The sequence below is a fragment of the Falco biarmicus genome, chromosome Z (genome assembly GCF_023638135.1).
Source record: "Falco biarmicus isolate bFalBia1 chromosome Z, bFalBia1.pri, whole genome shotgun sequence".
Lineage (NCBI taxonomy): Eukaryota > Metazoa > Chordata > Aves > Falconiformes > Falconidae > Falco > Falco biarmicus.
In genome coordinates, this window is record NC_079311.1 from 21,381,207 (window position 1) to 21,525,385 (window position 144,179).

At 38.5% G+C, this 144,179-nt stretch overlaps 1 protein-coding gene across 11 annotated transcripts; it reads left to right on the top strand.

Annotated features, from left to right (window-relative positions):
- Positions 1-21,945: 21,945 nt before the first annotated feature.
- CSNK1G3 (casein kinase 1 gamma 3) lies at positions 21,946-92,472 on the top strand. Of its 11 annotated transcripts, none has more exons than XM_056324517.1 (16): positions 21,946-22,323; positions 38,051-38,120; positions 45,964-46,330; positions 50,147-50,187; positions 57,271-57,340; positions 68,582-68,730; positions 70,008-70,242; positions 74,783-74,868; positions 75,000-75,084; positions 79,938-80,086; positions 81,121-81,216; positions 81,887-81,976; positions 84,083-84,186; positions 84,521-84,544; positions 88,734-88,826; positions 90,124-90,244. In XM_056324517.1, the coding sequence occupies exons 3-15, from the start codon at positions 46,153-46,155 to the stop codon at positions 88,789-88,791; spliced, it is 1,365 nt and encodes a 454-aa protein (XP_056180492.1). In that variant the 5' UTR covers positions 21,946-22,323; positions 38,051-38,120; positions 45,964-46,152; the 3' UTR covers positions 88,792-88,826; positions 90,124-90,244. The 11 variants fall into 11 exon arrangements, with proteins under 11 accessions (XP_056180492.1, XP_056180487.1, XP_056180490.1 ...); XM_056324512.1 differs by having other exon boundaries at positions 21,950-22,323; positions 81,887-81,982; XM_056324515.1 differs by having other exon boundaries at positions 21,950-22,323; positions 45,981-46,330; positions 81,887-81,982.
- The last annotated feature ends 51,707 nt before the right edge of the window (positions 92,473-144,179 follow it).

The following is a 144,179-nucleotide window of genomic DNA, read 5'->3' on the forward strand; positions in this document are numbered from 1 at the left end:
TGTCTGTATGTATAATAAGGCCTTAGAGAGGACTGAGTTAGAAACTAGTCTTTGCTATATGGTGTGGAGAACAGAATATGGAGGATATGTATATAACATCTACTTAAAAAAAATAATAGGTATGAATGCTCTAGCTCCAAAGACCAGAATACTGGAAGTGTGCTAAAGCTTATCCTTAAAGCAGGGTGGTGATTCTTCATTGTGGTGATCTGTATAGGTCATAAAAAGTGATACACAGAAAAAGACAGTCTAAGTCCCAGGAAGTTTACAGTCTAGCAAGCAGTATTTATACTTGCATTTGTATGCATTACCTCATATAAACTGTCTCTGTAACTGGTCACTCTGCCAGGGTGAGTTAGCAGCTGGCCTTAGATGGACCAGATGAACAGAAAGTTAGAGACTTGATTTTAAATCCCATTATGGAGATGGATGACTCTCCAATAGAACAATTGAATGACTTGCCCGGGGATGCATAGGAATGATAAATCCACGTGTTCAATCCTCTTTTCCACATTGCACTATGGTGTCCCATCCAGAACATAGTATTGTATCTGAAAAATTCCTTTTTGAGCTACTTGTATTGTGAAGTTCATTAGATACTAGACAGCATGTGCTCTGTAATACATAATACAAAAAAAATTTCTTTTTTTCCTAATTGTTGTGCAGGTTGCAAGGTAACTGCTTTTTAAATTTCTAAATCAAAAAAATTACATAAAAAAATTTTAACTGTCATATGAATGGACTCAGTTGTCATCTCTCATAAAGTTTATGTAAGTTAGTGTTTAAGTGAAAAGTACTTATGAGACAGTTAAATATAGGATATAAAATCACAGAATATCCTGATTTGTAAAGGACCCATAAGGATCATTGAATCCAACTCCTGACAGGGCACCCAAATGATAAACCATCTGCTTCTTGAACACCACCAGGCTTGGGGCCATGATCACTTCCCTGGGGACTTGTTCCAGTGCTCTACCTCTCTCTCAGCAAAGAACTTTGTCCCAATATGCAGTCTGACCTTCCCCTGACATTAAGCCATTCCTTTGCATCCTGTCACTGGACACCAGAGAACAGAGAGCAGCATCTCCCTCTACACTCCCTTAGTACTTGTACCAAAAAGTTGTTTTCAGTGTGCTTCAGGAATTTCCTGGAGCTTTTCAGATCCCATCTGAACATCTGGGAAGTTGAAGTTGCCCATAAGGACAAGGGCAACTGATCTGGAGATTTCCCTTAATTCCTTCTAGAATACTACAGCTGTGCCATCATCCTGGCTGGGTGCCTATAGTAGATTCCCACAACAGTATCTGCTTTATTAGCTTTTCCCCTAATCCTTGCCCAGAGGCTCTCAATAATGTCACCCTCAACTGCAAACTATTGTACAGATGAAAAAGTCGTGAGGAGGCCTCCTTGCTTCCCTCTCTACTCCCCCACAATCTATGAGTGGCACAGGAGGGGAGCATCTCAGGGTGGAGCTGGAAGTGTGGAGAAGAAAGAGGGGTGAGTATGTAATGTGGAGCAGGGCTTTGCCCCCATCGCTGGTGCACCGTGCAAGCGCCTGAGCAGACCTGGATGGGAAGAAACCTGGGTATGTAGAACACCAGGTGCTGGAGGCAGCTCTCAGTGCATCCCTGAGGGTGAGCGTGAGTGGACAGGAAGCAGCAGCTGAACATGCCCTGCACTCCGGCTGCTGAGACACCTTGACCCAGGTTAGGCTTGGGCAACCAGCCAACCCTCCCAGCAATGCCAGGCCGCTGCCAGGCCTGCGGGCGTGAACGTACATGCCACTGCACGGCTGCAGCACAAGGCTCCCACGCTGAGACCAGCACACACATGACATGAACAGCAGATCAAGGACAAAACAGCACTTCCACTGAATGCTGGGACAGCTGAAAAGTGGCATCTCCCAAGAGACCCAGGGTACCTGCAATGGTTTCGTGCTGCAAGAACACAGACACTTAAGAAAAACAGCCCAGAGAAGCCCTGGCAAGGGGCTGTGCTCAGTGTTGGCGAAGTGAGGCAAAAAATTCCCCAGGACCGGTGCCAGTCCCCCCAGAGGGAAAAATTCCTTCTTGACCCCAGGCCCAGGGCACCAGTGGTGTCTTCAGCCTGCAAGAGCAGCTTCTATTTGCTGCAAGAGCAGCAGGCAGGGATTTGTCCAAATTGGCCCAGAAGAGCCCTGGCAAGGTGCTCTGCTCAGTGCTGCAGAGGAAGGAAAAAAAGCCCTGGGGACCAGTGCCAGTCAGCCCCAGGGGAAAAAAAATCCTTCCTGACAGCAGACCCAGGGCCCCGGTGGCGTCTTGGTGCTGCAAGAGCAGCAGGCAGTTGCTTACCCAAAGCGGCCCAGAGGAGCCCTGGCAAGGGGCCGTGTTCAGTGCTGCAGAGGAAGGTGAAAAAACGCTGAGGACCAGGGCCAGTCAGCCCCAGAGGGAAAAATTCCATCCTGACACCAGAGCTGGTGATCGATCAGCTGTTCCCAGAGCATGTGAGCAAGACCTGCCTCCTGGCCCCATGGGGTGGTCACACCTACCAGGGATGCCACCACTGTGCAGCCCCTTCCCTCCTGCAACCCAGATCCATCTCAGGCACTTCCAAGAGTGGCAAAAAGTCCCAGATGGATCGACCTTGGGGGTGAGAATCCTTCCCGTGCCTGGCAGGACACCAGTGGGTGCTCCAAAGCACTAGGGGAAGGTGCTGGCTCTCATACCCCTTGCAACGGCTTTGCAACTGCCGCTGGCTCTGCAGGAATGAGGACGATGAGCCCTGCAGTGCTCCCTGAAGCACTGAGAACGCATTCCCATGTTCTTGGCACGACACCAAGCAAACCTTCGCCACTGCTATCCAGCTGAAAAGGCCTGACGGCTGTGGGCACCTCCAGGTGTTTGTGGTGCTTCTCATCTCCCCAGGAGCTTGTCTCTGTTCCAGAAAGGAGGGACAAAGCAGGATTTCCATCCTGCAGATGCAGCTTTGAACACAGCCCTGCTAGGAGCTGGGACTGCAGCAGCCTCATCCAGCCTTGAGTCTCCCCCACTCGACCCCTCCAATTAACCTCACCGGCCACTCCAAGAGGTCCTCTCCTGTGCTGCGGGACAGCCCCTGGCCAGCTCTGTCCCAACGGTGCAGGCTGGCAGGCTGGTGGTGCCTCTTTTGTCCTGGTCGGGCTTGGTGATGCTGCGTTGCTGAGTGGTGACACTGGCAGCAGGGTGGTAGGGCTTTGTGTCACAGTGGAGGGCCACACAGCAGAAGCCTTCAGAGTGCTGGCCTCCAGGCTGTCCCTGTGCCCAGGGACTGGAGGCCATCCCTGCCCTTGGTGGCCATGCACCCGGCACAGCTGGGACAGCCTGCTGGGCTCCCCCCCTGCGGCCCTGTGCAGCAGGCTCCGGGTGTCACCATGGCAGGGCCAAGAGGCAGGTCACAGCCTGGCTGTGCCACAAAGCAGCTGGGTAGCTCATTAGCTGAGGGCAGCGTTGCCTGTGCTCTCAGTCTGGAGGAGTCCAGCGGAGCCCTTCCCTGCTGGGACCTAGGGAGATCACCTTCAGCACAGGGTTCAGCACTCCTTCTGCAAGCCACGCTCCCTCCCACGGCTTATGTGGGGAGAGGACATCATCCAAAGACTTGCCATGACCACGAATGAGTCCTAGCAGTCCTCTCCTGCTCATTCCGTTCAAAAGGCAAGTGGCTGGAGCAGGGAGCAGGGGAAACACCCTGTCCAGTCTTGCCCGTGCCTGTCTCTCCCAGGGGAAAATCCTCCTGCCTGACACCAGACACAGGGCACCCACAGAGTTTTGGTGCTACAAAAGCAGCAAGCAGGCACTTAGCCACAGTGGCCCAGACGTCTGCCCCTGGTTTTATGTTATTATTATATAATCTGTAGATTTAGTAGCCAGGTTAGTGTTCACTATGTTAATTGATTTCTCTCTACCATGTTGAATAATGTCCAAATTAGACCTGTAAAGAAGCATTCCGCTTGTGCATCACCTAACAAGAAGGAATTATTTTTCGTTTGGTCCTCCAGTTATGTCTGATTCACTCAGAAATGGATGCAGTCAAGACAAATTTTTTTTCTCAGAACTGGTATTTTAAAATTAAATGTAAATGTTATTATATAAAAAACAGACAGGTAAGAGAGTTGTCAATACAGGTATCTAATTTACTGCTTTAGGTATTGAAGACATCTAAAAATAGTGTGAAATACGGACTGGATTTGGCATCCTTAGCCAAAAGGTGGTTTAAGATTATTAAGGTAATTAACTAACATGATATTTTACAGTATAAAACAGTAATTTCTCGGTCTATGATTTGGAATAGCAGGATGAAGTTAATTAATGCATAGTTTGCTAACAGTTGAGCAAGCCATAAAACAGTACTGCAGATTCAGTGATTCTGACAAGGTTGTAGTGAATTTGGGGTTAGGAGTTTAAGATAAGTTACTGCTAAAGCATTAACAGATGCTAAAGCTTTGTTATTTTAAAGATAATTTAAAATTTAAAAAGTGTTCTCTTTGCCTTAACTATGCATATATGTAAGTTCCTAGTTTTGTTTGTATGAAGTTATAAAATACATATTTTGCCCTCAAGGGGCCCAACCAGTTTAATAGTACAATTTTTTCATGCTGGGAACATGCTTTTCTGTTAGGATCTTACGCAGTTAGTTGTTAAACTCTTCCAAAGCCTCCTGGCATTACAAGAGCAGAGTAGAGGGACAGAATCACCTCCCCCAACCTGCTGGCAACACATCTTCTGGTGCAGCCTGGTTGGCTGTGGGTGCACATTGCTGGCTTATGTCCAGCTTTTCATCCATCAGCACCCCAAGACCTTCTCCACAGGGCAGGTCTCAATCCTTTCATGCCCCAGCCTGTATTAAAAGTAGGGGCTGCCCTGACCCAGGTGCAGGACCTTGCATGTGGGCCTTGTTGACCCTCATGAGATTCACATGGGCCCACTCCCCTACACGTGCTCACTCCTCAAACCTATCCAGGCCCCTCTGGGTGGCATCTCTTCCCTCAAGCAAATCAACGGCACCCGTCAGCTTGGTGTCATCCACAAATCTGCTGAGGGTGCACTCAATCCCACTGCCTATGTCACTGATAAAGATAATAAACAGTACTCGTCCCAATATGGACCTTTAAGGGACACCACTTGTTACTGATCTCTATTTGGAGGTGCTGCTGTTGACTGCAACTCTTTGGATGTGTGCATCCAGGCAATTCCTCATCCACTGAATAGTCCATCCATTAAAAACATATTTCTCCAAATTAGTGACAAAGTTTTGTGGGACTGTGTGATGGAAGTCAAGGCAGATGACATCAGGTGCTCTTCCCTTATCCACCAGTGCAGTCGCTCCACCACAGAAGGCCACTGCAATAGTTAGGAACAATTTGCTTTTGGTGAAACTATGTTGCCTGTCTCTAAGCTCCTCCCTGTACCCATATGCCTGGACATAGCTTCCAGGAGGATCTGTTCCACCTTCCCCAAGACAGCCCTGTTTTGCCCATGATGGTAATTGGTAGGTGATTGCCCTGTCTTTATCGTGACCTTATAAGCTTTTCTATCTTACTTTTCCCCTGCTGTCCTGGTGAGGAGGGGGAGTGAGAGAACATCTGGGTGGGCATCTGGCAGCCAACCAAATTTAACCCACCACAGCACCATGTTATGGAAGAGTAAGTGTTTTATTCATCACTTGAGAAGTAATGGGGAAATGGCTGTTCATTTTTGCAACTTTTTAGCATAATGCAAGCATAGAAAAATAGTGTACAAGAAATGTATATTGTGCCATAGTTTCACTTTGATAGTTCAGTGTCTGAGATGAAAGCAGAGAACCCAGTACTTGTTTCTGTCAATGGCCATCAGTACATTCTAGTGGTTTAAACTGGGCCTGTTTCCGTTTTAGCTCCAGCTTTTAGGCTGAATCTTTGAGAGCACAGCTCAGATCATATATGGACACAATTTCAGAAACAGCATACTTAGTGTATCTTGCTATATAGATAACTTATTTAAAATAAATTATAAATTTAGTAATTTATTAGTAATTCAGTAGTAATGCAAACTCACAACTACCATTGATTTCAGTTGGAATTGTTCAACTATCTACAAGCTAGAAATTTTTGAAAATACATGCCTGAATTGCCTCACCTTTAAAAAGGAAAAAAAATCAGGTAATTACTCACATTATGCAGGCTATTGTGCATAAATTGACTAAAACTATAAATATTATTTTTCACTGGTTTGGAATTGCAGTTTTTCCTAAAGCCTTCTTGGATTTCTCATTCTCATATTTTGTATCAGGCTGTCTTACACTACATCTGTGATACTGCTGGAAGGATCTGTTCTCAGTAATCTTAAAAGAAGGTGTCTAAAATTCTGGTCCAACTTTAGTTAAATTTGTAGGAATTGTTCCAGGCCAAATGTATTCTACATCTGAGAATGAGACTGTCCCATAGTTATTTTACGCAGATCTAAAAGCCATTCTGCATTTTTAAAATATTCATGAGCTATGACTGCATTAAGTTTTTTAAGTATCAGTTATTAAATTTTCCTGGACATTTAATGATAAAACAACAGTTCAGGTTTAATGAAATCACTATTTTTGGAAAAACAGCTATGATTTCAAGGGAAAACTGGTAAAACATTGCCAATTAGTTTTCAAGAAATAGATCTTCTAAAGCAGCTATGACTTCTGTTGTTAGTCTTTTATTTGTTGCAGATAGCATAAAGCTAGAAAGCGTTGGCTCTCTTCAGGTCTCTGAGACTGGAAATGAAGACAGACCTGTGCTTAAAAGTACAGTATATGGTTTGTGTGTATGATAAGTCTTTTTCAATAGGCCTTACATAAATTATCGTATTTGGCAGTACATTACAATGTAACACATAATTTGCATTCAGGGACTTTCACCAAGTGTTATACTACTGGATGCATTGTGAAAACAAGAAGCAATTCAACAACATGCATGAACATTACAAAACAGTTTGTGATGTGAAATGAATACCTTCGTGATTAGCACTGCAGAGGGAATTTTAGTTAGCCATAAAGTTTGCAATGCAAATGGTGTAATAAGCAATGCAAATGAGATAAGTAGTATAACTATTTTTTTCATATTTATTTAAGCAAAGATATTTTTCATAGATGTCTGGAAAATAATTTTTGATTTTTATCAAAGTAACATTTTGCTAGAAATTCCCTATTAGCTCTACAGATTTTATGGAAGGTGCCGAAATACTATTCGTGAGTATTAATGGGCTTAATTTTATTTTATATGTTATTCTAACATGACACAACGTAATATCCAAAAACTTTTATGCTATCAACCATATTAAGTGTTGCATTATAGCACTAGTTATAACTGATTCAGAGGGGTGAGAATACCACATAATGAATAAACATTAATATATCATCTTGCATATTTCCAACATGTTTAAAAAGATCTGGCAATGTGATCCTGCCTGAGGCTGAAAACAGTTCTATGTGGGCCACTGGAGGCTGTGTACTACATGGGTTCTTAGCATTACAACAGAAACTCAGCTGAAAAAAACCATTTTTTTCTAGCTCATCCATTACTTTTTTTCTATTTCTAGTGCTCCAAAGATATAAATCCCTTATGTACATATGAATTTCACTGCCATCCACAAGTTTTGCATATCTTCACCAGCAAGGCAGAATCAAAGGCTTTCACTCTGTTGAGGGATGTGAAGTGAAATTTACTGTGAGATACCCAAGGAGGAAAATTGATTTTTTGCCTCACCTGGCCTTTGGAGCTCAACACATTTGTGTTTGGTGAAGCCAGTCTATAAGGACACAGAAACCAGAAGCTTGACTCAGTTGTGCACTCTGACATCTCTCAAGGACTCCTTAAAATATTGGTGTCAACAGAAAAGTGGAAGTGCAACAGAATATACAGCAATGAAAAACTGTCTGTCTTTTCAACAAGCTAAATCACTTTTGAAATTTTGTGCCTTGTGCAAAATGAAATGCAGAAAAGGCTAAATTATTTGCTGCATTGCATGATCAGCTTTTTACCAGTTTTCCAAAGCTGGCTGAAAATTAGCTTGTACACTGGATGGAAGCATATGTTGCTTTTATGCCACTGGAAAGTTCACCAGCCTGACAGTGCCAGAGGTGTTACCCATATTGAAAGTGATTAACAAAAAGAACTAATCTTGTTAAAAAAAATCCCCTTTGATTTTTCATGAGGGTGGAGTATTTTGGAGAAAATCAAGGTTCCTTTGTACAAAATGTTGACATAAATTAAAGGAAAAAAATGTCTCTTGCTCTCTTCTTCACTACCAAGGTAAATCAATTATCAACTGTCTGTCAGACATAGCACTCTTCTGTCAAGAATCCTTACTTAACTGTAAGCCTAGGATAAGTGTTGAAGACAACTTAATACAAATGATAGCGTTTAATTTAATGTTATTACAGAACATTGCATTACTGAATATCCTGCATGTTGCACATTTTTCCCACTCCAAAAAATTTATACTTTAAAACCTAAAATCTTTGTGTTGCTAGTGCATTATAATGCTTTTAAAGTGATTTCACCTGGATTCTTCCCTTCTGCTGTTGCTTTCATAGAAGTATCAGAGAAACATTTTGAAGTCTTAAATCCTTGGCTTAAATTGGGCAGTGTCCAAAGACTAAACAAGATATAATTTATTTCGGAACATTTTACTTTTTTTCCTACCTCTTTAGTACACTACTGACATAAGGGATTTTAGTTTTGCCACTGCCTTCAATCTAAACGCTATTAGGTTTTAAAAGTAACGTGTAAAAATCAATAATATTCACTTACAGTTCCAGATAAACAAAATTTAGCAATGCTGGTATTTTTGATTTTGCATCCTCTAAATAACCTTGAAAAAATTTGAATGAATCAATTAAGATTATACTGGAATGCAACCAGAATAACTAGATTGTAAAGGACGCTGCTCCCAAGACATAAATTTTTTGTAATGTACAGATTTGTAAGAAGATGACTTTATATCATTCCACCTCTGGAGTGAATAAACATACTGTATGAACTTGCACGTTAATCCTTTCTGCTGTATGTTAATATTTCCAAGCCCCAAAAATCTATCTGCAGAAAATCAATAAAGCTTCAGTGACTGAAAAAAAGTATTTGTGTAAGAAGTTAATATATTTATTTTGAATTCCAGAAGCTTCCATTGGTTGCTAATTCACAAAGTATTTCTACAATGTTCTTGTACTTCTCCCTTTCTTGGTTACGATTTTAATGGTAAAATGATAAATGAACAATATAACAGTATAAATTAAAAAAACCTCTGAATGCATGTTCTAAAGCAATTGAAAACTTTATTCATGTTGCTGAAATAGGAAACTTAAATCATAGAAACAGATCTCTTTTCTGGTCCTTCTTAAATTAACCTGCAGGTTTATATTTACAGCAATCCATTGAAAATACTGAAATGATACTAGTAACATTTTTTTCAAAATCAGGAATTTTGTAGATTTATTTGGGGGTTTTGCCTAGTTTATTAATAGAAATAATATAATGAAAACTGCCTTACTGGTGCTGTGTACCATCAAGAAAAGCATGAAGCATTATGGAGTATCAGCACAATGTATTTTTGCTTTATCTGTTTTAAAACATGAATCAACCTGACATTAAGGATGAATTCCTTGAATAGAATATTTTGCCTTTTACTTGCTTGTAACCAGGATTCTGAATAGGAATTTCTGGGACTGAAGTCAAGGGCACAATTCCCATTGGCACTGATGGATGGTAGACTCCACCCCGAGGCATTACACAAGATCACATGAATACCTCAGAATCAAAGGCTGAAGCATGTTAGTGAGAACCATCCTTTGGCAACGAAAGATACACTGAAGAATGTTGACCTATGAGCTGATGCTAAAACTGAAAAAGCAGTTATTTAAAAATGTTTCATTTTACTACCTGCATATTTAAATACAGTGGTTTTCACTGTATTGTGTTCTGGGGATAATTTGACAAGTTTTTGTGATTTCTTAACACTAAGAAATTTCTGCCTTCATTTTATTAAGCAATTTTTTTACATCATAAAAATAATAGTCCTCATCCTGCCAAGACTGAGAAATGGAAGCAGTCCTAGTGAAGTCAACAGGATAATTCATGTGGAAGAAAAGCTATTCATATGCTTGGGAGTGTTCAGGTCTTAAGTCTTTTGCGTGACTTCTTCTCAATAGCAAGAATGCATATAATTGTACAATTGGCTCACAGTCATTCTACATGGTAGAGCAAAGTATGTCCTTCATATCTCAAAACCTGATATACTGAGAGAGGAAATGATACCTGATGACCATTTCACATTTTCATTCCATGAGACAACAAAATAATCACCTATATTCCTGGAGAAAAAGAATTTCACATTAATAAAAATAACTAATTTTCAAGTGGTGGGCCAAATTCAAGAAAGGTAAACATTATTACCTGAGAAGTGAGTGAGCATAATTATTTTTTCATAACTTTCCTGGAGGTTAACCCTACACACACTGTTTATTTTTTAATGTAATGCTGTGCAGAAGTAAAAAGAAGTTGATTGGCAGCACTTTTTCTTTTCTTTTCCTTTTGTTCCTGGATTGGTGATCTTATACTTACCTGTATGCTTCTACTATTTACTGGTTTAGAACATTTTTGATTGTATGTGTATTTGTAATGAGGCCTCTATCTTCTGGGTGCTTACATCTAAATATAAAATTACTCTAATAAATTAATTACCTTTCCATACACTCCAATGTTTGATAGCATTTCGTGTTTCAACAGTTTTTCCATTGACTTCAAACGTTTTTAGATTAGGATGGTAATGAATTTCTTTCAGATCAAGCTGCTTCAGTATTAACTTACTCAGCTCCATCTTCCTGTTTTTTACTATAGAAGTTCAGCTGCAACAATTGATTATAGACTTTTTCTAAATTTATAGGTCTATCCTTTTCTGATAGAGCTCGGAAGGATGTAATGATACAAATATCCCCATAAAGAAAATGAAGATTTTTCTTCCCTGTTTTTCCAGTAGTATATAATTTATAGATTGACATAGTACTAAAGACAAGAGTGACTTTTGGCCTGTATTCCCAATTACATGGCTATTGGAAATCTTTTAGGAAAAGATTAGACAAGCATCAGCTTGAATTAAAGTAGGTCTTGAAACAGGAAGCTGAAAATTATATTCATGGGCCTCTTAGAGCATTTTTTTTAATTTAACTGTGTCTACTTGTCAGATACATACAATATATCTGAGAATTTAAAATTTATAATTTCAAGATCTGATTAGTTTATGATTTCAAGAAATTACATGAGTATAGGTCACAAAAATAAAGAACAGATTTATCAGAAGTGAAAAAGCATTGTTAGACAAAGTTGGATAAACTTTGGTATAAACTGGTATATTTTTCCTAAAAGGCTACAAAGCTCAGGGGAGGGAATGATTCCTTTGAATAGAGTACTGTTCAGATGGAGAATAAAAGAACGTTCAGTTCTTTTATCCTTTGGCTGAATGTTGAAAATACATTGGATAAGCAACACTATTTAATTTTTGCAATATTATGTGTGGACACAAAAAATATTTCCCCTTGCTGTAATTGCTTAGCTGGTTTTGGTTTTGGTTTTTGGCTTTGTCACAATTATCTAAATGACTGAGAAGGTAGTCTATTAAGAGTTGCTATAAAAATTTTTACAGTGGGCTGTCTGAGAGTGGATAGCATATTAAGTGAATAGCAAGAATAGGAAAAGCTTTCATGTTTTCTACAAATTCTTATGGTTCCAATTATGTTAGCTTTGCCAGAGGAATAAACAAGAGGCACATAACTAGTGAAATACTTGAGAATTCACTCTGTGGAAATAGAATTTGCGTGGGGTATATGGAAGTTTATATAATTTGAATAATAATAGCAGAAATAAAGCTATCAGTATGAATGTAAAGTATACATTTATTGATATACAATGTAGCATAGACCACAAGCAGTGCTACAGTCTATGACTTGATAGGAAAGCATAATAAATTTTATACAGATTCCAAATTATACCTCTACAAGACTCTAGTCCATGAAATTAGTGTAATAGAAACAGCAGCAGACAAATCACAGTGGAAAGATAACTCAGCACATTCTAATTGATATTGCTCAAAAATACAGTATTATTGACAGGTAATTTAAAATATTACTAAAACTACAACTGGAAGGAAAATTGTGAAACTATTTCTGCAGGATTTATGTTAGGAATAAATAGGTGTAGATTGGATCAGATCATAAAACTTGGAGGATGTCACACCCCAGGAGAGAACCACACACATGCATACTAGAAAGATTAGAAAATATTAAAATAGAAGATATTATCTCTGAACACCTTTTCCAGGATTGTGGTGGTCCTTTAAAGTCATTCCACTCTTTTTCCTTTGACATCTGTTTTCAGCTACAGATATGTTCTGATAGAATCCAAGCCTTTTTCTTCATTACCTTTCTTCTGAATCTGGACGGATTGTTCAGACATAAGGATAGATCACTATGTTTAGTTCAGGAGTGTACAGTATTCAGTCTAGCTTGTGTGGTTGTTCATGTAATTCCTTGTTTAGATTTTGTGAACTTCATCAATGCCTTGGTAACTCAAATCCTTGCAGGTTTGTTTTTTTTTTTTCTCCTTCTGGGATTTCTGATTCTGGGGGAAAGAAGTAGAATATATTTCATACTGTCAGAGTTTTTATTAACTATACTAAGAACAGATGAGCCATGCTTTTCTCACAACAAAAGTATATTTGTACAGGCCCCTTAAAGCATTTCCTTCCTTTCTTTCTCTTTCCAGCAGAAAATATTTCCTGTATTTTCTTTTTCCTAACACTTATTTTCATTATTCCTCGAGAACTTCAAAAACCTTAGAAAGCCACATCCTGCTAGATAGCTTCTATGTTCTGCTGTCCATGAAGTAGATATACATATTCTTGTTTACAACTTAAAGCATGTAGTGTAACTGGGATTAAATGCCGTTATGCAATGTGGATTCTACCTAAAACTGCACTGGGTATTCTTTTGCCACATGGAAAAACAAAGGTATGGACTTACAGCTATGTTGAATGGAGAAAAATTAACTTCAATGCAGAGTTTTGAAAACAGTAAAATGCTCACTCTTTGAAAAGAGTGATTTTTTTGAGTTGGATGCACAGAGACAAATCTTGGTTGGTCAGAACATTGGCTTCCTGTACTGAACTTAACATGAAGGAATTTCCAGTATTCTTAAGATAAATGTCTTGTCATTCACTTTTTAATCTTATAATGCCACTTCACTTTTTCAAAACAAAAGTTAACTGCAAACCCAAGCTTAATCTATGTTTTACATGTATCTTAGAAATGTGTATCAACTGATGTTTTAAATGATCAAATGATAAAACTTCTTGGACAACACTGCCCCTTATAAGACCAAATCACACAGCAGTTGAAATGCTAGATGAACTTCAAGATAGATGAATGTAAAGAGATGGACATGGGGAAAAACCCCCTAGCTTCACATATAATATGGTGGGCTAGTCAGAACTATGCAGCAACTGGAACTTAGTTTATGAAACATCTGTGCAAAACTTCGGTTTAATGCTCTATGGAGGCCAAAAAAGAAAATCGGATGTAAGAAATAAAACAGGGGAATTGTTCTGATCCCCTTATCTCAGAAAAGATGTATTGGAACTAGAAAAGATTCAGACAAGGGTAACAAGGATGATCAAAGCATGGAACAACTTCTTTACAAGGAAGAACTGAATAAAGTAGGATATTTCAGTTGGGGGGTGGGGGGGTGGGGTGGGGGGGGGGAGGGCCAGGAGGCACAGTTTAGTAAGGGTTATGGTAGAGATTGCAAATTCACTGGCAGCAAAAATTCAGCAGTACTTCTAAGAAAAAAGCCAAAGCCAGGAGGAGCCAAGTTCAAACCAAACAAAATTCTTCAGACAGCAGCTAAGTTTTCTGTGAATCTCCTCACTATAGGATGTTGTCAGTAGAAGAACTTGACGTTGGAGCCTGGACTAGTATTGTAAATCTGTTGAGGGTTACTAAACAGAAAAAGCAAAGGAATTCCCTGACCTGAAAGTGATCAGAGACTAAGAAAGTACATGGAAACAGTCTCATATGTGATTGCTATGTTCTTACTAATCCCTGGGTATTGATCGTTCATGTCTTTGAAAAAATAGTGAGGTACCTGTGGAATGCTGGTTGTGTTTGTTCTCCTGTAAAGGCCAAGGGCCTCTTTCCAGAAATGCTGCAGGCTTCCAGTCTTGCTGGTTCCATTGGAAATCCCTCAGCATGTCTCTAAGTCAGTCTGGTGCTACCTTTTTCTTAATGTTTTTTCAGATGGGATTGCTACGAATGCAAAGCAGTTGCAATGTATCCTATCAAAGTAATTTTCCTAGCAGAATGGGGAAGTTCTGTAAAAGTGAACTTTTTTTATTCCAGATGAAAATGGGAAATGTGTGATGATACCTCTGGGCAGTAATACACCTTTGTCTTCAGAAAGCAAAGGAGGGGAAATTAAGAAATACATGAGCTAGTCAATTTAGGGATCCACTGGCTGCTTCAAGGTAGTTATATTCTAGTACCTCATTTGCTCATACAGGAATATAAATCAGGATATATTTTACCTTTGCAATCTTTAGAGACAGAATATAACTAAGGATAAAATGTGATTAGAACTAGGAATTTGCTTATGCAATTTTGGATTGACAAAAAATTCTCTCTTCAATTTAATTGATTAAAGCAATACAAAGCAATACCTAAATTCCTGGAATGCCACCTGGAAAAAAAAATAATAGAATGCTTGATAATTTCTGTATAGTAACCTATTTGTAAAACAAAGCTCATATTGTATTTACCTTTCCCACACAATCAATTTTTTTTTCATATAGAGGCTGCCAGAATTATTAGATTACAAATGCAAGGATTTTCACAGAAAAGAAATTCATTGAAATGCCCTTGATCTTGTCATAGTAATCATCATCCCCTGAGCTTAGCATTTTACTGACTATACTTATTACTTTTCATGAATAAAGAACACAAGTACTGTGGAAATAATGATGTTTTCAGCACATCATTAGTGAGTTTCAGGAGAAAATTGTATAATAGCAGTAATACAGGGCCCATGAAGAGCCCTTAAAAACAGACTTTTATTGAATTAATGAAAAGGCAATGATGTTAAGAAGGCCAAACAATTAGTACTTCATCCCTTATGTTCCACCTGATGGTATAAATGGTTTCTATTTCTGGATGAAGCAGGAAATCTTATTTTGTTTTCCCAATTCATGTGAATCCAGTTTCCAGAAATTCAGTACTTATATCTTGAGAAGATATGTAAGCCTTCTTTAGGGTTAATACTTAAATAAAATTAAAAGTTCAAAGCTATCCAATTCATAACTAGTGGAAGAAACTCTAAAGATATCAATAGCATAGGTAGAAACATAAATAAAGCCAAAAGAATCTTTTTGAATGCAAGTTAGCAGCAAAGTTATTTTTTAGGTCCAGGTTCTGCCTTGATTTCCTGTCTGTGAAATATAGTTCATTGATCTCAACCTTCAGAGAAAACATAAAACAGAGTGATCAATCCAGTGTAATATGTATATGTGGAAAATCAAACAAAAGTAATACAAACCTGAGTATTAATTTTACTACTGTGAAACTAGTTATTTCCAACAGGAAAGCAAGACTTAGGTGATGGTGGATATGATTTATTCTCTTAGACATTTTAATGAGAAATATGCATTCCCATCCATTTTCATAAGAGCTAGTATAATGGGATACAAATCTCCCATGAATTCTCTAGCTTCTACTATACAAAACCGAGTTGGTCTAGGTAGCACAGCCACAAATATGCCACATAGCTCTGTATCTGATCAATTCCTCAATTTTGGAAAAGTTTTTAATATCAATGGGAAGAATGCTGTTGATTGCGTGGACAACTAAAAAGTCAAAAAAAGGAAAATAGAAAACCTGTAGAATCTGTTTTTCTTGTTCAGTAGAGTGACAGACTCAAGCACATTCATCATTTTCCATTAATGAAACAACTGGTTTTATAGAAAGGCCAACATAGAAATGTTCACTCTGTAGAACAAGGCTGCAGAATGACTCCTTGAATGTAAATAGGCAACACAAATGGCATGACTTCTGGTGTGTAAGGGTAAAGGACATAAGGTACCCTTGTTATTTTGCTTGTCAAAACTAGTGTATACACAGAATTAATGGCAGATACAGACTCCAAAAGATTCCTAAGTAAAGGTGGTGCACAGGAGGCTTTTGTGCTGAAACAGAGGGAGTTCTTAATATGTGCAAGGAATGAAATCTGGTTCAGAGATTACAGAATATGTGATCTCCTAATAAGTAACAGAATATTCTTGATAATGTTACATGAAATTGAAAGAAAAATAATCGGCTTTGGGAAAAAGCTGCAGTGATACAGCAGTGACCCCTCATTTGAGTATAGTTCTGCTCCCCCATATACTTCCCATTGAAACGATCTCCTACTGTATTGACGACCTTTGACCATACTCAATACAATAGCACACAAATTAACTTGGTGCTATTATGAAACATTTTGTCTCATCTCTCAGGCCAAGATTGTTTCATGGGAAACAGAGAGAATGCAGACAGTGGTGGGATTTCCTCTGGAAAACACTGAAGGCCATCATCTGACATGTGGGAAAGAGCAATAGCTCAAAAAGATGATGAGAAGGAGGAAGAAGTGTCTACAGAAAAAAAGTTTATTCTGCATTTTTACCAGCTGCTTCTAATAAACCCTCCTTTCCTTGCTTTGTTGTTCACATAACCTATTCTGGAAATGATTAGGGGGCAGAGTGGGTAATTCAGTTACTGAGTAACAGCAGTTAGAACAATGGTTGGAAATAAAAATTCTGCATTGCAGAAGAGTTGCCTTGTTAGTACTCTTTGTGTGTTAACAATTACTGCTTTCTTACTAATTCATTATTGATTTTCTAAGGTAGAATTCAAATAGTTCATAAACTAGAGAACAGGATTTGAAGGCAGAGTACTGGGGGTAAGAGATTCAGGCAAAGGACTGTTCATTCCTCCTCTTCAAAGGAAAGGATTAGGAAGAACTATAAATACTGGTGAAGACAGATCGTGAATCATTTAGCAGCTGGCATAAAAACTAAGTACAATTTATAGTGCAGTTTGTGATATATTAGCAAATGCAGCATTTTAAAAACCCTGGAACTTGAGTAATCGCTATTATGAAAGGAAGTGGAAATATTGTGGAACAGCTTGAAACATAAATAGTTTATTTGTACTCTCTGTTACATTAAGAGAGGAAAATAAACACAAAGATGCAGTGTCTGAAAAATATTGAAAATATTTACATCATAGCAGTATTTCTTCTACTTTTTTAAAATTCAATTTGCAGAGTTATGAAGTGATATCTAAAATACATTGAAAACAGAAAATGGGGTTAAGAGAATATAAGGAATTTTATGCTACTGAAAAAAAAGTTACCCAAGAAAACCCCCTTTATATGAACAAAAGAAAGCTCTATTTTAAAAAGTCTGTATTAGCGTTACATTAATTACACTTCAAATTACAGAGTGAAAATAAAGAAACAGCTTTACAATAAGATCAATAAATCTATTTCTAAGTATTCGAACACAAGGATCAAGTTTATTTTCAACATTTACTGGGAAGCTTAGCTTTAGGCAGAAAACCTTTTCAAATGACTCAAAAGTTTGCAGAAATCTTTCTATCCATTTTTCTTTTCCCTAACTTTGATCTTTGACTATCACTTTTACCTGAATGAAAAAACGGGTAGCTTCTGTTCAGCCTCTTGGGTAGATGACAAAATGATTACCATTCATTGAAGTGGGTCCATGATTAAATGCTTAAAACAAATAAAATCCTCTCTCTACATGAGGCAGCTTTAGAGCAACAGTCAGATCACTTACCACTATCTCAAATTTGAGAATTCTAGCGTTTTGCTAAATTGCCTGTGTTTCTGTACCTCATCATGTGGTTCTCCGGCCTGTGGCCTTCTCAGTATTTTCACTTGACATGACTCATAATGTTTTCATTATACAATTTAATTGGCTAATTCCCCAATTGTAATGAAATAGATTTTGATGTAGTTGAGGCACAGCACCAGTGAAGCTCTGTATGTTCTGTTTCTGCTTTTTTTGTGCAACTCTGATTTCCACCAGCTTTTAAAAACTCATTGCTGTCCATTAGTATGGAAGGGATCAGTCTGAGCACAGCAAGTTTTCACCTCTCTTCCTCATGTAAGAGTACTCCCACAGGTTCTTCTGGAAGTTCTCCTGAAGGAAAATTGAGAACAGCAAACTGTTGAGAAATCAACTCAACCAACAACTTCGGGATTATGCAGAGAAAGTAGTGTAACATTCGTGTGTGAGTCAGAAGACATAAACAGCTGAAGACTGGTTTTGCTCTTATATTTAAAGTAATGACATTCTGCCAGCTGCTTAATGTTGTGTGATGTATAAGGATGATGTATCCAACTGTGCGTGCCTTTTACTACCATCATTAGCAATGACAGCACTACACCAGCAATCGCATGAGTTCGTGCTGCTTTGCTGGGCCCCAGTTGTGCGTGGCAGAAAGCAAGCCCCACCCTTCTCTCACATGGTGTTAACAAGCCCGGGTTCCTTGCTGTGCTCTCTACGTTCAGAAAAGGACTACAGAAGGCACCTTGTGGTCCTAAAATTTTGGCACCTACAAGTGTACCTCAACCTCAATCTGCAATGCATACTGCTAAGTTGAGCCAGGTGAAGCTTTCTCCTTCGCAAACAGTGCTGCTGCCAAACTGCATGAACTTTAGAACAAATGACAAGTACCTTGTGTTGTTTGTTTTCTCTTGTTTGTAGGCACACATTTACAGCAGCCAGGAACAGATTCCCTCCACTGCCTTTCCACATAGGGCTAAAAGCTGGCCAAGTGCTGGCTCATGACTCTGTGGTTTACGATGTTGCAGTGATTTTTGTATCACACACTGCGAACTCTTAGTCTAGAATAAAAAACCTTAAGCTAAAGGTTAGTCAAACAGAATTTGGATGATGGGCAAGAAAGAATTAATTTACTGCAGCAGCTTGTATTACTGCCTGTGTAGCTCTATTTTTAGGTGTTGAGATCTTCTTAGGTAGGTGGATTAAGTTACAGGATCCTGAACAGCAGAAGTTTGAAAGGACAGTGACAGATAACACAGTGAGAGCAATTATTCTGAATGAGTTGGAATGGTTCAAGTCATATGATGGTGCAAAGAAGACAAATACTTAGAACCAAATAAGAGTTTAAAACACTGGATGGAAGGAGGGATCATATGATTATCTCTTCCACATGCATGAGAAGAACAAAGATCTTAACAAACTGGAGGAGCTGTGAAGTTGTTAAGGGAAATCTGAACTGTAATACTTAAAAGCCAGAAGTTAGGCCTTTGGGGTATTGTAGTGCAAGTTCTTAATTTACTACTGTCTAGTAATTAAATATTTTAATATGGCACGAAGGAGTAAGTTCATCAGAAAACCACTGAATAAATGAAATTGTATATGCTTCTGGAAACAGCTGTTGAAATCTCAGTGCAAAATGATGAATATTAAAATGAAAGTTGAAATTTTACAGGGAATGAAATATCTTGTCAACTTTATGATACTTTTGAAGAACAAAATATTTGGGCAGTTAAGAGGCATGGTATCTGGCAAGCTCTGTTATTTTGCTATGTGTGCAGGAATTTTCAAAGTCTTCTGTGAAGGCAGTAACACTCAGGCTAGGATTAAACACTGGAAGTGCTTTTTCCTTCACTTTGAACAGCACCATTACAAGGTACATCACATTTGTGCTGGTTTGGGCTGGGATAGTTAATTTTCTTCATAGTAGCTAATATGAGGCAACTTTTTGGATTTGTGCTGAAACCAGTGTTGATAACTCAGGGATGTTTTAGTTACTGCTGAGCAGCGCCTATAGAGAGTCAAGGTCTTTTCTGCTTCTCATACGATCCCACCAGCAAGTGGGCTGGTGGTGCACAAGAAGCTGGGAAGGAACACAATCAGGAAAGTTGATGCCAACTGACCAAAGGGATATTCCACACCATATAATGTCATGCTCAGCATATAAATCTAGGGAAACAAGAAGAAAAGGGGAGATGATGTTTGGCGTTAGCGCATTGCTCTTCCCAAGTATCCATTAGGCATGATAGAACTCGGCTTTTCTGAGGATGGCTGAATACCTGCCAGCTGATGGGAAGTGGTGAATGAATTCCTTGTTTTGCTTTGCTTGTGTGTGTGGCTTTTGCTTTACCTATTAAACTGTCTTTACCTCAACCCACAAGTTTTCTTGCTTTTACTCTTCTGATTCTCTCCCCCATCCCACTGGCAGGGGTGTGAATGCGCAGCTGTGTGGAGCTTAGTTGGTGGCTGCGGTTAGACCACATCAACCTTATAAAGTTGAAGCCCCAGCATTCCTTTCCTATTTTAAGTATTTGACATACGGCATGTATGTCTGTGTTGTTCTTAATGATTAAGAGTAGAAACACTTTTTACATTTAGCAATTACACACTTTCATCACCACTGTAACCTACCTATAATTCTAACCACACCAAACAGATGCACTTTTTGTTTAAAATTTTGTGATGTGGAAGACATCTTTCACTTTTGCCTTATGTTCTTCACCTAAATCCTAGAATTACAGGTTATTAAGTAATCTGTTGGGTTGAACTAAAGGCCAATGAATTGCATTTTTAGTAAGTTTGAAATCATAACTGGAAAAATACCCAACGGCTTTTACATAAAAAGTAAGTCTCCACTTTTTAGGTTACAACAGCCTGTTCAGAAAAGGTTGGGAAAGGCAATATTAGCATTAGTGAGAATGTGTCCATTTCTGATTAAAATTGATAGAAAATTTGGGGTCAGATTCTACACAAGAAATCTGAAATCACAGTAATGCAACACTTGTTTTTGTCTCTGCTCCACTGCTTTTAAGAGTGGCATGCTTAAGTATCTGACAGGCAGGGCTCTGCAATACTAATTGGAACAAATATATGTATATACTCAGTTTTCTTTGATGAAACCATCTTTTACAGAGAGGAAACTCTATATGCAAAACAGTTGTCATAAAGTTGATTATATAGCAGTTGTAAGACTATTTTTTGCCATTTACATGGTAGTTCTTGCAGCCACCGAGCAGGAGTGGGGTTCTTACTTCCCCGATTCCTGCACGGATACGCAGGGAACGCACGAGTAACCTCACCCACCTGTAACTACAGGGCGAAACAAGTAGTGTTATCCCTATCAAATGCGAGGACCGCAAGACGGGCAATAGCATTTCTGAGAAACTGCCACATGTGAGCAGTCCGGCGTCGAAGGATATTGGCGTTCCTGGGGACTGCCGTCCAGCAGAGGGTTAAGGGGAGCTGAATTTCCAGGCGCGCCGCGGCTGCGATTTGAGAGCCGCGCCCGGGCACACGGCAATCTCTGCAAGGCAGCCCTTCCCTATTTAGGCAGCTACCTTTTGCCCCTGCTAGGGACAGCGGCAAAGCGCATCAACTCACCGGGACTGCGGCCGAGGGAGTGAGCGGCTGCGGGCAGGGGCTCACCGCGCGCCGCCAGCAGCCCGCCGCCGCCTCTTTTGAGCCGGATCTCCAAGTTTTGAGGGGAAGCAGCGGGGCTGGCGCGGCCGGACACCGGCGGTCAGGCGCGTCCCAGTGCCCAACGCACATCCAGCCGCCGTGCCCGCCCCGGGAACCCCTTCGGGCGCCGCTGCCCGCCGCTGCCCGACCCCGCCCGACCTGGGCTGACCGTTTATTCACCCCTCAGCGCCAACGGGCGCCTGAGCGGGAACCTAACCAGCGCCTCGCGCGGCGGCTCAACCCCGCCCCCCACGCTGCCACGCCCAGCCCCTCCTCTCATTGGCTACCTTCTCTGCCCACCAGCGAGCCCCGCCCCCTCGCTTGGCCTGGCCTTCGCTTCTCGTCTCCGGAGTGGCCGGCGGGGCCTGTCAATTTGTCGTGCGGGGGCCAAACGGCGCCGATCGCCGCGAGGTGGGCGCTCTTCCTCTCCCCGCAGTTGTGAAGGCCCCGCCCACCTGCGCGCTCCCTCGGCATCTGGGCGGAGGCGCGGACTGCCCGCCCGGGGCTGCTGCCGCTGCGGGGCGGGGCGGCCGCTCCGTGCCCCGCTTCCCCTCTGGCTCGGAGCACCGCTGCGGGTGTGCCCTCCCCGGCTGGCCCGCTCACGGAGCTCCCCGGGCAGGGTCAGCGAGCAGCGCCCAGATCGCCGCCGGCTGGACGCCGCGTCTCTTCCCTGTCGCACGGCTCATCCGGCCGCCCTCAGGCCACCCGCAGCAGCTCCGGCCGCTCCGCGGAACCGGTAGGTAGCCGTGCCCGGCCAGCTCCGGGAGCGGTGCCGAGCGTGCGGCCGCAGCACCCCCTTCGGCCGAGGCCTTGACCGGCTCTCTCCAGCTGCCCGGTGGGGGGAGGGGGATGCAGAGCCCCCTACGACCGGTCGCGCGCGGCGCCGGTCGCAGGTGGCGGTTGGAGGGGCTCGCGCCCCGGCCCGTGGGTTGGGTCGCCGGGGGCTCGGGGGAGCGGCGCCGCCCGGCCGGGCGGGAGGGGGGAAGGCGCCGCGGGGCTGCGGGCCGTGGCTGGGCCGGCAGCGCAGGGCGGGGGGACGCGACTGGGGGCTGGCAGCCTGTCGCCCGCCCGCAGCAGCTCTCCCGGGCGGCAGGAGCCGTCGGCCGGAGGCTGGCGCTGCCCCCGCCGGGAGCGGCGTTGCTCCGGCGCGCCTGGTTTCCTGAGCGAGCGCCGGTCGCGGCGGTGCTTCGTCCCGCCGCGCGCTGAGCTGTTTTTCTAGGAACAAGCGGGTAAACTCGGTTTCCTGTTCTGTGGGCGCAGGTTGCGTGAGTGCGTTTGTACTCAGAGGCGAACTGTGCTGCCAGTGCTTATTTTCCCTTTTTTGTTTTGTTTCTGCAGTTGTTTACAAACACGCTCTGAGCAGTGGTTTTAAGTTTGGCCCGTTAAAATCGCTGAGTGATGCATCAGGTGATCTGCTATGAAACTTACAGAGGTTATTTTCAGGCTTCCCTGTTGATTTGGAGGGCAAACATTCAGTGTTAAGGTGATGCGCTGTGCGTAAAAGCTGTTGGAATATAATCAAAGATGCGTTTTGTGTGTAAGTTATTTTGTAAGTGCAGGTGTAGTTATAGTTCTATACTGTGAAAAATTATCCTTTATTTTGCATGATCTTAAGTATGCTTGGAAGTAAAGCACACTGTTAAGCGTATTGTGTGTTGCTGGGCGTAGCGGTAAACAACTTATCTGCACTGTACACTCACACCTTTTCTGAACACAAATTAATGCCTAATAGATGCATTTTATCCTGAGCTGTGTTGGGATGTTAAAATTCAAGACAGGAGTAATGCAATTTTTCTTTTAGAGGGAAAAGAGGAGACAGACAGTGCTTTGTTAACTGTATTTTAGGATGTGTCTTCTACTGACCTCAACATCCTTTTGTCACTTTCCTTTGAATAGAGAAGTTTCAACAAGTGAAAAACAGTATTTGCAATGGAAATAAGTGGTATTTTATTGTGCTGGCCTGAAATAGAGAAATTATGTGGCAAACAGCAGACTAGTTCATCAGCTGAGAATGACGTTCTGCTTATCAAATGAATCTTTTTATCTTGCTACTGTACTTCCGAATCACATAGATGTATTTGCTTGTAAAATGTAAATTCATTTACAGAATTTCAGAATCTAGAATACCAGCTCTGATGCAGTGATGTGCTTTCTGTAGGCTTTTTTCCTGTGTAATAAAGATTCAGAGTTTGTTGGGAGATTAAGCCTGTTTGGAAGACTTGCAGGCCCTGTCTAAAATAACCTTTTTTAAAGGTGTTCATCCCTGAACCCCAGAAAGGTCACTAAACCTGCAAAAGAGTTTTTAGTCATCCAGTTTACTTACGTACACTTAAAAAGGCTGAACTTACTTCCTGTGGTATTTTTCACTTTTAATAGTCTCATAACTAGATTAAATACATTTTTTTAAAGCTGATGCAGTGTATGGAAACTTAGTGTCCCAACTGCATCTGTCTGGCCTGTGAAAATACTGTACTTTAGTAGTGACTGCTGATTGTATTGTGATGTAAGTATCAGTAAAATGTATTTGTAACATTTACTTTTGTCTTAAAACTGTGTTTTAATATTAGGAAGTCTACTGGTGTTTAAGATGAATTTATTTTAGTTATGACTTTGAGACAACAATAAGTCAAGTGTGAGGAATAGTGAAGTGGCAGTGGTTACTTTTTTCCAGTATCTTGTAATTACAAAAACCAACTTTTTAAAGAACAGGGTACTGATCAGCTCTAATAATTACTTCTGTAGCTTTTCTTGATAAGTCATGCCAGCTAAACAGTACTTTACAGTCTGTTGTAAACAAAACTGACAGCTACTTCTTGTTCTTAGGTTTTTCTTGTCACTTTTAACTGTTTTGTAATGGCATGCATACACAGAAGTAATAACACAATTAAAAGAATGCACAAACTGCAACAAGAACAAAGTTGTAAAGGAGTTTGTGGTGCTGATTCTTCAGTTTAAGCTGATTCAACTGGAAACTAATTGCAAGAGTTCTCAGTCAATCCCACCTGCAGTTGTAGAGGCAAAAGAGCTGACACCCTGCGTAGTGGAGGAGTGGGACAATGCTTGTCAGCAGCGGACTGTGTTTAGATGATCTTAAACCCAAGGTATCATAATCAGTTTATTTACCAATGAAGATGGTGTGGTATATTCCCAAGGAGCAACTAATGTACCCTGGAAAGAGTACACGAAAGTGTAGAGTCACAACACGCTGTTGGCTTTGCTTCTGGGTTTTTAACATTCTTTCAAAGTGTTTTGAGACTTCTGTGTAATTGTTTTCCTGATCTGTATTAAAAAGTAAAAAATAACTTCTATCCAATTGTTGTATACTTTATGGTATTATTATTTTTTAACTATACAGGTATTTTAATGCTTCCTAAATGTTGCTGCAGAACCAATGCAGTGAAATCAAGCCTGCTGCTGCTGAGCTGCTTTTTCTAAGAAGCCTCCTAGACATGGTTATCAGGGCTCCAGGAGTTTGTGGGCCACAGCTGAAATAGTTCAGTGAAGAAAAGTGTGTGTGTTTTAAGCTGAATAGTTGCATAAATAAAAGGAGACTAGTAAGAAAGTAATTAAAAGCAAGGTTTAGATCGCTGATAAAGACAGTGATAGGAACATGTGTCCCTCCCAGTGACCTTAGGTAAGCCACTTAAAATCTAATGGTCCCTCTTCAGCATAGGGAGAATGTGCAAGAGGAGACATTATATACCAGACCGTGCTGTAGAATTGGTTAGGATTTTGGTTACTTCCAGAGCTTTCTGGAGGCACTGCTTTTGAAGGAAGTTCTGAAACTTGTAAGTAATAATCAGCTATGCTCAAAAATATAGACCATTTTGATTGCATTTAGCTCACATATTTAGTTCCAATGTTCAAGAGATGATAATGTTTGTTAGTTTAAATGAATAAGAGGATTCTTTCCAAGAAAAGGTGCAGAGAATACTTTTAAATATTAAATATGCAGCACTTCCAGAATATTACAAAAGTGTTTACTGGTGCATTCTCCTAGAATGTTTATTGAACTGCATTTTACTGCACCTGTTGCATAGAGCATTTTTGTTTGAACACATTTCACTGTAATTACCCCTCATCCACTGTTCTCACTCCTGTTTGTTCCTTTATTTGGTGGTTTTCAGTATATCTGTGTGTGAAACACTAGCATACATTTTAAGAAAGCTGTTGTGCTTTAAAGTACAGTCTTCTAGGCAGGTTACTTTTACGATGATGGAACTCATGATTTAGTAGGTAGGGTAGGACATACCTTTGCAGCCTAAAAGAAAATACTATTTAAAAATTGTATTGTTACCTAAAGAAAAATCTCTTGAATACCTCTCTGTATTTAAGGCACTAAACACTTTCCGTTTTACGCCTTTATATTAGGACTTCAGTGAAGTGGGCTACATTTCTATGTGTAAAGACATGAAAGATTTCGTTTCAACAGCTTTTAAATGTAGTGGTATAAACCAATCTTATAAAGGTATTCAGTGTTGCTTTAGAGTACCACTAGCTTAAAACGAAGTACATAATTAATTTCAGATACTAATGATGTGAGTTTAAATGTAGATAACATCTATATTAATACAGGTATCTTAAATTCTGTATAATATAATCTTGAAAAGATGAAGTATTATTGTAGAGATTGCAGTCAGGGACACAAGTGGTCTAAGGCCATTTTCTTATTTGTGCCTTGCAAGCACTGGCTTCTGAAAACAAAGTTCAGTGTAAGACATTCTTCCTTTCTCTTTCTGTGGAAGATTGCCTCAAACAATTGCTATTCATTCATTTCTTACAGTATGCCACAAACAGGTTGCTCAATGTATGAGGTTATGAAAGTTTTTACTTTGGCTTAGCATTTGCTGCCAATAGGCTGAGGCATCCTAAATCTGGAGAGATAACAAAGAGTGAAGCTTGAATTTACAGGTAACAGTAAATGGGCAGAGAAGAAGTTTACCAGCAGGGAACAGGAAGACAGAATGGCTAAATTGGTTCCTAAGCATTTGCCAGACCGAGAGATAAATGTCTTTGCCTTCCAGAAATAATTTTTTTTAATGTTTGCTTTTAGGAGTCCGTTTTTAAAGGCAATATGGTATTTTTGGTCTTTAGTTCTCTCATCTGTTGCCTATACAAATGTGGGACTTGCTGGGTAATTTTAACCAAGCTTAATTCTTTATGCCACTGAAGATAGGCTCCTAAAGCTTTATAAAACGCAGTATATAGAGAGTACATATTTGTTTACTATCCCCGGTGAAGGAAGGACATTATCTATTCTGTGTGGTAGTAGCCCGAGAGCTGTTTGGCTTGCAACTTGTAGTACTGGGCAACCAACAGAACCTCTCTCTTCTTTAAGTGAGAAGTGAAGGTAAGGTTTTTTTACTCTGGGAAGAAACTAGGGGTTTTGCAACAAGGAGAGCTCAAGATGTAAGAGAGGGAGGCCTGGGAATACTGTGGAAATGTGAAACATGTCCCACAAGCTGAAGTTACTGCAGTGAGGATGTGTGGGCATTGAATACTAATCTGTAGAGTGCTAAGCTTAGCTAATGTTTTTGTCTGAGGAACAATTTGCTTAATCTGAATCTATTTTAGTCTCCCTAAGCAGTAAGTTAAGAGTTTACTACATAGTGCTTGCGTCAAGACACTGACACTTTCTCATTTTAGTGTGTGAGAATTTTGTTTTAAAGTAAGATTAGTGTAGTTAGTTAACAGCCATCAGACCTTGGCAAAATTTATGCCAGTAGCGTAACAGGTTGGTTTGTTTTCAGAACTTCTCATTTACACCAGATGATTTCATACTCAGTATTGCTTGGTTTTGTATAAAACTTTGGGAGTCTTGCTTTTTCCACTGAGTTTCACAGGAAGTCATTGGTTAAGTACATTTTATAAGACAAATGATGAATTTAAGATCTTAATTGTGGCTAATATTTTTCTTTAAATTCATGTCACTATGAATCTTACATGTTCAATATGATGGTGACAAGCATGATTCTAATTGTGGTGTCTAAGGCTTTCTAATCTATAATATTTTATTCCATGTTAAATTTACAAAGCAAAAAGAAAACTATACAGCCTTTTTTAGAATATAATGCTGTAGTTTCATTTTAATGAAGACATTTTAGATAGACATTGCAGTGGAAGCCATGCATGTGAGGGAGGAGATTCAAGTATATCTGATAGTAAAGTACTTGAAATTCATTGCTGTAGAAGGTACCTGTCTAATTTGTGGATGCTATTAAAACAGCAGAATAATTTGATTACAGTGTAGTTTGTCAGAAAACCTTAACACTCATAGCTGCAAAACTTACTCTGAAGTTACTTCCTGTACTGCAGGTTATCCCTTTCCTTATGTGCAGAGTGGGCAGGAACATAAATGGTTAACATCTGTTCTAAGCTTGTGTACTTTCAGTGGCAAAAACATTGTCAAGTCTGAAGTCTTTCATGCTAGTTTCTGCCTCAGGCAGAAATGAGGTTGGTTTGGTTTAAACCACTTGGCTGATTTGGAAAATAAACATAGGGAAAGACCTACCAGTGTGGGGGGGAGAAAAAGGAACAAACAAAACGCAAATGAAACTCTCACCTAACCAACTTGCTGTTAAGTTCTGGTATTGTTAATTTAAAGGATGTACTAGAGTTATGGTAGGTTGGTTGATCAGTCTCTTCATTGTTTGCCTAGTTAAGTTTTGCTGAGGTCTAAGGCCCTTGGAAACACCAGCTATAACAGTCTAACAGCTGATAGTTTGGAAGACATTCTACAAAAATTAAGTTCTGTGTTCAAGTCTGGGCTGCATGAATGCATCAAAACTTCTACGGAACCTGCATCATGATGATGGGAGATAGCTGTGCTGTCAGATACTGGAATTTAACAGAAAGTGGCTTTCCAGCTTGTGATTTCTGCATTTTATTTGCTCCTACCCAGGAATAGGAGGAAGAACATGACTTCAATAGCAAATGGGTGACTAGGGCTGTGACTTGTGCTTTGTCTGAGCTGTGGGACAAAGGAGTATTTCCCATGTTTTAGATCCCAGTGCATGTATTGGTGCACATACAGAAGAGCATGCTTTGAGCTGCAATCTAGTACAGTTATAGTTGTACTAAAGTAGGAGAGCTATAGGAGGGAAAAAAATCCCTAAGTGATTCAAGAACAGTGGGAGAGGGCAAATTAATTTTGTTAAGGTCAGAATGAGGAAAGGCAGAGGTACTAAAACATTCTCAATAGTTCTGTGTTGTCAAAGCCTGTGAAACTTAAATACTGACCTCTGGAGGTCTGGCATCATAAAAAGGAATAATGCTCAATGCTACTGGTAATAGGTGTCTGCCTTACAGGATCAAATAATGATCTGTCAGGCATGAGTGTGTGATGTCTTCTTTTCTGGACTTGTTTTTCGGGAGTCCAGCACAGTAGTTAATGTCTGATGGTGAAGAATTTTCCTGAGTTAAAATAATTTAACTTGAATTTGGCTCCCCTGTAAGTCACACAGTAGAATCTGATGGTGTAATTAAGGATAAGGGTGAGGAGGAATTGGTCTTGAATTAGAGTTTTCATTTTGAAAATTGCTTATCACAATTACAGTGGAATGCTAGAGCACAGAGTGTACTTTATCCTATCCAAGTTCTAATCTGAAAACAGAATTAGTGTATTTGACTCCTAGAAAATGTGTTTTGCTACATAGCACTGGAGTGCTTCAGCATTGTGCTTAGTTTTGTCTTCAGACAGTTACGGTGTTACATGAAATATAATGGTGTCCTTGCTTTGTTTTCTAACTTTCAGATGTATTCAACTTTCCAGTTTCTTTAGCCTAGCTTTAAGCTAATCTGTACATTTCAGCTGTTCTGCGATAACAGTTGAGTGCTGATGGTACAATGCTTTATGTAGAAAACTGAAGCATCCATTATGTAGCATTAGCTAGCGCAGCATTAGCTTTCCATCAGCTGTGTACAATATAGCCCATTTAAGTGTATGTGGGGGTGGTGTTGGAAAAGTGAAAAAACAAATTTCGGGAATACTGTTTAACCATCGGGTACCTCCTTTCTCTGCTCTTTAGTAAATGAGCTTGAATACTATCATTATTTGATGTTAAAAATTATTGCTGGCTTTATAACACTCCTTTCTGAAAACTGACTTTCAGCTGTTACTCTAAAATGATTGTATGATGGGTCTTGCATGATCCTGCAAGAAGGAGAAATGCATAAACATTTTAACCAAGTAAATGCATTCACTTGCATGGAATCCTAACATGAAGTTGGTGGAATTTTGTGGTGAAAGCCTATAATGAAGGGTGGTTTGTGGATTAGGGCCAAATTTTTCTTCTAGGTCAGTGAGAAAATAAATGTTTATGCACTGAACACAAAATAGCAGTCTTCAGTTGATCATACAATCATAGAAGGGTTTGGGTTGGAGGGGACCTTTGAAAATCATCTAGTTCCAATCCCCCGCCATGGGCAGGGACACCTTCTTCCAGACCAGGTTGATCAAAGCCCCATCCAGCCTGGCCTTGAACACTTCCAGGGATGGGGCATCCTCGGCCTGTCTGTGCAGCCTGTTGCAGTGTCTCACCACCATTTTAAGTTCACAGAGATGAAGAGATTGCATGGGCATCTTAATTGTTACATAGTTAGTTGTCTCTCATTTGCAGAAAAATTGTATTGAGTTAAGGTGACCCTGAGTATTGTACATGTCTTCTGTTGTTGTAGTATTTTGACCAGAATGGGCAATTGGGTGGTGGAAAAGGCTGCATTATTGTTGGTTAGACAGTAGTCTTTCAAATGACAAAATTAAATGTGCAGAATTGATAGCCATCAGACTTATTCATGTGACTTTAAACCTTGGTAAAAAAAAATTACAGTAGCTTAACTAGAACAGACTTTTTAAGCAAGCTTCAATACAGATAAGGTGTATTTTTTTGGTCAGCTCTTGTACAGAGGAAGATTTTATTAAATGTGTTAATAAAGCCATTTTTCTGTTAGATTTTGCATATTAAAAAAGGATTGTATGGGGCCATATGTGGTTTGCTGATGAAATATCCCTAGGGAAATATGTGCAAATAGAAAAGCTCATTCTGGAATGTTGGCCTAATTATGTTCATTGAAAATAATGTGTGGCAGCTGATGCTGTAAGAGGGAAATGTAATTCTGGATTTTATTTTTATATATATATATATAACTTGATAGGAAAACCTGACTTTTTAGAAAGCTTAGCTGTGTGAATTTTTATTCATGAGAGCCACTCGTACACTTTAAGTTAGGCTGCTTAGAGTCAATCTCCCTTTGTATGTGTTTGGACTGAGCCTGTTTGTATGTAGACTTTGAATTCAGTTACATAAAACTTCATGTTTTATGGGGATGTCACTTTAAGAAGGGGCTTTCCTTGAACCCTTTATATTTGGTCAGCCTGTCAGTTTCCCAAGCAAGACAAGCCCCCTGTGCCTGACCAGTCTGTCAGCCACCTGACTGTGTTTTGACAGCCCACTGTATCAGGGTGATTCGACTGACCTATTTGGGCACTCCTGTTGGTGGTATCACCGAGTCATGTTCCTTACAAGAACTCCTCGGATCTCCAGAGTTATACAAACTTCAGCTGAAGATTTTATACAAAATACAAGTTTGTGACAGTAAGGTTCAAACATCACCAGTGATAATAACAGTGACTGCAGAACAAGCTTAAAACAATACACTTAACAGTAGCATGAGTTAGTCCTAGAATAAGGTTTTCCCCCAAAAGGGGTCCTTGAGGTGGGGAGAAGACAGGTTAAGCCTGTTGACTGGTCCCAGAAGTTAGGATGGAGTCTTCCCTAACTTCTCTGCTCATCTGTCCTATTTTTATACTTCATAGTACATAGCATATTCATTAAATGAATCCTGTGTATGATTAAGTTTCTTGCTTTCAGTGTAAATTAGTATGCATCCTCAGATACCACTAAAGTTTTGAGTGGGGTTTTGCCCTCTTTTGGGAGGGCTGTTTGATTGTAGGTTGCAGTCTCCTACTACCACAATTACCTTTGTCCTACTTTTAACGAAGTTTCTGTTAACGTATGGGGGTCATGACACCTTACTAGTTCGTCAGCCAGAACCTGAAGCTTTAGAAGGTGGGTAATCTTGACCTAACCTTATGACACTAAATCAAAATGTGATATTTTGGGAGTTTAGACAACAGTTGCCCCATTTCAGATCTATTTTGGTCCAGGAGAAGTCAATTTTCTTTACGTTTAGGTGGAGCTTGAGAGACTCTATCCATACAAGCTTCTGTAACTGATTGCGATCACATACCCAGCAAGATTACCTTGGAGGCAGTTAACTTTAGGATGGAGGTGTGTGTTAGTATTACCATGAGATTATTTCGTCTTGAGGAAAGTAATTTTGCCACAGTGGTCAGCTCAGCGGTGGACATAATCTTGTGTATACTTTATATGACAACTGCTATGCAGTTTGTCAGACTGTCAGGTCCCCCTTCCTGCAGGGAGTACCACAGAGTACCACTGGCCATGGGGTCTCCACTTGGCTCCACCCTCCGTTACTCCTATCAGTAGGTGCTGGGATGGCAGGGTGTGTTGCTTAGGGAGCTGTGGTAAAGTAGATTCAATGCATGCCAAGCATCCTGAAAGTGATGGATGTATTTTACTGTAAAAAGCTTTTTGTAACACTGTGCTTCTGTTAGGTTCCAGTTTTCTCTTAATTCCCTCACAAGTGATTTTCCCACAGGTGAGAATCTTACAAATCTGTAAAAGAACAAGTTTTTTTAAAATCATAATTTTTGGGAATGCTGATAATCTCATTTGCTTGCCAGCATTCATCAATTCTGTTGTTTGGCTTTGCAATCTGGAATGGGTTGATATTACAGAAGGCAGAAGCAGAAAAGGCTGCATGCGCTCTGAACAGTACTTAGTCAGAGGTAGTAGTAGAAAATAAGAATCTGTGGAAAGCTTAGACTTGTAAGTAGAAAAGGCAGAAGTGTAATGCAGAATGTACTTGAGATAGAAAGACAACGTTGTTGGAAGTGCAGGTAATGCAAATAAAATTTAAGTGCACTTGTGATCTGTTAGTTTGCCTTGGAGTGCTGAAGAGCACAAATCAAAATAAAAATGTTCAGAGGCCATGTACTGAGAAGCAAATTGCAAAGCTGAGTTCCTGGATGATCTGTTATAAGGAGATATAATTTGCTTTTGAAATCAGGATATTGTACGTGAGTACTTAAATGTGTATGTTCTGCAGAGTGAAGAGTTTGATCTGCATGTGATGGAGAAGTAGTGGTTGCTTTGCTCATTTTCCCTCTTTGCTGCTGAAACACTAGGAAGAATTTCCAACTCATATATTGCATACATACTCGTTGTGGAATAAATGTAGCAAATACGGGATCTGGTCTTCACTATTTTGAAAGACAAGATGGCTGGGAAACACTAACAGTGATTTTTGGTGGCATGGATGTGGATACTGCTGAAGATCTGATTTGGGTGCATCTTAGGCAAACCTGAAAAAGTTCATCCTTGTTTCTTGGATTAGTTCATATATACAGAATGGTTTTGTTGTAGTGTGTGGTTTTGGGTTTTATTTTTTTTTTTGGGGGGGGGGGGGGAGAATAGTGTTGCTTCAGAGGATTTGCGTGTTCTTTTTACAGTGCTTCCAAGGTAGTTGTTCACCTAACTGATGTCAGAATTGTAAGTACCTAAGCAATGGGAGAATAAAATGTTCTTAGATGAATTAACTGACATCTGAAAGTATGATGAATCTTGAGCAGATAACGCCAAGCTGTATTTTGTTTTGTGTGTTAAAGGATTTAAAAAAAAACCTAGAAAATTAGGCTGTTACACTTGCAAAACTTAAGACTGAAATGCCCCATGTATATCAAGTAGATTACGTTGTGTGAACAAAATGAGTTACTGATGAGCAGGTTCTCATTATATTGAGGTTAGATTTAGAGAACACCAAAGAAATGGGAAATGATACAGTAGTGAGCAATTTCAGTACAGATTATTGATAGCTGAAGAGAAGAAATTGTCAGAAGAAATTTGTTTGGAATTGGTTTTTATTTTGTTTTTCAAAACTGATGTCATGAGTATGCAGCATCTGTGGAAGTTCTAGGTGGTGAACGTTTCACCACTAATTTTGTCTATGGTTTTAACTATGCTAATGGTTTTGCTTTTTTTCTGCTTTTAAAATTGGAAAATGATGAAGTACTCTGAAGTAAAAATCAGATGGGTTATGTCTTTTAACATCTGTTTTTGGAGTTTGTATATGAAAGCATTTTTCTTTTCAAGCTCAAATTAGTGATAAAAGGAAACAGCCATCAAAGTGGTGGGATAATAGTATTACAAGTACCTATTTGTATGAAAAATAAGGCTATAGACGTTTATTTGTATTATGAATTCTTAGAATAGTAACTACTTTTGGGTTACATCAAGATCGTGAAGATTTGAATTTCTGTCTTTGGACTAAATTGAAAATAATATGTAATGACTAAAGTGGATTTATTTTTCATTTCAAGTGAACCATGAATATTACAAGATCGTATATATATATTTAGAGAATATTCCAATTCAAATTCTACCCCAGGAGTTTTTTGAGGCTAGAAACTACTGTTCTAAACTTTCAAGGACTCTTCAATTGTCAACCCTTTACTTTGGATTTGAAATTTTCACAAGTGTCCTCTGTTGCATGGAGACATGCATATGAAAACGATGCAGTTGTCATGGAGCTAGTCTGGAAAAAACAGCGTACAACAGTACCAGAAATAGTTGATTAGGTATTTGAATTGTGTATCGATTACCTCACAAAGAAGCTCTCGTTCTGAGCTTGATTCAGATTTGTAGTATGAATTGCAGTTTTTCTAGCGTTAAAATTACTTTTAAAGGAGTTGTGCTGAAAAAAATAGTGTTACTTTATCTGTGGTCCAAACTATCTGTGGCATTCAAATGAATGTTGGAGGTTGAATGTGACTCTTCTCAGCCTGAAATAAGGGCTGCTTAGACAGTGAGATATTCCATAAAAACTGAGTCATCTCAGAGGAAGGTTCTTGGAAATCTGTGGCAGAGGCAATAAACTTTGTCTGCACTCTTCTAGAACACGTGAAGAGAAGCTTTGCTGCTAGATTAATCGGTGCCAAAACCTGAGACCTTGAACAGAAGTATGTAAGAAGCTTGAGGAGTGAGAAAATCTGAAGATGTATGAAAATGGTGTAAGCCTGGATAAATTTTTAAATGCCTTGTACTTAAACCAGAGGTGCTTCTTTGCCATCTTTCCTTTTGTTTCATAGAATCTTTTCCTCCCTAGCTCTTGTGCTACTAGTTTTCCTGAAATTAGCTAGAACTAAACTAGCTGCTAGTTTTTTGTGAAACTAGAGAAAAATGTTAGTATACTGATGCTAGCAGTGATACAGGATCTTGTAATTAAACTCCGAAAGGTAATGCGTATGATACTTAAGGGAGCAGTTATGAAACATGGATTCATGTTTCATTTAACTTTGTCACTTCTGTCCAGTGGAATGTTTCATTTAGCAGCTTTAACATTGTCTTAATACGTTTATTTAATAGTAAATCTAGAACATGAAAAAAATTAGTCGCTAGTAAGCTTTTATTTTAAAGGTGACTTGCACATTTGGATATGAGTGTTATGACATACACCCTGGAATATGTAAACTTGCATGTAATTAAAGTGCTGCTGCTGCAGGCTCAACCATTTGAGAGATGTATGAATAAAGATGGTGCTTGAACGAGTTAGTCTTTACCCTGCCTTATATAGGGTTCTAGAAGTTCTTCATTGCTGCTGAGTAGGGTTCTTGTGATGTGGCATATGGTGTTTGGTAGTGCCAATTGAGACGAATCTAACTGATACTTAGAGAGATGTGTAGATATATCTCTCTCTAATTTGGGGATATCAAAAATGTTGTGTAGGTGTCACTTCTTCCTCTGTGCCAATCCCTGTATTAGGATTTGAATTTTAGCAGTCTGTCTCTTTCTGGCAATAGCTTGATTTTGACCCCATAGCAGACTTCGAATGGGATGTTCTTACTTGAGTGTGGCTGTGCAAGAAATTACAAATACTTCTGTGACAATGACACTCAACAGTGCTTTGGAATTGCCAGCCCAGCTGGGGCTTTGAGATTTTTTTTTTTCACCAGTAGATGTGAAAGAAAGTGTGTTTTGAGAGTGTGTGTGTGAACATTGGTAGTTTCTGGGGCCCTTGAAGATTGAGAACTTTAATATGAATGTGATTAGAAGATTTGATCAAATTTTTGTGGCCTTGTGTAAGTATCCTTTTTTCTTACAGCTGGTGTGGCGTGGCTCTATTAGGTTTTGAATACCGGATCAATCAGGAACAGATTAATATGATTTAAAGGCACATTTGTCCAGTGTAGGTTTCAGTAAAGATTGTTTTGCTTCTTCTGTAGCAGCATAGGCTTACTTAGTATGTAATGCATTTTTTGGGGGTAATGTGTGAACTTGGACCAATAGCAGCAAAGCTATTGAATATACTGAGTGTATCGTGGATCAGAAGACAGAATAGAGCCACATGTGTATAATACACCAGTGTTTTTCAAACAAACTGCCTTCAAACACTTTTATTTAGATGTGTAGGCAAATACTCAATTATAAATTAGTCAGAGATAATAATCTGCTTGTTATAAGAAAAATTACTGAAATTTTCCCAGAGTGAATTAATTTAGAAGTGAGATTTTAATTTTAATTTCTGTATGTCTAATTCTGTATATATTCTTGGGGAGTTTTTAGTGTTCTGAGTTTGTCAGAATTGTACAACATGAATTTAAATAAAGCATAAATTTGAGCATAGTCATGAACTGAAGGATCATTTTTGTTTACATACCTGTATGGTTCCATTAAAACTCATTCACTTTCTCTCTTGTAGAATTTTATGCAGTGGAGAATGTAAAACAGACACTTAAACAGGCTCGGAGTTTCCAAGTTGGAATCTCCTTGTCTACTAAGTAAGCACGCTTTGTGTGCAAATCATTAATCTACATATTCTGTGGAGTATAAATGTCTCTTCAAGGAAATAGTTCTGTCTGCCCTCTTCAAATATCACAGAATTGTTCATCTAATTTTAGACAGTAGAGGTCTCTAGGGAATGGTTCCTTTAGACCTTGCTTTTGCTTTGTTGAAGAATTTAATCACCTATTATAATGTGGAAGGTATGTTACTGAAGCTGTGAGGTCAAGTACACAAAAGTTTGGAAGTGGTAATGCATGTAGGTGCATTATAGCATGTGCATTTAATGGAGCAGAGAACTGAGCAAACCCTTCTGAGCTGGGTGTAATTACAGTAGTTCCAGAGCTAGCAGTTTAGCCATACCAGTGCTGGTGAATCCAAACTAGTAAGTTTAGCCTTGGACTTCTTGCACCAAATCTGGTAAAGCCCGTACTGGCAGAAATAAATAGTTTTGTATGGACCCAACAAATGCAGTTACCCTCATGTGCTGCTTCATTGTAAATTAAGATTTTGTTCTTGGGGTGATATTACATAGTCTTGTAGTTAAGCTTATATTTGGTTAATTTGACTGTATGTCCTGTATTTGCGTCAGGCATTGATGTGGACCAGTGGCCTGGCTATCTTTCGTCATCAATTTTAATTTGTTTCTAAAACTGAGTGTGAGATTCCTTTTACTCTTCTGCAGGTGTTAGCTGTGTGACTGCTGTCAGTCAATTGAAACATGTATCTAGCTATTGTCTTCACCACTCCTCTCCTTGCCTTTCAGGCAGTCTCTTTGTAGTGCATGGGAATGTCTATTAAATTCCATCAAATAAATAAAACCTCTGTTAGCTGATGTTAGTCTTGCATCTCAGTTACTCTGCTTTCTTACAGGTCTTCCAGTCTCATTTCACCTCAATCAATCTATGTGGATTATAGATCTAATTTCTAATTAAAGTCTAATTACTTTTCCTGATATGTAATACTTTTTTCATAGCTTCCTTTGTCTTTTCTTCATATGTTAACATAGAGTCACTTCACTCCTATGACATTGCACTGTTGTCTTGGTGCTTGCCATTATACTAAAATCATATATTTTTTGAGCAAGAATGCTTATTTGAATCCTAAGAATATTCAGTGATGTCTGCCTGGAGCTTATGGGTCAAGTGTGCTCATTTATGTAGGCAACAATGAAAAATGAAAACTAAATAGAAAATCAAGCTATGATGAGGGCAAAGATGGCACACTTTTCAGGCAGATTGCAGGTGGGGAGAGTATAGTCCATATAACTAGCACATAGCAAGAAAAGATTGCACAAATCATTTGGAATGCTTACACTGTATGTGGTGGTTTTCCCTTTAGATGATACAGACTTTTAAATAGCATCTGACTTGTAAGCCCTACAAATTATGTTGAGTCTTTGAAAAAAATCTTCTGGGTCTTCTTTAACAGTCTAGGAACACTAATGCAATACCATAACTTGAAATTTACTTGCATTCTGTATCAGAAGTTTTTGCATGCCAAGTAATTGCAAATACTACATATGTATGTATCTTTGCTTTTTAGTGCTTTTCCTCTAGAATGTAAGCATTATGGTGAAGAAAAGATACTGCTATCAACAGTGTAACTCTCATAGGTAAGTGTGAAATAAAAAAACCCACAAATGCCTTTTGTATTTCTAAGGTGAATACTTCATAAAATATACAGGGACTTGAATATGAAGGAAGTACTGTCCTTATTTCAGATTAGCTCCAGATTATTTTTTATAGAATGTTGTAAGAGAACACTTGTGTCCTGGAGAAAAAGGAATGCTTGTGTGTCTTCATTCTGACATGTAACTTGTGAAAAATGTACAGGGCTTGTGATGTTTGTCTAGCAGGAATCTGATAAAAGGTGCTGATTTCAGTTTCTATAAAAAAGCATACCCATAATGTAACTGGAACATCTGTTGGCTCGACAGCAGAAGAGGGAAGGGAGTAAGCTACGGTAAAATAAATTTGTCAATGTAATAGATGCACTTTCGGAAAATGAAATGTAAGTTGTTAATAATGTCTTTGATTTCATGCATTGTTTCCTTAACTTTCAGTAATGCTTTACTGTGTTTTACTGAAACCGGATAAAATGTTTTCTCATAAGGAATTCAGTAATCAGTTTTACTATTTTACATATGCAAAATATTTCATTGGGGTTTATTGTTTTTCCCTGCTTTGTGATTTGTTTACAAAATTCTAGTACCATTTAGAAAATTAGTCTACTTGATAAATACTGAAGCTTATACTCAAGCCTGTCTTTATCCCTTGAATTCATTGTAACTTACCTGTTCTCTTACTGTGCTGTCAGTTTTCAAAAATGGTATCACAAACAGCTTGTGGTGATTCTGTGTGTGGACACATCAGAAGCAGTGGCTTCTTAAATTGAAAAGTGTGTGATAGGCCCCTTCTTCTGGAAGCACTTGCTACTCTAAAAAAGCAGTTACTCACCTGTGATGTTTGGAATGTCACAAATTTGAAAGACATGAGTTTTTTGTAAATGCACTAGGTGTCTGTGCCCAGGTGCTGGAAAAGGGACTGGGCTGCAGGGGACCCTGTGAGGAAAGGTCAGGGCTGCCCTGTGCTGTATGTACAGTGGGGCACAGCTGAGCGCAGCAATGAAGATGGTTTTGCCTGTGAGGAAAAAAGTATTTAAGAAAGAGGAAAAAAACAAAACTGTGCAACAGCTGTGAGAGAAACAGCCCTGCAGTCACCAAGGTCAGGGGAGGAGATGCTTCAAGCACTGGAGCAGAGGTTCCCCTGCAGCCTATGGAGGAGACCAAGGTGAGGCAAGCTGTGCCTCTCAGCCCATGGAGAAACACGCTGGAGCAGATACCCATCTGTGGCAGTGTGGGATCCTCCATGGGCTGCAGCATGGATATGTCCAGAGGAAGCTGCAGCCCAAGGAGAGCCTATGCCAGAGCAGGCTGCTGACAGGAGCTGAGGCCTGTGGGAAAGAGCCCACACTGGGGCAGGTTTTCTGGCAGGACTTGTGACCCACGGGGGACCCACGTGGGAACATTCTGTTCCTGAAGGGCTGTGCCTCAGTAGTGAGGACCCATGCTGGAGCAGCTCTTGAAGAGCTGTCCCCCACGGGAGGGATGCCACGGTGGAGCATGAGGGAGGAGCTGCAGAGAGGAGCTGTTAGGGCCTGATCACACCCCCTGACCTGCTTGGCTGAGGGGAGGAGGTAGAGTGGGAAGTAAAGGAGTGAAGTTGAGCCTGGGATAAAGGGACACATGGTAAAGGTGTTTTTAGTTTTTTCTTTGTTTCTCATGTCTTAACTGATATTAAATGATTTTGCCCAAGTTCAGTCTGGTCTGCCTGTGACTGCGATAGCACAATGAGTGATCCTCTCTTGACCTTGACCCATGAGCTTTTTCAACTTGTCTTTTTCCCACTGTACTTTTGTGGGTGGGGAAAGAGGGGCTGGGTGGACACCTTGAAAAACAACTAAAGAAAAAAGGTTAAAAAGAAATTTCTCATAATTAGCTCAGTTTTTTTCAAAAAAATAAAACCTACCTGCTTTCAGTAACTTCAGTCTGAGAGTGAAGACTGGAATAAATACTGGCAATAGTTTCCTTGACAGATTTCTGTTCCAAATCAACTGTTTCAATGAATACATTAACTTACAAGATGCTAAATAGAGTGCCTGATTTGGTATTTGCTTAAGTGTGACGTGTCATATATTAAGATGTCTTCAGCGTCTGAGGCTCTATGTGTGTGTTGAGTAGTCAGGGAAAAGTTCTCTTGGTGAAGAGTGTAGTATCAGTATAGTGACCTGAGACAGTCTGCTGCTCATAGTGCCTCAAACTGGTATAAAAAAAATTAGACTTAAATTGTGAGAAGGCATTTGGATGTGTGGACAAGATACCCTTAAAATGGAGATTCTAAAGGTATTGCAAGTCTTCATCTCAAGCTTAATACTCTTAAGGGGTGGGCTTGGTTACGATTTGGGCTTTCCAGGTTAAAGATCTTCTGAACATTATGGGTGGGTTAAAAAAAACGTATTATGCAAATTGTTTTCTTGCTGGCAAGGCTTCAGTGTCTTGTCCAGATAAAGTCCGGTAGCTAACAAGTATGCACACAGAGCAGCTAGTATGATTTGCATAAATACTAAATAATCTGTCCTTGAGCTTCCAGCTTGGCTTCTCTGGTACTGTTTTATTGCTACATCTGTTGAAGCAGTGTGGTTGGAAGCTTTTCTGGTGATGGACTTGCTTTGGCTCAAACTAGCTTTCTTAGGGATCACCATTGTCTCAGTGATGCTACTGAATTTCTGGTTGCCTGTGTGTTATTCCATGCTCCTGATGCATCACAACTTCTCAGTGTCCTCGGAACTCAGTCTGCAGTAGGTAAGTTTTCTGCTTAGTAAGGAAGGCTACATGCTATGCTCAGGTGGTGGTTAAATACAAAGATAAAATGGGGAAATCTGAAATAAATGACAGAGCTAGAACTGTCCTAAAATGAAGTTGCAATGCATTTGAATGCAACTTTAAACTAACTTGACAGGTGATTAATTATTGTATATGTGTTAAGAGAAGCTATGGAAAACCTGTAAGCTAAGAATCCTAGTAACTCTGAAACTGAATTTGGATTGCTACAGGTTTGCCTGCCTACCCAGTCCCTTGTGTAGTCCTAGTGCTCTGTTGTGGAGCCCACTGGTATCATTGGTATGCACTGTTGGTGTCTTCCTAGCCTTTCAGTGTTCCAAGATAGGCATTTCAGTGCTTGGTAGTACGAAGGCTTTGGTATGTGGAAAAGAACCAGGAAGTCTGGCCTTCAGTTGCTACTGAGATTACCGAAGCATTGTGTTAGTAACTGTCTATGCTTTTTTTGACTCTTTGGTGATGGCAGTAATATGCTGTGCTTCGGTGCATTGCTTCTATTTGCCGTGAAGCCTGTATGCTACCACTAAAAATTCTAGGACTGTTTACCTTGTTATTTCTCACTTGAAAACAACTAAGATGTAATTTGTTTTCTTCGGTACTTAAAACATGTACGCATTCTTGGTTCATCAAATGTACAGACCTTCTTTCTCAGTACTAAATGGTGGCCTTGAAGTCCTACCTCAACGTGCTACATTGCTGGTTTTCTTATTTCTTCCCTAGCCTTTGTAGGGTATGTTGCATCTCTTCTTTGATGGCCTGAAGTGTGATGGGCCCACCAAGCTAGAAATAATTCACCTCTATGTTGCCAATCCAAATCTATGTGAGCCACTTCAGCAGGTAGATCAAGCAGCCAAGATTGATTGTTTAGATGTTCTTCAGTGGCCTTACTCTTGGGTATGTGAGAATCTACACGATGTACTTCTACAACTAGGTTCTCCAACTGGGCAGTGATGTATTGACACAATGTGGCAGCTCAGATGGGTTTACTAGGCATTGCCAACTGCTCTGCTTCCGTTGCTGCAATCACCGCCATAGGGCATTTGCCACCATCCATGAGTCAATATAGACTTAAAGCATTGGACCATCTTTCTCATTCAGCAACATCTAAAGCCAGCTGGATAGCTTTCACCTCTGCAAACTGACTTAATTCACCTTCTTCAGCAGTTTGTGACTAGTCATAGGGGACTCCATATGGCTGCCTTCCACCTGATTTCCTACAATACAACAGGACTCATCAGTAAAGAAGGCATATTTCTTCTCATGTTCTGGCAGTTTTATTATACAGTGGGGCTTCTTCAGCAAGTGTCACCTCTTCTTGTGGTTGCATCCCTACCTTCTGGCCAGTCCATAATAGTTTCCAAGATTCCTGGATGACTGGGACTTCCTATGCGAGCTAGTTTTAATCAGTGCAACCCACTTACTCCATGTAGCATCAGTTGCTTGTTGTGTGGTGGAAACCCTCCTTTTTAAACATCCAGCCCAACACTGGTAACTGGAGTGCCAGAAGGAGCTACTACGCTTCAGCACCAACCACTTCCAAAGCAGCTCGAACCCTTCATAAGCTGCCAATATATCTTTTTCAGCTGGAGCGTGGCAGGTCTCAGATTGTTTATATCCTAGACTCCAAGAGACCAAGGGTCAACCTTGAGTCTGCCCTGGTGCTTTCTGCCAGAGGCTCCAGGTAGGGCCATTCTCCCTGGCTGCAGTGTAGAGCATATTTTTTACATCTTGCCCAATCCAAACTGGCCCAAGGTCTACTGCTTGAGCTATCTCACCTTTAATTTGTTCAAAGGCTTGTTGTTACTCAGGGCCCTATTTAAAATCATTCTTTTTTCAGGTGACATGACAAAGAGGGCTTACAATCACTTTGGAATGTGCATTCTCCAAAAGTCAACACCTAAGAAAGCCTGACTTTCTTATTAGTTGTGGAGGCATAGCTGTTATTTTGTTGATCACACCCACTGGGTTCTTAAAAATCAGTATTCCCATTTTATTCCCAAAACCTGGATCTCCTGTGTGGGTCCCCTGACTTTGTTTTATGGCAAAACCAGCTTTCAGAATGACTTGGACTATTTCCTCCCCTTTCTCAAAAACTGCTTCTGCTCTGTTGCCCCATACGATGATGTCATCAATGATTGCAGGTGTTCTGGAGCTTCACCCTGTTCCAGTGCAGGTGGTAGGGCTGTGTTTCCACTGCTGGGGCAGCCTGTTCCAGGTGTATGTGGACACCCTTCCAAGTGAGGGCAAACTGTGACCTGCGCTTTGCTGCCAAAGGGATTGAGAAAGAAGTTTTTGTGGTATCAGTGGTGGCTTGCCACTTAGCTGCCTTTTGATTCCAATTTGTATTGAAGTTCTAGCATGTCTGACATGGCAGCACTCAACAGCAGTGTGACTTTATTTGGGCCACGATAGTCCACTGTTAGTCTCCATTCTCCTTTAAACTTTTGCACTGGCCATATGGGACACTTTAAAGGGTGAATGGGTCCTGCTGATCACTCCTTGGCTCTCTAGGCATCAAATCAGCTTATGGATGGGAATGAGGGAGTCTCGACTGGTGCGGTGTTGCTGTTGGTGCACTGTTGTAATAGCAGCTGGCACTTGTTTTTATCTTTTTATTAAATTAATCATTAAAATCTTCCACTTTTCTGTAACCCCACCGCAAAAGGGTCTTCTGAAAGTCTGGACAAAGTAGACGGCTGCTTAGTTGTCTCTGTTTCCAGGGCAGCTATAACAAAAGCCCACTGTTGACACTATTTTGGATCCTTGAAATACCTTCTGCTAAGAGTCTGTGACAAGGATATGTGGAGCTTCTGGGCCAGTCACAATGGGATGTTTTTGCCACTCATTCCCAGTCAAGTTTATTTTGGCCTCCAATACAGTTAGCTGTTGCAATCCCCCTGTCACTGTGGAAATGTTAATGAGTTCTGCCCCTTCATAGCTTGATGGCATTAGAGTACACTGTACCAGTATTTAGTAGAGCTTTATATTCCTGTGGGTCTGATGTGCCAGGCCATCAGATCCACACAGTTCAGTAAACCTGGTTATCCCTGTCCTCCACCTGGCAGGAGGCAGGACTCCTAATCCTGGTCGTAGGATTCCCCACCAGGATGGCAAGTAGTACTAAGTGGATGTAGCATGGATTAGTTCTACTCACTTATACCACCTGATGCACAGGGGCGACAACAACACTGAGTATGCAGACAGGTTAGTTGTATGACCAGTGAGTTTTCAAATCATAAACCAGTACTATATAGTACAACACTATGATAACGTTAGCCCAGGTCCCAAGGAGAACAAACAGCACCATAGGGAGCACATGCTGCAATTAAATAATTCAACCCTGAGACCATGGACAGCAACTTTAAGAGCAGAGAAATCAGCATTGTGGCCAGTGATAATTAATCCAGTCCAATGAACACTGACAACAATTTTATTCTAACACACCCTAGTTGAACCTGTCATTATCTCAACCCTTCATGTCCCTGTGAGCACCAAAAAGGACTGTTGTGCTTTAGCCCTGGGTGGTAATTAAGTGCCACACAGCTGCTTGCTCATTGCCCTGTTAAGCAGAGGAATGGCAAGGAGAATTGGAAAGGACTGTAAAACTAAAGGGTTGAGATAAGAGCAATTTACTAATTGAAATAAAATAAAAATGGAACAACAATAATAAGGTAACAGTGATAACTCTTATAATGAAAAGGTGAGAGAAGGGTAGAGGAATGAAATCCAAAGCAAAGGGAGGAAACAAGTGATGCACAGTGGAGTTGCTTACTACCTGCTGACTGATGCCCAGCCAGTGCCTGAGAGGCTGTCAGCTAACCCCTTCCAGTTTGTGCAGTGAGCATGAGTCCCATGGTATGGAATACATACTTGGTTAGTTTGTCTCAGCTGTCCTGGCTTTGTCCCCTCACAATTTCTTGTGCCTTTTCCATGACAAGGCCTGAGAAACTGAAAAGTCCTTGACTTAACCTAACAACAACTAAAAACATCAGTGTTCTGTCAACATTGTTCTCACAGCAAATCCAGAGCAGCACTGCACTGGCTGTGAAGAAGAAAATTGTGTCCCAGCTGAAACCAGGACAAGGCTCCAGTACATGAAATGTTTGGGGTTTTTTTTGTCAGAGGATGTGCTTGTTTACTGCACTGTATTCCCCATGTTGAAGGAAATACAGCAAACCAATTTTGAACAGGTATTTAAGTCACCCTGAATTTTTGCCTATGTTGTAGCCAACTATCTTCTGAATTTTGGGTTTTTAAACTACAGTTGTCAAATAGAAAACAACATCCACTATTGTCATGGGCAAGATAAAAATAAACAATTTCTTGGGATTTTTTGTTACAGTAGTAAGCTCACATGTTTTTGCTGAAATTCATGTTGGAATTGGTGTCTAGGCATTGGTGCTGAATGGTGGATAGGGGTAAGTGGGGAAGCAAATTTATGACATAATTCAGTGAGGCAGGGGAGAATAAATATATTTTATTTTCAGACTTTAGGAGGTACTGAAAATGGATGTGTCTTTGTCATGAGTTTATAAATTGTACATTTAAAATTAGAATTCAGAAAAAATAATGGATTTGTTTTAAGTTTGAATATCCATGACTTTATTAAGCGTGCAGCTTGAGCATTTCCTTGGATCATCGGATAGTACTGGGGGGGGGGGGGGGGGAACCCCCAAAACAAAATGCTTTCTTTTGCAGAGCTGGCATAAGATGCAGTGAGTATATCTAAATGTCCATCTTAAGTGTGTTTGCCTACTTGGGAAGTAGCTTTATAGGTTTTGCTTTTTCTAAATATCTGCTGCATTAAGCTTTGAGGGTTTTTTTAGGTCTTTTCAGTCACTCCAGCATCTTTTGCCATTTGTGCTGGTATCAGAGACTTCTAACTTCACAGTATTGCTTTTCATAGAGGGTGTCTAAAGCAATTATAATTAATTGTAGCTTAATTGTATGACTGATTGAAGGGAGAAGTAATTTTGTATAAGAATTTTACTGTACTGAATTTGTTGTTCATTAACAGAATTTTTTAAATGCTAGTAAATATTGCTGATGTATGCTGGAGATGTATTTTTACTACAGATACTACCAAGGCTTCACGAATGGAATGAACATGTTGCTATTGACTGCTTATTGACAGCAACCAGCTGGGCACTTCACTGGTGATGTTTTCGTTGTCACGTTGTCCTGTTGGAGTTTGCTTATACTGACTTAAAAAGAGGAAGAAATCAAAGTGAAGTACCATAAAATTGATATGGACAATAAGAAGAAAGACAAGGACAAGCCAGATGAAAGAATGGCACGGCCTGGTGGGAGGTCAGGCCATAATCCATGTGGAACTGGTTCATCAAATTCTGGAGTGTTAATGGTTGGCCCTAACTTCAGAGTTGGCAAAAAAATTGGATGTGGTAATTTTGGAGAGCTACATTTAGGTAAGATCCTTGTTCCTTTATTTCAGTTTGCATTACCCAACGCTATTGTGTGCAGTCTAGCCATAAAAATGACTACATGAACACGTCAGACAGCTGTTCAAAGTACTTCCAAGCTTCGGATAAGTTAAATTTGTCTTGCATGTCTTCTGTGGTGTGACCCCAGCCAGCACAAGCTCTATCACATGCTAAGAATCTCTGCAGCAGGAGACTTTCTGGGACTAAAAATGTTCCATAACTGTATGCAGTGCTGTCCTAAATTCAGTTGTCTCTTTGAAGATGCTGGAAATTACTTCATGGTTATTGTATTATGCTACCTTTGCTGGTTTCCTGAAGCAGTTCATTCAGATGTTCTTGGGGCAAAGTGTATGTGAAACACATCCTCCTACTTACAGGTCTGTCTTATAGTGCTGTGGTCTTGGAGGTTTCTTTGAGACCGTGTAGCAGGCACTTCAGTGGTTTTAATAGCAGTGACCTTTTTGATTCCTTCATTTCCTTTTCATCATCAGCAGTATAATGAGGCTAAACAGTGAGCTGCTGTTGGACAGGGACAGCGAGGATCTATCTGTCTGTAGGGAGAATCTGGGAGATGGGTAATTCAGTCAGTTCCCTGCTGAACAGATGGTTGAAAAATCAAATGGTGAAGAAGGGACAGGTTAAGAATGACTGTGGAATTTTGAAGCATTTGAATTTGGGCAGCAAAGCTTGAAACTTTACTGTTTATTAGAGTAGATGCTAAAATGATGGGTATGTGCTTTTGGAAAAGTATATATTTAATTTTGCGCTCTTAAATTTCCATGATGACAGCATTAGCCAGGGTTTTCAAGGTCTGTGATTCCTCTGTGTGTTAACAAATGTAACTTGACACTTAATGGCAAGACCTTACTCCAATATTCGTGGAACGCTTAAGTTAATGCTTTTCTTTAAAAATAGATGGATTTGAAAGTGGGGTGTTTGAGAGAAGGGTGGGCTGTGTAGGTCCTGTGTTTCTGTTGATCATCTACCTCTGGTAGAACTACTGTCCTTCAGACAATGTTTTTAATATAGTGCTTGTACACAATGTTGTAATGCATGTTATAAATGTGACTATATAGACATTTATATAACATGTTTTTAATGCAGTGCTTTCTAGGGGCATAATCGAGTCTGAGTCAGAATGTAAACAAGCTTAGTACATTAATATTGTAGAGGGATGAAAGGTAACATTGCTGGAGCTCTGACTGAGGATACTGAAGTTAAGTGTCTCAATAAGAGGTACTCTGGTTAATTCCTGTTGATAGTTAAAAAAGATTGATATATTTTGACCTTTACAGTGTTATATATGTACCTCAGCAGTTCACAAATCAGGCTGAAACTCTGTCTAAAGCTTTTCTTAAACTTGTCTAAACTGACTTTGAATGATGATTTCTTTTAAACCTCTCCATGAAAGATATCAGACTAGTATAATTAACGTCACGTTTATTACTGAAGGCAATTGCAAACTAATAAAGTTAACTTTTTTTCCTGTCTGTTATCTTGGACTAGTCATGGCCTACAGAGTTGGTTATCTATTTCAGATCAGTATCAGATTAACTCATTTGCTTGCAGCAGATAGAGAGTGACATCATCTATTTCATTCTAAATACAGAATGCAAGTAGTTAAGACTGACTCTGGTAGTACTGAAATGAAGTAGGACAAACAAGTAACAGAAATAGGAGGAAGATGGTAGTGTAGCGTAGTACCCTGCAGCAGCCACCTGGACAACTGCAAGCTTTTGTTTTCCACAAATAGTAGATATTTCAAATCCTTATTTATTGTTACTTGTGGAGTAAGATGTTTTAAATGTAAGTTACTGAAAGCAGGGATTAAGACTAGTATTACAGAATCTGATATAGATTAGTTACTTTTGCATTATGCTACTACAGCAGCAAGTAACTTCAAGTGGGTATCCTTCCTATGAAGATGTACACAAGCACTTATTTTTTTTTATGTACTTCTGCAAATGGGAATATATTTTGAGCATGTGTCTTAAAAAATCTTAGACTTAAAGGAGGAATAAAGTTTTTAAAGAGCTATGAAGCTGTGCTTCAGGAGATAAAAATTCAGTTACAAATCAGTAGCCATTGTAGTCTTCCTGCTAAGAAAAAAGGAAGAGCCAGACTTCTGTAGTGGTTTGGGGATCAAATGGTAAATTGGCTGTATCTAGCAAATGAATGTCTCTGATGTGCAACCATGAACTTGCAAAGGACTAAACTCTTCTGAATATTTAGCTGTTAATCTTCAGGCTTTTCTGAATTAAGATAAACTGATGGGATAGTAAACGAAAGTCTGTTGCTGCTGCATGTGATGCCTTATACAATACCTGTTCTGTGTTTAGAGAGAGATCAACAGCGATGTCAAATCTGCTGTCTTCCATATTCTAAGAGACAGTTGTCATGACTCACCACATGGAAGGTTAAAATGTACCTTCTGATGTTTCTTCAGAGTGATAAGCCTGTCCTTACTATGTTTGGCTACTGGGACACAACATCCAGTCACTTAACTGTAACTAGATTTGTTAGAATAGACTGAAAGTGCAGGGCCTTTGCAAGAGTTTCTTTTAATACCTTCTAGACTGTAATAGCATACAGGAACACAAAGACACTTCATATGGTGTGCATTTTTTGTAAAAAATGTAACTCAAATACTCATAAGAAATGTTTAAGATGCCTGGATTTCCACTCTAGTCCCTGGATAGGTCTTGGAATTATCCATTCTTTTGGTGGTCAGAGTAGGGCCTGCTGCCCATAGTGATTCTGTGTTTATTATTATACAGCCTTCAGGCAACTTGTTTCTTGTAAAGCTGATCCCTTACCAGACATGTGAGTTGTAATACATCTTTTTTTCAGCTTTGCAAGAGTACTTTATTTTTAAAAATAAGGACCTGAGATTGTAGTTTTTGACTACAAATGTGATTGTCTTCACAGGAAACCTTTTGTCCTGGTCCATGTCTTTTCCCCGCTTGATTTCTTTAATAAAACTGAGCTAAACATGGGAAATCCAGACCTGAGTAATACTACAGAGATAGAAGTGGAATTGTGATTATAAATAATACACACTACACTCTTTTAAAGACTGTAGCAAAATGAAGTGTCAGAATTTACTTTTCTGTTACCTGCTATTTTTTTAATTTTACATAATTTTAATATTTACGTAATTTTATTTTTTCATAAAGCTTGTCTACCTTTAATCATTGCATACTATTTGAAGTAACACTTGTTGAAATATGCTTATCCAGTTACAGAATCACTTCTAAAGCAGCATATGCATTTTCTAAATGGTATAAGTATTTTAACTCAGTAATGCTCTTCTCCTGTTTGTTGTAACTTTAAGCTTAGAATGTAGAGAATTGAGACACACCCTGCCTGCCCTCCCCCCCCCCCCCCCCCCTTAGTCCTAGTTAATTCTAACTCTAACTAGTGTCTGGTATTCCAAAACATATGATAATCTTAAATTAAATTTTAAATAGTTTTCAGCAATAAAAATGAAAATGTAGAATGACCCATTGCACTTTACAGTAATTCACCAATTTTGAAGCTTTTCTAGTGTATAGAAATGCTGCAAACTTGGATGAAATAGCTGAAACTCTCAGTGAAACTGCCACTTCTTATACTATTTAAGAACAAAGTTCTGTTTGAGTATGGTATCGGACTAATAAAGCCACATTTTTTCAAGTTGCTACCAGAAGACCTAGCACCTTAGATCAAAAACATTTGAAGACTTCCTTGATGTTTAAATGGCATTTTACTTGAACAGGAAAGCCAATGTCTTACATTGTTGTTTTTGTTCTTTTTTTCAAGGAAAAAATTTATACACAAATGAATATGTGGCAATTAAGCTGGTAAGTTACTTTAAGGATTTGGGATGAGAAACTAATCAAAATTTTCTTTTCTTATATAATGGTTTGGTTTCCTTAATTAAAATCCTTAAGCTATGTATGTTTTGAACTGAGTAGATGAAGGCAGTTAATGATAGATGTAATAATATACTTTGGACATACTGAATAAAAGCAGCGTTAATTCCTGCACTATTATCAAGGCTAAGTCTGTGTTTGTCGATGGTGATTGATGGCTGCTTTAGGGATATATGTGGCAGTTGTCTTTAGTAGATTCCTTTTTTGTGCAACAAGTAGAGGAACACCAAACTTAATGTGAATCTGACTACAGATGACTACAGAGGAGCTCCAGAAATTCTGCAGCCTGCCTGTATTTTAACACCCTTATTTCTGCCTCAAACTGTTTTTCATTCGTAGTCGTTGGTATTTGCACATCTGTTTTGGTAGACGTTTTATTTGCAATGATATGAAAAATGTTTCCTTCATTTGCACACATGGTAAATGTGGATATTTTATTAATACTGAAGACTCAGAAAAAGCAGAACAATGACCTCAGAACAGCACCGTATACTTGATATTTTGTTTCTGGATACTTTTACCTTCTTGGTAAATGACTGTTAGTGCTAAAGAATTTCATGATTAAGTTCAGTGTTTTACTTGTCCTTGAAGAAATTTTAGGACTCCCATTAACTTGTTGCTGCAGTAGGACAGAATATTTCTCACAGCATAGTATGGTCAATTTCTATTTCGATGAAGTGAAAGGTAAGCTATCGAAACAGAAATACATGGCTTTAGATGGGTAATCTTAAAAAAATCACAAATATATATAATATACTCTTGAAAATTATTTGTGTGACTATTTGTTCAGAAAAATATTTACTTCAATGGCCACAGATGTAAAAATATCTAACTTAGGATTTGAAAGAGCAGCATCAAATGCAATTCTGGTGGTTATTGTGTGTCATGCCCGATATAATTTTGCTTTAAAATACCTTGGATTTACTCTGTATCTCTGATAATACTTGAAAATAGTCTGAGTTCTTCTACTTACTGGCTGTTTGCTATAAAGCGCTGTTGTACTGTAGGAGGGTTTGTTACCTGGTGTGCAGTGCTGGTTCATGCACCAAGTTTCAGTATTCCTATTCTTTTAATCTGGTTTGTGCAAAGTAGGGAGCAAGGTGGTAACCCGCACATGCCTAGCTCCCTGATTGCCAAAACTTTACGCTATCTATACTTTTCAACAAGCAAAGCCGTCAGCCTTCGTTGGTTACAAGTGACACAACTTTCCATTCCTTGGTCCTTGGTTTCCTATTTGTCAGGCGCCTCCTGCTCACTGTGTGAATGCAGTCCGCGTGCGCAGCCTCCACTTTCGGAGTCTGGTGTGTGTGTTTCTTGAGTCAGTGGTCAATAGGTTAGTGGGTCGTTGGTCATGATCTACCCTGGCCGGAATTACCTTTCCTATAGTTTTCCTGAGTTTATTTCTTGTGAGTGCTTCCTTTGGGAAATTCCTTTTCTAAACAGGAGGAGCGCTTAGTGGGACATACAAAAAAACTTGTAACATCAAATAACCATTAATGAGTCATCTGTTCTAATTGTCTTAAAGTCAAACTACTAAGAATACATTCAGTTTTATTAATCATTTGATACCTGCACATTCAGAAATAGTTCGCAAGATGATGTTTTTGAGCATTAGTCACTCGGTGTAGAGTAGAACTCTTTAACCTGATTAGTGGGTTTTGGTAAAACAGTTTTTATTAATAAACTCGTGTATTATTTCAGCCCATTTCAACTTTCAAAGGTACTGTTAAGTGGCAACTTTGACTTGTTTCCAAATACTCAATTTTACAGCTGTTCATTTGTAGCTGTGCAAAAAGCTTGAAGTACTGTTATTAACCTCCTTTGAAGTCACTAAAGAACCAGTGTAGAGCAGTACGTCTGTAATTTACTAGTGCTTACAGAACTCTGGATATGTACTAAACTTGTCAAGTTGTCCTCTTACTTCAGTGGTATGAGAAGCTATAGTGTCTTTGCAATAAACTACAGATGTAAGGAATCAGTGAAAGTCAACACTGGAGCTTGCATCATCACTGTAAGGTAAAAACACATTCATTAGCAGGTAGAACTAGTGGATTCTTTGAACATAGTTCTCTTTTTTTTTTGTAATCTCATTCAGCTCTTTTGAACTTGGGTCACAATGTTTGGTTTGTTAAAAGCAGCTGTGTCAAATTGGGGGACTCAGTTGAATTCTGCTTTTTTTCTGTTTTTTCTTCTATTACAGACAGTGTCAGGACTTCATTGTAACAGTTAGTTAGGTTGTGCTTGGTCTCCTTTCCCTTTTAAAATGTAAGCCTAATGTTTTTTTCCTGTCTCTGGCACTTACTCCTTTTGTGCTTTGAGAGCAGTGATTAGGCCTATGCTCAGTCTTTGTTTTGTTATCCTAAATGAAGCACTCATAACTTCCTCTCTGTTTTGCACCTGTTGTAGTTCAGGTTTAGCCCTCCTGAATTGTGTTACTTTAATTATGTAATTATTCTAGTTTGAGCAGTTACCCTTGGTAGGTAGGGTTGGGGTAATATCTCTCCAGAAGTATCCTAAAATTGTATTTGTATTCCTTGTGGTAGCATTTGTTGTTGATGTATTGTTTTGTTAGGAGCAGCAAAACATCTCCTATGCCAGATGTTTTATATATAAATGGTAACTGTATAGTGTAGTGCAGGAAGGTTGTGTGGGTTTCTCTTGAGAGCATGAATTATAATGGCTGTGTTTATACAGCAGCTTGCAAGAGTACTTCTGATGCTAAAAGTAAATGGTTTTTACAGCTACTGTTTTGACTTACTAATTCAACACAATGAAAAGTTTATTTCCCTCATGGACAAAACTATACAAGTATGTTCCTGTTTACGATGCTTATGGCAACTTCAGGACTGACTTATATAAGGAAATGTTTTAAACAGTTATTCTATGTGAGGCATGAGGGTCATACAATGTATGCATTTTAATGTATAACGTATGTATGTGAATGCATGTTTATTCTGGTAAAGCAGCCACAATTCCAGGATATTACTCTTGATCTGGCTTCTTTCATTATGACCTGTTCTGATGGGGCACATACCCAAATTTGAAAGGTTAGATGAGACTTTTTTTCTAAGAACTGGAATGAGGATCTTTAAGAACTGGGTTTTGGCAGTTGTGCACTGTCTAGTAGTATTTGTATATTTCCGCTGGTCTATTAGTGTATGGATTGATTTCTTGTGATGAGGTAGTTCTTCAGCAATAACCATTTGGTATACATGAATGGCTCACCTCTTCATTTATTATTTACTACTTTTACTACTTAGACTTCCCTATTCAGCTGTACTTTCTCCTTCATTCTTCTTCCCTTTTGCTTTGACAAACTTCTCCATTGCCTGAATTTATCTCAATCTCAATCTTAAAATCTGCAGGATGCTTAACCACTAACCAGATACCAACTAAAGAAACTTCTGGTTGAGCTGCTTCTGGAAATAAGTAAATTTTTCTTTTTGTTTTTGTGTGAAAGATAGCAAGTTATGAGGTAGTCACTACTACTTTTAATCTGTAATCTTTAATTCATTGAGTAATGATTAAAATCTTAACAGCTGAATACTTAAAATTTTAAGTGGGGTGTGTGTATAAAGAAGATTGCGTCTGGAAGGGTTTTTTTATTACAGTCTAGAATGATCCCATTTCAGAACCTCTTTAGACAGCTGTAGTAAATGCTAGTAGACTGATCTTTTCCTGTAACAAGATCCTTATCTCTTAAAGAGCTTTTTGCTGAAAATACCTTTTGTTTGCTGTTACCTAAGAAAATATGAAGCAGAGACAGAAGGTACACTGAGTAGGAGTTAAACATGAAAAGCAGGCAATAGCTGAATGTAAAAATAGTGCTTTGGGTTAATATCACTTCTGACCTTATGGTTAGTCTAAGTAAACTTTTCTCAAAACCTTTTAAAAGGGAAGTGGTACATCTTGGAAATTGCGTAGTAGTTTATTCCATGTATTTGGCATAAAAAGAATTGCAAAAATACATTATGAACTTGAAACAGATGTCACGTTTTGGGTGTTGTTATCCTTTTGTTTGAATGTGTAAGCATCCCACAAAATAAGAAAGGAGAGAAGAAACTTGGTTCAGGGAACCTCTCTGAGCTAAGGAGCTCTTTTCTGTTGGTCAGGTAACTGGTGCTTAGTAACTGCACATTAGTTCCTTGGACTGCAGGGTCTGCCTGCCATCCTCATAAAGACAGAAATGCTCTCTGCAGAGTATCTAGGTTTTAATATTGAAACTTTGAAATAATTAGACTTGAATATATAAGTAGTGCAGTGAAAGTCATTCTTAGAACATTGCAGAAATCCTGGAACAGTATTCTCAGGATGCTTCAGTGAAGACCTGAGTTTAAAGTAAACAAAGTAATTTCTTTTTTTAAGAGATTGACTTCAAAGTCCTCTGGGATTAACATGATGATTTAAGTTATGTGTTGCCAGACTTATTTTTAGATGCTGAAAGGTACTAAAATATTAATGAAAATAGCAAGAACCATGATTTGAAGTTTCCTTTTTTATTGTTGAATACGCTTTTTAGACTTATTAATGAACATATAGTTACAGTGGTATGTTGTTCACTCTTACATTGTGGTGGAAGATTACATTTATCATACCTTTGTCTTGATTCATCCTTATCTATCTTTTCTCATTTATCAGTAGTTCACTGCATACTGCAAAGTGGGTTGTGTGGGAACATGACAGATAGTACATGAAGAGCATATTGTGCTTGCCCTTTCACAAGTTCTGTGGAACAGAAGGTTGTATTACCTTTGTATGTTTGGAGTTACTGAACAATTGGTAAGATACCTAAGCCTTCTCACAAAATAAGGCAATTCCAGAAGACTGTCAGCCAATAAATGGGCTATAAATACATATTACCACACTTTTTTCAACACTACTGGAGGGAGTAGAAGTATTTAATTGTCTCTCTGCTAGGCAGGGTTTAACTTCAGACTTTGCCTGTGTGTGGTTTTCAAGTAGACTTATTTGACTGTTATAAATTTGTTGTCTGGAGACTTATCAGAAGAGTTTCCTGCTGACGACTGGAACAAGCAGCATTCATTTGAAAAACTGTAGATGTGTATGTCAAAAATTGGAAGCTGTTTCTTTTCCCTGGGACAATTTTTTTGGTCAATTTATATATTTCATTCAATACATAAAAGCTGTTTTTCATTTTTACTAAGGGAGCATCTTAGAACATTCAGGGGTGATTGTTATTAATGTCAGTTAAGACAAACGGTATGACTGAACAGAATCAAACTGCCCATAAGCCAGTGTCTTGCCTTAGCACATTCAGAAGACATACAGAGTTTTACGGACTCTTAGCAGGCAGAATTACAAGCTTTTTTAGAGACTATGTAGAAAGTGGTATATTTCATAACAGACATTTATAATACTACAGGCAAACTAGTAGCTAATTTCTGTGGTTTTGTAAAAGGTTCAGTAACAGGCTTCATGATGGATTTACTTATGCCTCTGAAAGCTGAGTACTGGAGGTTGATAGTTGCACTGATTTGCTTAGGCCCACATTTGCAGTGAAGTGTTTTGTTAAGCAGTATCAATCTTTAATACTTGGAAATACAGTTTATGAGAACATATGAAATTTAAGTAGGACCTTTTGGTGGCCTGGTTAGTCTTGCTTAGTAGTTAGGTTTGAAGGATCAATACCTCTTTTGTTTAGAAAGTTCTTGCTCACTGCTTTGTGAAAAATTCCAGTGTTCAGCTACAATGAATGCTCAGGAGCATAGGAGGTATGTATCAAATTCTGGGGTTTTCTTTGTAGAAACTGTTATGTTGGCCCTCCTTTGGTATTTGGCCTCAACTTCTGGTATCCTGGCAGAATCAAGTGCATAAAATGTACCATGACAGAGACTTTGGCTGTAGCAGCAGCAGCAATTTGAAACATCTGAGTGTTGGAGGGAGGTGCGTTGAGGAAGAGGACTAAGTTTCTCATGATTGAATATTGGCTTACAGTTTCTATGGCCTAGCTATGCTGCTGGGAAATAACACAGGCTAACAAGCCATTAGCTTCTGGAGAAGATGGTGTCAGGAAAGAGATGAGTGCCTTGCCTAAACTTTTCTTGAAAATTGACATCCGGCAGTATCAGTTACTGCTAAGTGTATTAACAATCTTAGTTGCATGCTGTAATTCTAGTAGGTGCGGTCTGTGTAGGAATAATACCCAGCTAATGTCCAGATTCTCACTGATGCACTGGAAGGTGTTGCATATCACAAGAAACCAGGCATATCTTCTAAAAGATGCTCTAGGAAATTGTTTAAGAATGTTACAATAAAGTAGCTTTAATTTGCAAAGGGAAATAATCAAGGAAGTTAGGGTTTTAATTTAGGCAACTTGTGTGTTCCAGTGCTTGGATCTCATGTCACTTTATTCATTGAGACCTTGCCACGCTAATACGTAGAACACGGAACTAAGATTTCATTAACCTAATAAAATATATCGGGAAAAGAAAGATTTAAACTACAAACTTACTCTGGTGCTCTTTTTTTTTTTTTTTTCATTCCATGTTTGTAGCTTAGAATGGTGTTGCTAAGCTATTCTTGTGTGGAAGGATTTGGTTGGGGTTTTTTTGTAAAGATCCTAGGATAATTTTTTTTTATAAAGACGTATCTATCATGTATAGTAAGTTCGTGGAGAGTCTTTTCAATCCTTTAAGCTGCATGCATATCAATGTTACCTTTAGAGAGCTGCCAGACACATCACCCATATGCTTTGGAGAGACAGATTATTTTTTAGCTATTCCATTGTGAGTCTGTGATTGGGTTTGCATGTTGGACCCCAGTTCTGTAGAGCAATAAAAGATCTCAGTGTCCCTGTATGCACTAGTCTCACCTGAATGAGGTTTAGGTTTCTTAGTTTCTTAAGTACCAGTCATTTTGGAAGAAACATTCAAAATTACCACATGGCTTGGAAGCAGTAGGGCTCGTTTGGTGGGTAGTAGGTAAGCATATTAGTCTTTAGGCTTTGGCAGAGAGGCTTTGTTTTAAATGTTGTTTTTGTTTTTAAATCAGGAGCCAATGAAGTCGAGAGCACCACAGCTACATTTGGAATACAGATTCTACAAGCAGCTAGGATCTGGAGGTAAAAAGCAGCGTCATGCATTTTGACTGTGATATTATCAAGGATGAATTTTTGATGAAAGCTTTCTGATTTAGGGGTATAAATCTACTTAGTAAAGTGCCCCTAGTTACTTAAAGCAGAAAAAAGCCCCATGAATCACTGGATTAATGTATAAATTTTCCTAGTATTGTAAGGCTTTTTTGTTTTACTCTTTAAACTGTGTCTATGAAATCCTAAGACTTATTTATAAGTCTTTTAAGCATCACAGATTTTGTGTGCATATGGGTATACCTTACACTAAGCAGCCTTAGACTATTCTCAGTGCGTTCTTTTTGAATAAACACTACAAATGACCAAACTGGTAGTCTGCTAATCACACATTTTTATTTAAAGTTGCTATGATATTTAAATAACTTCAGCCTCAGTTTTACTCTTCTCCCATTGATACAGTATATATTGCTGCTTAATAATTTCAAGCCTCTTAAATATTTTTTAAAAAAAGTTTAAATATAGATTGAGATTTGAATTTCTCATTTCTCTCCCCTTTCTGCCCACACACCCATAAGTACTCTTATGATGGTCCTCTCAGTGATCCAGTTGTTACCATTATTTGCTTTTATAGGTGAGCAATACTTCTCACATGTTTGTGCCTTTCGCAGAACTATAAGGTCAGTTAGCAAGATGTGAAGCTGTTTAAACTAGAAAACAACGTAGGATACTGTTTTCTTGAAAATGTTCCTTTAATTCCTATAATAGTTCTTCATAGGTCATGTAGTGAGTTTTTCCATTTTTTTTACTTGTTCTCCTCATGTATGGATGCATACATGCGTAGTAACAGCAACTGAGTACTAAAAAATGGTTTCAGAAACTGGTGAAAAGGGAGTAGTACTCCTTTCTTTCTCAATTTTGTAAGCAGAGCCATTATTTCCTATAAATAAAACATCTCTTTTTCATAAGAACTACTAATTCCAGTTTGTGCTACAGACTCAATCTTAGTGTGAAATAACCTGAAGTTTAAAGGATAAAATACCTGTAGCACCTTTAGAATCCCAGTTTATTTGGGGGTGGCATGGGGAGAAAGGAGAGTCATTAACATGTGAATGAATTGTTCTGGAAGTAAATTATGTTATTTTCCAGAAATATCTTCTGGAAAATAAGTAAAGAAAATGTTACTGGGCAACAGATTATCTGACTTTATGCTACCTTTTAACAGAGCATCTTAGTAGCCTTGCTGGAAGGAGCAGCATTTTGAAATTTTGTTGTCTTGGTATTCCCTTATCTCCACCCGTTATTTGTCTACTTGCTTATTCTTACAGTATCCCTTCTTCCTTTTCTAATGACCTTGTGACTTAAATTTTTTTTTAATTATTATTAATTTCTGTGACAAGTCTTGCAGTTCTGTACCTTGAATGCCATGAAGATAGAAGACATGCATAAGTGAAAAAAAAATTTGCGGGATCTTTTATAGCTCTGTTCCCTGAAAGAACAAGATAAAAATAGACATGAAATATGATAGATGTCCATTTTTATACATAGCACTTGTGAACTGGGAATATTCCTTCTTTGTGTTTAATAAAAAGTACTTTTGACGTGCATGAAAAAGCATTAACATTTCAAAACTGTATTCCTTTAGAGAGAATCTGCTCGCGAAGGAGGCTTATAATCTGTAACTTTATTCTCAAATGTGCTTTTTACAGAACATGCTTGTGAATGTGTAGTAGCTTGTAGGTGTTTGTCAGGAAAAAAATGTGAAACATCGTTCTTAAACAGGAAGCATTTTATGTACTTTTTGGGTCTTTTTGAAACATTTTTAATTATATGGGGGAATGGATCTAGAACTTATTAAAAACAGTTCTTAAAGTAGCTTATTTTGGTCACATCATTATTTAGCTTTCACTTAAGGTTTATGTACCAACATCAATTTTTATTAAAATTATTGTCTCTTTTCTGCCATAATTTAGTCATTCAGTAACTTTGAGCATGCTCTTCTCATGAAGTTTGAGATCATTTAGTCAGAGTGCAGAAATTTCAAATGAATGAGCAACCTACAGATGGAATTTAAAGTATCTTTAATTCTAATAAAATTTTAGTTAAAGGTGTGTTTTCTTAATGTCAAAGTATGAATGGTAGCACAACCTGATAAATTACCATCAGTGCAGTACTAGAAATACAACTATAGCTGAATTCTTACCTGAAATTACACTGAGACTTTTGGAATGAATAGAAATCAGTTTTGTACTTTTTATTGAATTTTTGTAGTAATCTCTTACACTGTCAATCTTTCTTTTCATGGTAAGAAGATGAACTGTAGATGTATTTCGTATACTGTGGCCTGTAATTTAACTGCACCTGAATTTAGTGTGCTTTCCTACTAGGAGGGACTGAGACAGGGGGAAGAAATCGGTAACTTCTAGCTCAATCTGAGTATTGAGAAGTAAAGCTGAGAATTTTTTTAATGTGGGATTTTTGCAATTAAAAAGGTTATTGGTGAAAATGGTTAAAATGCTTTATTTCTTTGACAGGTACTTTCAGTATGGTTCAGTTCCCTTTTGCAGTAAGGAGTTTGTGCAGATTATGAAAGAAGTTATGTATTGTTACGTGTTGAAGAATGTAAAAACTATTCAACTCTGCTGTCCGATTTTTTTTTAATATCTCTTAATAAATCTGTGCTTCATTAATCATAATGGCTGGGAGTCTTTACAGGTGAATGAGGACCGTTTTGTATTTATCTGACAAGTGGAACAAAAGAATGGCAGGTGGCTCCTGCTGCTTAGGCTACTTCAGTAGCGCTTGTGTCTGCAATACTGCTGTTTTACTAAGTACAGACTTACTATAGTACCTGCATATAGCAACCAGGATTATCCATGGTTAGATTTTAGTTTTTCATTTGAGGTCATTTTTGAAAGAGAAATAAGTTCTGTTAATCTGTGGATTTTCCTACCTCTGAAACTGCTGTATTAACGTTTCAGAGAAGGCAGATGTTCAGTACTGTTAACAGTATCTTATTTTTCTTAACTCTGGTAACTTCTGTTCTGTTGGCTGAACTCTAGCTAACGCTTTTATTTTTAAAACTGGCAAACAGTTTTCTTAACAGGGTGACTGTTGGTCAGTATATGTGTAAGATAGTTGTGTACTATGGAAAAAGGTATATGTTATAGCCAGTGGGAAATAGGTGCTAAGTATTGCATTCTGTACATGAGAATCTTTTGCAGGTTTGATAGTAACAGTCATACAGTAAATGTGCTCTACAATGCTATCTAAAAATCTTTTTTTTTTTTTTTTTGAGGTCGTGAGTGCCTACCTTAGACACAACAGGTTCCTACTGCTTGGGCAGTGGTAATGAAGAAGTTACTGTTGGGTTAGTGGTTGAAGATTGCGGTGCTGGCATGATGTGGTTTTGGAAGATACAGAAACCTTACCAGATCTCTTTTTACATATTAGCTAGTAAACTTTGTTAGTGTAAGAAGTCTGAATATAACGTTGAGGCTGAAACTGGGGAAGTGCTAAGCATTTGTGTATGGTTATCAACTGCTGTTGTAGATGAGTGGAGTCTGCTTACCATTCTGGTAATCAAGTTCAGTAGAATATTTATTTTAGCATTTCAAGCATGTCAGCATTTTCCAGATTGATGTTTGTGTGTTGGTTTGGGAATGTAACAAAGTCAGTTTGAAATACTCTGAATTTCTGATTATTGTTTTTTGGTGCAGAGTGCCTTAGGCGTGAGATTGAATGCTTCTTTGTTATAAGGTACACTATACATAGTTTAATGTTGAATGGTAGGGTAGACATTGATAGTTTTTTTTTTTCCTTGTTTTCTGTGTTGAAAAGGTGTTTGATGGGCTGAAGGCCAAGAATGAAGTTCAGTACTTCAGTGTTCAGTGCCTTTCCCTGCAGGTAAAGACAAAAATATTTATAGTAATGAAAATGTGGTTCCTCATCTAATTTCAGTTCAGACCAGCTTCAGTGTCTGTGTGTGTGAGATTTGAATGTTCAATAACACCTTTTCAAGTTTTTTTTTTTACACAACTCTACTGAGGATATAGAGTGCATAAGGCAGATATTGGTACTGAAAGGGAGGCTATCAATTGTATTTCAGATTGTGATAGGTGATTTTTTTTTAAAAAAATCTTTCACTGTGAACTGCTAAAAATACTACTTTTATTTGGGAGAAGGCAATGGGATTTAATGTGCTACTGAGATCATCTCTAGGCCATAGCCACCCTGCCTTCCACTGTGTTTCATCACAGCATATCAGCATTTGTACTTTGCTATAATTCTTCCCAGGAAAAAAATATCATTGCTTTATTATGATCTCTTAATTCCTTTCTTAATTGGTAGATTGTAATTTCTTTACTAGACTGACATTCTACCATATCAGTTGGTTGAAGTGGTAGAAGTAAATTGTAGCTAGATTGTGACAAGTGATCATTTTTGTTCATGGCTCTTATAGAAATGGTAAAATAATGTACCCTGTTCTCTGTTTTTAAAAATATTTTGGGTTTGGCATCTTGTATTTGCTGTTATTATAGGATAAACATTATGGAAGTTACTAGGGTTTGAATGAGTTTGAAAAGATGCAAACATATTAATTAAATGCTCCCATTATTGGAAGCAGTAATAGTTTACTGGAGCTTCAGATTTTAGAATATAAATTCATTTCTAAAACAAGTGCATTGTGTTTCTAAAAATTAGTAACAATGAAAGTAGAATACAGAATACCTAGCTGTTAACTACGGAGTTAGCAAGTAACTCAGTTTGGGATAGTCTTAGTTTTACATATGTAAATTATATCTTATGAGTTCGTGTGTGTGTGTGTCTGAGTTATCTCACTTCATAACCTGTCCATATACCTTTATACCTTGCTAACAGTCATTCAGTGTAAGTGCAAAGTGCAAAATTTCTCTTAGTAATGTTACATAAAATGTTGCTTTGAGCTACGTTCTTAGGTAGATAGTTGAGAATTTGCTCTTAAACTGAAAACTGATCCTTTTAAATTTTTTTCATTTTTTTAGTAATGCTGTCATACTTTTGTTCTGCTTTGACTGTTTATTCTCCTACATAATAACCAAACAGTTGAAGTGGTTTTTAATCTCTGTTAATTAATAAAAGTACAGGGCAGGTGGACTTAGAAAATTGACCCTGCTTAAAAGTTTATTGTTAAAAGTAGTTCAACTGAATCAAATAATGAATCTCTTGACTAAACAGTGCATATGAACAGATACCTCTTAACCTGTGTGCTGATTGATGACTGCTATGGTTTTGTTGTGAGTTGTTTGGGGAAAAAAGTGAATTAGTTCTGAGTTCCATTGCTGCTGATACACTTAACAGGAACGTTGAACTGTTCAGTTATTGATGTGATTACACAAGTATTTATATCTAAGTGAATGAACAATGATGTTAATTACAACTTTATTTTTTTAAATGTAGTCCAACTAAAACTATAACAAATGTTGCTGTCAGTTTTTCTTGTTTTATGCCAGTCCTTTCTAGCATTTGGCTTGAGGAAATGTACAAAACTTTCTCAATTTATTTTTAAAGTAACTTCCCTCGCCCTGGAATAAGTGCAGGAGATCTGCTAAGAATGGCAGCAGCATAAATTTAAATGTGACTTATAAGGGCGCATCTTAATGTTCCTAAGAAGAAGCCTGGCAGCATACAAAAAATTGTATTGATTTTGGAATGTGACATCACACACAGATTTCTGAAATTAGTGTTTACTGTATAAAGTACAAGAGATAGCTGTAATTGTGAAAGGAGGCTTGATGGTATGGTTCACAGAACATTGTGAATGTTAGATAAATGGATGTTTGATTTAATAAGGCTTACAATAAAAATACATGTCTAATTCCATTTTAGTAAAAGATGTTTTATTAGCTACTTTTTAATGAAAAAATCTTACTGTTATACTACTGTTATATTTGCAAACACTCATATTTTTAAGTAAGAAATGTAGTCCAAGTGTTGTGGTGCATGCCTACAGCACAGCATTTTAGCAGTGCTTAAGTCACATTTACAGAGCCTTGCTCCAAGTTTAGTTTTACAGAGCATGGCTGCATTTCCGGAGATTGTATGGTCTTGTGTACACCGCTTTGGTTTTGTGTGTGCTGCTTTTGGTTCAGGTCAAAAACCACAAATGGCAATATCCTGGATTTTGTAATTGCTTACTTTCAGAGGATTCAGGCCAGATTCTGTAGTCTTTATTAGGGAATACTTGCATTTGTGGCAGGTTGTTGAACTGTATCCTTGACAGAGTACCAGTATAAATGTGCATTGGAATGTGGCTGTTAACTCCAAGTCTTTGATCTACTCAGTTTAGGGGATTTTGCTTGTGTCCAATGAATTGCCACATGTGAAAAATAAAACTAATAAAAGGCAGTGGGATATAGGAAGCTGAATACAGAACAACTTGTTCTGCAGGCACAGTCTTGTGTATTTTACTGACATTTATGGATCTGATTTAAAAGACAATCTAAGGAATAAGATATAACGCAGATGACATCAGTATGTGTGTTTCTTGACTGGCTTAGAGGAAACTCTGAAAGAAAGTGGCTATTATAAGAAACTGAGAAGCACTAGAAAACTGCTTACTTGCTTAACTTTACAAATTTAGGCTGTATTTTATAGAGGTATTTTGCCAAGATATGGTTAAAAATTAAGTCAGTGGTAGATTGGGAACATAAGGTTAAGTGTAAGTGGCATTGCTGTTGACCTGTGTTACATATTTCTTTGACAGTCTCTGCTCGTTCATCAAGTTCATTTTTTTCTGAATGAGGACATACATGTGCAATAAATGAGGCTGCTGTGTAGTATCTATGTTAAAGCAAGTAGCTGGAATTTTTGCGTTAAGATATGGATCTGTGTTCATGCTAGTTATGGATATTGCATTAAATAATTGCTGCAAATGCAAGTAGACTCAGGCTTAAATCAAGTTTGATGCCAAAGTTCTTGAAAAAGATAGCAACCAGAGTAGATAATGGTCATGAATGAGAAATATTTTCTACTTTTTCTTTGTTTTAAAGATGTTTGATAGATGTAACTTTTTATGATGTTTCCCTTCTTCTAATGCTTTTATCTCATCATTGTTCTAGAGGAAGTGGGACCTGTCAGCTTTAAAAACTTTCTGGACATCATGTACCTGAACATGATGGACTAAAGTATTTGAGTGATAAACCAGTGTTGACAGGTGACAGAGATGGTACTATTCAATAACTCATCACTCAGTGCTAAGAAGCTGGGAACAGGAGAAAACAAAACAATACTTGTTTCCTTTTCTAGTCTCTGAATATAAAGCAAAGTATAAGCATGGCTAACTAATAGTAAAATACTGCAGGGATTGCAACGTGTACTGTTATGGAAAAAAATTACTAACTGGAGGGTATGTTCTCCTTATTTGATATTTTGATAATGCACAATTTTTTATCATGACTCGATAATACATACTGAATACTTAATGTAGTTTTCTTGATCTGATAAAACATGGTTGTCTTCTGTAGTTAGCTTTTCAATAAATTCTTCTTGAAAATCAGCTCAAACAAGGAGTAGGAGTGTCAACTATACTGTTTTCTTGTTTGCTTGTGCTAACATTAGTAGCATTACCTTCAACATTAGTAGCATTACCTTCAATGCGTGGTTTTTGTAGGAATCATTTGAAGCCACTTGTCTGTTTAGTGAGGTAGTTTAGTGAAAACTAGACAGTATAATTCATAAATCCACTTAACTGGGCACCTGTGCACTGCAGTAAGACAGAAGTGAGTGAATGAATGAGTACTGTGGTAGTCTTCTGTGTTCCTATTCTTTTGCCAAGATCTCCCCTGTGCGTACCGTTATGTGGCACAGCCATCTATCTGACTGAGTGAAGGCTCTGTTGTCAAGCCATAATTTAATATTAGCAAAGCTCAATTTCTTACTTACAGATAAAAATAAAGACTAAGTACTCAATATTTTTTTCGCCAGCACCCAAGTGGATAGTCTTGCATGTTTTTTGGGTGTGTGCACTCTGGTTTGGAGACCACTGGTGTATAGCAGCATCATGTTTTAGGTGGCTAATGAAAACTAAGTTTTCTGGAAAAGGAAACGGGAATCCAAGCAGTGAATTTCCAAGTCAAGACTTTTTTTTATGAGTAAAACGGGATTGAAAATCATTTTGGATTAAAATGGATTTACAATTCTAATGGGGCATTTTAGATGGCTTTAATAAAGTGTGTCCGTTCAAATTAGTGTTACACTTGTAAAAAAGTACAAATATCTAGGGATAAGCAAATATGAGTTGTATCTGAAAATAAAGATGCCGTAATCAGAATTGTAAAACTAGAAAGGAATTTGATGTTTTGTTGTCGAAGTAATTTACTGGGAATGTGTGGTATTTTTTTGGCCTCAGGTAAGTTTCTTCATTAGTGGAAGAACAGGAGGTTACTTTATAGTGACATTAGTGTGACAGGCATTGAATTCTGCCCATAATTTGGCAGGGTGTACTTTTAAAAAGCATTTTTGAGAACGGGGCAGAAGATCTGTCAAGATAATAGGAAGGGTTGAATAGTAATCAAAGTAATTATTGAACAAGTTACCTAATCACACTGACTTCTTTAATTCCACAGAAGACTGGGATGTGTCTTAGAAGTGCCTGGTACTTCCTTTTTATATTCTTACACCAAAGGGCTTCAGTGGCTGAAGCCAGACTAATTTCAAAATGGAAATAAAATACACACTCAATTGTTAATAAGTATTGGAATATCTTGTCAACAACAGGGTGAATTCTTCATTTCCTAGAAGTGAAAGTTTCTTAGAAAAACAAAGTTAACCAGTTTTTCTTAAAGATTTATAAAAGAGCTTAAATTTGTATCTCTTGTGGGGAAGAAACATCAAATTCTCCTCAGTAACATTACTTTCTGACTTTTCTTGTGGCGGTATAGACACATGAAGAAATAATGCAAATAGCAGAATGATCTTAGGTTATTTTTTTAAGCAAAAGCAGTAATACTATTTTGATTAAAAAACCCAAACCCCCAGTACTTCTAGTAGAACTGTTAATATGAAATGATTTAATTAACATTGGGAGTTCTAGATGTAATGCTTCATATCTGCATTGCAGAAGTTAGTAACAACATGTTGGACGCAATTTTGTGGTATTCTGCAGTTTTTGTCTAATCAGAAAATCAAGTGTTGTAGGTAGAATAAGCATTATTCTTGCCACATAAAATAAAATAGATCACATTTGAAATGCTAAATCCCTGCCCTGAATGTATACTTATCAGGAGCTGATGTGGTAGAATAAAATGTTGAAGTTTTTTTTTTGACATCTTCTGTAAATGCACTTCTGAAATAGTCAGATTTGTTGGCAGAGCTGCCAGTGTCACAAATTCCTTTCTACAGATGTTTCCTCTTTGCTAGCATGTAGTGATGCAAATGACTTCTGTAAATCTGGACAAAGCCCAAGTGTCTTCTGGCTTCTGTATTTCTGAAGTGCATTTGCTATTTTAAAATGCTATAAAGAGACACAGAGCAGATGCAGTGGTAGCAGAGGTGACTAAATTGTCTTGCAATATTTTGGAGTTAATGTCTAAATGTGCAAATATAACAACAGAGATTCTTAGAATATGTCTCAGGCCATTACAAGGGGTGCTCTTTCTTCCAAGTCCTCATTGCTTTTTTTATCTGTCCAGGTGGTGTGTGTTTTTCTTGGGCTTTTTTTTGGACTTATATTTCTATATGTCTGTTGGACAACTTAATTTGCTGCTGAAGGTACCATCCACATTTCCCTATGCAATTCCACTATACCAAAAAGTGGAGGCAAAAACTTGAATTCTAGAGTTATGATATCCTTATGTGTACAAATTTTTTCTGAACCATTATCTGATAATTAGGGATATCTTTTTAAAATTAAAAACACTATCTTGTACCATGTTCTTTTGTAGTGTGGTGTGATCTGTGCTCCTTGATTAGTAGCAATGTGATGCTCTTGTGAAGTCTTTCTGAAATAGCTATGATTATGCATGTTAAGTATATTAGTATAAATATGGGCATGATTATATGTATTTAAAAAATATAGCTCTAGTCTTCAGAAAGTTGAACAGTTGAGCTAGATTTTTAGGAATTAGGTTACTCTCACTTGTAGGGAAAGAGATTAGTGAAAATGGTTTTAAAAGTGCTGAATTCATTTGTGTTTAGTTTTGCTAAAACAGTAAGTTTTTTCTTGTTTGTTTGTGGGGGTTTTATGTGTGTGGTTTTTTTTTTCCCCGCCCAGAACCACAGTGAATACAGTTACAAATCTGTGCTCCGAGTGTAGGTAACACTGTAGTAAAGTATAAAAAACTTGAGACTTGATGTACCTCAAAAACCACTGAGTTAGGGAAGTTTTCATTTTTAAACTTAAATTTGTTCTACAGAGAAGGAAGGTGAAATATGGTGTTTCGTTAGGATATTCTGAAAATAGATGCTGTATTTCTGTGTAGTAAAGTATTGTAAAAATTGACACCATCAAAAAAGCTTGCATGAAAGGAAAACTGTTTTTAGTGTTGAGTACTTGGAGTAAGTAAGAAAAAAAGGATACATACTAAAAGCAAAAAAAAATATTCCAGAATAACTAGCCTCCTTAAGTGAACAGAATTTTTTCTGCTGAATGAGGAAGCGGTCCTGTGCATATGAAGAAGTGCAAGATCAATAGAGGCATTGATATGAAGTTGCTATTACTTAAATAATCACACAGTGCATGTGTACAAATAGGCAAGAGTAAAAATTACTTCCAGTATTGATATTTTAAGATTTCTGGTTTGCCTGGCTTCTGAAGGCAGGTGTTTATATAAAGCTGTAAAGTCAAGAGTTAATGTCTCATAGAACTTGAGGATTCATTAATCTCTTTGGATTTTTGAATGATTTCTATAGATAATAAGGTGGTTTTATTCCTGAATATAGGCTTGTCGTAGTGTTAACTTAAAACTTTTAAAGTATTTTTAGAAAGAAGCTTATTTAAACCCCTCTTCATAACTTTAAAATACTATTTCAATTTACTTTTACAAAACTGAACAGATAAGTTCTCATTTTCATTTTTTATAAAAAGCTTTAAATCTTTCATAAGTCAAGCGGGTAATATGCATCAAATATTTAATGAAACTTTTAGTACCATCAGTAGTCCTGTTGTCTTTTCATATGTAGTTTTTGTGAGAAATACATTTTTAACTTTAGATCAACTTAAGATTAATGAACATACTAATAAAATTCCTACCCAATTTCATTTAACCCATTATTACTTTTATCTTCATTTTACAGATGGAATTCCTCAGGTTTACTATTTTGGCCCATGTGGCAAATACAATGCTATGGTGATAGAACTGCTTGGACCTAGTCTGGAAGATTTATTTGACTTGTGTGGTAGGATGTTTTCTCTTAAAACCGTTCTTATGATAGCCATACAGTTGGTAAGTAGAATAGATATTAATTTGAGTGTTCGTTAGAATAAATAGGTCACTTCTAATTGATTAAATACTTATTTTACTTAAGAGATTTGTGCTTCCCATGTTTTAAATTGGTGTTGGTGACTTCTGAAGAGCCTGTGATACTGTTTTAGCAGGAAGACTGTCTTATGTCACTTCCATTTTCTTCCAGTTTTTCAAGAATCATTGCATGAATATAGCTTCATTGTGTCTTATGAGTTCTCATAATCACAACCTGAAATAATTCTAGTTTGATGTAATTAAAAATAAAATCTTAATGAAATAAAATTAATTTAATCCATGAAAGCAGCTGGACGATGGGGCTCCTAAAGAGCATAAATATTCTTTCTGTGCATTTTTTGAAAGAGAGTAAGCAAACAAAAAAATCCCCCAAACCCTTCCAGAACTACTAAAATAGCACAGAACTATTCAGTGAAGGATTTTTCCTTCTTCTGAAGGTTTCCTGATTTGATTGCCAGCTGAGAGTGGGTGGAAGTGGAAAGAGAAAGACCAATAAGGCTTTGGATGCTTACCTTGATACAGTGGTTTAGTTTAGTCATTATGAAATACTAATGATACTGAACCTCCGCTTCCCTTAAGTAGTGATATTTTTACATGTGAAGAAAGGAAACTGTTTGAAACACGGCTGTAATTATTTAACAGGCCTGCAACTATAGATATATAGGCATATTCATCTTATTTACAGCCAAAATGAGAAAGTTAACTTAAAAAGAACACTCAAATCATTATAGATCCAAAGGTCATCTTTATTTAAATACTTGCTGTGTCTTTCTGAATGTATAAATTTTGATGAAGTGATCCAGCTTGAGTGGAGGTTATATGCATAGTGGTGATTTTTCAGTGCTTCTCTCATTTATACCTTTAATACTTACTAGATATACATGGAGCTTTGCTGATCACTGCTTGAAGACATAATTTCTGGTTATAGTTTTAATGCGCACAAAACATACTTGGTGCAAGATGCTCCTAAATAACTTTTGTTGTATACTAATACATGCCTAATGTCCAGGATGAGTTTCAATACACCGTGCAGTGTATCTGCTTAGAGGATGCATACAGTTTTCATTGACTTTTAACGGGGAGATAATTGTTAAGAGCAATAGCCCTTTGATGTTAAGGTCATAAGAGGGGTGATTTCCTCTAAATATAAAGTCAATGTAAGATATTTAGCATCTACCACAATTTAATATGGCAACCTGAAGCTTAAACTAAACTTTCTGTTGTTTTTTCTTTTATTAAAGATTTCTCGTATGGAATATGTCCATTCAAAGAACTTGATATACAGAGATGTAAAACCTGAGAACTTCTTAATAGGACGACCTGGAAACCAAACCCAGCAAATTATTCATATTATAGATTTTGGTTTGGCAAAGGAGTATATAGATCCAGAAACTAAGCAGCACATAGTTTATCGAGAACACAAGAGCCTTACAGGAACAGCTAGATACATGAGTATAAATACACATTTAGGAAAAGGTACGTGTGCTTTTTAAGTGCAGAGACAAGAATTCAACAGCTGTCATTTGTCAGAAATACTCTTGTTTTCAAGCTGTAATTTTTCTCAGTCTGTAGTCATGAAGAACTGCAAGTTTTTTGTACTATGCAAAATTATAGTTTGTCCTTATGGAAATACTGTTTATGGGAATAAATTCTCTTGAGTCTCTAGTCATCATGATTATGTCTCAGTGAATAATTATGTTATTTGTGTTAGACACTCATAAAAGACAGATAAGGTGTATCTTTTTGTATTGTAACATCTTCACATTGGGAGTATAACATGGTGAGGTGGCTGGGAGGTAGATACACATATTGAGTGAATAGATTGCAAAACAGGTTTTCAGTGCTATCCTTGACATTCTTTTTTTGATTGTCTTGAAATGCACCATATAATGGAGTAAAAGTAGCTTATATTTTATGCAGGTTTCTTTTTTTATAATGCTTCTACGGTTAATGAGGCTTTATCAGAGTAGTTAAAGGTTACGCTGGTGGTGTAAATATGAGTTAAGTGACAGGATATATATAGAGTGGTAAGCTAATGAATGAATAAATAAATATAGCTGGAACAAGTTGTGTGAGCACCCAAAGCAATTTTTGTTCCAGTTATATAGAGGCTTTCTAGTGCAAGCAGGTTTGACACCTTTGAATTGGTGTAAACCAGTTGTTTATCATTGCATGGTAATCACTAATTGGATTGCTCTTTGAATGGCTCATAAAAAAATGTTACACAATGCTTGTAGTTCAAAGGGCCTTCATGTTAGTATGGCAAATGAGAAACCATTCACATTTTCCAGAAAACATGAGAAAAAAATGTGAAGAAAACTTTCCCTACTTTCTCACCACATAAAGTTGTTACTGTTTTTGTAATTGCACTTGGAAGTTTGTCAGATGGATAAAAGGGGGTTTTATTAACTTTTTTATTTAACATTTATTAGAGGTAATTGAGTGAGCTTAAACAAATACTTTTTTCTTGTTATTGTTCTACAGTTGTGTAAAAATAGTAATCCTTTTTTCAGTTTTTTCCCCAACAGTATTGAAACTATGTGAGAGCTGGCCTACTGTAACACATTTTCTAATGTGTTTTCCGTGTTAGAAATGAAATACAGGATGCCAGCTTTATTTGAGCAGTTCTTTTAGTGTTCAAAAATGGAAGCAGTATCCTCTTGTTATAGCAGATCAGTATTTACTGGAATGTTATGGTATTTTCTAGTTATGGCCACAATGATGACAAATATGTCATGACTCCCACTCTTGTTGTCATTTATGTCAGTGGGTTTTGAAATGCTTGATAAGAAGCAGTGTCTTAAATAGAGCAATGTAATAGCATATTCTAGGTAAATAAATATAATTAAAGACCTCCTACCCAACTTACCCATCCAAAAATGCATTGTATATGAGGCTGGCCTTAATTCTGTATGCATTCACTTAGTAAAAGGATGCGTAAAAAGTAACTGAAGTATTCTAAGCTTGTCTTATTTGCTAGATTTATTATTCTTCACCAACTAAAGACAAACTGCATTGTTAAGCCATACCAGAGGCAAAGAGCTTTAGATTAAGCATTAGATTAAATGATTTTTTCATTTAAAGAACAATGGTGTAAACACTAGTATTTTCTGATAGTGTCGTGACTATTTAACACTGAGAACACTTTTAAAAACTCAGTAGCAGGGTCTGAGCTTTCTAAACATAACTTTTAAAACACAGGTTCCCCAAGTAAAGGAAGCATTCATTTTATGTTTCAGGCGTGGTATACCAAGTTGGTGTCAGCTTATGGTGGTACAACCAATTTTAAAATGAAATAAATATTTTTAGTCCTTACATAGGAGATTCCCCCACCTCCCCATCAGTTAAGAAGATAAACCAAAATGTAAAACTGGTAATTGTTTCTTGACCTCTGTTATGGTTACTTTAGTGTGTGTGTACTAAAAAAGATCAGTTCTGGGGATAACCTGCTGAGTGGGGATCTAGTTCTTATTAAAATCAACCTACTTGAGATGATAAATTTGTCTATAGTTTGTGAACTGAATAACAGGCATTAGTTGCTTATTTAGCTGCTTCAGGTGACCTCCTTGAGAGAGAGTGGAGACTGTATGCCCTAAAACTTTATTGTGTATTTGTCATTTTACGACTGTATTACCTTTTAGGCAGCAGATCCTCTCAACCTCATTAAATTGTAATGCACTAGGATCAGCATACATCAGCAGCCTTCCTCCAGCTGATGTGTGAAATCCTTTTGTATTCCAGCTAGTCCATTACTGCTTTGGGGTTTTTTTTACCAGTTTTCAGAGGTCCTTATTTTAATCATAGAAATATAACCTTTGGGTTTCCTGTTTCTCAGGCTTATTTTGAAGAATTCCATCCATAGGAAGAGACAATTGGCTACTATTTTTCAGTAATTACTCCAAAGTGATCAGTGAAGAACTCAAATGGATTCTAAATAACTATCCCCTTCCCCAGAAATTAAAATGAAAGAATCCTTTCCCAAAGGAGATTCTTGAGAGTACTGTAAATTTAAATAGTATATCCTAGAATTAGTTTCCACAGAACTATCCTGTAGAAATAACTGTCCAATCTCTTAAAAAAAAAAAACAAACAACTTTTAATTAGAAACCATTTCATGGTAAAGATTGAAAGTTTCTCTTTTCGTAGAAAGGACTCGGTGAAGGAGCAACTGCCTCAAGAAGGTTGTGTTTTTTTTAAAAGGTTGATTTTTCATCAGCATAACCTGTAGAAGTTAATGCAGAAGAGAGGAATTATTTTCCCTTAGCAAAGACCAAATAGAACTTACAATACATTTTTGTGGGTCATACCTTAGTGTTGCTCGTAGATGGGCCATCTGTTGTGCACTTGTGACATTTTTGTATGCCTTGCCACCATCTTACCGCTGATCTGTCTTGCATAAGTGTAAAAACACGCTGCATTGCACAAAATGTTTGTCATGAAGTACTCGTCTCCATGTCCACCCTATCTCATAAAGAGCACAGGATTTCTGCTGGCAACTGGAGTCAACATTTCTTTCACATACTGAAACTTGTCAGGCACAGAACTCTGCTGCTTATTCTTGCTTTCTTCTTAACCTGTATGGTTGCATCAGGATAGCATATGGTCAGCACATGGGATGTTGCAGGGTTCCAGAGAAATTCAAATAAGGCAATTTTGTCTGGAGGGCACCCACTGAGAAAAGTGACAGCAGTGGACAACAAGAGCAGAGGAGTGGAGCCAAACAAGAAGTGTTGGCAAGGGAATTGGAAACATGGAAATAAGTGAAGGAGAAATGACTGTGAAAGAGCCTGGTACGGCTGGCAGATGTGTATTGAAGGGTCTAGATGTAGCCCATGCTCTGAATTACCAAACACTTTTTCTTACTCATTTACTAATATCTGTTTTGCTCAGTGTTCGAATGCAAAAACTGGCTTACAAACCAAAGTAAATTCTTGGTTTTTTATAAAGATTAATAATTGGTTTTCAGGTGCAGTATTTGTGTCAGTATTTTGTATCAATCAGATCAAAGCCAGGTTGGCTTTGTGAACTTTCCTGTGTTCAAAAATCTAATAAACATTTTTTCATTAACTTTTCTGCTCCTTTTCTCTTGCTATCAAAGCACAATGATTTTGTCGTTGTGAAAATACTGAGTAGAACTAATGTTAATATTTCATTTTCTGCCTTGTTTTAGGGGGGAAATCTAAGTTAGAGGTAAATACTGCCTGTTGCTACAAGACATAATACACTCTGTAACACTGTTTCAAGAGCATTACAGAATGAAGTCAAGTGTAAAAATCTGTTTTCTACTAATTTGAAGACTTAAAATTCTCTATGGCATTCAGTTTTGCTATGAATAATGATTTTTTTCCTATAAATATGGAAGATACTTTGAAAACTTTGAATCACTGCAGTTTGCTTTTTTTGCCTTTTTCTTCAACCTTCTGTGAACTCTCTGGAGGACTGCCACTGCTCTAATGCAGATGAAAAATTGTAGCTGTGGCATATGTTGACTTGTCTAACTTGGCTTTTCAGTCAGCTAGACTTGAGAGCAGGCTATATGTACATGATAAAGACTTCTGAGCCTTCCTCAGTCCACCTTTGGCTTACTCAGATTCCATAAGGGGTCCCTGAGAAACATACAATCTTTTCCATGATTTTATAGAGAGAAAATGAGTTCAACTAAAACTAAAGCTTTCTTAAGTTGTTTCAAGTTCATAACTAGTGGATCAAAATTTGGAATTACAATGCGGTTCTGTATGTAAAAGGTCACAATGTGTTTTAAAATAAGAACAATTTCTTACAGTGAGATAACTTGTTTAATGTATTGTTTAGATGAGTATGCCTGCAGCTGCATCTGCTGTTTTAACTGTGCTCATAATGGAGCCTGTAGTATGCAAGGAGCCCCCCACATGCTCAGTTTGGTTTCAAGTACTTTATACCTCCCAATTATTTTTATATAAACTGGGAACTAACCTGTTAAGTACAACATAAAATTAGATTGAATATTCTAATAAAATTTGATTTATTTTTTTTTCAGAGCAAAGTAGAAGAGATGATTTGGAAGCTTTAGGTCATATGTTTATGTATTTTCTCAGAGGAAGCCTTCCATGGCAAGGTTTAAAGGTAGTCGGTTTTGGTATCTTCCTCTATCCTATTTTCAGATCTTCAGCTGTTCTTGCTATGATCTTGTTGCTTTTGAATGTTTGTATGCAAGCCGTATGACTTCAGAAGCTTGTTTTGTTCTTGTATCCTAGGCTGACACATTAAAAGAACGTTACCAGAAAATTGGAGACACAAAACGAGCAACCCCTATAGAAGTATTATGTGAAAACTTCCCAGGTAATGTCTATGGTTAATAAAAACATTGTGTATTGATTTAGAAAACAAAACTGGCATAGATAATTGTTTAATACCTGGTTTTGAAAATAAATAATGCTTCCAAATGCCTGTGTTATGCACTATGGCAATAGATTCAAGAATTATCCTTTGAAGCAGCAGTAAGCTAACGCTGGTGTTCTTCAAAGAGATTTTTCTAAAGTAAACATACAAAAGAATGCTATGATAACATATTCTTATGGTGATCAACTAGTCTACACTTGTGTCTTGATATATAAAACCTGCAAGCCTTTTCAGCTCAAATCTGAGATCATGTGTCTGTTTTAAAACAAGCTGCGTTAGGAACATCTTGAAAGAATAAGTAATTTGCAAGTTGTTTTAGGTGTCCTTTTTAGTTCTTAAGTTCATGAAGAATCAATGACAAATTGGAAAATTGGAGAGAAGCATACAGGACATTTTTTAAAAGTTGGACTAATCGGCTTGGAACAGGGGATGCACACATCACATGGACACGATTTTGCCAAAATAAAAATAAACAATTCGAAAATCACAATGTCATTGATAGGCAGAATGGATTTGCTTGGAATACCTGATGACAAACTGATTTGTTCTCCTCTTGTGAAAGGAAATCCTGTCCACAGCAGGCCTTGTGGACAGGAGGCAGGTTATCTTAGTACTTCTGCTTTTGATGCTCTTCCTAAAAATTCTTACAAGTAATCTTAAAAGCGTAATCAAGAGGAGTGTAAAACAATTTGAAGAACGTTGTTGCCAAATTTTAAACATGAAATGGTATTCCACAGAGAGCTATGCTGGAGCTGTTCAGTATTTTTGGGTGCCTTTATATAATTGAGACTTTTTATTGACCTTGCAAATGCTAGATATGAAATTTAGGCTTGACAGTGGGGTTAGGATGAAAGGATCCTGATGGATTAAAAACACCACCTTAAAAATATAAGGTACAGTTCAGTAAATCATATTCAAGGTAGCATATGAAGATAGGATCAAACCCAAGTTAAGAATTACTGGGTATGGAAAGATTTCTTCAGGTAATTTCTCAATCACAAAGTAAATGCAAGTGAACAGTGTCATGCTGCTGTATTTGAAAAGATAAACAAGAAACCACTAGGCTAAATTGGACTGTATAAACAAGATACAGCCTGAAAGATACAAGAATTGCCTCTTCCACTTTACTTGATTCTGTAAAGCCTCAAGTGAAGCAGTATGTTCAGTTTTGGGGACTGTACTTGAAGAAAATGTATCCTGGTTTAAGGGTACCACATAAAGAAGTGGGAGTGCTTATGTGCCATATTTGCTAGACCTGTCACCGAAGAATGAAGGGTTGAAGATTGGTTTAGTCAAGACTGTGAGGGAAGGAAGTTCTCCTGTACTTTTTGACTGCCACAAATAAGAAAGGAATTTGCTACATTCACAGCACCTAGGGCAAATTAATGGGTGTAATCCAAACCAATTTGGTCTAGACTTGAATTCCTGTGTTTCAGATGATAAAGTGAAGAGCATGAAAGGGTTGCCATTGCCAGGGAGACTGTGGAGCTTCTTTCACTGGAGTTGTGTGAAAACAAACCAGACAGACAAGGCTGTGACTGATTTGCTATGGCATGGCATGGTGTACTAGATGGCTTTTTGAAGTTCTTTCAAATGTTGTAAAACTAGTCTGTTAACAATTCTTTTTTACATCTTTCATTTCACTTTTTTCTATGCATTTTAAAAAAAATGGAATCAAGTGAAATTGACTTTTGTTACAGAACTTAGTGCAAATGTCTGAACATATGTTTGGTGAATTGGCAAAAGTTTAAATGTGGGAGGATAAATGTTCTGGAATATAAGTCTTCTGCATCTAGTAGTGCATGCATGTCTCGCATTTTGTTTTTTATGTAGCTGCTGGAATCCTTTAGGTATCTTTAAGGTGTATATGGTGCAATTCCTGGAAATAATTATGCTATGAGTAACTCCATATATCTAGTGAACTCTTTCCACAAAATTTAATCAAGTATAAGCTTGTTGACAGGATTGGATCTGAAAATGGAAACAGGGAAAAGGCATTTCACCTTGGAGAATACTAAAACTTCTTCGGCAGTACATATGTATATTTTCATAATAAATATATTCTGGTATGCGGAAGTTTTTGCATGTCACACATCCAAGGATTTCCTATCTATCCCTGTCCCTGAAGACATTGAATTGTATAAATACATCCACCCTGAATTCAATTCTTTTAAGTTAGCCTGCGGGCTGAGCTAGCTGACTGATCTTCCATTAAGACAAGAGAACTCTATTGTATCAGTGAAAGGTCCTTGGGTCTTTCACATGTGAAACCACTTCTCTCTTTTCATCCTCTATTTTGTGGAATTGTACTGTCTTGTGAGTGTGCAACACTATTGCTGTTTCAAGCCTTGTATAAGATATGAGCGGGGATTTAAACTCTGGAGTTTCTGCTTCAAATGCATAATAGGGTGATGTTTGATTTTTTGGAGTCAGCCAGTTGTAACAGATTCAGCTGCGTTAATGTCTCAGTTGCAGTTTTCATATCTCTAAAGACATGCCTTGAATGCTGTGATTTCAATTTTACATTGGGAAAGTCTGGATAAAGAGGTCCCTAGCAATATGTCAACATTTCTTTTCATCTTCTTCAAATATTGATTTCCTGGCTAGTATTTCTGAAGGGTCTTGCTCGTCTGCTGAGCTGGACCGTAGGTGCCAAGGAATTTCTCCTACCCACTGCTCCATCTGCTCATGCCTAGAACATAGGGCTTAATACTCTGTTTTTGTCAGAACTGAGTAATTTGGGATGTCTCGACACCGTTGTCCTGTGTTGCATTCTTGACAGCACCAACATGATGCCGCTTCACAACTTTTTCTTACCTGCCTTCAAACCTTCACTTCTTTCTACCCCACTATCTCTGAAAGAATTGAAATCAGCATAGCTCAGTCTTAGCACTGCCTCTGCACTTCTTATCCATTCTCTGTCAGAAGACAGGCTTCTTACAGCACCTTGTTTGTACAATAAAATGTCAGCTTCTTCAGATTTATTGGAATGTGGTGTGTGGGTCAGGGTGAATGTGCAGTGATACTGTTGTGCTGCTTCTGACATACATACCTCTTCATAGGATCAGTGGCTGCTGGTGGCATCCGCTTGTAACATTATTTGTCCTCTGCCTTTCTGGTCATATAGAGGTGCCTCCTCTTGTACTTTGGGACCATGTGAGCAGCCTTTTTGGCTTGAGAGTGAGAAGTCATTGATTTTCTCAGAATGGCTTGTCAGAGGGTTCTTTATCACTCTTTTGAGAGCTACAAATATTCCTAAACAAGTTAGATTTTAAGAGCTTTATCCACCTGGAACTTGTGTCCCTGGACTCAGGCCAGGTGCTTCGCCTGATCCATATCTGATTGTGAGAAACTGTTGTAGTACTGTATTCCAAACCATTGCAGTGTGACTTTTTCCCCCTTTTTTTTCCTATAACAGCAAGGTGTTGAATGGATGCAGTCTGAATGAACCAAAATTTCAGTATAGGTACGTTGTACTCTTCACTTTTTCAGTACTTTAGTTCTTTCTTCTAATACGTGCTGGAGTGGATGGACCTGTAGACTTGGTCTTTCACAGAAGCTTGGTAACATATCTCTTCTCACCATCTGATGTTTTCTTAGACTGTGTGTCTGCATACCCCTCATTCCACTGATCCCTGAAGGAGTTACTGCAAATGTAAGTTCCATGTCTGAGCAGTTTCTCAGTGGGATTTGAAGCTTGTGCTTCAGATGTTCATGGGTCCTTCCTTTCAGCCCTTGGATTCTTGTTGTCGTCTGTCCTTAAGGATGCTTGCTCTTTACGTACTGTCTTAGAAGCCTTTAATGGCTTAAACCCATTATCAAGAATGGGAATTTTGTGTGTTCTACTCACCTGCCGAGAGGTTTGTGCTGGAATTCTAGAAGGTTCTGGCTGCCAGTGCGCAGTCTGTACTTTGTACCCCTTAACAACTAGGAAAGCTCTTTCCTTTTATCTTTGCAGGTCCAGGCCCTTTCAGATATCTCCCTGGTTGTTTCCACTACTGGGAGAATCTTATAATTTCCATGTAACACCTACACAAATGAATCTCCATTTGTATGCTGACATGGTATTTAAACAGCGATATTAAACTGACACTGGTCAGAAGTCATTCTACAAGAGCTCAGGTAACCTTAGTACTTCTCTGCAGTGTTTCTGTTCAGGATATTTGCCACTTCTGCTCACCACCTTCACATAACATGATGCCTGAAGGAGTCAGCACTGCTGCAGCCTTCCACAGTCATACTAGAGCTATAGCTCAACAGAGCCTATACTGAGTGGTTTTTGCCAGGACAATTGGAGTCGCTCGCTTCAGAACGTACCTGTAGATCCTGTCTTAAAGAAGGGAAGGTTACATTCCAGTAACAGATGTTCTTTGAGATGTAGTCCACCCTATACATTCATATACCCTCTTCTTTACCTTTTCTAAGGCTTGTCTTTGTACAATTGCTTGAAAAAAAAATACTGAAAAGTAGAGGCATTTCTCTCCCCATTTTTTTGGCACCTTTTGCATCAGGATTGGAAAATGTACAGAAGATCTTTACAGGTAGTGCAAAGGGAAAATTGGGGTGGTGGGGTCACTTAGTAGGATACATTTACAATATGACAATATGTCTTGAAGAATGTTCTTAATCTTAAGTCACTTTTCTTCCTTGTAATTCATAGATTTCATGGTGAACAATTGTTCAGGTCTTAGGGTGAGACGTAGAAGTTGCTTTAAAATGCAATACTAAGTACTGGTTTTTGAGTGCCGTTAAAACAACTGTAGGCAACTGTATATGTTTCTTATTTTATATAGAGGAAATGGCTACATACCTACATTATGTAAGGAGGCTAGATTTTTTTGAAGAGCCAGACTATGACTACTTAAGGAAGCTCTTCACAGACTTACTTGATCGGAAAGGCTATATGTTTGATTATGAATATGACTGGATTGGCAAACAGTTGGTGAGTACAATTAAGCTAATAGTCACGTACTGGATTTTTTATGTGACCAATGTTTTGAACCATTGTTAGTCTTGAGTTTCAGCACACATACGCATCTCATGGCTGCTTTAGTTGTGAACAGCTGCTACTACAAAATTGTTTTCAGACGTGTTTTTAAGCATTAACTTTTGGCTTGAGATGTTTCATATTGAGTTCCTTTCCAAATGTGTACTGTTAATATTAAAGTGTATCTCCATTCAATCTAAAAACCAGACTGGGTTTTGAGCTGAAGGAGTTTAAAGCTTTATAGGTGCCTGTCATTATTGCATGTATTTTCTTGCTTTGGAGACTTTCTTGCTCCCAGTATTCTCAGAATACATAGACAGTTACTTCACTGCATTGGAGTTATACATACTCCAGATATTTATCAGTTTATGATGAAGAAACTGTCTATATGCATTGTTTTAATGAAATATGATGTAGATTATCAGTTTCCATCATGGTGCATCTAGAGTCACATACAATACTGTGTTAATATTCTTTAAAGACAGGGTAAAAGGTGATTTTTTTTTTTTTTTTTTCCAGCACCTCGAATTTTTTTTGTGCTTTTTTTAACAAGTAGAGAAGGGATTGTGTGTGTGAGTTTGGCAATTTTGAATTGATACATTTTACTATGAAGTTCCTTGTGTGACTGCCTAAAAGAATCAAAGTATTTTAGTGCTAAATCTTTTTTTACTTTTTAGCATTAAACACTACTTTAAGCCTGTCTTCAGGCTTTCATCAGAATGTCCTAATTGTTAATATCCTAATATCAGCCTAAAGTCTTTCAGAAAATTAATGTCCTGATAATATTCAGAATTGCAGCTTCATAGTATTGTGTAAGTCTTGTTTTACCTTTTCCACTATGGTATTAATAAATATCTAGTGAAGCTTTTGCTTTAACTTTATACTTTCGTCAGATTTTAAGATTAATTTCTATTACGAACCAATAACTTTTGGTAAGACTTAGAAATTTATTTTTTTTACCAGTTGCTACATATTATTTATATTTCTAGCCTACTCCAGTGGGTTCAATACATTCAGACCCTGCACTATCTTCAAACAGAGAATCATATCAGCACAGACATAAAATGCAGCAATCCAAAAATCAGGTAAACTGCTCACGTTAGATTATCAGCATTACTTTATCTTTTGTCTAATGATTTATGCATGTTGTTTCTTTTATTAGAACTCCAAAATAAAATTGACTCCAGGTTTTCGTTGGTTTTCCTTTGATTTAAGCAGATCCTTGTTAATGTACATTATTTCTGTATCTGTAGACTTTAAAATGTCCTAAAAAGTTACTTGTTTGACACTGTGATACAGTGTAGCTTACATCAGTAGCGAATTTTCTCTGTGCTGATACTTCTTTAAATTTTAATCAGTCTCTTTCCTGTATGCTCTATCATACATTCTTTTGAGGTTCTAATGCAGGTATAACACATTCATTTTTGTTTTTAAACCAGGATAATGACCAAGGTTAGGAATTTAGATCTATATCTGTTTGCCTAAGCTAACTTACAGGGTTGTGTTGGTGGACTTTGTTTCTTATTAGGAATTTTGAGTTTTAGCTGCTTGCATCTCTATGCAAATGTATGTGTAGGCATATGTAAGCATGCAGATAATGTTGATCTGTAATCTATATAGGACTTGAGGATACAGTGCTTCTGTGTTTTTAAAAAATCCTATATAATTAAAGCACAAATTGTTCTGGTTTTGTTTTTTTTTTTGTAATTTTAATGTGTTCTTTTGCATGTATTCCTAATGCATACAAAAAAACAGTCAACAGACCATAGGGCAGCCTGGGACTCGCAGCAAGCCAATCCACATCATTTGAGGGCTCACCTAGGAGCTAATAGACATGGTGGCTCGGTACAGGTATTTTCTGCTGCTTTGCATGACTTAATCATTTTGCATTACATAATACTAATTTCCTGTAGTGCATGCCATGATTCCTGTTTTGATATTAATCTTTCCAGTAATGTTCATAGTGTTCCTTTTATTCCCTACTTCACCATTGCTAAACTGAAATTAAAACAGATGCAGAAGACTGGATCTTTTTGTATATGGAACTTCTGCTATATGTTTCTTGGAAAAAAGCCTAGAACAATGGAGAACTCCCTCTTTTTGAGGGAATATACACTTATATCAGTGCAAAACAACTGAAGTTTAGGCTGTGTGTTGTGAGTGACTAAAACACTATTTACTGAATTCAGGGTTGTTAAAGTCAGGGGGTTTGTTCCTTAATGAAACTTCAAATGGAAGTGTTAAGTAGTAATTTTCGCTTAAACTTCAATATTTTTTTGCGAACAGTAGTTGACTAGAAGAGTGTTTCTGAGGTCAGTACTTCACACTGGTCAGTGGAATAATGCCCATCTCTTGTGCTCCTTTACATGAGCCTGTTAGTTCTTTTTTTAAAGGTAAGTATTTTGCTGTGTTGCAAGTGTATTAATTCTTGGTTCTTCATCTTACTGAGGCTGTTCCTAGAGTTTTCAGCGGTAGTAGACTAGAGTGAAAGCCAAGGCATTTGTGATTCTGAAGAAGCATGACTGCTGTTTTTCAGACTAACAATAAATACCCTTTGGTTCACTTATGCTTTCAGAGGTTGCCACTCTTTCCAGAAATATGAACTGTGTTTTCATCCCATCTAAACTAAGCCATGCAACAGGGAGTTATGCAACAGGATTGTATTTGGTAGTGCATTTGTATGTAGTGTGTGTATATGGGAAGGACTGAAATCTCTTTCTCCTTGAACTCTTGGATAGAGATCAACCAGAGCAAGGCAGGTCTTCTGCTATCTGGTGCAAATGATTCTACAACATTTGTGTCAAAGTTTCTTGGAGAAAAGTCATCTTAAAAAAAATCGCCTTAAGACAAATGCTATCTTGAAAAGGAAGAGTTGTCCTGCTAAAGGAAGCCACTGTCAAGAAATATTACTCAGTTTTGAAGTTGCTTTGAAGAATTTCAAGAAAAGTCAGCAAACATGTTGTTAAAGCTTCTCTGCATCCTCTTTTCTAAGCATACAAACATGTTGGGAGACCTTGAAATGAGTTTTTATCCTTACATTTTCATGAATGATCCTGTGTAATTTAGCAAGTGCTTCACATGCAAACACCATGTGTTTCTGCTCTGGTTATCACAGTTACAACTGAGTATTTCACAATAAGCAATGGAATTATTTGCACAGTAAGACGCCTGGTGAGATAGTTGGGATCATCCTATTATCTCTTACCAGTCGATATGGACAATTATGACAACAAATACTGAGATACTTGTAAAAAAAATAAAAATCTACTGACCAAAGGTTAAGTGTCAGATGCCTGACCCACCAGATTATTACAGTACAAATCCTACCTATTTCTGTCACTGAATGTTCAGTGCTTCTGCCATCCCCAAACAAAGCTTAGGGATTTATGAAGGAATTTGAGAGTATGGGGCTGGGTTTGTTTGGGTTTTTTTGGGTGGCAGTAAGTTTTGTGCTCTAAGAGTGAAAACCAAACACCACCTATACTCTTCGTTCTAGAAAATGTCTTAGTTTTCCCCTCTTTTGGTGAGTACTCTTGGAAATACAGCTGAATCAAGCCACTTGAAGAAGGAGACCAAGGAGCTTAAATGCACTAAAGAAGCAGAGATAGGGTAAGACTAATTTAATTGATATCAGGAAAGAGGTTAGTGCCTTAAAGCTCTGAAGAGACATGAAGGAGACTGGCAAACCTGATCAACAGAACTGCTTTGCTTAGTCTGTTCACTTTGAGTCTGTCACGCAGATGTAAGTTCCACTAGTAGACAGGAATGAAAAATGGCAGGAGTGCAGGGATGCAGGAGTAAACCTGGAAAAAATACTGTCATTGGGATAATAGTGAAATAGTGAATAGGAAATCGTGAAATTACTGATTTTTGAACATGTATTGTAAGTTGAGGAATTGACAAATGTGTGACTAGAGCTAGCATAATCTCAGGTGTTTCTGGTGATTTCAGGTAGTAAGCTCAACAAATGGAGAACTGAACACAGATGACCCAACTGCAGGCCGTTCAAATGCACCCATCACAGCTCCTGCAGTAGAAGTAATGGATGAAACCAAGTACGTTCATATTTCTGTATTCTTTGGATACCGTATGCTCAGCTACTTCAAAATTTTTCTTACTAGTAAAAAAAAGTTGTGTAAACTTGAGTAGCCAGTGGTGAGGGCAAAACTACAGTGCTATACTTAATTTTGGCTTTAAATAAGACTTTCTATAGCTTGTGCTTTTTAATGTAAGCCCTCAACAACACATTTCTATACTAAAGAATTGCATGCATTTTTTGTGAAATGTCTTAAGATAGGGTTCTGACATAACCAGAAGTTATGTATGAAAGATGTAAAATTATTCCTGTGTGGTATTCTGATTCTCTTTTCCCTTACTCTTGCCGTATAGCTGCCAGAAAGTGTTGAACATGTGGTGAGTTCTACAGCATAGGCAGGCAGAAATAGCCCCAGAGGCTTTTTTACTGTTGTTTGGCTTAAGACTAATTACAGAGAACTTTAAAGTCCCTTTGGAAATCACAAAGTACGTTTTAAATATTGTGTAACAATTACTGGTTTTACAAACAGCCACTTTCAGGAGCTATTTTACCTGCCTCAGCTCTTGCTTGCTTTTAAGTTGTGTAGTCTGTTGTGTACTTCATTTAATCCTTTTTAGTGGGTAGTAGAATATTTTTTTCTTACTTGCTGTCCTGCTTTAGAGGGGAAAATATTCTTTTCTAGAAAACAACTAGCTGAAAGTTGTAGTATTCAGCTAGTGTTTTAACATGTAGAAAATAACACACATGAACAAGTAGTAAATGTTACCAAATGTTTGACTGTTGCCTGTTATCTCTGTAAACATAGTATTTACCAGACTAGTACTCTTTGATATCTGCTAACTAATTACTAAAACTTAAGTTCAGGATGCCTTAAAATTACAGTGTATGAAATGGAAAAATATTAAGGTCTGTTAACATGGGATGGACAGCTAATTTACATGTGTTTGAGTAGTGAAGTCAGGCTTGCCAAATAGTATAGAAAAGTATTCTTGATAGCTAAAAGCAGTATAACTTTCAGTATTCTTTTACAATTTTCAAAATTTATTTACAAATATTCAGTTTACTTTCACAATTGTACCTGGAGTAGGATTTTACAAGGATATGGATCTAGTTTATTGTAAAACAGAGGCATTCGAGTATGAAGGACACATAGCAGAGCAATCCAGTACGCATTTTTTAATAGCAGTAGGTTCTGTAGGGCCCATTTTCCTAACTTTTATATAAGGGGAAATTTCTCCAAGTACTTTTTTCTTTTTTTTTTTTTTCGTTCTTTTGAAGTGATTGTTCTGCAGATTGTGGTTTTGGTATGTAAGATTTATGTGCACGTGCAGTTAAAAATTGTGAATGGAGGTGTCTGTTGTGCCACAGTAGCACACTGGCTTTCTGTGAGCACTGAGAACACCAGTTCTTTGTCTGCCATATTTGCAGAGTACTGTGGTGTTTTTCTGGCAAGAATTCTATTTTCTTGCACATATTTAAATCAGAGGAGACCCAGAAGACCAAGGATGTTGATAGGCTCTACAAAGAAAAATTCTCTACCTCCCTTCTTTGTAGAAGTGCAGTAAACACTAAGCAACTTACACTTACTTGAGTAATCCGTGGCATACCTCACTTTTTAGCTTGAGTATTCAAAGTAGTTCGCAAAGGCGGAACTAGTACACTTATGCAGATAACCTTATGTAGTTTATCAAAGTAACTTATGCCCAGTTTATGTATACACAGGAAAAGTTTAAATTTCTAAAGTTTTGAGTAGTGCTTAGCACTGTTAAATATATGCTTAGTTATCTACAGAAAGTAAGAGAATTCTGAGAAGCCAGGGTGCTGCAGCTGCTTTAAGTAAGAGTGTAGAAGTTAATTTTCTCTGATATGAATAATTGACAAACAAATAGGCTGTCCTTGACCTTTTTGGCCTAGTCTTTACTGGTTTTGTTACAGATAAAATACCTACTCTCAATATCCTACTCCTTAGATTAATCTTATTTTTCAATATGACACACAAAAATTAGTTTTCCAGTACTGTCTATTTAAACTGCAGTTTCCTCATTCACTTTTTTATAGGGGCTAGAAGTTGGTTTATATTTTGGCAGTATAATTAAAGCACACATATACAAACCTCCTCCCCACCATTTCTGCCAGACGTCAATGTATAGGTATACATCTTTTCTCAGTAACAATATTTCAGAAGGTTTAAGTTGTTTTACATTTTAACATGATAGTTAAAAGCTTAACATCAAAAGGTATTGTGAGACATTTGAATATCCATTTAAAGATTTTACACTGCTGAAGACTGTAGGAATTGCAAATACCAGTATCTTTCATGTCTGATATAGCTATTTTTGTTTTTAAGATACTGTTTTATCAAGACTCTCACTTCTGTGCCTCTTCTATCTGAAAATATGAACAAAGCTAGCCTTTCTTGCTGATGTCTTCTGTAACATTTCCTCATACTCTGAGGATGTTACCGAAATCTCGGAATGAAGAACTTATCGACACCAATGTGATGTAGATAAGCAGACACTTCTTTATTAACGGCCGGGTGCGTGAGCGAGTCCTCTCAATCAACGCACACCAGGTCCCAAAATCAGATTCCATATATAGAACTTATTCATACACATTCATTAAATATTCATGCATAATCATAACATTTCTCGTAAATCATTAACATATTCTCCTCCTATATCCGATTCTGCGCAGTAAAGCTTAGAAAGGTCTAGAAATGGGTCTGGGGTACGATTTGGGTAGGTGGTATATGAGTCGGTGGTCGCTATCTCCCCCTGCCGGAATTACCTTTTACTAAAGTTCACGGTTTCTTGGCAGGCATCTACAAGCTGTTCCAGTCGACTCTCCCCAGTTCCCATTAATCTCATATTCTGACATTTCAATACACCTCTACATACAGAAGACTGGTTAAATACAAAGAAACCTTTCAACCCTAAAGTTATTACCTAAGTTTTAACAATGGTTCCAGCCCTTTCTTCCAGCCTTGGTACAAGACGTACAGAAGATCTCATAGCAGCTTTTACTGTGCAACTATAAGTTTCATTAAAATATTTCTTATCCTTCTATATTTCTATTTTATAAAATGATTTTATAAAATCAATTAATCAAAGTCAATCAATCTTAACTTATTAACAAATCGATAACAAGGAGGCAAATGAATAATTTTTAGAAATGCTTCATTCTTTGTTCTAGATGTTTTCAGAGTTTTAGAAGTTTAGCATGACTATATCTTTGTTTAAAAGATTGAAGAAAGGGTGCCCTATCATGTGTGATTTTAAACTGTGAACACAAATATTGTTTAGCTTAGTGTTAGACCTCTTACTGTTTCAGTGGAATGCTGTGAATCAAAGGATAGGGATTTCTTTCAGTAAGCATTTTATTTTTTTGGGACATTTGTCCAATTCTTCCACTGTGTGCTATATATTTAGGTACTCACGTGCCGTACATACTCTGAATCTTATCTTCATGTTCCTCAGGTGTTGCTGTACAGTAAGCATGACTTAGCACAGGGTGTTAAGTTTTGGGATTTTTTTTTGTGAGGTTTTCATTTGGGTTTTTTTTTGGGTGGGTTTTCATTTTTGTGTTTTTGTGGGAGTTTTGGGGAGGGGATTATTGTGTGTGGTGTGTTTTTGTTTTTTTTTTTGTTGTTTTTTTGTTTTTAGAAAAGTAGCTTTCAGCCCTATTTCAGTAGTTACTTGAGTTACAAAAGCAGAAAGAAAACTAACCTGATGGCTGTTCTGCCCTGGCACTTTTAGATCTTATCTTCTACAGCTGGTCTTCAGTTATCACGGACCAGTTAGCTTTTCTTTCCTCAGCTCTTGGCTAGCTTAGCCATCAGAGCAGTTTCTTGCATGAAGCATGTATGATTTGGATAACCAAAAGGCTCTGCGGAGGACAGGAAAGAACAAACAGGAAAAGAGATGATCTAACCTTTTTGCATCTTGCTTTCTTTTAACACCTGTTAAGAATTGTGCAGTGAAGTGCTGCCATATGCTAGATGACAAATACAAAAACCCCAGGTATCTAAACACAGATGAGAACTGATATTGCTTTGGCATGTCTTGACTGCTCAAGTGTGGTAGAGGGAAGGGTATTTAATAGGAAAAAGGTATGATAATGTTTTAAGTAGAAAAAGAAATGTTTGTAACCATAATACTGAGATTGCTACCTAAGATAATATCTCAAAGGTCACTTTAGATTGTGCAGGAAAAGTTGTTTCTCAGGTTTCAGAAACTGGTATTATACTGTCTGCTATACAAATGTTTTATACCCTATAGAGCAAGAAGTTAGCAGTCATTAAATGTTTTCTTTAAAAAAAAATTTCTTCCCTAGAATTAGACATTTTCAAAGCATATATAATCTTATGCATTTTGCATGTGTATTGAAAAATTTTGTGGTTTAATGCTTGTTAATAATGTCCCTGTCTGTAGCTTTAAATATGGCTTCAAGCAATGTAATATATATATCTATGTGACAATGACACCCTCTAGTAGTAGTTTCCCTTACTGCATTTTAATTTTGGGCTTCCTCTCCATCAATAACTGATGTTTTTTTTCCTACTGTAAGTTATGTAACTCTCAGAGCAGCTCTGGTCTGCCTCTGCCCACTGCTGCTTTTTCAGTGACTGAGCAACAGGGTGCCTTTGGATATTTTGAGAAGGTAACTTCTGTCTCCCCTTACATTGGATGTTTTTCTCACCCCCTGTATGTAGAACCTGATTTTTAGACCTTTATTGTCCCTGGTTTTCAAATGCTTTCCCCTTTTCCCATATTCCATTCTAAATCAGCAGGATTCCTTTTGAATTTTAGTGCCATAAAATGCTTGGTGAACTTAAGGATTTATTGATAGGCTATTGATGCAGTATGCTTATGTATTCAGTTCCGTTGGACTTCATAGTTTAAGAAAGACTCTCTAGAGTATATAATATATAGCACTGCAAGTGAGAATTCAGTAACCAACTGCAGAACTCCATGGGGCAAGCTCTGTTAAGGTAGACAGCTTGTATGTTCACTTTCTGATTGGAAATTGTGAATATTTTAGTAAGTGGAAGTTTCATTTTTAAAGGTGGTGGTCAGGAGCTGGGAGTTGCTTAAAAAAAGGCTAACTTTATATGCAAACGAAAAAATTTCCTTTGTGTTTGTTGCTTTCCTCTTCAGTTTATTTTCAAAAATACTTCCTGGACTTCTGCAGTACTTTTCTGTGTTATCTGTCTCTAACTCCCTCCAATTCTTTTTTCTTTTGTAGCATTTTTTCAGTTACTTCCAAACTGTCTTTATTGCTATGTGAAATTTGTAGTATTTGTCAATTTTAGTCTCCTTCACATAATGCAGTAAAGAACAAAGGATGCCAGTATACTTTTATATACTTACAGGTGTGATTTTTCACTTGTAGTAATACCATCAAAACACTGAATCAGAATATTAATTATATTTTCATGAATATTTTCGTCTAAAACAGTTTGGGGAATAGACTTTGGGAAGGTTTCTTCCAAGTTCTGATTGACAGAGTAAGCTCAAATTGTTTTCTTGTATTAGTAACAGTATTGTCTTAATTACACAGTTCAAGTGACACAATCTTAAGCTCAAGCTTCTATATGGCATATAACCAGTTAATGTGAAAGAGTACTCGGGTAATGGAGTGTTCCTTATTCTTACAAACATACTTTAAAGCCACCATATAATGCCTATGCTTTTGACACCCTCACATAATACTTTAAACTTAATAGCTTTTTATTATAACCTATTTCATTTGATACTTTTTTCCAAAAGTGAAACGTGTCAAAAATACCTCTACTTCAGTTTTTCACTAATAAGTCAATTACCTGCAGCAGAGCTTAATGTGCTCCTTGTGGTGCTGGCTATACCTGAACTACATACTTCAAGTGAAACAAGTACAGTAAACAGTTTAGGTTTTGTGATTATTTTTTTATCATATTTAATTAATGTCATACCTGCAGGTGCTGCTGCTTTTTAAAGCAGAAGAAAAGAAAAAACATTCATCGCCACAAATGACTAGAAGCAAGCAGAACATGGGAAATTGCTTCTGTTCAACTGCTGTCTTGTGATCATCGAAAAAAACAACAACCAACCAACCACCACCACCCCATCCGCTGTCCCTGAAAAAAAACCCAAAATGAAACACTATAAACAAAACCACACCTCTGTAATGATCACACATTTTCCAAGGACTCAGTTAGAAACAATGCCATGCCTGCGTGCTTTGATTTGGTTCTCCTGCAGCCATCTTCTGTTTCTTTAACTCATCTATTCTGAAAGCTTTAAGGTTTTATAAATGAGTGCTGCTTTGACCATCAACAAATGGACCAATGAAATGGTAAAAAAGAATATCTGCGGCAAAACTAAACTTGGAGGAGTATATTTCCTGTTCTAGGAAATAACTAGCAGTGTCTTAGCTGAAGACAGATGTCATAAATCTGTGGTTTGAGTTCATAGCAGTGTATCAAAATCAATTTTCCTCAAAAATGAGAAGAAAAATACAGATGCACAACCATATAGAAAAATAATAAAATCTCAAGATTTCTTTTCTGACACATGCATCAATATTTTTTCTTTTGTCCCAGTATTACTGGCAATACTGTAGTAAAATTGCGTCAGTATTAAACCCTATGTGTGAAACCATGGTACAGCCACTGTCTAGAGATACTGAGGAGGCAGATGTAACTGTTGATGGTTGTCTAAACATCGCAATACTCATGAACAGGAAGTATTTCCAGTAGCCTCTGGGTTTGAAAACCTGCTTTTGTTAGATCTACAATGGAACTGCAGTACCACAGAAGTGACAGAAGTGTTTGTACAGAGAATACTGAAGTTTGTATAACTTTTAAGTTGTGCTTCCAGTAATGTTAGTAAGTTTGAAATACCTTCAGAAGAGATGTACAGAGGAGTTGTAAAAGAAGAAATAAATGTGAATCTGGTTGAAGTGGAATGAGATTTAAAGCCTATATGCTCAGTAAGGTAATGGATGATTTACAAATCTTTAATCTTTAAATACAGTTATGCCCTGTAATATTAGAGATCTGTTTGTAAATTGTTTTACTCTTTAATTTGAAAAACAAATGCAGCGGAAGTGAGTTAACACTGAAAAACAAGTTTCAAGGAAAAAAAGATAAATCTCAAGAAATTTTGGGTGCTATGGGCAAGTACATAAAGAAAGCAGAAGTTTAACAGCTACAATAGTGGGATGGCAAGGATGTGTCAGGTACTTCCCTGCAGTCCAATTAAGTGACTGCAATATGAACAAAGAGCAGTTCTGTAGACAAGGCAGCCCATTTCATATTTTCTTCAGAAAATAAATGTTTCTTTTTAAGCCATAACAAGAGGTATGTCTGTCATGTTTAGCTGCCAGTTATTGAAGAAGGGTTGTGAAAGTTGGAAGTGAGTAGACAGATTTGTTGACCAAAACTCAGATTATCTCAATTTTTCATAATTGTTCTAGAGCTAATTAGCATTTTTCTATCCACACATGCCTTTTGGCATGCTTATTTATTATATGTTCTGTGGTAGCATTTAAAATGTATATTCACATAAATGCACACCTTTGAATGAATTATTAAGTTTATGAGGATTAGTTGTATTTTGTAATTTATTTTTCCTTAACAGACAAAAGTGTGTTTTTTATTGTTGGGATTATGTGTTTATATATATTCAGTCTTCGTTATTATTGCTGTTCATGATCTTAAGTTTTTGGTTTCATAAAACTGGACTTGGCCTATGAAACCATTCTGTATAACATAAGTTTCCAGTCTACTGGCTTGTGTTGGTGGTCTCACACTCATTAAGTTAATTCTTTGGTTTTATCTGAGCTGAACAGGTAGGTTACTTGACCATTCTCGTATGAAAACACATCCTTCTTTGTAGTACTTGACCAAATATGTTGCTTTGTATGATTTGCAAGTACATGTTGTATGTGTATTTCTTGCACACCTGATTAGTTTCATTCTCAGAGGTTTTTCATGTGTACACTGTTTGTATGATCAGAACTCCATACACGTGACAAAGTGTGTATATTATGGATTTTATAAAAGCTGTTTATTTGCTGAAACGACCAGTATCGAGGCACTTGCTTTTCAGCAATATTTAAGTGCTTGATTTTAATGCTGAAGAAGCTTTTCTTCTAGCAAAAGTGGTTGATATTAATACAGGTATGTTCAGGTTATGCCAGTATGATTTGCATTTATATCCTTTTTTCCTTTCTGAACTAATGAGCTGTAAACATGGGCTGGATGAAATGAAATACATCCCTATTTAAATGTAAGGCAAAAAAAATAAAGATAGTTTTTCTTAAACTTGCTCTTTTTTTCCCATGCTTTCCTACAGTCTTGGATGAAATAACGGAAGCTGTTGTTTTTAAGAATTGCTTAACACTTGTACACTTTTTTGGACAGTGAGGAATTTGAAAGCATGTTACTCAAAATGGTACCTCAACATTGCAGTTAGTTATGTTTTCTTAGTAAACAGGTGTTACTGTTATATGCCTTAATATACCTAATGATAACAATAGAGGGAGGAGACTTCAGTGCACATGTTCTTAACTAGGAAATCTACTCATGGTTTCCATGGATTAAATTCTATGCTGTCTGTGCCACCTAGAATAAAAGCCTTTACAGATATTGTGACACATGGAATAAATGTGTCTTTAATTTTGTCAGGTATATATCTAGAAAAGGACAACTTGTAGCTAGTTCTTTATTCACAACCTTTTGTTCCATAGAGATGATTCTGTCTAGCTGTAGAGCACTTGATATGATCTAAAAAGGGGCATATTTACTTGAGAATAATGCTAGGCAAAATTGGTTGCTAGATTTCTGGTTGGGTTTCCTAGCACTTTTTTTTTTTTTGCAAGCAGGTGTTTTTCATTTACTTGTGCTCTTACAGATCTACAGAACTATTGCAAGTACATTTTTTTCAAGTTCATATTTTCTTTTTATTCATATTGAAGTTTTGCTCTAAACTTTTTTCAGACTTTGTGTTTTGAAACCTAAATGCCTAAAAACACAACCCTGTGTATTTTTCAGTAGATTTTTTAGGGGTGTTTAATTGCTTTTTCTGAAGGATATTTCAAACATGAAGATGGCAGAATTGGTCATGTCAGAATTAAGCCATTGTACAGCTTCATTGATTGTGTTATCAAATTAAATAATCTCTGAGGATATCTTCCTCTCTAACTTTTCAAAATGAGTGATAGTGAGTTACTATAGTTCTAAGGATGTATTCAGTTCTCAGACACTCAATTTTGTTTTCTTGTAAGATGGGCTGTTCTGTATCTTATTACCACATTTCAAACCTTGCTCAAAATACAGCTTCGCTGAATATTTCTGCATCTTCCTGTGGTGACACATACTATAATATGGGGTATTTAACTTATTTATGTCTTCATATGACTTACCAATGAGACATTATCCTGTTGTCATTGAAGGCTACTGAATCTAAAAGTACTGTTTAAAAAACCAAAACCACAAATAAACCCAACCCACCAACTTCATTTACTAGTTTGAGATGCAATTTGTATTTCAGAGTACACTTTTATTTCCTTGGGTACTGGAGATCACTTGGGTGTTAAGCTAACCCTTAGGTTTTGCAATGAACAACTGAAAATATGGAACACCAAGAAAGGGCTTTGTAAAGGTTTGAGCAGTTAGGCTACTGTCATCCTTATGGCAGATAGTAGCATTTCATTTTTAGAAAGAAGTTTGTACACTGCAGATCTCGACCTCAGTGCTGTGAGCTGTTCTGTTGCCTGGAACAAGCAAGTCATTGATCCATGGCCTTTGGCAATAATCAAATACAATTTCATGAAAATTTAAAGCACTTATGGACAGAGGGGATGCCAAGGAAGCAAAGATCCAGTGAGGCATGATCATGACACCTAACCATTTTGTATGTTGATCCTAAACTGCCTTTTTCTTGTTTCAGAAAAAAACTTGCAAACTGATTTCATTGAGTATTTGTAAGTTTTGGACTGGGCTGTAACTACTTATTACAACCTTTGGAAATTACCTGAAGTTCATGACATTGAACTGAAAATATACTGCTGAAAAGATAGGTTTATGTCTTTTTATTAGTGAATATAGAGGTGAACCTTCTAGAACATTCAAGAACATTGAATATAAGTACCTCCAGAGATGGTGACTCAACCACTTCCCTCAGCAGCCTGTTCCAGTGCTTGACAACAACCTTTACAGCAAAGAAATTTTTCCTAATAGCCCATCCAAACCTTCCCTGGGGCAACTTGAGGCCACTGCCTCGAGTCCAGTCACTTGTTACTTGGGGGAAGAGACCAGCAGCCACCTCTCCACAGCCTCCTGGCAGGTAGTTGTAGAGAGTGATAAGGTCTCTTTCAGCCTCCTTTTTTCCTTACCTCCATCCTAAGTCTGCCCTCTTTCAGGTTAAAACCGTTGTCCCTCGTTCTGTCACTACAGGCCTTGGTAAAAAGTCTGTCCCCACCTTTCTTGTAAGCCCTTCTCAAGTATCGAAAGGCTGCAGCAAGGTCTCCCCAAAGCCTGCTCGTCTCGGCTGAATAGCCCCAACTTTCTCAGCCTTTCTTCTTAGCAGAGGTGTTCCAGCCCTCTGATACTGTGTCCCTCCTCTGGACCCACTCCAACAGGTCCGAGTGTGTGTTGTAGTGGAGAGCCCAGAGCTGGATGCAGTACTCCAGGTAGGGTCTCATGAGAGCACGGTGGAGAGCTCCCTTGACCTGCTGGCCACGCTGCTTTTTATGCAGCCCGGGATACAGTTGGTTTTCTGGGCTGCAGGCACATGTTGCCGGCTTATGTCCAATTCTTTGTCCACCAGTGTCCCCAGGTCTTTTGCATCCTCTGTTTCCGCTCCCTTGATCCCCCAGTCTGTACTGAGGAATGGCTGGGGATCACCCCTACCCAGGTGCAGGTTGTTGAACTTGTTAAATTTTATGAGGTTTGCATGGGTCCACTCCAAAAGCCTGTCAAGGCCTGGAGATGCCTTCCTAGATCTGTTGTTTGTAAATAGAGATGGTCTCGTTGGGTGAAGTAATGACTGATGGGTGGCTGTCTTGGCCACAGTGATTATGAAATAGTTGAGTTTAAAATCTTTAGCAACGTGACAAAAGCTGTCAGCAGATAGGCTGCCTTGGATTGTGGAAGAGCAGGCTTCATTCTGCTCCCTGACTTCCACCTCATGGGGGGAGGGTACCCAGGGAACAACTGGTCTTAGTGTTAAAGGCTGAGTGAGGCAAATGCAAAAGTAAGTACCTCAGCTTTTTCCTTAGCCTTTGTGAGTTTCTGCCAACATCCAACAAAGGATGGAGAGACTCCATAGCCCTCCATTTTTTGTTAATATATTTATAGAAATATTTTTTATTTTCTTTTACAGCACAGCCAGATTAAGTTTTAGTTGGGCTTTGGGCCTTCGAACTTTCTCTCTGCAACTTGCTACACCAAAAGTCTATGGGATTGGATCGTATATGCCCAAGGGTACTGAGGCAGCTGGCTGAAGTGCTTGCTGAGCCATTTGCAATCATTTATCTGCAGCCCTGGTTATATCGGGGAGGTCCCAGTTGGCTGGGCAAACATGATGCCCATCTACAAGATGTCCTGCTGGGAAGATCCAGGGACCTACAGCCCTGTTGGTCTGACCCTGGTGCCAGGGAAGGTTATGGAGCAGATCACTCTGGGTGCCATCACACAGCACGTACAGGACAACCAGGGCATCAGGCCCAGCCAGCAGGGGTTTGTGAAAGGCAGGTCCTGCTTGACTAACCTGCTGCTGTCCTGCTGTGACAAGGTGAGCGGCTCAGTGCATGAGGGAAGGGCTGTGGATGTTGTCTGCCTGGACTTCAGTTGAGCCTTTGACACAGTTTCCCACCACATTCTCCTGGAGAAGCTGGCTGCCCATGGATGGGCGCACTCCTCGCTGAGTAAAAATCTGGCTGGATGGCTGGACCCGAAGAGTGGTGGGGAATGGGGTTACATCCAGTTGGCAGCTGGTCACAGGTGGTGTTCCCCAGGGCTCAGTGTTGGGGCCTGTTCTGTTTAATGTCTTTATTGATGATCTGGAAAAGGGGATCAAGTGCACCCTCATGAAATTTGCAGATGGCACCAGGCTGGGGGCAAGTGTTGACCTGCCTGAGGGCAGGAGGCTCTGCAGGGGGACCTGGTCAGGCTGGAGCGATGGGCCCAGGCCAGTTGTGTGAGGTTCAGCAGGGCTCAGTGCCGGGTCCTGCCCTTGGGTCACACCAGCCCCACGCAGCGCTACAGGCTGGGGCAGAGCGGCTGGAAAGGGCCTGGTGGGAAAGGGCCTGGGGGTGCTGGGTGACGGCCGGCTGGGCAGGAGCCAGCAGTGTGCCCAGGGGGCCCAGGCGGCCAGCAGCGTCCTGGCTGGTGTCCCCAGCAGTGTGGCCAGCAGGACCAGGGCAGTGACCGTCCCCCTGCACTGGGCACTGCTGAGGCCGCCCCTCGAACCCTGTGTTCAGGTCTGGGCCCCTCTCTGCAAGGGGGACATTGAGGGGCTGGAGCGTGTCCAGAGACGGGCAGCGGGGCTGGGGAAGGGGCTGGGGCACAGGTCTGATGAGGAGCAGCTGAGGGGACTGGCGGTGTTTAGCCTGGAGAGAAGGAGGCCGAGGGGAGACGTTATTGCTCTCTGTAACTCCCTGACAGGAGGCTGTAGCGCGGGGGGTACAGGTGTCTTCTCCTATGTGAGAAGTGATGGGATGAGAGGAAATGTCCTCAAGTTGCTCCAGGGGAGGTTTAGATTGGGTGTTGGGACAAGTTTTTTCACTGGAAGGATTGTCAAGCTTTGGAACAGGCTGCTGTGGAAAGTTGTTGAGTCACCATGCCAGGAAGTATTGGAAAGGCAGGTAGAGGTAGCACTTGGCAATGTGGTTTAGTGATAGATGTGGTAGTGTAACATTGGGTGTTGGACTCAATGATCTTAAGGATGTTTTTCAATCTAAATGAGTCCATGATTCTATTTTAATACAAGCTATTGCAGTAATACTTGAAGGAGGTATTGAATATCCAAAGGCATGTGATACATACTACGTTCATCTGTGTGTATTGAAAAAGGAGAAGGGTATGTAAGAGATATTGTCATGGCATGTCTAAGTCATATTTGAAGTCATCTGTGACTGGGTAGATTCATCACCCTGTGTGAAGTTAGATGCTAGAAATATACTGTTTGTTTTTCTGCTGCCTGAAGTGTGGGCACTAAGTGACCATTGGACATCAAGACTCACAGATGAAAAGCTACCATTCTGGGGCTAAGCTTCAGACAGAGCGCAGCTGCACATGTTTGTTCTGGTTTTGATGCAGTTGTCTTTGATAGAGAGTATAAACCTGCACTTGATTAGCCAGCTGAGAGTTTGGACATGGGTTTGTAAATGGGTCTTAACTTTCTTACATATTCATTTAGTATTTTCTTTATTATTAATTTCTTGTGTTGGCTAGAGAGGCTGTTCTGGTGAAGCTAGACCAAATAACATCAATTCTTCAGTGGTTCAGATAACTAAGTTCTTATAAAACATTGCCGTGCTTCTCATTGGCTTCAACAAGTATGGTGACCCAATTGATCCTTGTTTTTATACGTTATTCTGACTTGCATAATATATCAAACAAAACTTTAGGTTGTTGTTCTTGTCTCAGCTTACTTTCTGTGCTGTAAAGAAACATGTACAATTCATAAAACAGAGGCAGCGCTTAAACACTTATTTGCGAGAGAGAGCCTTCATATTTTCACCAGAGAATATGGGAGGAGTAACAAACCGCTGCTTGCACTTGGTGTAAGGTACGTTTTCCTCCTCTCAGCTTTCTGTAGGGAGCAGTTTGTGTCTGTAAAAGGAATGAGTCATCTTCCTGGAGGTGAGACTGAGGTAGAGAGCAAACCTGAGATGCTAAATGTAGCTTAAATCTTTTATTGGAAAGTTGTTCTGGGTGTCTATAGGGAAATGTCTTAGAACAAGATGTACAGATTTTCCCTTTCTGGGAAAGGGCCTTAAATGTTCTTTTAAATTCTTCTTTCTGCAGTTAGGGAGGTCAGCGTTCTGCAGGTGGCTGTTTCTACCATTGCACAACTTTCTTTGAAGCAGATGTGTGAAATAGAGACTGGTAGGTGGCTATATGATTAAATATCTGTTATAGTATATATAGTAAGCATATAAAAAATTGTTAACTTTAGCATTTGAGTGCTTGACTTGACAGCTTTGACAGGTGTGCTTTCAAGGGTATGGTTATGTGTCATTTTGTACGTATGATACATGATAGTTGTTTCAGAACCTCTGGATTCATTGCTTAGATCAGTCTCTAAATGAAATCAGTAGTAGTAGGATATCAGTTTGTTAGTGAGCTTTTGGGAATTACTTGAAAGCTAAGAAAAAGGCATGGAAATAATTAGACACTAATCTGTGTTTGTCCGGCATTCCTTCCCCAGATTATCATTTTAGTCTGCCCATTTCTTCCCCAGCCCCTTATTTTGGGTTTTGCGGATATCTAGGTTCTGAATTTGTGCATCCACTTCAGCTTAACTTTATCTTTGAAGGGTAAATCAGGTTGTCTTATCAGTTGCAAATGTACTATCTGCGTTCAGCCATGTAGGGTTGCCCTGAGAATCCCTGCTATAGATTTATTTTCAGCATTAGTGCCCTCTGTCAGTGATCAAAAGGAATTGGAGGGAAAGTTATTAACTCTAAAATATTAGTTAGATGATAGTTAAATATTGTTAATTATTCTGACTCGATTAACCCCCCTTCATGGACTGAAATCACAGCTGGATGAAGCAGTCTGCATTTACTGAGGCAAAGCTAAATTGAACAGTTTTGCACATGCAGGGCAAAATGAATATGTTCCTCTAATAAAGACTTAAATTTAAAAATCATATTGCCTAGCACAGTTAGGCTATACTGCTTTAGAAAATAGTTAAAAAGAAAACCCTTTCTGGAAAAAAAAAAAAAATAACCAAGGTTAAATTTTATAGTTTTCTCAGAAATACCCAAATGTTCCAGGTGAAATGAGTCCTGTGTGTCAATGACCACTATAGGGAATTTCCGTGTCTGTTAATTCTGCTTCCAAGTTGTGTCAGCTTTGTGCAGTACATTATTGAGCAACTTGCAACACCTAAACATTGAATGGTATACCGTGATTGAAAAGTAACTTTATTTAACATACTCCTTTGATTCAGCAAATCAGTAATTTGTCTCCTGGTTTTGGCTAGGCTTTGGCTAAAGCTCCTCCTATGAGGAACAGGAAAAGTGTCAGCCTTGCCATTTTGTTTGCTTTCATTATCAGGATTTTCTTCCATCTGTGGTTTCTTTTCAGAAAGCTCTTTAAGGTTCATGTCCATCTTGTGAGGGGTAGTTTATTTAAAATGAAAACACAGAATCCAGAAATCCCCTTAATCAGGTAGACATGAACTGCACTATGTGGCAATACACTGAAAGTGAGCAAATGAGGGAGGGCACATCTATGACCCCTTGTCTTCCCCCAGGAGACCTTGGTACCATGCATGATACTGGATGCTCTAGTGCACAAAGTGACTGGTAACACCAGTGTCAATTTCTATGTTAAATGTTAGTAAAGCTTAATTTATGTCTTAGGCTTTTGGATATAAAGTAAATACAAATAAAGTTCTCCTAGTGCCTCTGCACACCGCAGGGGATGTTCTTGCTCACCCCTGGGGTTCAACCCCTCTGTGGTGGAGCCCAGGGGGGTGAGAAAACCGAAGTGAGGCACAATTTGCCTGCCCTCTGCGGGAGGCGACATTGCAAGGCCAGAAGTTCTCAGCACCTGCCTCGGTACAAGCGGCATCCCCAGCTCCGGATCAGCATTGTTAGCAGTAATGATTTTGGTGGTTAGGTTTTAGTAGGAAGACTGTTTCCACCTCAGACCCTTACTCAAAGCTGCATTCCCACATTGGTTTGCTTCTATATGACTTGACAAAAACTTGGAAAGCTCTCAAGTGAGGTGAAAGATCTGGGACTTAGTAGAATCTGAGCTTGATTGTTACAAGAAATCAGTAATTGCTTCTGGATCAGTTGGTTCTGCTTTGACTGGTGAACTAGAAAGTCAGTCTGGGATTCGGCTGTATAAACAGGACAGGACAGCTGGGTGGGGTTTCTTATTGCGACAGCTTCCAGGTACCTGACGCTGCTGGCTTGGTACCTGGTGGGTCTCCTGATCTGCCATAGCGAGCAGCAGGGTCCCAGCCCGCTGCCTGTGGCGGTCAGGTTTGGGCAGCGAGGGGTGGCTGGGGAGTGGGCATTCGGTGGCCCTGGCACGGCCAGAGCAGGGGCTGCTGCCAGCGTGGACAGCCACGGGAACCCCAGGTGCCCGAGGTGAGGCCACGGGGCAGCCCCGGGGCCGGCAGGGCCGCTGCGCCCGGTGCAGGGGCAGGAGGGCGGGAGACCCCGGCCCTCTGTGCAGGTGCCCGGCTGTCCGTGGGAGCTGTGCCCTGGCTGGCTGGAGGGGCAGGGGCGGCAGGAGCCGCTGCTGGGGGCCGGGCAGGGCCTGGCTGCGCTGCGGTGGCAGGGAAAGGGAGGGGGCGCGAGGTCTGGCAGCAGCGGCTGCACCCCCGCGCTGCACATCTGGGCTGCCTCTGGAGTGGTTTTCCTCCAGAGCTGGCACCGGTGGAAATGCAGCTGCTGCTCTCCTCTGGTGGCCAACTCTTTCTTGCACCTCTCAAGTGAGCGGGGATCATCTCTCTTCAAGATGAGGTTGTAGTAGAAGAGTAACTAAAATATGCAAGAAGAAGAGTTGGTTGCCAGTCTTTGGAGGTGGGGAAACACCAAGGCAGGACAACTGAGCCTTGTAACAGCCAAAGACCAGCGTGGGTCCTGAAAAGGTCTATTGGGCATTTGAAACCTAAAGCTTAGGCTGAGCAAGGAGTTATGCTCTGGTTCTGTTAAGGAATGACCACCCTTGTGTTTTCACCTGAGAAGTGCGCTGAGAAAGGAATGAATCTCTGAGCATTTCTTGCCCTTATCCTCCTCTTCTGTGTTGCCAAGGCTTATGTTACTGGAAGGTGAAGCTTTGGCACCACAATTACTATGAGAGTCAGTTCACACACAGGCGAAGTGATGTACCTTGCTATGAGCAGAAGGTACTGCTGCTTCTGCCAGAAATTCACCAAGCGAGTCAGTGGTTTTAGTCGTGTGGCACTTTTGCAAAATCCATAGAGGTGGAGCTCACAAAAGAAGCTTTTCGTGCTGCCAGTTTCAAAAACTCTACGAGGTTCTTTCTGTGCCAGCACTTTCTTTTGGAAGGCTTCCTCATCAGTGGCAACAAAGGTGCCATCAACAACCCACCAAATGGACTGAAACCGGTGGCTTTGGAGCATCTTCCAGAGCTGCTTTGGAAAGGCGAGGGATGCAAAGTCATCAGCGTCACCAGAGGTCTCCTCTGAAAAATGGATTCTGTTGGTGCTGTGGCCCTGGCTGCATGCTTGGAAATTATTTTCATCCTTGAGGAATGCTAGATCAGCATCACAAGGTGAGCTTTCGTCCCATCTTGAAGGGACAGGAGAAGCTGAGTCGGCTGAATCAACAAGCCCGTCCAGAGCAGAAGCAGATGATATTTCTCCTGGAGACGGCTGTCAGGGTTAGACCAAAGTGGTGCCTAGCTGTAGGCATTCCTCTGGGCAGCTGGGCTTGGTCCGGCCAGACAGCAAGCACTAACGAGTTGGCACCAGCTGGCTGTGGGTACTAAGTGGAAGTTCTCAAATGTCTCCATGATGCTGTGCCTAATGGCGGTGACATCAGAGCCTGGTGCCCGTGTGCTGGCATGCTGCAGCAGTAAGAGAGGAAGCTGCTGAGCAGCAGTTTTTACTTGTCATTTCCAGTGCTGCAGGTGCAACAGTCTTGAAATGGTGTAGGTGATGCCAGGGCAGTGCTGTGTCCCGTTGTCGGTAGGAGCTGGTGGCCAGGGAGGGAGAGGGAGGGCTGCAGCGTTAGGCATCACAGTGTCCCATGGTGGAGGTTATCCAGCTGGGCACTTCCCCCACATCCATTAGTGTCGCTGCCCTCTTTGCTGTAGTGGTCGCTTTGAAATTCCTGCCTGAAAGCCTGCTTGAGCAAGAGTTGTCCCATCCTGGAGGGACAGGAGAAGCTGCATCTATGGTCTCGGTGAGCTCATCTGGAGCAAAAGCAGATTTTTGCTCTCCTCACCAGCAGGCTTAGGTTGTAGCCCTGCTGGTCACTAAAAGTAACTGATAGCTGTGCAAGCCTACCCAGAACTTTGAGGTCTCTGGGGAATTAGAAGGTCAACATCCTTCAAAAGAATGGTCATTTTTATGAGTAAATAGGCTATTTTTTTCTGAGACTGTCTGGCTGACAGAAAACAGTCTCAACCTGCTGCAAGTCTGAGGCTGAAACCCAAACAGGTGCATTACAGCCTACCTATGCTGACATCTCTACCCAGACAGACCTCCCAAGGACAGAAATAGCTGTCCGAACTTAGGTTGGATGGAGGTTCAGCATCTGGAAGTTCCCTTAGCATCTGAAGGCAGCAGGTGGATGTCATAGTTGGGAGTATGCCTGGCTAGAACTCTTCAAACAAACTAAGTTACCAGAAGAGCTCAGCATCTAAGAGTGTGAGCAGGAGATCTATACATTGGAACCAATACCACCAGGCAAGCATGTGAAGCGTTAGTAATCGGAGATTCCTTACTGAGAGGCACCAAAGCACCCATTTTGCTGTCCAGACAACTTCTCTAGCGAAGCTGGCTGCCTACCAGGAGCTCACATTTGCAGTGTCACAGAGAGGCTGCCAAGCCTGGTGAACCCTACAGATAACCATCCGCTCCTACTATTCCACATAGACTCCAGTGATACCATGATGAGGCAGCTTAGAACCATCAAAATAAACTGTCTGTCCCTTGAAGCACCATTGAAAAGGATTAGGAGCACAGGTGGTCTTCTCTGTCCTCACAGTCAGAGAAAGATGTTTAGGAGGAGGAGATGAACTGAATGGGTGAATGCCTGGCTGTGCAGCTAGTGCTGTACTAAAGGCTTTGTCTTCTATAATCTTTTGATTCCCATGTGTAAGAAATCAGGCGAGGAAGGCAGGATGCCAGCAAGGCTCTGGAAGGACCTCTTGGTCAAACAAAACTGTCAGAAGGAAATGCACAGTCAGTGAAACCAGATGTGTATCCTGGGAGGATGTGTAGGGGTGGGATCAGGAAAGGTAAATCACTGAGCTGAATTTGGCAAAGAACAAGGGCTTTTACAAGTATATTAGCCAGAAAAGCAAGATTAAAGAAAATGGATGGAGAGCAGCCCTGCAGAGAAGAGCTTGAGGATACTGAGGGGTGACGAATTGGACCTGAGCAAGCATTGTGCACTTACAGCCCAGGAAGCCAATCATGTCCTAGGCTGTAAAAAAAGAAAGGTGACCAGGAGGTCAAGAGGAGTGATGCTGCCCCTCTACCCTGCTCTCCTGAGACCCCACTTGGAGTACTACATCCAGCTCTGGGGCCTCAGCACACCAAAGACATGGACCTAATAGAGTGGATTCAGAGGAGGGCCACAAAAATGATCGGAGGGCTGGAACACCTCTGTTGTTGAGAACAGCTGAAAGTTGGAGTTGTTCAGCCTGGAGTTGAGAAGGCTCTGGGCAGGCCTTAGGTAGCGTGGCCTTGCATTATATAAACTGGGCTTATAAGAAAGGCAGACACAGACTTCTCACCAGAGCCACTAGTGATAGGACAGGGGACCAGAGGGCAATGGTTTTAAACTGAAAGAAGGTAGGCTTAGATTGCGTATAAGGAAGACTGTTTTTTATGGTGAGGATGGTGAGACAGTGGAACAGTTTGTCCAGAGGAGCTGCGGATGCCCCATCTTCAGAAATACTCAGTCAGGTTGGACAGGACTTTGAGCAACCTGATCTAGTGAAAGATGTCCCTGCCCTTGGCAGGGGGGTTGGACTAGATGATCTTTAATGCTGTCTGCACCCCAAACCATTCTATGGTTCTAAGAAAGTTAGGGCTGAAACTTCTGTTTCATGGCTGATAGTAGTTCAGAATCTGTGCTGCCGGTGTTCTCCCTTTACAGTTTGCAACAGCAGTTAGCTAGGTCTTCCAGAAAAAGAAATGGAAAAATCCAGTCTGAATCCTGAGGTGTTTATACTTCTGATAAACTTGTTTTAGATACTGGGTTTTCATATATCTTAGTTATTCTTTTAGGACCTATGTATTTCTTCTATATTCATTTTCTTGATGCTTTTATCTTCTGTGTCTTTTGTTGCTTTAGTTCACCTTTTGAGAACATATGCTATAACTTTTGAAACAATTGCAATAGCTATTAAGAAAGTATTTTGACATTGAAATGACAGGTGAGATACCAGATTTTGTAAAAGCCATATTGTTTTACAAAGCAATTACCAACTGCTTTTTAGAAAACAGCTGCCAATTTTGAGGAACTGTCAATATGCCGGTAGAGCCTCTTAGCAGACGTATTAAACACAGTGCAGATCAGCAATGCAAGAGTTTTTCTTTAGCATCATGGAGGCTGGATTCACACTGTGTCTCATTTTGAGTATAAGGCACTCAGTCTGGGGGGGTGGGGGTGGGGTGTTGATGCTTACAGATCTGATACCTTAAAGGGACTATACAGAGTAACTAATCTCAATTGGTTTGTTTTGTGTATTTGTGTAAGAACTAACAAGCTAGATCTTCTAAGAAGATAAATTCAATGACTGATACCAAGTCTTGCTATAACTGTCTAGTTTGCTCAGAGGACCATTGTATATACAGTGGTTTTAAAAAAATATGTTTTACATCAAGTATTTCTGACTAGTGTTAATACATTTTACTTGGCAGCTATGGGTAATTAAATCAAATGCAATGGAGACCAACAGTAGGCTTATCTGACTTGACTTAAAGCAATTCCAAGAAAAGATAACAGAAAAATGCAAATTCAGCATTGATATTTGGACACTTTTTACTATTTTTTGACAGAAATTAAGAAATCTGCTATTAAAATATGTGCGTTTTTTCCCCTCAGTGTCAGAGTTGTTTATGCCCATATTAAAGAAAGTTTATTTAATATTTAAGTTTTTTTAGAGAATGTGTGCAGTAATTTCTGCTTTCTTTCACTGTTAAACTGATTTGCCTCATTGATCAGCTTGGTCAGTGCCAACATTAGCAATTGCCTAGGTGAAATTAATTTGATCACTATGGAAGTGACCCATTTAATTTTTGAGCTGTTAGAGAGCGGTAGTGAATAACTGGATGGTAAGGGGTTTTTTTGTGTGTGTGTGTTTTGCTTTGTGGGGTGTTTTTGTTTATTTTTTTGTTTGTTTTTTTTTGTTTGTTTGTTTTTACAGAATTCCTGCTATGGGTGCTAAAATATTTTATTTCAGCTCAGCTGCAATGCTGTCACATACAGTGGACATTTGAAAGTTCTTATTATACGTTCTTTGTAACTGAAATCATTAGTTATTTCCAAATAAAATACACTTTATGGTGAACGGTAAGCAGGAATGGAATAAGTGCTTCAGAAAATGCTCCATTTTGTAGCTGAAATGGATTGCTTAAAAAACAAAACAAACCAAACATACACAGCCCCTCCTGCAACTACTGGTCCTGTGTTCAGTGTGTTAAACTGCTGTAAATTTTGACACCCTGTGAATGTTCAATAGGTGTCTCATGTAGGTAGTCTACAAAAAAGACTTTGAATTTGTTTAAGAACTGTCTTATATTTGGAGGTTTTACTACTTGTTGAAATTATATCGTTTTATATGGTACGATGGAGCAGGTTTTGTGAGCATAGAAGCCTACTTCCAGAACAAAATAGTATCATCTGTATATTTCTAAATATGTTTATCAGCTTAAAGAAAAAGCAAATTACGTTTTTAACTAGAAAAATGCACTAAAAATTTCAGTAACTGTCTTTTCATGATAGCAATATCTATTGTTCTGGCCTTCCAATAACTTTGGAAGTGTAATGTACAGATGTGTAATGCAGAAATTAGCACATCGTAGCTATGGTTACTGTGTACTGATGACCAGCTGGGAACTGAGGTGCTAGCATGCAGATAAAACTGAATTGGAAATCAACCATGTCTTTCATCATGGAATAGACTTGTGCAGTTACTCTTACTGATCTGGTTTAATAAGAACATGAAGCTCAACAGCTTATAGATCTCTTTGGGATCCTTTCTTTGAATGCATACTGCAGAGAGGTAAAATTATTTTGCCGATGGGATAAGGATGCATGAATAATACTTGGGCACAGACAGGCCTGAGACTGGTTGTTTTGGTTTGGGGTTTTGTTCAGCTCAGTAAGTTTTGAATCTGTGTATTTGGTATTTTTATCCTATAGGTGGAGCAGTGCAAATGATAAACTATATGCCTGACTTGAGAGAGAAAGCAGTTGGGAAAAGCAATTTTGACACTCTACTGTAGGTGATTATAACAAGGAATTTAAAATGTATGCCTCAATTGAAGAACATGAAAAGTTACATTTCTTTTTTATGTGAGGCTAGTATGACCTTCATTGTCTGAAATAGCAGGAAACATTATTTCTACAGTAACTAGACTATACTTTTAGCGCAATAGTTTTTAGGCAGAAAGCTTAGCATGAATATAGATAGAAATTGTCAGGTCACATTTCAGTGAGAGTTCATGGTAAGCAGTAATATAAATGTAAGAGTTTACAGTGAAATGAAATGCATGACGTAAAGATCAAACCTGCCTATAAAAATCTTTTAAGGAAAGCTGTTGGACAGAAAATATTCCAGTTTTGTTTTATGTCCTGGTTGCAGCTGGGTAGAGTTAATTTTCTTAGTATTAGTGCAGTGCGTGTTTTAGTTGTTGCTGGGTGATGTTTATACTAAATCAAGGACTTTTCAGTGTCTAAGGCCTGCCCAGCTAGAGGGCTGGGGGTGCACAGGAAATTAGGAGGGGACACAGCCAGGACAGGTGACCCGAGCTACCCAAAGGGATATTCCATACCATGGGATGTCATGCTGAGTATATAAACTAGGGGAAGAAGGAAGGAAGGGGGGGAACATTTGGCATTATGGCGTTTGTCTTCCCAAGTAACCATTATGCATGACAGAGTCCGGCTTCCCTGTGGATGGCTGGACACCTGCCTGCCCATGGGAAGTGGTGAACTAATTCCCTGTTTCACTTTGCCTGTGTGCACGGCTTTTGCTTTACCTATTAAATTGTTCTTATCTCAACCCTTAAGTTTTACATTCCTTTCTGATTCCCCTCCCTATCTCTCCGGGTGGGGGGGGAGTGAGCGAGTGGCTGTGTGGGGCTTGGTTGCCAGCCGGGGTTAAACCACGACATTTTAACAGATGGTAACACAGTACAAGAAAACTAGGGCATTGCTGCTGGATAAAATATGATATAAATTAGGGCCTGATTCAGCAGAAAAACTGTATCTGCTTCCATGTGATGATCCTACCATGCGACAAACCCTATCTTTCTGTTTAAACATGAATGCTTCTCTTAGGTCAAAACAAAATAAAACAAAAGCATAGATAAATAGTCAGCTGTTAAAATTTTAACTTTAAAATAAGCACTGAACTTTATGGTTGATCAAGTGTTTTAGTGATTTGAATTCAAACATTCCCCATTAGCGTAAGTGAAATGTTAGTTTAAGGTCACTGCTGATACTGTGCTTGTTTTTACTTTGCCTTCAGCAAGCACGCTAATGTGAGAGCAGTGTAGCAGTGAGCCATCATAACCTATCAAAGAAGCTGCAGAGCTAAGGGCACAAAATCAGTTTGCATGGAAACTCAGTAGATCAATTCTTGTTCATGTGAAGATACGAGGTTGTCTGACACACCAGCTGTGAAGCATTTAATGAAGTATATTTAAACTAACATGGCTTATCAGAAACCACAAGTGGTCTCAGCCTTGACAGGTGATTGCAAACATATTTCTGATGAATTTTTGTGACTTTCTTCAAATGTTGTTTTTCCAGATATCCTTAATTCAAACTAAGAGTGAAAACGGATCAGGTTTTGGAAGTCACAGTACAAGAACAGCCATGTTGCAGTGGACTGAATGTTATATTTAGCAAAATAGTCTGTCACCATCAGCAATCACTCTCAATATTCCTAAGAAAGAATGTGAGAAAAGGAAAGCTTATAGTAATACTTGCCCCAGTAGTCACCTCTTTCAGCATTTTGCAGTTCAGGAACTTCCTCAGTCACAAGCGGTATTTATCAGTTTAATATCCTCGGTGAATTTTTTTTTTTTTTCTTCCATTAAGTTGTCTGATTGCTTTCTAAACTCTAACTTCTACATGTATTCAGAGCAACTTTCACACCAATGTTCATGTTCTGCACTGGGTTAGCTGTTGTGTACCTCTTTTAGACACTAGATGATTGGAAAACCTTGCTGTGAACCTTCCTAGATTAGTTCAGCAGAGTTTATCCAAAACCCAGAGTGTTCTCATTTGTGTGGGTTTTTTTAAAAAAAAACAACACAAAAACTTCTGAAAATGTGCTTTGGCCCTACGGTATGAAAGAACTGGTAATTCTATACAATAATTGTAGTGGCTGATGCTCAGAAGGCAAGATCGTAAAATATTACTACATGGCCAGGATAGTTTTGTCCCTGTAAAGCATCCAGCTCTGCTTATCAGAGGTTCAGTTCTTGCATAGTAACAGTGAAAGCTCTAAGGTACACTAGTGTGCTAATGCTACCAGGATTTTAGGAACTTGCCTTAGACTGGCTCTGAACAGCTTTAGCAATGTCTGGTCACAGTGCTAGAGCCTGATTTCACAGATCTTCCCTCTGTTGCAGTGGTAAGGAAATTCAGAAACACCTGCAATGTTAGTTGATTTGGTAGGTTCTGACTGTAGTCTTGGCTGCACTGGCACACTGGCACATTAACTGACCCTAATATACAGCGCTGCATCCTTTTTCGTGTTTGCTTTTGTTCTAGTTTTTTTTTTTTAAATTGTTGTTGATAATGCATTACACTGTTTCATGATGTCAAGGAAAATAATCTGAAATGGACAACTGCTCTCCTTTTTCTATTTGGAATGCTTGTTTTGACATCTTGCATATTTTATCTGTACTTAGTTTCTCATTTTTTGTATCTGCTTACACTGTGCAAACCAGTTACTCATCCACAACTGGTCATGTTCTGGGACTTTTGATAAACAGTGAAATTCTTGAGTTCTGAGCAACTGATAAATGAGAAGATGTAATCTGTTCTGTTATTGTCTAATTACATATACCTCTATTCAGAAGTATGTGAGGCAGAAATTAAAAATATCAGTGTGACGCTAGTTGTGATCTTGGAACACATGAAAGGAGCAATACCAAAGCTACAGCATATGCACCACATTTGAGGGGCATTTGGTTTTGTTTGTAATGTTCGTTCTCTATTTTGCTACAAGTCTCCTAAATTGAACTTTTATTCTGGATGCTTTTTTTCAGCATGAAATCTTGGCTGAAGCCTTGAGAAAGCTTTTTAAACTTCTTTTTTTCCAACCATCTGACAAATATATCCCCTAATTTCTTTTAAATAATAATGTTAAATTTACACTGTAGTTGAAGTGCTATTAACTACCATTATGCATATGTGTCTCTTAACTAATTCTAACTTTATTTTGTTTTGTCTGTCTTCATAATGCTGTTTTCCCTTAGGCTTCCACTTCTATTTCAGTACTAATTTTTGCCTGTGTATTCAGTGACACAAAAGCTTGTCTTCACTTGCAATGTGATGTACCATTCTACAGCATAGCGTTAATATTTACAGAGAAAATACTGTCTTCTGAACTGTATGTACCATGGTCAGTAATAGTGGACATTATTTATTTTCTATTTATTATACCTAAATTTATATTAAATATATATAATATATATTTTTATATAAATATATAAATATATAATTATTTATATTATTAATATATAATTATATATGTTATATGAATATAAAGATATTTATATTATATATAAAATAAAAGGGTGGATTTAGATTAGATGTTAGGATGAAATTCGTTACTGTCAGTCAGCGTGGTGAAGGCGCTGGAGCAGGCTGCCCGGAGAAGCTGTGGATGCCCCATCCCTGGCAGTGTTCAAGGCCAGGCTGGATGGGGCTTTGAGCAACCTGGTTTGGTGGAAGGTGTCCCTGCCCATGGCGGGGTGTGTGTGTGTGGAACTAGGAGATCCTTAAGTTTCTTGCCCACTGCCCTAACATTATAACTTAGAGTTTATGAACAGTTTACTGCAACATTAGGCACATGGAAGCAAAAATCTGGAATCACAATAGTGTTCTATCATATCAGCAATCGAGTACTTTAAGTTATTGGTTGTAGAACTCTAGAAAGCTCCTAGTAATACTGTAACTTCATAAAGTTTATATTAGCTGATTGCTTATACATAGCGAACGTCAAATATATAATGATTTTTCCATGGATAATGCTCTTAACAGTCTGGCTGGTGATGGGTAAATGTTGCAACCAAAATAGTTGGCTTAGATCAACATTTCTTCAAGGGGAAGGTACACTTCATTGCAAGCTGTCCATGCAGAAATGATACATGGAGGAAAGAGTCACTGAGCTCACTTGGATAATCTGACTTTCACAGGCAAACCAAGTAAACAAAACACCTCTTTCCCTAAATAATTTTTCTGGTAGAAAACCAGCTGCATTCTTTCCTGTACCTCCATATTTCCTATTAGGCAAAATCTGTAAAAATGGTTTTAAACATGCTTCAGCCCAAAAATGTTTGTTTGTTGTATAAAGATAACCTTATCACCTGTTTCTTACAAATTCAGTTTTTTTGGGGGAAGGTAAACTGAATTTTTGTATTTTGGATATTCTGTTCTATCTAGCTCACAGGAATATCGTGAACAGCCTTGCCTGTAAATTTTTTGGAGATGGTCACATGAGGAGCATTGAGGGTCCTTGTCTCTTTCTGACAGCTGGAACTTGTGGAATGCATATATAACCTGGAATTATGTGCCCAGTACAACTGCAAAGTGTGGGGTTTTTTTCTGTGTGTTTTTTGTTTTTGTTTTTCCTCAGGGTTGTGTGTGTTAGCAGGCTTATTTCAGAAAGTGGCAAGACTCCTCATTGGGCAGGAAGATGAAATGTATTTGCAGATGTTTTGGGTGACTTGGGTATGGATGTAGACCACGGTCCAAGATACACGGAAGGAATCAATAATTTTTCTGATCTGTGTAGACCTGGAGGCAAGGCTTGTCTGTTTTAAATTGTCGTGGGGTGTTTGCTGCTTTTTGTTACACCCCTGACTGGGGTAGATGGTAATGGGTTGAGTTTCAGGTGCTCAGAAGAGCTGAGGGAGGTTGGGCAATGGTGTCTGCATGCTAGAAGAGCTGCTTGGATGTTGGAATCCACAGGACCAATACAGAATTGAGCAGAAGAATCTTGCACCCCTTGCCATCTTTCTTGTGCTCCCTCCTCTTCCGTGTGTGCTTGCTGGGAAGTGAGCATCTTCTGTGAAGACTGAGAGAGTAGGAGTGGTTCAGCTTGGAGAAGGCTCCAGGGAGACCTTACAATGGCCTTCCAGAACCTTAAAGGGAGCTTATAAGGAAGATCAGGACAGGCCTTTTTAGTAGGGCCTTCAGCAATAGAACAAGAGGGTAATGACTTTAAGCTGAAAGAGGGTGGATTTAGATTAGATGTTAGGATGAAATTCGTTACTGTCAGTCAGCGTGGTGAAGGCGCTGGAGCAGGCTGCCCGGAGAAGCTGTGGGTGCCCCATCCCTAGAAGTGTTCAAGGCCAGGCTGGATGGGGCTTTGAGCAACCTGGTCTGGTGGAAGGTGTCCCTGCCCATGGCTGTGTGTGTGTGTGGAACTAGGAGATCCTTAAGGACCCTTCCAACGCAAACCCTTCTGTGCTTCCGTGTGCGAGGCAGTCAACTGACGGGTCGTGCAACTGCTGGTTTGGCCACCTGATGGCAGCATTGACTACGTGTTTGAGCGCGTCCCACCGCGCTAGGGCTAGGCTGAGCTCTTGTTCAGCCTCGTTAAACATCAGTCGTGTAAAAGATTGATAGCAATGCAAATGTATTTATAACCACCAGAGATAGTCACCTTCCACCCCAATTAGCCTTTGAATTGATTTAGTGAGAAAAACATCTATTATGGAATAAAAGTCTTAGAGATTAGTGTTGCATTATTTCAGTACATTTGAAATAGCTGTAGGTAAAAGGGCCTTACAGGCATCAATAAGCTTTAATATAATAAAGTGCTTTTAGGCTACATCAGAAGCAAATTACAAGTCGAAGGTTTGTTTGCTGAGTAAAATATAACTACAGGTATGTTATGTTATGCTGAGCCTCTGTGGCATTTACAAAATCTAGTTTATAAACTTTTTCTTGTTGCTCTTTTATTTTAAAAAAGGGATTAGTTCATGAGAAGTTGCTTACAATAAAACGATTGATTACAAAAATCTGTTTCGTTTTGCAAGCTAACAGTAATCAATTATATCTTGTAGCTGCCTGATTTTTTTTTTTTCTTTTTTCCCTTCTTCCCAAATGCTGAAAAGAGCCTGGAGAGGGATGGTAATGGTTCTCACTGTGGAGTACGAGTCCTAGGTACCTCCTGATGACTGGCTAGTGCTGCTAGGAAAGGATCCAAGAAAGAAGAGAGTTCTTTATTTGATGTGGAGCAGAAAAGAAATTATTATAAAGGGCTGGTATGGTTTAATGCTTCTGATTTAAAGACCTAGTTTAGGTCACATTGAATTTCCATTACATGTGAGGAATGCTATTTCTTTAAAAGGCAAAATTTCCCTAATATTTTATAATATTTTATTAGTTTGGCAGCTATGATGTAAATTAGCTTTCTTGCTAAGGAGTACAATGTGAACAAACAGCTTAACAGCTTTTGAAAAACAGAAGTGGAACTGTAGCTGGGTGCTTCCCGATAAAGATTCCACTTCCCACCCCCCCCCCCCCGCCCCCAGTGTAAAATCTGTGCAACTCTTTCCTTTCTATTTATGTATTCATTTGTGTTTATATAAAGGATGAAGGTTAATGAAGTCTATGCAGTCACAGCAGTATAAACCACTGTGAGATCAGATGTGGCCTTGTGCTGTGTGTGAGAGCAAGACCTTTGAGCTGTGAGTGTTCTTATTCTCTTCATCGTTCCTCAATCCATCTTTATTTAGTGGGTGTCTTGTATGGTTAACACTATTTAAACATAAAAGGTAATTTCAAAATATACTTCTATCCTTTCTGCTTTTAGGAAAAAATTAAAGTTATTGTGATTTTTATGACAATAGAAAAACATCTCATGTAATTCAGCGTGCTTGTTTTAAGGGCTGAAACCACAATGATCACTTTCCACTCCCCACAGCAGCTATTGTGACTATTTCAAAGCCTAGTCTGAAATTTACATGAATTCATAAAGAATACCTGTTTCCAGATGGCCAAATATTTTTATTGATACCTAGCAAAAATACAGTCTTTGGTATGAAGTTGTAACTAGTTTAGGTATTTGTATTTGTAGTTTGCTTTCAGCTTTTAATCAATGAGTATGGGGAGAAAGGAAACTGATAAAATAAGAACGAGACAAAATTAGCAATGTTTACTGAGTATTTCTTTCAAAGCACCACAGGACTGAAAGGTTTGCTAAGCCTAGATTGCCCTATAAAAATTTGGAAAAAACAAAAGGCAATAACTACTTTTAGTGTTTTTTTGTAACCATGTTTTGCATAGCTACAGTGCATTGGAGCATTGATAGCGGATAATACAATGATATCCCACTTAGTCATTTTGAAGCATGCTTGACAATCAATCAAAAATCAGCTGGAAGCAAAATCTCCTGAAGGCAGCCTAGATCTGATGGGATTTGTCTTTTATATGTGTGTATGTAAGTGTGAGATACACAAGCTTTAAGCATGAATGGCATGCATGCAAACTACACTGGGATTTAAAACATATATTGTACATTCTGCAAAATGTTTGCTTATGCATATCTTCAATGCTAAAGAAATAAGCAGTTCAATAAAAATAGTATCTAGGGAGATAAAATTTGCTTTGATTTTTAATTTACACAGAAGTTATTACAAATATATATCTGTGTCAATTAAAGCAGTTTCATTGCTTACAACATATAGGAAATCAAATTCCATAATTACATTTGCCATGAGGATGGCAGCACTACTTCCAAGGTTAAAGGTCACTGACAATTAGCATAAGATTTAAAATCAAATTACAGTAAATGTCATACACTTCCATTGCTTGAAAATTTGACAGGAGAATATGAATGTTAAATATAAATAATATATGCTGGCAGAAAATCTTAGTTGTCTTTTACCCTGAGGTATGCATTTTTAGAAATTTAATTTTGTATTCAGTTTGTAGAAAGTGGTTTGTGTTGTGCCTAGGTAACCACATAGAGATTATTTACCATATAGACAGGGTTTATGCAATGTTTGTAGTAGCCTGGGAACACAACAGTGCAGATAAGATTAATAAAAAGGCAAAGGGTAAACATTTCACAGGATAGCAATAAAAAAATTCAGTTCGATCTCTAACTGTAGGGTTGTATTTATTATATTTGTTATTTTGTTTATCTGATTTTTTCCCACAGATTTTTTTTGTTCAGTTTCTTCTTAAATTTTATTATATGTTTAGAGATTAAAATATGTGTGTGTTCCAAGTCTAGGGGATGCTTTTCCAAGGAAGGAAATAATAAATTGTGGAAGGCCTTTCTGCAAGGACGTAATTTTAAAGCAGGTATTCTAATGGTAGAGAACAGATTCAAAGAAGAGTCACTATTTCAGTTTTCTCTGTTGGTACAATTTGAATGGTTACGGAGTCGTTTCTGTAGCAATTTAATGATATGAAGGCAGGAGCATGTCATTGTGGAATCTATCCTGATTGAGTCTTGTCTTGTGTCCTGTTTGGCAATCTCAGATGTGCTAAGAAGGTCTGCACTGCCAGCTGAATGTGGGATTGACATAGCTGTGGAAAAGAAGCTTCTTTCAATGAAGGCAAGCTGTCAGCTGTTCTGAGAGATGTGATGGCTCAGTCTCTCATCTGTGAAACGGTTGCTTGATGCTAATGTCCTCTTTAATTGTTGTCTGGTTTCCGAGATACTTGAAGATGTTACAGTCTATGGTGTTTTCCATGGCTTGGTGATAGTTACTTATGTCTAGTGAAAAGAGGGATATGGCTGGAATATGGCTTAAAATCAGTCCGAATAGAAAGGCATTTTTCAGGAGACGGAAATCTACAGCAGTTCACTTGAATGAACATGTTTTCAGACTGTTAATGAGACCACAAAAAGTATCTCCCTTGTACAAGCCTTTGAGAGACACAGAAGTGTCACAGAACATGAAAACCACAAATTCCTCAAAAAGTTTTCCCATTCTTAACGCATTTTAAAGTTATGACAGATGTGCCATATTTTACATATGCAAGATGTTAGAACATCTTGGATTAAACTTAAAAACACCTAGGAATTTTCCACTTGAAGGAGCATAATCAAACAAGCCTTGAACTAAGGAAACAAGGCAACTTACCCTGTTGTAATATAGTATTATTATGTAATTAGTATACTACAGGTTTCTAGGGGTATGCATAAGGAGAGTATTAGCAAATTCTGTAAGGAAGAATCTACATCTTGCTAACAGGGTTAGTGTGCAAGGGTCTGTGTGAAGAATACCTGTGACCTTAAGAGAACACAGATCAGAAAATACCATGCTTTTAGTCCACTATATTAATAAGAAACAAAACTGTCTTGCAACTTGTGGTTAAGGATAAAATATGTATTATTTAGGGAGTAAGGTGTTTTTCTATTTCCTATATAGTAACGAAGAATTCTTTGTGGAAAGGGTTTGAGGGTCAGCAGTGAAGTAATGATTATAGTATATCCTGAATGGAAACTTTATTGTTTAACTCCTTGTGCATCATAGTATGTCGTGTAATCGACTATTTGAAATCACTGTGAAGTGTTTCCGGATAAAATTTGTGGTAGAATTAACATGTGTTAATCTTAGTGGAGACATGATTTCTACTGGGAAGGTAAATGAGTTTGAAGCAAAGGTGAAGCAAACTCTCAAACACCATGAAGAGTGCAGACTGATGATGGTATTATATATGAAGATCTGTTTGAGGTAACTTCAGGATTGTAGTCAAAAAATGGATAAAATTTTTTGTTGTTAGAAAATCAAATGCTGTGTTGACTTTAGATGGCTATTCTAAAATGACAAAAATAGCATTGTGAACTTGTATGTATACTGATTGCTAGACAGTACATCAATTATGGCAGATAGTGGGACACAATATGAACAACTTGAAAGGAATTGCTAAAGCATAGGACTTTTAAGGGGTCAAATGAGTCTGTAGCCTATTGCTGCGTGAAAAAAGTTTCAAGAAGTAGTAATGCTTTCAAAGCTGTGCAGTAGTCACTTCATAAAAGCAAAGATCACTCTACACTTTATTTCTTTTCTGCTTGACAGAAGACATAGGAAAAAATAGATGTCGGGTCTACAGCCTCAGATGGAGTATGGGGTTACAGGTGATAAAAATCTATCAGGAGAACAGATTTGAGAAGATAAATACAAAGGTGCTTTAAAGATTTATAAAACAAGATTGAATCAAAGACAGATTATTTTTTTAAAATTTTGATTATTATGTACTTTTTTAGCAGAGAGAACTAAAATTATTTTGCCACTTAAAGGTTTTGCTGACATGTAACACCCTTAGAATATTCTGGTTTAGGTGGTATTAGTTAATCAGTGTCTCCTGTGCCATAGCTCTCAAAACAGGCAATTCTCTCTTGCTGTCTCTACCCTCTTTCCTTTAGCATCTGTTACTTTTCTCTTTTATTATGCTAAAAGGTTTTTAGTTATAAGCTCTGTCACTGACTTTTCTTCAATGACCAGAAACAGTAGCTAGTGTTAAACTGGGAGAATGTCTTAAAGCCATATGAACACCTAATTCTTATCTGAAAATATTGAAACACACCTCTACCTAAGAGCAGTGAATGTTTATCATGTGCAGACAGTACTAGGAAATTTTATGAAATTTGTGATTAAAGTTGGTCTTTAGAAAGCCAAAATGAACATATAGCATTTTTACTAATTTGCACTTTTATAGCAAAAGTATCATACACCTTCTTGGTTTTCATCAGGGTGAAGGTTTTTTTTTATTATTTTTTAGGACAAAAGAAGAATAAATCTGTATTTCATAATAGGTTTGGTTTTACTAACTGCCACTTCTAAAAGTGGTTTGAATTTCTAGAAATACTTGAACTGTTTGCACTGAAACAGCGTGGAGGACTAATACTGAGGATTTAAGATCTCCCATTGTAGCCATATTTATTTTTGAGGAGAGCTAGAAAAAGTTAGTATGCCAATTTAAAGTAAACAAATTTGATCCCCGTAATACTTATTATATTTAATTTTAAGTAAAGAAACATACATATTCTTTAGATATTTGCTGTCTTTTTTGTAGCTATATTGTTTTACATTTGAGACTGAAGAAACTACTTGTTTAAAAAGAAACTTTCTAAACCATGAGAATTAAAGAATAGGAGAAAAAAACCCCCACAACAGTGATGAGATAACGTTTGTGTGTCCGTCCCCCCCTTTTTTTCCGATGCAGTCAGGATATCACTGTCATGCATTCCAAAGATTTGTTGACTCCTAGTCAACTTCTGATTTTAAACTTTTTCAGTTTATGTGACTCTTTACTGTACAAGTCCAATACTCCTGATGAATAGCTTGCCATGTTTCAAACATCTTGTAGAAATACTAACTGGAAAAAAAGGTGAAAAACCCGAATACAACTGTTATACATTGTGTTTTCAAATCTGGTTTAGGTTAAGAACAGTTACTCTCTGATGTAATTCAGTGTCATCGGTGCTTTGAAACTGGTTTATAATTGACAGAGATTCTGATGACATAAGCCGTTATCAGGACTGTAACATTTGTTGGTGTTCTCAGAAGACACAATGTTTAAGATTAATATAGTGATTAAACAAGGTTAAAATGAATGATGAAGATTTAGAGCATAAATTAGATGTCAAACTGAATGGGAGGATGATGGCCCCCAACTTTAGGTATTTCAAAAATAGTATCACCCAGAAGCAGGAGGCTTTGCAAGTATTTCCAATATCAGAACAATTTCTGATTATTTTTGTGTCTTACAGATAAGAAAAGAACTTCTGGAGAAACAAGAATTCCATACTGATTCATCCAGTAATAGAAATTCCATAGAGTTAGGTCAAACAAAGGTAGCTGATCCCCAGTTGTGCATGTTCTTGGCTTCTAGCCCTTGTTTTGATTTTTTCACATGCTTTTAGGTCACGCATAATCTGAAATATATCAGACCTTGTTATAAAATAGATATCAGGAGATGCATCTGTTCACCTCTGTAAACATAAGAGGCAACCTTGGGAGTTATGGCATCTTCGTATTGCTCAAGGTCACAGATAAACATCATGGAATACAAATAGAGCACAATATGACAATAGTATGATGTGGCATGATTAGGTAGCCATGCAGATAAACATTAAGCAGCACATTTCCCAAGTATTATCTGCTATTAAAAGGATTGCCATCCCCATGTTATAGATAGGAAACCAAAGTTATGAGAGATTAAATCTCTCTAATTCTCTGATGTAGGCAACACTTCGAGTATACACTGCTTGAATGTAAAGCTTCAGCCAGCAGTTCTGCCTCCACTTAGGTTACAGGATAATCTGTGGTTTAGTGGTGCTCTTATCACACACTAACAGTTAAAATGGCATATTGTAAATAATTGCAAAAATGCTTCTTTGGAAGAAAGTGTGATTTTTTAAATTTTTTTATTACTATTTTTAAGAAGGTCTTATGAGAGCCGTGCTACTTCAGATTCCTGATTTACTAATTAATTAATAAGACTGTCGCTCATTATTTCAGACTGCTTACAGGCTGGTTAGTCATTGCCCTTTTTATACCCTGAATAAGGCATAGTTAGCAATGAGTTAATTTTTTAATTTTTTTTTTAGTTTTGTTTTGTTTTTAACTGGCTTTTCCAATTTGTGGAAATGTAGAATTTGTTTCCATGGTAACTTTTAGATTTCAAGGCTTGTGTGGAAAAACACTAGTAAGTGTATGATTTAGGTTATAGTTGCTGAGTTTTATCGTGTTTAAAATATGGTTAAGTTGGAGCAATTTAGAGTACTGAGATTTGGAAGGTCTGACTGAAATATTTTGCTAATGTCTTTGTTATTCTGAGGGGCAAGTAATTTCAATGAAAATTTGACTCAGATGAGGTTGGTTGTGGTGGGTTTTTTTACGAAGGGAGCTAGTTATGCAATAGTTGTATTTGCATACTGCTGTTTCATCAGAAACACTTTATTTTTGGAAAACAGAACTTTTTATGGGTAAATATTGAACTTGAAGGGCTAATTAAATTCCTTATATTTATTGTTTGGTACATTTATATAAAAGGCATTTTTTTCTTTCTTACTAATTCAATTGCCAAAATTACCAGAAAATCTCAAATATTTTTACACCATTTCACCTCAAGGTGAACACAGTCAAAAAGCAGCCCTTGAAATCTGAAAGTAGTTCTGCAGCTTTAACTTACTGTCTGGTGATTTCAGTATTATCAAATCCAAATGTGAACTTACTTTGATTCAGCTTCAAACCATGGCCTGCACCTAGTGTGAGTATGGTTACTGTCTTCTGAAACTTGATTTTCTTTTCTTATAGACATTGTTAACACAAAAAGCACTGGTGCTTTTCAAGGTCATGTATGTCAAGTGGGCTTTCAAGGCAGGCTTCGGTTTATCTGAAGAATCATCTTGTATCTCTAATGTTTTCATGGCAAAAAAAAAAAAAAAAGAGCAATTTTGAGAGCTGACGGGTCTAGAGTCCAAAAAGTTAAGGAACTCATGGCATATGTTAAGTATTGGTTATTTTTCATGTCCTTCAATGGACGAGACTATGCAACTTGATTGGACCCAAACACAGCATCTGAACTGTCATAGTAAAAGAAATATTTGTTTTTCTTTAGCTTACTGTTGTTTGATTAGGCTATATTTTAACTGTTTTCTTTAACTTCCATAATAAAACCTCTTGCATTTTAATGCATTTTTTCATGGTATGGAAAACACATTGTTCATAAAACTGAAGGCCTTGTAAGGGTAAGGAAAAATAACACAGTGATATCTGGGAAGACAAATAATTCTTCTGAGGAGGGTTTGGCACTGTCCGAAGTTGATGAGTCTATATAATTCAATTTTACTTCCCAAACTATTTGGATCTTTTCCATAGAATCTCTGCTTTCACAGTGTTTTTGTGGATGTGAATATGCGTTTGAATCTACAGAATGGATACCAAATCAATCCACTTGCGTCTGAAAGGTACAAGATCAGGACGACTATGTAGATGTAACTGTATGTTACAGTGGGTTGGCCTTGGCTGGATGCCAGGTGCTCACCAGGATGCTCTATCACTTCCACTCCTCAACTGGGCAGGGGAGAGAGAATATGACAAAAGGCTTGTGGGTCAAGATAAGGACAGGGAGAGATCATTCACCAATTCCTTTCATGGGCAAAACAGACTCAACATGGGGACGTTAATTTAATTTTTGCTAGTCAAATTAGAGTAGGGTAGTAAGCAAAACCTCCCAAATCCTAAAACACTTCCCCTCCACCTCCTCCTTCTTCCTGAGCTTAGCTTTACTGCCAATTTTCTCACACCTCCTCCCCTCCAGCGGTGCAGGGTGATGGGGAATGCAGTTACAGTCATTTCATCAGATGTAGTCTCTGCTGTTCCTTCCTCCTTAGCAAGGGGACTCCTTGCACTCTTTCCCTGCTCCAGCATGGGGTCCTTCCCATGGAAGACAGTCTTTCATGAACTTCTCCAGTGTGAGTCCTTCCCAGTGGCTGCTCCACCATGAGTCCTTTCCACATGTCCTTTCCATGGGGTGCAGCCCATCAGGAATGGAGTGCTCCAGTGTGGGTCCCCCACAGGGTCACAAGTCCTGCTAGCAAACCTGCTCCAGCCTAGGCTTCTCTCACCATGGGTCTACAGGTCCTGCCAGGAGCCTGCTCCAGTGTGGGCTTCCCATGGGGTCACAGCCTCCTTCAGGTGCATCCACCTGCTCCAACATGGGGTCCTCCACAGGCTGCAGGTGGGTATTTGCTCCACTGTGGACCTCCATGGGCTGCAGGGGCACAGCCTGGATCACCATGGGCTTCACAGGGGGCTGCAGGGGAATCTCTCCTCTGGTGCCTGGAGCCCCTCCTCCCGCTTGTTCTTCACTGAATGTCTGCAGGGCTGTTTCTCTATTCTCACTCCTCTCTCCCAGCTGCTGTTATGCGGTAACCTTTTCCCCTTATCCCAGAGGCGCTACCACTGTCACTGGTGGGCTCAGCCTTGGCCAGCAGCAGGTCCATCTTGGAACCAGCAACCGTTGGTTCCATCGGACGTGGGGGAAGATTCTGACATCTTCTCACAGAAGCCATGCCTATAACACCCCCGCTACCAAAACCTTGCCACGCGACCCCAATACACATGTGCTTGAAAATGTGATGCTTTTTTTTGTCAGTTTTGCCAGTTTAGAGAGGTTGAATTAAGATACATTTGTCATTTCTTTTGATCAGTGTTTGTTTTTGTCCTGTTTCCTTTCTAGCTTAAATAATCTGTCTGTTAACAATTCTTTAGATAGTGCTACTTTTAAGACTTTTTTCTCCAAAATGTTCTTTAAATATATCACATCAAGAACACCTGAACACACAGTACCATGCACATATTCTGAAACCTAAAAGCATGAACTGAACACTATTATGTGAACTATTGATTTTTTGTTGTTGTTTTTAGTGCAGTTGAACCATGTTTCTTGTGAATCTGTATGCAGTTATGGTGGTGCTGCTGCTCATAAATAAATATTTTGAAATAGAATGTCTGTTTGCGAATTAAAAGTCGGGACAAATGTTCATAACTCCACCCCTTCAAGTAGTGGTAGAAAAAGTTGTATCTTAGAGTAGGTACTAGCCTAGGTACTTTAAGCACTACCAAACTGGGAAACCTAAGAGCAGATGAGCAGAAAAGCTAATACCCATACTTCTCCATCATTTAATTAAGTACATGAATGACTTTTAAAAGACCTAGAAGGTAGAAGGAAGCAATTTGTCAGCTCCCTTCATCCCCTCCACAAATTTGTCAAAAAGAAAACTAGAATTCTCAAAGATAATTACATTATTTCAAAGATACATGAAAATCAATGGAAAGAGAGTAGCGGCAGGAACAGTAGCTGGAGTTCAGATGTTGGCCATTCATTTGGCACCAGTCTCAGCAAGCACAAGCTCCTCACTACTGGAGGTAAAACATAGGGACTGGAAGGAAGATTGTGGCTGATGAAACATCAGAGGAAACTGTAGGAAACAAAGTCTCAAGAGTATCAGCCTTTATAGGGCTGTTTGTTTTTCATCTTAAGGCTAACCAATGGCCATTTAAAAATACTCTTCTTGCACAAAAAGAAATGGTCACGCATGAGTAGTATGTCATCTTTACCACGTCCCCTCCATTTGATCCAAGATTTGGAGTTTTGAAGTTATAGAGTCACCAAGAAAAAGTTACTTTGTAGTTTATAATTTTCATCTCTAAGGCATTCGCATCTATATCTTCACTAAGGAGCCATCTCTTGGTATATTTGCATTTCAGTCTGGTTGAAAAATAATTTGATCTAGCTTGAAGAGTTTGTTATGTTTTAAGGTCTTCTGACATCCTACCTGATATACTCAGGTGCCTATCTACAAAAAATGTCTCTGCGAGTAATTCTCACGTAGCTTTTATTCAAGCTTCTATCTCTAGCAGTGTCCTGGTTGGGCAGAATAAATAACAGAGTTAATACTTAGGGATATGCAGGGAGATACAGCTCCTGTCCAGAAGCAAAACCAAACTGTATCCATATGTCTAACTGGCTTGGTGCACAGTCATGATTTTAACCTGGTTTTGAAAGTTTAAATGATGGGAAGTTCTTGAATATTTTATAGTATGGTCACAGGTAGTGAAGAGAAATTAAGGAAGAGATTAAGTAGGGAAGTGAAATTTTACATGCTGTATTATGAAGTGAAATGTAGTAAATCTTTAATCTGCTGGGTTTTTTTTATGCACAAATCAGAAATATCAGTGATGTCCAACTCCCATTAAAAGTCTTCAATGATGAGAAATGATTATTATTGTAAATATGTGCTTTGCTGTCCTCTTTGCTGTTTGAGTATCTTTTCATGGTTTGTGGCTCTTGTGTATCGTAAATGTGGATGTTAATCATAAAGGAAGGGCATTAAAGGTGATGCACCATAATCACATAGTAGATAGGAGTGTGTCAGCATCTGCAGGTCTTTGAACCAGGTCTCTGAATTGTTTGGTCTATCCTAGGTCAGTGCTATTTCTTTTCTACCCCTTTCTTATTTTCCCTCATCTCAGTGTAACATGAACTTTTCAGGCCCTACTTTGCACTGTATGGTTCAAGGAAATGGAAAAAGCAGCCAAAAGAAATGAATGGTTAACTGTTATAACATGTAATTGTCAAACTTGGTTCCTTTGTGTTATCTGCTTAATCCAGAGGCAAAAATACTCATGCAGTTAGGAAAAGGAGGCTGTGACAGAGATGTCTATCACAGCTACGGCTAGTTATAAAGGCTTCCAACTTAGTTTCACATCAGTGAATAGTATTATTTTATAGTTATGGACAATACTGTTGGATAATGATTTTTGAGGTGGATAGTCATATATTAATTTATTGAACACTTAAGGGAAAATCAGAGGCAAACATCAGTTCTGCAGGGTTTCTTTGTGCTGATGTTACATTTTTATTGATGGATTACATTTCTGGGAAAAAGGAGGTTTCAGGATAAGTAGCGCATTCTTTCAAATTGAAAAATATGAAATGTGGTAAGAGTTCCTGGGGACCTGACTGTGAATAATCAGTAGTAGGAGTTTTGCCTGCCTGTGAGACCCAGATTTGCTTCCCTGTAAGAGTCTATTGGTCCTTAGGGCCTAAAAGAAGCAAATGTTGACAGCAGTGCTTAAATCAGTGTGGTGTTTTTTACTGCAGGCATTTTTTTGCTTTGCAGAGGCATAATGGTCATGCTGTTGTATGGGTTTCCTTTTTTGTTTTTTCTTTCTTATTATACATTGGATTTTCCAGGTGAATAGGACTTCAAGCACTCAGTTACACAGCATTCTTGCAAGAAATTAAGTAGGTTGGAATATTCTTTAAAAAATGGCAAAATAAACCCACTTTCTCAACAATAAACTTGCTACCAGTAAACAACTCCATGCTATTGTTGTACAAACAGTAATGGATTATGCTGTCCAAGTTTATGTCATGTTGGTGGCAGATGGCACAAAATAAACAACCCACTGTTTTGATTTCTGCTTGCTTTGATTGTCTGTCCAAATGAGCAATAGGTATAGCTTGTGTTTAGGCCCCAAAATACCTTGGACTGTGAGCGGAGAAGGCTGTACTTGTTCTGCTGACAGAGTATTACGGATGCTTGGTTTCCTGTCAGAATCCACAAAACAACTGTACCCCTGGCACAGCTGTGACAGTTGATTCTCTGACCACTAGACGGTATATTTTGGTATGTGCTGATAAAGCATTCGGTGTCATCTGTTACATGGAGACTTATTTTGCTTAGTTTGCTATTTCACTCTTTTCTCCTCCTTCTTGCTTCTCCCATCAATCAGGGAAAAAAAAGTACCTTTTATTCCTGTTCTCTAAAACTATAACTAAATCTGTATTTTGAAATGTCTTTGTATCATCCTATTCCATTCCTTTTCTCTTTCTTAGCTTCATTTTAAAATCAACGCACAGGGAAATTTAATTGTATTATTGTTTGGCTGCAGGATAAAAAATTACTTTGCAAAAGCTAATTCCGCTTGGTGCTGATGTTTGCTTTTTGAAATATCAAACAGCTGAACGTTTGATTGCTCAGAATCAGATTGGAAGTAATTTTCTTGAATTTCTTTGATCTCCAAAGACAGCAGGAGTTTACCTTTTTGAATGCCACTTGACTAGATTTAAAAAAAAAAAAAAAAAAGAATGAAGATTATATGAGTATCAGGGCAAATTACATCCTGAATTACCTGCTGCACTGGTATTACAATGCTAAGAACAACTTCCTCTGTCCTCAATAAATAGAAAAATTTAATTCAAATATGTGTGTGAGAATTACCTTTTGTAGGATTTAAGTCACGATCATTTAACTATTTCAATCAGAATTGTTTGTCCAAGTCTTTGTAACTTGGTTCCATGGTGCACTACAATAATATTGCCATTGCTATGCCTACACTGACTGATTCCTTGATCTTAAAATGAACTTCATGTGTAAGCCCCTGTTCTCACATGTCTAATCATGGCATTTTCACAGCCTGCTGAAATCAGTTGGCAAAACCCTCGGGCTTGAGCAGGAAATGCTCCCAAGTGTGCTTCCAAACAATTTGATGTAAATGTCTCTGCAGTAGATGTGGAAAAAGAAAGTGGAAAACTTTTTAGGAATAATTTTCTAACAAGTGTAAAAATTTCGTAATGGTTATATAGGGAGTGGGTAGTAGGCTGGTGTTTGTATATGTAATAAAGAGTGTCTGAGGTGAAACAGCAAACATTTTTCCTAATATGAATGAACAAGACTTTTGAAATTATTTGACTTCCACTGACTTCAGCTGACCATTGATCAGACCTTCAGTGCAGCAGAAGATGTGTTTCTACTGTTTCACTGAGCTGTTGTCACAGAATGCATGGTCCTTCTCAGTGAAGATCTGGCACTCTTTGCTAGAGCAGGTTCAGCTCAGTTTTATCCGATGAGGATGGTGAGAGGTCAGGTGAATGTGGTGACCAGAGAAAATTAGAGAACTAGAATCTGTCAGAAGTCTGAGGAAAGGAAGGTCTTTAAAGAGTCACTTAGGAGGGTTCCTGGAGGAGACAGTTACTAGGATGTTGACCTGTTGCGTGTTCTTAATTGTCATGGAAAATCTTGTATTTCTTGTGTTAGCTTGATATGGGAAATTATATACAATAACCACTGAAGATAGAACAGGGTAATAATTTAAGCAATCATTAAATATATTTGATTAGCTATTGCATGCTGATTAGGTCAATTTAGCTTTACTTAGGTTAAATGAAAGCAATGTGACCACAGAGTGTGAAGTACAAGAGAAGAGCTGGAGCTTTCCACGTGCAAGGATTAGAAGAAACAGACTCAGTGTCAAGTTGACAGATTCATGTTTTGTGTCTTATTTGGTTTAGATGACAGGCTTGGATTGGGTTAACTTACATGGATATCAGACATCTTTTAAGACAAGAGAGAGGAATCCCACTTTTAAGAGAGTGGTAACTCAAAAAGCCTGCTTGAGCATCCTCAGAATGGAGGGAGATGATTCCTCCAAATAAATAATCTGTGTAGCTTCTGCTTTTAAGAACTTTGGTTGAACGAGAACTGGTAGGAAGGCTCTGGTAAGTGTGTGTATATATTGCGTATTTATGACTGAGGTTATGATGCATAATTCAGTGTGGTGTTACGCAAAGGTAAGTGAGCTAATCGAAGTCCTGAAAGCTGTATAGCTGCATCAATACTAATTAATCAGTAGTGTTGAACCAGGTAATCCTGCTTCTTGGGGTGAATATAGCTATACTTCTGCAAATTGAGCTACTATCTCTGCTTAGCAGTGTTTTCTGCCTTGTAGATACAGTAGGCTGGTGTGTGAATATACTTCTGCATGGTATACATTGGCCTGAAAAATTACATATTCTTGATAAGGAGAAAAAGACCTTGTCATGAGACTGAAGACTGAGAACTTAAACTGTATTTTTTCTAATATAAACTACAGTAAGACTAGCAAAGCATTGAGTGAAGTCCTCTGTGCTCAGAATAGAAGATCGAAACACTTGTAGAAACCCTTTTTATAGATCCTCCCAGCTCTCAAGAGATGAGGAAGGGCAGGCTGTGCCTTATTATTTTTTTTAGTGCTGAACTGAAGAAAGTTTCTCCCATCCCATCATGCAAAGAGCTTGTTTTCTCTTAAGAGATGTTTCTAACAGGTTATATGTATGTTTCTGAAAATTGACTTGATTCTTGTTTTTCTGACCATTTAATGCAAGCACCTTCCCATTTCTATTTGACTGGAATAATCTCCTTTTAATGTAAGCTCTGCAATTTATAAGGTTATTAACCAGACAATTCTCTTAACATTTCCAATGTGACTTAAATCAGAGTCCCATTTGAAGTAATGTTGATACTGCATGTAACATGACATTTTTAGATGTCCCCAATGCATTGGAAGCTTTATTGTTAAATGACTTGTTAGCAGAATGTCTTGTTAGCCTTTGTATAGTTGCTTGTAATGCTTTTAGACTTCCTGTTGATTTATAGCTCATATCATTAATAACATCCAGAAGAAAAGAATGCAAAAAATTGTAAGTAACGTAAGTAATTTCAGAAGTAGCTAGTGAAGTGATGACAGGCTGATAACAAATTGGCACTGGTTTGCAATTGAAAAAAAATCTCTTTAAAAGCTGTTATTTCACCATTATCTAGAAAACAGCACTATTGTCTTCTAGGTGTCAATATTAATCTTCCTTTGTATGAACACAACAAAATGCTTACCAGGAGTAACAGCAGGTCAAGGCATTGACTGTAAATAAAAATATCTGAAACTTTTCAAGTAAAAAATACCCCAACACTCTTTGTGACATACAGTGAGAGATTGTGCATGGTGTTAGAATCTCTTTGACAAGTTATTTTGAAGCCATCTTTAAGTGACTTTCTCTATTCAAGTATTGCGGTGCTGTTTATTCAGAAAGGCTCAACTCTTTCTCGCTTACAGGCTTAGCTGTTCTACTCTGCCCAAGTGCAACTTGGAGATGAAGCTTTGTGCTTCTCCCTTTCCTGGGATATATCCTATGCTTAGATCACAGGAATGGAGAGAGGAAGCCTTCTGTACCTAAAAACTTTTTATGTGGTTTGGTACCCACCAATAGTCTTTGCAAACACTGAACAGAGAAACCGCACAACTTTGACTAAAGCTTTTTGTCCAACTGGAGGAGTAGGAGCAGATTAATGCAACGGAAGGGAGTTTTTCTGGAAGTCAATGAGTGTAGGTGTTCCTAAACAGAATCCTGCAACTTTCATATTGAGAACTGAGATGAATGCGTACTCTTCTGGTTAGTTTTAGCTTTGGAACACTGAGTTTGGCCTAATTATTTTCTCTACGCCTTCCAAAAATAATTATTTTTTATGCAGTCAGACACACTTTGTTAACTCAAAGCTTTTCCACCTTTTTGGTATGGTGGATCAAAACTGGTAGAAAGCATTCAATGGAAAGCTGACCCAGACTTTCAAAATCAAGGAGGACTCCTTATAACTTGTGATAGAAGGATAAGCATTTAGTAGAGAGGAGGGGTGATGCTTTTTTGAGGCGAGTGGAAACAACTTGTCAAGATTTTTTTCAGAAGTCCTCTTGGCTTAGCGGAACAGTTTGACAACAGCAAGGTCAGATGTAGTTAATGGTACCTTGCAAAGTGGTTTTGCATCTACTGTGGCTGAAAATAAATGACAAGTTATGGAAATTAGTAATGTAAAACCTGATGTTCCCGGTGTGTAAGTATACTGCTTTTCAAGATAAGACAGGATGTGAATATATGATGTAAAACTAGCTTAAGCTGATAGATCCATCCAAAAAGTTTGGTTCAGAAAGTGGAGCAGCAGGGAAGTTGATTAAAGAGTGTGGTACCATGCTGTACAGCAGAATGATATATATCCCATTCACATTTGTGAATGTAAGTGCTATTCAGTGCTGGAGCTTATGGTAAGGATTTTTCCCTTAAATTGTCCTGTATTTTCTCAGTATTTTGAACACAGGAAAGTTTGATTTAGATGTTGTCAGTAATTTTGGTCAAATAACAGGTTTTTTTCCTATGATACTCCTTTACTTCAGAAATTCTTTCAAATCACCAAAGTCAATTTGTTGTTTCTGCATTTCTTTTGACCCGTATCTTAGTTGTCAAAATGCAAACAGATTCACAGTCTTAGTTGCATTTCAACACAGTAATTGCTAAATCATTTGAAAGAAGAAAATAAAAAACCTCATATAAGCAGTTGTTATTATGGATGTGTATTTTTAATACCTGATTTTCAGCATAACCTTAAATTACAATGCAGGTTAAATTTCCCTTGCTGATTTATTAGTATAATGTAAACTCTAGGCTCAGCTAATGATATTGCAATATAAAATGGTTCTGTTGTGAAGTAAAGACCTTGCTTACCACTGCAAAGCTCTGGGTTCATTTCAATGTGATCATTCAGGCACTATGGAGGGATTATGCTTTTATTGTATTTTTTTTCATGAATACATGAATGAATAATAAGTTCAACAAACAAGAGTTCCCTACTGGCTATGTCAAAGAAATCATTTTGTAAGATGTTCTGAATTTCAATGTATCATCCTCAACACTCCTTGTCCTACTGAGGTCTGTGCATTAACAAAGTCAGCATTTTGAAACTACTGTAAATGGTCTTGAGCAGAATGTCCAAGATGAGGAAGTTGAAGAGGAGTGTGAAAGAGAAAACATCCTTTGTGTATTCATATATATTTTGGTTGTATGAACCTTTCCACACTTGACAAACACTGTTTGTGTTGTGTTTGCACATCCAGAGCACAGACTTGTTTTGTGTGCCTTCATTTTCACGGAGTTATTTACCTTAAAAATAACTTAAAAAGCACAAATATATATAAATGCGTGCGCACACACACACAAACTCAAGGTATGTAAAAGCCGGGTGGAAGTGCACAAAGAATGAGGACTGTACGTAGAACACTACAGTTTCGTTCAGTCTCTTTAGGATTTTATGGGTGTGTAAAGTAATGGTAAAATACTAGTTCATTAACAGTGTGACAGAAGGATTGATAAGAAGGCCAGAACTTGGCAATATTTGCATGTAGGATGGCATCGGTATCAAAATAACATATCTACATTTTTAACAACTTTTACAATAACTAGTAGAAATATATATGCAGTAATGGAGATCACAGTAAGTTGTACACTGAGTTCCTGGGGCTAGGTGTCTTGTGAATGCATCAATTAAGAGTGTTTTGGGGTTTTTTTTTTGTTTTTTTTAAAGGAAGTGTTTGGAAGGTTTCCCAAAGGAGAGATGGGGGAGGGGGACACCAAAGATATATTCTGATGGAATCCATCATGTAGTATGAGGCGTTTTATTCTGGGCCTTGCCCCAACTTCATCCCTACTCTTTTTCCTGAGAAGGACAAGGTTTATGATCCTCCATTCCCTATGCTCCCCACTGGCCCTTTTTATCTCAGGCTACCTACCAAGGTCTATTTCTTGGTGTTTTTTTGTTATTGTATAAAAACTGAACCAACTTGTGCACTACAGTTTTGTTTAAAATATGTATCTACAAATTTTTACGTATATATATATATATTCTTCAACAAAAACATACTATTTAACCACCAGGCTGTAACTGTGGAAGCTGAAAATAACAATTAGACATATTACATATTCCTCAAAAGCTAAGCTTTGTTATATCTTTGACATACTTTTGTTAGATAACTGGTGAACACTGAACTCTCCAAGGATGTAGCTTCCATTTCATCTCATCACCACTCCCACCCCTCCAACATCTCTCTAGGGTGTACTGCTGTTGGCTTGCCCTTTAAATTGGACAGACACAAGTAGTTATGCCAACAGGTAGAGTTATTTGACAGCCTGCTGCTGTTTACAGGATCTTCCTTCCCCCCCCCAGCTGGTAAATACTGTTCTTATGTCTTCTCTTTTATCACTGAGAAGTTGGTACATCCTCATATTCTCAGATTGTTTTAAGGGGAGTTACAGAATGTTAGTTTTGCAGAATGTCTGTTTTTTCAACTGGACACTTTTACAGAATCCTAGAATTGTTTAGGTTAGAAAAGACCTTTAAGATCATTGAGTCCAACCATTAACATAGCAAAGTCCACCACTAAAGCATGTCCCTATTTGCCACATCTACATGTCTTTCAAATAACTCCAGGGATGACGACACAACTGCTTCCCTGGGAAGCCAGTTCCAAAGCTTGACAATCCTTCCAGTGAAGAGTTTGTCATAATACCCAATCTAAACCTCTCCTCCTGGTGCAACTTGAGGACATTTCTTCTCATCCCATCACTTCTTACATAGGAGAAGACACCTGCACCCCCCTCGCTACAGCCTCCTTTCAGGGAGTTACAGAGAGCAATAAGGACTCCCCTCGGTCTCCTCTCCAGACTAAACACCGCCAGTCCCCTCAGCTGCTCCTCATCAGCCCTGTGCCCCAGCCCCTTCCCCAGCCCCGCTGCCCGTCTCTGGACACGCTCCAGCCCCTCAATGTCCCCCTTGCAGAGAGGGGCCCAGACCTGAACACAGGGTTCGAGGGGCGGCCTCAGCAGTGCCCAGTGCAGGGGGACGGTCACTGCCCTGGTCCTGCTGGCCACACTGCTGGGGACACAGGCCAGGGTGCTGCTGGCCGCCTGGGCCCCCTGGGCACACTGCTGGCTCCTGCCCAGCCGGCCGTCACCCAGCACCCCCAGGCCCTTTCCCACCAGGCCCTTTCCAGCCGCTCTGCCCCAGCCTGTAGCGCTGCGTGGGGCTGGTGTGACCCAAGGGCAGGACCCGGCACTGAGCCATGTTGAACCTTCTGGGTTACTTGTAGATAGACATTATGTTTGCCCAGTCAACTGGGACCTCCCCGATTAGACAGGACTGCTGATAAAGGAATGGAAGTAGCTTGTAGAGCACTACCACCGGCTCCCTCATACCCTTTGAATGGAAGAGTTGAGTTAAACTGGATGGTGAAGTTGTTGATCTGATTTATTGGCTGGCTAGCTCTTACACATGAATGACAAGAGTGTAAGGTCACTTAAAAAGCATTTTGGTTTTATAAAACTGTCTACATTTTTGTTTATATTTAAGTATTAAAGTGTGCAGTGAGTAGGAGGATGACTGTAAGATCCAGTCCTAAAATTTTTGGTTATTATGTAGAACTGCTGTTAGTTTTTAAGTTGCTTTTGTTCACCTTAGGCACTTTGAAAAACATGGTTTTTTTGCATGGGTATAATCTGGCAGCTAAAGAATATAAATCCAATGTTTTGGATCTACGTCTTTGAATCTGCACTGAAGTCTTTGGAAAATGCTCTCTACAGATGATGCAGTTGTATTGTTTAAATAAGTAGCGTGCCTGTACTTCTGATATGAGTTCTTATTTTTACTTGCTTATATTGTAGACTTGAGGCTTTGGTAGCTAGTTGGCTGAGATCAATATAGCATTGCCAATATAAAACAGACTATTTATTGGTATGTTGACTAATTCTGTCTTGTCAAAATTGTGTAAGTCCCCTTTAAAGTGATTTTCGCCAGCTCTTTTCTTTGGCACTCTGTTCTGTATATGGTCACTGTTCATGTAAATGAGGTCAGATGGGGCTTTTTTCCTCTCTCCCCTTTACATTTAAAAGGACTACTCTGGAATTGGTGATCTGACCAATTTTATAGGTTTGCCTTAATTCATGTTACCATGAAGTTTATCGCTTGTCTCTTTTCCCTTCATTTTAGAAGCCAACTTGTACCTTTAGATTCTTGAATAATTTTGGGAGCTGTCTGCAATCTTGTTGATCTCTTCGTAATATATTGGCCTAAATGGCTGAAGTATATTTGGTATGTTCTCATTAATGCCAGAACATAGCAACCGCATATGCATTTTCTTCAAAGGCTGTCCTTCCATTTGGTAATTTCTTAGTCTTGTTCACTGATAAACTTCCTCTGCTCAAGTACAATGCAGCAAGAATATTTTTTCCACTGAGGGACTAAGATGATTCATGCTAATAGAATAAACCTGGATTTTAGAAAAACACGCACACATGCCTATTGGGTGCACTGTGATTAACCTCATTAGAAACAGCTTCTTATTTTAATGTGTCTTCTAGTAATCTTTAGTACTCGAGGAAGAGACACTAGACTTAAGGCTTACCTTTTTTGATTTAATTTATTCTTCTCCTATGCAAACTGTCTACAACCACCCACATGGTAACACCAGTCATTCCTTTTTAAATCACCAGCTAGTCACATAAATCCTTGAAGAGGTGGGCCCTTCTCTCTAAAAATACTTCATCTGCCCCAGAACATTTGTTCAGACAGTTTTCTCACATGCTTTGAGACTAGAACATCTTCTTAGTGCATGGAAAGCTGATGAATACGGCTTGTGGTTTTTCTGTCTAATGATGTCTCAGTACCTTAGATAAAAGTTAACTGCACTGTGCTGTGCAAAGAGAGCTGCTGTATTAAAGTGCTCACAGCCTTGTGGGTATGACATTGAACAGAGTGACAGAATTATTATTATATGGAGGAGGAAGGAGCTGAGAAAAAAGGTGATTAAGTGACTCGCAGGAAGAAATCTGTAATAGAATTGTTTTAACTGGAGTAAATCCTTCCTGAATATGGTTATCTTAAAGGCCAGAATGTACTTCAAAGTATTTTCCCTTAGAAAGTAACTAAATATTTGTTGGCTACCCTTGTAACTATTTAGTATAACAGTTGCTTCTGGATAATGCCCTTGTGGATTCATAGGTGACTCTTTTTTGTTGTTGGACTTTTTGTTGTTGTTGTTGTTTTAGCAAGGTGTTCAGGGTATACTGCATTAGTTTACCATCACGCAGAGTTAAATAGACATGCCTTTGTGTACTGATCATTTTCCAACTTGTCCTCAGGTTCAATGAATTACATATTTGTTTGTTTTGGTGGTTTGAGAAATCCTTCTATTTCTTTTTCATGTCTGAAATGGTTCATATTAAAGCTTTCATAATACCCTTCAGTTTCTGTGTTAAATTGATGTTTAAATTGGAATGAAAGTAGGAACCTTGGCAGTTTAGATAATTCACTTCATCTGGTGGCCAGCTATGTTAACAATCACATCATATGCCGGCACTTACACTAGATGAAAGGAGTCCCTGGGGCACTAGAACTGCATTTTAGAAGCAGAGTGAAAATACAGTTATGGTTTTTGTTTCATCGTTTTATTCTGTAAAATGGTAAATTATTTTAACTGGAATTTTAAAGTGTTAAAAGCATAATTTAAAGGTTATGTTGAGGGCTATTTTGGGTGGATTAGTCTTGAAAGCTGAATGACAATTGATCAGTATTCTGGACAGGAAGTGTTCAGCACAATGTCAGCAAATTATGTCTTTTTATTCCAATGTATTGAGCACTTGGAGGAAATGATATTTTGTTAGCATATGAATAACATCAAAGCCTCACATTGCAAGATGTATTTCAGTCTTCTGAAATAAAATACATGGCCTCCCCTTCATGTTTTTAAGTACCTTCCCTTGTAATACAGTGCATGCTTGAACCCAAATGCTTTTTCTTGCCTAGTGTGGACAAACTGAATTTCAGGATTCAGTTGCTGGTGCATGACTGCACATTCCATCACTAGAGCAAAAACATTTGCAATAACAAATTGGCTTCCTGCTTGAAGAGTAAAGTGTATTTGATTAAAAATAAGAATCTTGTTGGAAAACTGTATTTGTGGTTTTTTAAGAGCAATTCTCACAGAATACACTTATGTCATCTGTATTTCCCTGATAATTGTAGTGGCTGTAACCACCCTGAATGAAAAGCATGAGTTTAAACAGTTCTTTACACCTGAGGTTATTCCGATTTAGCCTTCATTATTGTCTCCTCCACACTTTTAAGACTGAGCCAAATTAAAAAACAACAGTAAAACCCACAGATTTACTGAATTACCATCCTCTTTAATGAACATGGTTTTCCTTCTTTTTTTTCTTCCCTAACAAAGACAGGCAAGTACTCTTTTATTTTTTTAGAGCTGGGATACTGTGAACAAAAAAATTATTGTATCTTGAAAGTCTCAGCTAGACTGAGTCTGTGAGGATATGAGCTTGTTTGACAACCTATTGCAGACAGTGAACTTGCAAATGCTTGAACTGTTTAGTCCATTAGTTTGAAGACTATAGGTAATAAAGTTTGTTTACGCTAACAATCAACTACTTATTGGCTGATGTGTTTGGCTTATGAAGATTTTACTCATTTTCTGTAGTAACTTTGTTTACTGGTAGAGTAGAAAAGCACTTGTAATTGAGGGCGAGTATAATTTAAATTGAAAATGTTTCACACTAGTATGAAACTAGAGGCTCAGCATTTATCAGGAAATTTCCAGTATTCAGAACCTACCCCAGTTCACACCAGGGGTGAGTCTGGCTCACATAGCTTTATGTGCTAAGTAAGTGTTGTTTTCTCTACTTTTTAACATCAGTTATTATAAATTCCCTTCTATTTGAATTATTTGTTTTAAAATATCAAAGTCATGTATTTCAGAATTCCCTCTGTGTCCAAATGTATTGTTAAAAATTCAAAGGCTGTTGTTCCTGAAAATCTATACTATTACTATTGCAGTGTTTCCAGCACTAGAGGCTCTGTACCAAGTTCCGTTTTGCTGTCCTTGCTCAGCAACACTGTGATCCACCAAAGCACCTGTTTCACTCTGAGCCCATGAATAATACTATTGAAGTCAAGGAGACTACAAATGCCTAAGTGCTTTGCAGGGAAGGGGGCAAAGGGTGTCCTTCCCTTCAAATGGCAATACAGATGGAGGAAGAGGGGACAGATTTGTCTTATGGTCATTAAAAATGGTGTTGCTTACTCTATCACCTTATTACCAATGTGAAATACCATTCAGATACTTAGGAAATACTTCTTAAAAGAAAATTTTAAAAGAAAGTATAGTTATTTACTGTGTGATGTACATCTTAAGCTCACAACTACACATTTGTAAAGCTAAACAAACAACTGATGCTGTCTCACACTAAACATCCACTTCTTGTTTCATGCAAGGCAAAGAAGACAGTGAAAGAAAAAAAAATAATTTCAGAAAATCCATCAATTTACAGTGCACACATGGTCTTGCTTTAAAATAATAATAAAAAAATCACTGTTGTCTGTCCAAGTATTTCTCTATCACTTAATGGATAAAAAGATTCACAACAAACCATTTTTATTTTTTAAAAGGATACTTGGGAAAAATAGTACCCTGAAATGAATCTATAACTTGATAACTGTGACTGCATATTTGGGATTGTTGCTGGTCTTGCTGCAGTTAAACATGTGCTGAAGATTTAGAGACATCTCAGGTGGTCTAAAACTTTTACCACCCAGCCTGATTTTGGTTTAGTATACTATAAATAAATGTCAGAAACCACACATTGTTATTAAGCAGTGCTGTGGTAACTCTTAGAACTGGCAATAAGTCAGAGAAAATGGTGAGTTAAAATGAACTAAAACAAGACCAGTAGACTTATGCTTTTAAAGAAATAATTCCCCATCACAGTAGCCTAGCTGTACCCTTATACATAGGCTGATTATGGAAGGTACTATTAAAGATTATGCTAACTGACTGTCAAATGTATATGAATGCAATAAATGAAAACCCACAAAATAAAGTACTCTTAAGAGGTAGAAACATTACATAATATTATTTGTATTGATTTTCAGATCATCAGGTCTGTCTGTGGCAAAGTGCCTCTACAAGAAATGGACAGGTATTCAACTGAATTTTGAAAAATATTAAGAGATGGTTTTGGCTTTAAAAGGTTCATAAGCTGTTTTCTGAAAAATCCTAGTTCTGGAAACACCTGTGCTAAAGAGCTTTGTACTGATCTGCTGTGAAAATTGGCAGAACACTCTGACATTTGCTAAATAAAACTGGGATGAAAATCTTTCCAATAAATTCTTAAGACAATCTCTTTGAGGTACGATGCAACTTTTTGACCCTCATAATATTTGCTAAATAAAATTGAAAGAAACAAAATACTGCAGCTGAGTTACTAGTAAAGTGAATGAAGTAAGATGAAAAGGGAGCTAAGGACATTGTGTGTCTACAGAGAAAATACAGTTAACTGTGTAGATTCATTATGCATATTTAGTATGTGTCAGGGGTAACTGAAGGAGGAGTTAAGGATTAGAAAAGATACTGAGGGATGCCATGAGGACCTGTGCTTTGTTGATGGAACAATGCTTATCTGTACTAAAACCACGCAGAAAAAAGTAGATGAATATGCTTTTCTTTGAATTTGGAGACTACTTTCTGTTGGTGATTTGTCTAAATCAAAACATAGGAGGAGCAGATAACAAAGAGAAGGATAAGTTCATACCTCCTGAGTGTGGGTGATCACACTCTAGTCTTCTCCCTCTGTCTTCATTTGTTCATTCAGAAGGAAAATATAGATGATTTCTTCTTAAATTCTGTTGAGAATGTGATAAACTTGAAGGACGCTGCAACTGTGCTATGCTTGTTGGTGCAGAGTACCCAACAAGGACCTCAAGGGTTCTGGATTTGTTGCAGTCACTCGTAAGATCTTTGAACTATCTTTTCTATTGGTACCTGTTATTTGAACTAGCAGGAGACTGAAAAGGACAAGACTGTAACTTACTGATGTGTTCAGAGGGCTACGGTCTTGTGAATTTTGTTTCCTGCTGACATGAAGAATAGGATGGAAGAGAATAGAGGAGTAGCAGTACAATATATCATGATGGTATCAAACCTCTGTGCTCTGGATGGTTTGTTTGATGACCTTTGAAAGGATCTGTAATTTTAACATTATTGTGACCCTTTCTTTAGGTCAGTGGAAAAGGACTTCTGTCCTTGCCTTTGCCATCCTTATCCTTCACTGTTATCTAAAGGCAATGTATTTTTTCAGGACTGATGGTAATGAGAGCAAAGCCCTGAAAGGGAAAAAAGTAGCAAGAATTTGGGAAGAAAATAAATAGGAAAAAAATCCACAGTGAAACCTAAAACTGTCAAAGGTTGCTTCCTTGCCGTTATGTTATAAAGATCAGATTACTTGTGATAAAAGGTCTCAGCAGGTTTGCAAGCTTTCCAACTACATAAGCCTAGTCAAAATAAAAACCATGGATTTGTTTACAGTGTTACAGCAATTTCACCTGAAATTATCCTTTATGTTCTTTTATGCATACATTCTGTCATTCTTTTAATTTGTTTAAAGAAAAAAAAAAAAAAAGACTATATTCACGTGAATGACCCCTACAATGAACAGGTCATGAAGATAAACAGCACTGAAGCACTATCTCATTTCTTAACCCTTATCAATTTACATTTGTTTCATGTCTATTGTAATCTTAGGTCTCAGCCTTGCACAGAAAGTATAAACATTTCTGTATAATCTTCTGGTGCGGTAGATGGTACATGGAGAACAGGAGTATTTAACCCAAATTGGGAATGTTTCTTTATGGCCACCAAGTCAATGTGTTAGACAAGGAAGGAGATCAAGTATATGGGAAAAAGGTTCATCCCAATTAATTATTCTGGAGACTCTTTTTTTGGTTTTACAGTATGTACTGATGAATAAAAAATAATAGTTAGGAAACCTTAGATTTATTGTACCTCTGCTAGTGCTGAACTTTACTTATGCCAAGGCATAACTCAGTGATGACCACATCAAGCAAAACAAAGACCATAACCAGAATTTTGTGACAGACTTAAGCTCTATGTCTTTGTATAGCAGTTCATTAAAATTGTGTTTAGTTAAAGTTCTCCTACTTCCTGTAATTCTTACCACTCTGCTTGCATAAATATTGCTTAGTGAGAAATACTGGATACAAGACAGAAATCTGAATTTTTACTTGCAGACTCTAACTGCAAAGCAACATTTGATTGTAGTGTTAAAATGAATTTATTTGGTGCCACTGTACATGCTGTCTAGGTTTTACTTGTGCTACTAGTGTGTAAACTACCTGCTATATTTATAGTGTATAAAGTCAGTCAGTGATGGGACAAAAAGGAGTAAAGAACGTGTTGTGATTTTCAGTGTAAGGTCCTGTGCACTAGGAATCTGGCCTTTGCTGCTGCATATACTTTGCAATTTTCACATGAGCTTGTCTAGGTTTCTTAAAATTATATCAACATAAAGCTAAGTTGATTTAAAAAGAAAAATAAAAAAAAAGAGAAAAAGTGCTTATATTTATTTTGAGGGTAATTGAACTGGGATCGTAATCTAGCTTCTTTTTCTCTCTGGACTTTTGAGTTGATATTTATTTACCACATGCACCAGTATGAAGCTAATGGTATTGTATGGTAGCACCAGAAATATAGGGGGAGTGTGCATCAAGAACTGCGTACTTTGGTTCTTTAATAGAAAGTGGAAATATTTATCCACAGATATCAGGTATTTTAGCACTAACTACAGCCTAAAGCTGCAATGACCTTTTTTTCCAACCAGTTTTCTTTAATAAAGTTTGCTCTAGAGAGCTAATAGTGGTTTTTTTGTTTGCTTGCTTTTGTTTTTGCCTGGAGTAAATTACATTCTCACTAAATCATTAAGGCTGTGTCCCACAGCCCTAAGATCATTGATTTGTGTGTGTGTGTGTGTATTAACAGGCAGAAAATGCTAATCGATTGTGTAAAGTGGTTTGATGGTTTATTGGTTGCTTTTCCAATAGTGAAATGACTTTCAGGAGGATGATTTTGACCACTGGGTAATATGGCAGGTAAATTTTGAACATATCTTCTGCTTTTAATTCTGCTTAAAGAAGTCTGAGGGAAGTGGCTCTGTTCTGAACTCTTCAAAGTGTTGCTAGAATAACAGCAGGAGACCTACATATGAGGTAACTCACTGCAGGGTACGATGAAGTAGCTGAGCAATGGATTTTATTACATGCAATACTGCATGAAAAGTATACCAGTAAAAGAGAGCCCTACTCTGTGAGGTGAGGTATATATTTCACTATTGGTAATGTGTACAAAATGCAGGAGCTCAAATATTATAATGTGGAAATTAATGTGTATTGGTAATCTTCAGACAATGGTGGTATTGTGCCTACTCGAGTTTGGAGTTGCTGTTGTGAGCTTCCATAAAACTTACTGGCCTTTCAGGCAGCACATCCCATAAATCAGTGAGGTTTAAATAGTGCTGACCTCTCAAACACCTGCTTATCTGCTTTGAGAAAATTCCGTAGCATTTTAAACATCACTATATGACACTGTAAGTAATGCCTGCTCTAGAAGCACTTGCAAGAGCCATTAAAGTTAAGGGTCTATCAGCATTTCATTATAAAACTTGATTTCAAGGGTTTTATAACTCAGCCATTTAAAAATGCATTCAACTGAAACTTGGTATGTGACTCATTGCGTTTTTTTAGTGTTGGACAAATTATTTCAAGTAGCCTTTTTATTCATGGAAGGAGGAGTGCAGAAAGATTGTAGGCATAAATATTTTTTCTAACAGAAGAGGTTTTTTTCTTACAGACAATGAACGTAGGTATTTTATTTCCATACAAAATGTCTTTCTGATTATGTACTTTGAAAGATCTTATCATGTCATATGAATTAATAGCTTGTAGTTATCATACCGTGCATCCTTAATGAACAGGCAACTTTTCTGTTAAAGCATTTTAAGAGAACTTTTTTATTACTTGTAGTTTTAACAAGTGGTATTAGGTGCTTCATGTAATAGAAGACAACACTGAAGTCATAAGTTAGGTTTTATAATGATTTCATTATTACCACCATGGGTTTCTTTAAAATCTATAAAGCAACATCTTTTTCTACTGCCAAGAACATCAGCGCTGTACTTTGTCAAGATCCCTTTTGATCCTTGATAGGAGAATAAAGGGTGGAATTTTAAACATACTTAGAAGTTGGCCTTTGTGAGGACACCAAATATGAAGTATCTTTGCAAGGGAATTAACGTGTTTTTTTTTTTTTTAAATAAAATAATGACAACAACAAAAGTTTTCCAAGCTGCTCTTTTATAGAACTATCAAGTTGCAGCATACAAACCTTATTGGCAAGGTATGCAAGATGGAACAGGGATAGAGACATCTTTGTTCTGAGATGCTAAGCCTTCCAAACTTTATAGATAAAACAGCACTTGAAATTCACCTGTAAAGCCACTGATGATGATTGCAGGTTCAAGATGGGTCCAAGTGTAATGTATTCTAAGTAGAAAGCACTGTTATGTAGGTAGGTTATTGCACTGTCTGCATTTTCAGCATCAAAATTACCTTGAGCTATAGCTCTGTTTGAAGGGCAGCACTACAAAATGCCATGGTATGGAGATACCTCACGCTTACCTGGCGCCAAGAATGTGGTTTGGTGGGTTTTTTTGTAATGAAGTATTTAGTTGTACCATTATGTTATAACTTTATGTTCTTTTATATGATATGTTGACATTTAAATGACCCTGATTATGGAGGAATGGGAAGGTTATCTTTTATTCAGTTTGCTGAAAGTTGAGTTACAAGTTGTTTAGTGTTTTCTCTCTCTTTCCACTTACTCTTTCAACTCAAAATCTGGATGATTGCAATTCAAAGTAGATATTTGCTTTTGTGTATGAAGGTGGATTACATCAAGGATGCTACAAGTATTTTGCATTCCCTTAATGGAGAACAAAGGAATGTGAAGGGCGTGTAAGGATGATGTAAGGTGGTTTGAATTTGTGTTTGAATTCAGTCAGCTGACTGCGGAGCTGTAATTCAGTCAATATTTTTTTGCCTTGTTTTAGGTTCCCTTTAACATATCCATGCCTTACAAAGTCACAGGTTACAGAGGAACTTTAAAATGTGTCAGGTCTGGATTGACTAATTGTAGGAAGTTTTTGGTGAACAGGAATTTAGTCAGCCTGCAAAACAACTGGGAGCCCATTCCAGATGGGGCAGATACTTCCATTTGGGCAGCATCAGTAGAAAAAGTTCCAGGACAAACTGACGTAGATCTGTGGGTGCATGTGTGTACATGTTTATATGCATTTATAGGTAGTGTAGATCTAACTTATGCATAATGAAAATAGGTTTCTCTTCTTCCTAAGCAATTTTCATAAACACCTGTGACCACTTAGCCAGACGCAACTTTGCAGCCACAGCATTTTTCACTGAGTGGACAGGTGGAAAACAAAGCTGCTCCTCACTGCTCTGCACTGCTGAGCTTGAACACAAAATGCATCATTGCTCCTTGATTAAGAAGATGCACTCCCTAACTAAATGACCTCCAGAAACCTGTCTGGTCCTTAAATACTGTGAACACATTGTTTGCCTGTGAAGGGTGTACAGAAAGTGAGTCAGTGGGACCCAGATCAAAGTAAAGGACTTTGACAATAAAGTTGTAGTTCACTAGTGACCTTGCCTATTAGAAGGACCTTCACATACTCCCAGAACAGAGCTTTATACCGCAGTTGCCCGGTTAGTGAAACAGAAGTTTCATTTATATTTGTAAAAAATCTGTTTCTGTAATTCATATATTAAACCAGACAGAATCACAGAACGGTCAGGGATGGAAGGGACCTCTGGAGATCATCTAGTCCAACCCACTGATAAAGTAGGTTCTCCTAAAGCAGGTTGGGCGGAAACATGTCCAGGTGGGTTTTGAATGTCTCCAGACAAGGAGACACCACTGCTTCTCTGGGCAGCCTGTTCCAGCGCTCTGTCACCCTCAAAGTGAAGACATGTTTCCTCATATTCAGATGGAGCTTCCCGAGTTGCAGTGTGTGCCCATCACCCCTTGTCCTGTCACTGGGCACCACTGAAAAGAAACTGAACCCATCCTCTTGGCACTTGCCCTTAAAATAGTTCTAGACATTGATAAGATCCCCTCTGTCTTCTCCAGGTGAAAAACAGACTCAGCTCTCGCAGACTTTCCTCACAAGGGAGATACTCCAGTCCCCCCACCACCTTCATAGCCCTCTGCTGGACCCTCTCCAGTAGTTCCCTGTCTCTCCTGACTGGGGAGCCCAGCACTGGGCACAGCACTCCAGATGCAGCCTCACCAGGGTAGAGCAGAAGGGGAGGATCACCTCCCTTGACCTGTGGCCATGCTCCTCCTAATGCCCCCCAGGATCCCGTTGGCCTTCCTGGCCACCAGGGCACACTGCTGGCCCATGGGCACCTTGCTGCCCACCAGCACTCCCAGGTCCTTCTCCACAGAGCTGCCTTCCAGCAGGTCACCCCCAGCCTGTGCTGGTGCCTGGGGCTGTCCCTCCCCAGGGGCAGGACCCTGCACTTGCCTATGCTGAACTCCATGAGGTCCCTCTGCCCCAGCTCTCCTGTCCAGGTCTTGCTGAATGGCAGCGCAGCCTCTGGTGCATCAGCCACTCCTCCGGGTTCTGTATCATCAGCAGCTTGCTGAGGGTGCGCTCTGTCCCCTCATCCAGGTCACTGATGAATGAGTTGAACAGGGCTGGACCCAGCACTGACCCCTGGGGAACACCACGAGCTACAGGCCCCCAGCCAGGCTCTGTGCTGCTGGTCACAGCCCCCTGAGCTCTGCCATTCAGCCAGTTCTCAACCTGCCGCCCTGTCCACTCACCCAACCCACACTGCTGGAGCTTACCTGTGAGGGTGTACTGAGGGAGACACTGTCAAAGCCTTGCTGAGGTCAAGGCAGACAGCATCCACCGCTCTCCCCTCATCTACCCAGCCAGCCATTCCATCACAGAAGGCTGTCACGTTGGTCAGGCATGATTTCCCCTTGATGAGTCCATGTTGACTACTCCTGATAACCTTCTTTTCCTCCCCATGCTTTGATATGACCCCCAGGATGAGCTGTTCCGTCACCTTTCCAGGGATGGAGGTGAGGCAGACCAGATCGCAGTTTCCTGGGAACTCCTTCCTGCCCTTTTTGAAGGCTGGAGTTGCACTGGCTTTCCTCCAGTCCTCAGGCACTTCTCCTGTCCTCCATGACCTTTCAAAGGTGATGGATGGTGGTTTAGCAATACCTGCCAGCTCCCTCAGCATTCAGAAATGCATCCCAGCAGGGCCCATGTGGGTGTCAGGTTTGCTTATGTGATCTCTAACGTGATCCCCCTCGACCAGGGGACAGTCCGCCTTTCTCTAGAGTTCCTCTCTTGCCTCCAAGGTCTGGGATTCCTGAGGGCTCGCCTTGGCAGTAAAGACTGAAGCAAAGAGACCATTCAGTTACTCTGCCTTCTCTGTGTCACCAGCACACCCACCTCATTCAGCAGCAGGCCCACATTTTCCCGTGTCATCCTTTTCCTGCTGATGTACTTGAAGAAGCTCTTCCTGTTTTCCTTGACATCCCTTGC

What these genes read in the sequence shown, in the direction of transcription:
- CSNK1G3 (XM_056324512.1), top strand. Translation starts at nt 46,153, where the DNA reads ATGGACAATAAGAAGAAAGACAAGGACAAGCCAGATGAAAGAATGGCA. An exon ending in TTTTGGAGAGCTACATTTAG is followed by an intron (nt 46,331 to 50,146) that starts GTAAGATCCTTG and finishes CTTTTTTTCAAG; the next exon opens with GAAAAAATTTATACACAAAT. An exon ending in TTATGATAGCCATACAGTTG is followed by an intron (nt 68,731 to 70,007) that starts GTAAGTAGAATA and finishes CTTTTATTAAAG; the next exon opens with ATTTCTCGTATGGAATATGT.